Raw genomic sequence first — 132,915 nt, 5'->3', positions numbered from 1 at the left:
GAGGGAGGGAGGGAGGGAGGGGAGGGAGGGAGGGAGGGAGGGAGGAATGTGTTATAAGCATCAACCTAACACAAACCAGAGTGATCTTGCACTGCTTATTCAGGGCAAAGATACTATTATCTTCATATATCACTGATCCAGCACTGTGTGGGAAAAAATCCCTTCAAAATGTCTTTCTCCTTTCTAGCCATATTCACAGTGATGTCAGCAACAAAGTGATGAAATAGCGCTACTTTAGTATGTGTGCATAACGAGGAGATGGGTTTACCCTGATTCTCATTAACATTGCAATTTTTTCTTGCATGAAATCTTCCTCTGAAATAGAAAAGCGAAGGTGTTCCAAATGAAGGGGGATGTTGGATGTGCAGGCAGATTTGCTAGAAAATTAATACATGTTCATTTCCACTGGATAGGATTAGATAGTTCAGGAAAATGGTAATTTTCTTTATGCATATTAATACCATCAGCTTTAATACAGCTTAAATTGGTTATACCTAGAATCTCATTCAGTGCATGATATGTGTGAAAAAATTTAAGTTTATGGTATATTTTTATTCACTTCCTTTTGATGGCAGATACTGTTGCCACTACCAAAACCACAGTGATTGAGCAAAAGTGGTCCTGTAGGTTTTCTTTTCAGGAAGTTTGGCAGTTACCAGACTGTTTAAAGTTGTATAAATGAATATATTTTGTAGTAAAAATAATTTCCCTGATTTCATGAGCTAACATGGATCTTTATTTTTAAATGTGTTGTGTTTCAGAGTAGTATGAAAAAAAAAACAACACAACTTTTCGTGAATAGACACCTTCAACTTCTATAAAGAAAATCAAAAATATCTTTCTCTAAATATATATCAGTAAAGGAGATTTTCCCTGTGCATTTAATATGCAGCTAGTGACTCATGAATTAGAGCATGCAAGTACCAGAATGGATATCTAACATTGCAAAATAGAGAGGCAAGCCACTCAGTGTGAGAAAATGCCTTTCATCTCCTTCTGGACAACCTTTTCCAAGAGCTTTCTGATACATGAGTAGAAAAATGTATATTTTCCCATGGGCTGGGGCCTGATTTTCATCGAATTCATGGCTTCACTATCGAACATGCCACAAGGATTCCCTTTTTTTCTTCAACAGCACCACAGGAGCTGAGGTTGGGGTGCTTCTCATTCAACTTGTCCTCAGGCTGCCATGCTGCTCAGCTGCTTCCCCTGAGAGCCCCCACCAACGGAACCCCATCAGGGATGGTTCTCTTGGAAATATACTTGGTGATGTGGAGAGGATACAGCGGAGTCAATACGCTGTCAGATTCAATATTTCTGTTATTCAAGGAACACAGGAAAATATGGCTGCATATTGCAGCTATTTACTACGATAATATATATCAATAAATCATCCAAACCTAAGCTTGTATGTGCGGATGGATATGTAGTAAATTCAGAACATTTCATAATCAGTAGTCCAGTGCTCTGAGTGCATAATACCACAGCATGATGCAGGGCTAAAGTAGCTCCAAACATGGGTACGGTTTGTCTGAGGACATACACGTGACTGTAGGAAGATGCTGCTTTCTGGCTATTTTCTGAAGCTGAAAACAATCCTTTCCAAAACATATAGTTTTGCATATGTATTGAGGAAAGGAAGACATGTGCCATTCATTTGACAAAAATGGGCTAATTATCAGGCAGCCAGATGGCAAAATACAGACTATAATTCACAGGCGAGCATTCAGCACAGATCAACACCTCCCGTATGGCTCCCACACCCCAGCAGCAGTAAAAGCACAGAGACACAGAAACAAAATGCTGCAAGGGTCTCAAGAAAGAAACCACCTCAGCCATCTTGCACCAAGCAAGGAAATTCTGTCCCACAATATTATTTTGTTCCAGAGAGAGACTGTATTGGACAAATGGCTTCAGTAATTAAAAATTCCTTCCTATGCAAAATAGGCAACAACAAAAAATGTGGAGTAAAACTTTGAGAAATTCTCTGAAACCCAAACCACAAAAACCTCAGAAGAGAGAACAACCACAGCACACATCCTGACTGCTGCTGACACATGTGGCTCTTTAATGTGGTTACAAGTGGAGCATGCAATGGGAATCTCTCACTGCACATGGGATCATTCACACACATACAGAGCAAGCAGCAAAAAATACCTTTCCATAACACGTTTAAAAAAAAGTCATCATTTTTCACAGACTTTAAAGCCAAAAGGGCTCCCATTGTGATGGGAAAGTTACAGGAACCTGCAGAGAATACGTACAATGTTCTCCACAACTCAGAGACAAGAAAAAGCAACTGATGAACCTAACAGGTTGGCTGCAGCTGCCGTGGGCTGCAGGCATGCAGGGATGAGGATATCTGCCTTGTCACAGCAGGTACAGCACTGCTGGGCAGTGGCAGTAAGGAAGGAGTCCCAAGGCCTGTGAGCACTTCTAAATCTTATAGAAAATGAACTGAAAGTTCTTAAAAGGTCAGTGACTTCTATGCTTTCTCTGGACTCATATATGCAGAAACCAGGAGTCTCCCCACTCTTAACTCATGTGGGCACACCTGAGAAAAGCTGCTGAGGCCATCTGTGGGCTGGGGGCTCTTTCTGGTTTGCCCAGCTGCTTCATAAAGCAGTGCTGAGTATGTGACCCACCACCTGCTGATTCCTGGCACACGTGGGAGAGAATGGCATCTTATTGTGCTTTGTGGTTTTTAATTAATCCCATATTTCTGTGCTAGATTCCATAATATAGAAGAGGATATAGCGGAAGCCTTCTTACCCATTCATAAATGCCAGTAGTGTATATATGGGACTGTCTGCTCTGCGTTAGGAGGAGAGAGTAAGGAGGATATATGAGACTAATTAGTGCTGTTTCTGAACAAAATTATGAACTAGTACACATGGCAATCTGATTTAAAGAACTGATTTAAAGTACGTCTGTTCTTTTTACTTGTTACATTTGCTTTTTTTTTTTTTCCTTTTCAACCTCCCTGAAAACAAGAAAGCAGGGCATTTTTCACTTGATTCCTGCTTCTCCTGAACACCAACCAGTGCATCAAGAGCACTGAGTGCTGGGGGTTTCCTACTGCTCATGTAGGCTGCTGGGTTATGCAAGCTGGAGGGTTTTGCATGCCACAGTGAGACCCAAATCCAGTGTAATTACCTCGTCTGATGCCTGGAGAGGGTGAACAAGCAGAGTATTATACCCAAGTACTTACTTATGACAGTTTATGAGGCAAGGGAAAGCTTTCTACCTTTCAAATTTACCCTCCATGCATTTCAACTCCTGTGGTTCTCGGGAGGTATTAAGCATCTTTCTCATGGCTGGTGCTCTGAAATTTAACTTTTGATATGAACAGGAAATCAGATGGAATCACAGAATTGCAGGGGTTGGAAGGGACCTCAATCACAAGAGTCTTGTACATTTAGTTTACATTTGTATTTACAAACTCACATATTCGGAATCCTTTTGTGACCTGGTGATATAATGAAAAAACTTATCAGTGAGCTGAGCACGTAACAAGTGGGAAACACATTTGTGCATGCATTATCAGCAAATGAAATTGCATTTTCTATAAGAATCGCTGAACTGCTGGTAGCAGATTTATTTAAATTAACCTGTCTGCATGAGATTTAACACTGGAAAGCAATAAGGGTGGAAACTGTGTTTTCTCAGCCAGTGCACAGTTATTCTTTACATTCAGATTCCACAGAAATACTCATTGGAAATTTGAGTTTCAGGTTCATGTATGTATGCTGTATGCTGAGAGGCATCTCTGTAACATCACTTCCTTTCTCCTCAGTCCCTTCAGCTAGAGACAATCTCTGTCCAACTTCTGCTGTTTCTACAACAGTGCCTCGGGTCACATCTGTATGGCCTCCAGAGAGGCTGCAGGAGGCCCAGAACTCAGATGGACCAAAGCGGCTTCAGTGGTTAATGTGAAAAATGCCTGAGCAGCCCATGCAGTGGGTACTGCATACCTAGTTTCCCTGGGTTTCATTTCACATTACTCCAGAATAGTGTGTTTTAAATGCCAGAGCAGATGGGCTGGGCTTTGGGACAGTACAGATTCCCTGCTCAAATGTTTCCCATAGCTCTGCTTTCTAAGTGTGAAGCATTTTACTGCTCCCACCATGAACTGTCACTGACTACCTCAGTGCATGCAAAATCTTTTTGAAGATGCATATATTTTGTAATATTTACATAGTGTTTGGCATCTCCAAACTACTTTCATAATCTTAAGAAATATATTTAGACAACCATAAATTTCCAGGCATTTTCTTCCACAAGAAGCCTCATATAAATCAAAAGGGTTTTTTCCAGAATAAAGTGATACCCAATGTAGTAGCAACATCAGTCAAGTTGGAGTACAAATGACCTAAATACTCTGGGACAGTGTGGTTGTTGCTGGCATTTGAGGCTTACTCTGGCAGGCTTTGATTTACATTTGAGGACAACTTTATGTATGGAGCAGAACCCATACTTTTCTGCAGTCTTTGTAAATTGTTACTGTACCGATTACAGAGGAGTTTTCAAGTACTGAAAGTAGAAGCTTCTCCTTCTGATTAGAAAAGTAGGCCGAGGAAACATGAGTGATATTCCCCTACAGCTCACCACTCTGCTGAGGAAGAAATAGAAATGCATCTCATAGTGATGCCTTACTACACGCCGGGTCTGTCACTAATCTCAGGCAAAGGAGCAATCACTGCAAAATCATCTCTGCAGGGGCATAGGGGAGAACTGATTTTGTAAAATCTTTTCTATGTATTTGGTCTGAATTAAACCTGATCCTCACTGTGAAACTATCTTGATAAAGAAAAGGATGCTATAAGGTTAAGACGTGGAGACAGGTAATTTTTTCTCCATATCCACATGAATTCTCAGCTGGGAGTGCATGAGATGTGCACTACAGTCAGAGTCATGACAACAGTGGGGCAAGAGAAGCACCAGATGGTGACAGATGTGAGGGCCACCACCTCAGGGTGCTCTGCAGCTCCCGGGCAGGCTCTGGAAAAAGCATCTGGCAGCTGAGAGGACACAGAGGGCAGCAGGAGAGTGGGAGAGGGGCTCCAGAGAAAAGGGCACTGGGGGAATAAAGCACATGCATCTGGCGTACGGAAATGTCCTGCCCTCCTCTGAACACAATAAACAGCTTTGTGCATGGTCCTTCGAGCCCTATGTATAATTAGTGCTTGGGTATTTTGTCTCATTAAAATAATTTTATTTGGGGAGAGAGGAAAATCCATGAGCATTACTGCATCTAAAATTCACTTGCATGAACAAAACTGCCAGTATTGCTGTACATGTGATTTCACTTACGTCTGTTTTATGCAATCCCACTTGTTTCAGAAGACATTTTATGCTGTGATATTTGAGGCTAGAGTGGACCCCTTGCAACAGTCATTAAGTGTTGCGATATTGAGATATCTTCCATCCAATAGGATAAAAATTTTACTGGGAAATCACTGACCACAGCTCTTGTACACATTTCAGATGCTGTACATAACAGTCCACAAACAGCCTCTGAGGAAATTGAATTCTTCAGTCAGCATGCAGAAAATCTCAGATATTTATGCTCTTTTCACTGTTTGGATTCATCAGATGTACAATTTCACTAGCAAAGAGAATTGTTCTCTGAAGAGGATTATTTATCTGTTTTACTTACTTAAGTGTATCCCCTTCACAAATCTTGCATTGCGTTTAGTCTTTTGCCTTGTGTGTAAGTCAGTGACCTATGGTTTTGACATTTTCTTTCAGTTTCCCAATCCAAACTATATGACGTTTGACCAATATTACCTTTTGCCTATTTCCCTGTGTTATGATTTTATCAGAATCTTAATTAAGGGGACACAAACTGAAATTTTTACCTCTGTCTCGTTCAAACTATGAAGCATTCATCAACAAATACAGTGTAAACCGTGCATCTTTATAAGGGAAATTCTTTTTCTTAATTTAATTTTTTTTGGTCTTAGCAACATTTTCCCCTGTTAAATCAAGAAGGCTGCACAGGGAGAAGTGAGCTGTGTAACTCCACCACTTCATCCCTCACTCGGTCAGTACTGCATTTTTCTACTCCTTATTCTTCATCCTTAATTGCGTGCTGCAAGGTGATGGCCATTCTTCTGCTAGTAAATGTCTTCTGTGATGCTCAGATGTTTTTGAAATGCGAGGAACATCTAAAATCACTGCAGCTAGCTGTAACGAAGTGAAATCCATTACGAACATTTCTCTTGCACCACACTCCTCACTGGAGCACATGCATTTATTAGACCCCCTAGGCACTGCCTGACATTGTGAGGACATAGTGACTGAAATAACGAGTAGCCACTGTGCAGTAACATGTCATTTTACAGCAGGAAACCTTTGTATGGTAGGCATGGTGCCATGCAAAGATTGATTAGAACCAGATGGTAAAGAATGCATCGCAACTAGCCCCCTGACGAGGTCTTTGGAGTGATTATTAAAATTGCAGAGTTCCTCCTCAAGGGTATGTGTGTTCCTAAGGGCACTTTCTGCTGGGGTCAAAATTTCAAATGTTGGTGTTGGGATGGAAATAATTGTAGTTGACCATATTGCTAAATAAATGCAGTTATATCAGTAGTGTTCTGTAAAATGGTCACACGACAACCAAACTTTAGCCAAGACAAGAGCTCTTACAGTCCTTTTGCTAGTCTGGAATTTAGAAAACTTCCCTTCTGTTCCCATCTCCACCATGTGTCATCTGACTGCAGAATCTGTGGGTAAAAGACCAATACAGCTGTTGTCACCAGCAAAATTCCCATCAACCTGCACAGTGAAAGATTTTAATTCTTACTGGTCATGTCCCTCACCTAGTAAGTAAGGAAGATCCATATTTTTCCTAGCATATCTGTCTGTCATTTCTTTATTTAGACTATAATCCCTTTGGACAAAAGCTATCTTGTTTTAGCTCTGTGAAATTAACATCATAAATAACCTATGTTATCCCCAAGTAAAGTGACAAGTGACAGCCCAGACAACAGTACCACAGCTTGCTAATAGCCAAGCATGCTCACCAGTGGGTAGAAAAATATGACTAAAAATTTGTCAGAGGCTTACACAATTGTGCCGTGGCTCGGAAGTGGCCCTGCCCTGTGGTTAGCCTTGCATTGCTTTTCCCACAGCTTCAGGATTGGTGCTGCTCTTGGTGCCCAGAAAGAATAAAGATTTTTTCCTGTAGTTTGCTGGGAACTCAGAGCATCTCAGCTGCCCCAAGTGCATAGAACAATTAGGTCATTCTCTAAAACCACTCTTACAAAAGGCCGAGCACTGCAGCACAGCTGATATTTTGTAAAGTGGCCATTCTCAATTGAGTTGGATTACTGTGGTTAAGAATATTAAACTTACGCTTAGATAATATCTTGCACAAAGGCCCTCAGTCTTAGCTAAGATCTCTCTGGATTTCAGTGATATAAATAATACTTAAATAATTACTGTGGGAATTAACTGATATTTTGCAATTTCAGTTTTATTACAGAACTTGCCCTTTGAAAAGCTAAGATGAAGCGATAGATTCTATAGGAACATGCCATGCTTGTTGAAACCAAACTGTAATTAATGGTAACAGCAAGATCTATTGAGACAAAAATGTGATGCAATTTCGTAGCAAGTTAACACAAAGGAAAGGATTCGCAGCATTAGCACATTTAAAAAGCTTTTGTTTGTTTGTTCTACATGCTCAGCAGAAGTTTTAAATACGTACTGAAAGCATACTTTTTTGTCCAGAACTGCCAAATTTTAAATTATATCTGTAGTTTTCTCTTCAGTAAGACAATCCATGCTACTGGTGAGAGCTTTTATTGCTACAGTCTAGTAATACTGTCTTCCAGTGTGATAGATTTTGTCTTACACCACAGTGCAGAGTGAATAATTTTCCATTACAAGTAGGACTGTATTCTCACTTCAGAAAAAAAAAAAAGAAAAAAGAAAAAAAGCTCAATTTTCATCCCACCAGCATTTAATTCACTTTGAGTCTATTTTTCATTCTAGCTAGTTGAGTAATTCATGCCCATCTGTTTCTCTGTGAGTCAAGCAATCATTTTTATTTTTGAAATGTGTTCTTTTTGGTATATTGCAGTAAATCTTAGAATAATATTTTGCTGAGCAGTTGGCTATCATTTCCACTTGTTACAGAAGATGTTTTAAAAAGGAGCACTAAAGGGTTGCCTTAAGACCCATGAGACATAGTTCACTGTAAGTGCAAAAATTTTCTTTGGTCACAGCACAAATGAAAGCAATTATTGTCAGCAGTACTGGATTTATGCTATGCATTCACAGTTAAAGGCAAACTCTAGTTTCTAAATGCAAACCATTTAAAATAGTTTCTCAGCTCTTGAAGAATGCATAAGAACAAGGAACAGAAAATACTTAGCCTAAGTACACACGGTTGCTTTCTCTTCAGATCATGAATAGGCAGCAAAGAAAAATACTAAAAACAAACAAAAAAACCATTAAAATAAAGAGAAGATATGCAATTATTCAACAGAAAAAAAATAGTGAAATGATTCTCGTGGGTTAGTTATGGAGGAAATTATTTAGTGTCAGATGAAAATATGAAAAACTCAAGACATCACAGAGAGCCTTCATTAACATATATTTTGACCCAACTTGTCCTACTTCTTGCCCACACTGATGGGAATAGTCTTCTTTCTGACCTTAGAAGCACTTCTTAGTTCGGGCTGAAGCAAAGAGCTCTTCTCCTCACTTCTTCCCTGCAAGGCAACGAGCTTAGGGAGACCAGATGATAATTTTCGCTATCCCTTATTCAAGATGAAGAAGGAGAGCATTGTGCATCAGAGACACAAAGTCCCTGAGGGCTGCTCATGGAACACACAGGGTACCGGCACACTATGCCCACAGTGATAACCAAAGGCACAGCCTCACCTTTGGTTCCCTGTCTCCTGTGGCACACAGGTTTCTCTTTTCAAATGTACAGAAAAATCAGTTGCTTTGATGAAACACTTCAAATAATATCACATGCTGCTGAATAGCTTTCTTGGCAGCAGGCTACCACTTCATTGCTATTCCATAAATACAAAAACCATGAAGGGGGTCTGCTCTCAGCCCCTGCTTTCATTCAGGAATAGGCTATTGACTCCCTAGATTTGTGTTTTCTACCTCAGGGCTTCTGGATAAAAGCCCAAAATCATTCCTAAGCCACTTTGAACATATAAAAGACCTAGTTTTGTCTGTTTTGAGGCGTCTTCACTTTATTTTCCACCATAAGACATGAAGCTGACGTTATTAAATCCTTTGTTTCTCCTTTTAGCTGGCTAGCAACCAGTTCATCATCTTATTATTATCGGCATTTCTTGACCAGTTTCAGCCCTATATGGCAGACGGGCAGAGATCTCAAGTTTAAAAAGTGTCTAGACTGAATCTAGAAGTTGATTAAAGAGAAGAGACCATACTGTTGTGTCTGAAATAAAGGCAGAAGGAATTCAGTACTGTCTGTTCAGCTTCATGTAGCTGCTCAATCAGCAGACACATACTGAGTGGTCAGCTAGCATGCACATTTTATGAGACTCATCAGCTAAAAGCAAAAATAATAGCCTGGAATCTTAAGAAACATTGGTCAGGGGAGAGCTAGGTTAATACTGACAGGCTATAGCATTCCTGCTGTGTAAGAAGAGGACACAGAGGTCTATAAGGAGGCTACGCGAGGAAAAGGGGAAGGTAGGACAGCAGGTATCACAATGGTGGCCAAAGAACACAAAGCTGAGCTGAGTGTATTGTGGTGAGAGCATGTGAAGGGATATCATTTACGTACCCAAAACAAACCTATTTTCACCAGTTTCGTAGTCCATAAATTGACTGATTTTGCATAGCTTCCATACCAGGACTTCAGATGTAAAAAAGTGGCTCCTAACAGAATTCAGGTGACTGAGTTTGCTATAAAGCCTTTCTTGATGGTAAGCAGACAAGACCAAGAAACTTAGCCATGACTTCATGAGCAGACAAAAGCACCCTTCATATAATCACACAGAATCACAGAATAACTGAGGTTGGCAAGAACATCTAGGTTCACCTCATCCAACCCTGATGCAGCAGGGATGCCCAGAACAGAGTATCCAGGACCACGTCCAGGTGGCTTCTGAAGACCTCTAAGGAGGACAGTCCACAGCCTCTGGGCAGTTTGTGACAGTGTTCTGTCACCTGCACAGCACAGAATTGCTGCCTGATGTTCAGATGGAATCTCCCGTGTTCCAGTTTGTGTTCATTGTCTCTTGTCTTGGCAAGTGGGCACCTATTTATAGGTATTCATACTATCCTCCCCCCACCCCTCAATAAAAACATAAAATAAAATCAATCTTCATTTTCCATGTTCAGACTAGTCAGGCAAGGACTGGACTGTGTACCTTTTAAGTTTGTGTAGCTACATTTTACCAAGCTCATTGCTTTTCTATTTCAATTTCATGGCTTGATTCTTTACTATCAGAATTTGCGTGCGTGCCTCCTACTTTCACTTCCTAATTTTCATGAATGTGAATTGAGATCACAGAACAGCAGAACGAAAACAATTTCCCAGCCTTGCAGGATCCTCATCATTTTTCTGTATGAAATATCTGACTGACACTGAAGTTTTTCAGAAACATCAGGAGAAACAAAACAAAATCTATGTCTTCACTCTGGAACAGTACCATGATGAGGGACTGTATCACACAGGATCTGCATCACATGAAGATCCAGAGGAGTTAATTTAGATAGATTCACATTCAGGTTGATCTATAGGTGTCTATAAAATCTTGATCTTCAGTGCATCGCATGTGAATGTAGGCATGCAACCATGTAAGAACACAAGCATGGATCATTTATCTGTATGTTGTATGATACCAAAACTTCTGCAAAATCTATCTTCCCAGCCAGCCCTGCTGGCAGAATCAAGGTTTCAAGTTTTCAGAATTTTTGAATGTATATATATATATATATATATAATATACATATTATAAAATATTATATATATAATACATATTAATGTATATTAGATGTGCATGTGTACATATGTGAACATCAATATATGCGTGACCAAAAATCTGAAAATTTGAGTGTGTTTGCAAACACAAATTATGGAGTAACCATGTCAAAGTGAGTGCTATCGTGTAAAGCTGTTGGCACCATGTGGTTGGATACCAGTTCCCTAAGCCACACCAAAGCCATGGAACTGGGACAAGTCTAGTCCCATAGAGCTGAGATGCTTTGTAAGTGGACTACTTTATTTTTCCACTTGAGATAACTGCAGGATCAGTGGGTGACTGCCCCTCTGAGCAGCTCCAGTGTCATAGTAGACTGTGAAAGTTCCTGTCTGGATTCTCCAGCCAAAAGGGAAAGCAGCATAGAACAAGTAGAGAGAATTATATTCCTGCTGTGTTGTACTGATGGGCAGATAAGCTGCTGCACTATGAACACATCATTTAATAGATTAAATAATTAAACAATAGGTGGACATCCATTCCTTAGAGTTTAAGATCATTAAACAAATTTACTTGGAAGCATTCCTCGATTTGTGCAATTATTCTTACTGGATTTAATAATACCACAGGATGATATAGGCAGCCAACATGTTCCCAGACATGGGCTTCACGCTGTGTAATCTGAAATCGAGTCATACGACCACTTGCCATTGTTGATTTGTGTTGTTTTTTTCTTTCCACATTGAAATATTTCCCTGTTAGCATTGTACATACACGTTATCTTAGCACTGAGAAGTGTCCATGTTATCTGCCTTTCAGCAAGCACCCCTTATTCACCAACAAATCACTTGACAAGAAAATAGATCAATAAAGCAACAAAGAAGTTGATAAGAAGAGTGGTTCTTGCCGACTTCCTATTACTTGACAATGGCCATCAGTCAAATATATAGGTATGACTTATACATAAGGAATAAAAGAAAGCTAAGTATGCAGACGGTCTCTGTTAAAGATCACCCTGTTTGCCTTGGAAGAGAACTCAGGCTATAATGACATAATTGCACTTTATCTACAAAATGACAATATTCTATGCAGTGTCTTAGCAATTTTCTAATATTATTGTTACGTCAAATTAGACACTATAAAGGGATCTTTTCTCTCTCTCTATTTGTACTCACTTCATATTTTGCCAGAGCTTGGCTGAGATCCAACATTTTTTTCACAGTGAAGCAAGAGCAGAGCAGATGAATCTTCAACCAATTGCTCAAAACATCTGTGAACCTCTAAGGGATTACCATTGAGTACCTAAAAAGCTCCAGCCACATGAGCGCTACATGTGAACTGGTGTACTCTCCCTGTGAAAAGACCTGACTCATTAAGTTTGGAACAGAGGTGAGCAGAGAGGGAAGGAAAGAATTAGATGAAAGCAGAACTATGGTTCTATGTCATACACCAGCCTGTGTGCGACCAAGGCTGTTAGCACAGCCTTACATGGACTCTGATGTATCCAACCAAGAAACAGCCCTTGATGAAAAAGATTCTTATTTTGTAGTTCAATATGTAATTTATTAGAATATGGTGAAGATTAGAGTCCTTTAACATATCAAAAGACTTCATTTCAGTGGAAATGAACAGCGATTTTCTATCATTAATTCTTAATTTTCTAGCATTCTATTACTTAAGAAGTCAAGGCGTTTGCAATGGAAATTTGACTGGAAAGTATCTGGGTTATCTCCAAGAAAATTTGTTCCAGCCTTTCCTCAGCCTCTCCGAAACAATTCCTGTTTAACAGATTTCTGTTACATCATCACAGAAGCACAGAATGGCTTGGGTTGGAAGGGACCTTTAAGATCATTTAGTTCCAACCCCCCTGCTATAGGCAGAGACACCTCCCACTAGACCAGGCTGCTCAAAGCCCCATCCAGCCTGGCCTTGAATGCCTGCAGGGAGGGGAATGGAATTCTTTTCCTCCTTTTCTTCATCAGAGTAAGCACTTTCTAAGCTTAGATCAGACATATTTTCTTTTTCAAATGTATGGCTTCATTTCTTCTTCATTTCTACATTTCAGTCTGTCTGTCTCCCATTACGTTGTCCTGATTAAGCTTCCTCTGCCATGGCTTGTTGAAAATCTATTTTGTGTGTTTTATAAATCTTTTTGTAATTGTTCTGCTCAGATTTGAGAAATCTGTCTCGAATAGCAACCATTTCATTCTGTCAAGGAAGAGTTAATACATCCGCAGCCATTTGAATGGATAATCACAGAAGTTCAGAAGCCACATATTTTCGTTTCCATTTAAAATACAGAACATCTCCCATTGCCTCTTGTGACAGGGAAGCACGGGAGGCTGGGAAGTTCTGAGCTCAAAGTAGAGCCTATTGTTTCACACAGATATATATAAGAGAACTGAAGAAATGTCTCCAAATGATCATATGTGGTTTACAATATCTGCTTTGTGACAGCAGATCTAGAACAAATATAGAAAGGTGAGTGACTGCGATTCCAACACTAAAAGTTGTATCTCCTTTAGTTTCATGCATCGTGGAGCAATGGGAGCCATGAACATTGGTATGGCATTTTAAGTGGCAGGATTCCTTACTGGCTTATCAGCAGGAGCATTGGTAGCTTTTCTCCTTCTTCTCTGTTGCACTTGCAGACTTTGTGCCTCCCTTCAGATTTCTGCATTTTGAATTTTGCCACGAGATCATTGTGTTTCTATAGTGATCTTGGCACCAATAGCATAGGCTCATTTCCTATCCGTCATGGTTTACTTACGTCAATGAACGCATTATTTTCAACTGCGTTTCTTTCATTCCTGCATCACGTAGGTCATTATATTTATATGCAGCCAGTGAGACAACAAGTTTCTAAAATTGCCAGAATATTTAGAACAGTCTGACAAACTGTACTGTGTTCCTGCTTATTAATGCGCCATTATGTTGGGAAAACAGAGCATAAGTAAACACTAATTAGGGAAATAGGTAGAAACAAACAAACAAAACATAGCATATAATTGCAGTACAGCACTAAGAAACAAAAAAATAAAATATACACAAATTAAAAAGTCAGAGCAAGCTATTTTTACATAATCAGAAGTGTTTCATCCTAAAAACTACACAATTGCTTAGTAAGAACAAAAAAGAAGTCTCAGTCTACAGAAAAATCCATTACTGTTTTCCCTGTGTAGTTGAAATCCTGGCTATTATTCAACACAACATGCTTGTAGCACTGGACAGATCTTGTGTACTGATCTATCTTTTAAGAAGGCAGCTGTAAATCAGATAAATGAGCTTTTCTAATTCTATGTCCTGAGAACACTCACAATTGCCTACACCAATCTGTCTTTTTAGCTTTCACTAACTACTATAATGATTTTTTGTTCTCTTGGATTATGACTGTATATGATGAAGGAGGCCTCTGTTTCCAAACAAGGATGTAATTCAAGAAGAATTTGTCACAAGAAGAATAGGAAAGCTAGAAGATAAAGACAAAACTTTACACAGGAATGATCTAGAAATGATCTTCCAGGACATATAACCCCAAATATACCAATGTGGATTAGCTATGACTGAAAATGAAAACAGGTGCTGTTTAAACACTTCATTTAAATATATTCTAATTTCTCTGATCTTATATTCTGTTTTCCATAGAAATATCAGAATTTTAGATTTTACTGAGGAAATCTTTTGCAATGAAAATTAAAGCAAATTAGCAAATGCTTCCAGTTAAATAAAAAAGAACTAGAAAAATATGAGATTTTGTAGAGGAGATGGGTAAATATGAAGGTAAATATTCTTTATTGATCACTGCACACTACATTTCAGTAGTAGAGGAAAAATAAGGCTCATGAGAATGAGTTTGCAAGAATAGAAATTGAGCTACAGGCACTGAATATTAGGTCTATATCATTTCAGTTAATAGGAATCTGTGAAATCAACCTGAAACTCCAGAGAACATTATTTGATTTTGAAGCTAAGTTTATTTCTAGCCCTACCACAAGTGCTGCCAATAATTTTATTAAAGGAACATACACCAGACTGAAAGACTTAAAACCTCTTTCCAAAGCAGCATCTCTGACAGGAGGAAAGAGGTTTCTTTTATCATTTTGGGACTAGGAACTAGTGATAATTTGCATTTCTGTTTCTTGAGAAGAGATGACTCCTTGTCTCTCAGGACAAAGTGATGTCTTTCCTACTGTAACCTTGACAGTTAAACTCTGTAAGAATAGCCTTTTTTGTTAAACAGTAGGATAACTTTATTTTCTAGAACAGAAAAAAAATGATCTAGAGGGGACAATTGGGTCAAGCTTTTATTACTCAGCACTGTAGATCACTAACTTGGAGGGATTTTTTGTTTTCATTTGTTTTTAATGTCACTGAAAAACAATGTACTACAGTTGAGTTAATTGCAAGTTGGAGACAGCTCCACAGCTGACTTACATTGACATGCCATTTTGTTCTCTTGGCTGTTCATTTTACACAGTGCACTGTCATTTCTATTTAATGTTTTCAAATCAGACAAGTAAGAGAAAATGCAAATGATGATCAAACAAATATCAGGAAAAGATTATGAGGATGTTAAAACAGAATATGAGTCACACTTATATGTAGGGTGTTGTGTGAGTCCTGTCATATAAACAAACTGTACTGGTCACTGCTACAGAAATGCATCCTGAGCCATCCTGAAATTTATGGTTACCATCATGCAGTACATCCTGGTTGCTCAGAACTAGAGAATGTCAGCAAATCCACCTGCTTTGGAAGTGCTACCAAAGGAAAAAATCTGCCAGTAATTTATTCCATATAATGAATGTTTGAGCAATAAGATCTTATTGATACATGCACTCTCATTCACTGCAGAATTACTAGATTTTAATTTTCTATTTCAAGAAGACTAATTTAATTTCTGCCTTTCTCTGCCTGTAGCATAGCTTTGTGGAACAATATTTTCATTAAAAACAAAAAAAAAAACTGATTTCCCTAACATAAAGTCCTCATCTATATATACTATTGGGAATATTCTATGCTTGGAAAAAACAGTCCAAATCAACATTCTTGTTTGCATGGAATAACATTTGTTCTGTGAATAACAAAGGAAAGTAACTTTGTTACTCATGTATGTGTCCTTCAAAATGGTGAATGAAATGGCTACTGGAAGAAGATGTGTTCTGAATTTTTCTGATCTTACAGTTCTCAATGGCTACCTGATCATTTTGCTTCCTAGCGTGCTCTATGGGAATTTGAATTTGTACCCATCTGAAAAAATGTTTTGTTTCCTGAAGCATCTTATGACATTTTTATCAAACATTGATACTCCTGGAAGTTTTTCTTCTACACATCTATCCAATGTAAGGTGGCTCAGGGAATAGAAGTGGGGACTGTTACTTCTATCATGGGCCTCATCTACAGGCAGGCAAAGCCGAAGTGCCTCCTCTTCACCATCGTTGCATTGCGTGCTCCCTCTGTACATATGTTAATGTATTCAAGACATGGGAGAAGGCATCCTTGTGTGGACAAGGACTTTCAGCCATACAGACTCTTACCAGTGTCTACTTCAGCTTCCCCCCTCCACAGTCTCCACTTCCTTCTTTCAACTAGAAAAAAATTAGCATGTTCTCTTTTTGTAATTGATAAGTTTAGTGATTTCTTTCTCTAATCTTTTTATTGCTCAGTTCATGTACTGAGACAATAATGTATTTGCTTTGTGCTGGTTATGTTTCATCACTGTCACTTCACAGGACTTTTCAGTACCCTGCTAGTTAGGTTTTCGCCTTTGGCAATCACTCGCTTTAGTGGGAATGTCATTTTTCTTTGCACTGACTGTAGTCTCTTCTTGGCTGCCTGACGCATTTCAGGGAGTATAACCTGCTTCATATAATGGATTAACATCCCGATAAGCCTGAAAGGGCCCTTGTATTCATGCTGCTATGCCAGTGTTGACCATCCAGTAGGCATTGTTAGTGAATGAAGAGCAGCTACCTTTATGTTACCTCTGCCAACAATAAGAGTCTATTATGTGTCTAATGTTATGAATGATGGGAAAAAGCTCACCTCAAAGGACATGCTAAGCCTTGTCATGTGCTCAATATTTATTTTGTTGAGTTGTGTTGCTAATAAATATTTTTATTTTAGAGCTTTCATATTCATACTCCAAAGCTTTCTCTTTTTTCCTCAGCTACTAACCTGAGCTACTGAAAATAAAGTGCTGGTAAGGATCAGTTTAGAGCTAGGAACTGCACACAGGGAAACAAAAGAAGCAATATTATATTCTAGTTCAGAACCTTTCAACGGCTTACCATAACCACATTGTTGCTCCAGTTCCCTAGCTGCAATTACAAAACATGAGCATGATAAAAAGCAAATATTAAGCTTGGCATAGTTTGACACCTTTGAACAATTTGTCAGGTTCTGAATTTTCTGCAGATTAATAACGCTTGTCCATCAGCATGCAAAACAACTTATGCTGTGACGTGGCTAATTGCATATTTTCAGGATCCTCCATAGAAAGAGCCCATGACAATAATTAATACCTAATGCTATAAACACCATTGCTTTGGGTGTTGCCTAGCAACCAGCATCCCGTAGGCTTTCAAAGGGGCTTCAAATAGAGGCAAGAGAGTGATCACTTCGGGCTGCCAGTCTGAGAGGCAGCTTTGGTCTAGGCTGCTCTGTTCTGGCTGCTTCCAGAGTGAAACAAGTCTCTCCTTAGAGGCTGCATGCCTGAAAAACCTTTTCAGTGGCTAAACAGATGCCAAATGCCACATGTGGTGTTTTTATCATACTTTGAGATACCTTTCAACTCTTGTTATCTTCCAGTAACAAAGCCTTGTTTCCAAAGGAAGCATTTATGTGAGTTCATTTCTACTTCTAATTGGAATAAGTTTCCCCTCCCTGACATTGCTTGTTTTGCACAATAAACTTTTTCTTTTCTTCTGGACAAACCATACATTGAATTCAAAAGAGCAGTTTGGCTGCGAGGTGTTTTTATACAAATACCATTGTATCTCAGTGCTACGTGCAGTCCAGAGTAGAACAAATTTCACTGAAATGCAGTCTTTCCCAGCTGTGAAAGCATTCCTTTTTGATATTGCCATTTTTTTAAAGTACCAGTTCATTTCCAACGCAATCTCTTTATCTTGGCCCAGGGACATCTAAATCTCAGTTCATTCGATGTCTATATTTATTCAGATGGTCACTTTGGTAAGAGCAAACCAGTATTCCAGGGTTTCCTTTCTCATTTACAGTCTCTGAACAGTTCTGCAGTCCTCAGTAAATCACTCTGCTTTTCTTCATCTTTGTTTCTCCATCAGAATACTCAGATAACACCAGGCTCTAAGACACTGTGATATTTTATTAGGAGCTGCTGTGTTATCTGACAGTCCATAAGGAAAAGTTACCAGTATCAGAAGTATCTGAATGTATTTTTACTTTATTACAAATAATACAGAACTTATTTAGTTGTAAACCAAAACATTTAGCATCGTTGAATAGGAGAGATACAACAACAACAAAATCTTATTTTAAAACATGGCTTCCTTGTTGGTTTTATTGGTTGGGTTGGGATCTTTATGTTCATTCTATTTATTTATTTATTTTTGTGGTGGGTTTTTTTCAACACATTTAGTTAATATTCACTTTTAGAATTACATTTCCATTCAATTCCCAGTAAGGTACCCAACTAACACATTGAGAAGCAATGTCCCGAGCAACCTAAATGACAGTGTAAAATGTCCCAGTCTTAACAGAACAGTAAAATTCTAATGCAGTCTTACAGATAACCAGAACTGAATAAGCACAGCTGAAGTAGAATCTGGAATCTCTTACTCAAAGATTTCAGTGCAGTTGTATATTGAAAGATGCTGGGGCTTACCAGGAAAGACTAGACAGGGTTATCCCTCTCCTGCTCACTGCTTTTCCTCTTCCTTTCTCATTTATATGTAAATAAGAAAATTTTACACACAGTGAGTGCCACATCAATTATAATTTCACCACTTTTACTTGTGGTTTCATGATGAAAGTCTGTCTTGATTTTTTTTTCTGATTAAAACATTCAACAGCACTTGTGTTAGCCATAAATTTGAATCATGGATTATACGTGAGCTGCCTGTCTTTATTTCAGGTCACTATGAGTCTTGGCAATAAGATCATATTAGTTCAGTTTATAGAACTCACACACTCTCAGATCTCTGTCTTTTGATGGAATCATTTTTCAACCTTAAGAGTATAAATAAGGAGTTACATTGCAAAGGTTGAATTGCATCCATAAGCGCATTACTTTCCTACAGGCAAGAAATTTTGTTCCTTTATTCTGGCAAATACTTGTTTTCCAGGAGGGAGTTAACTCCTCAGCACAATGATTTCTGTTCTGTGTCAGCAGCACAGGAGCTAATTCTCCTAGGCTGTGGTTCTACAATGTCAGTGGTGGAGCTAACAACCTATTGAAGCAGTTTTGTTTCATTAGCAAGGGAATTTCTCCCTAGTGGATCATTTCAATACAAACAACATTTCATTACCAAGTCCCCATATAGAAATTTCATCCAAGTGCTATAAGGTAGTTACCACCTTACTGGAACTGATCCTTCTTGGCAATGAATTGATTAACTTCCCTCAAGATTTGATTTCTACAATTACAGAGTAAAGCTCTTCTTGAAGCTGTTTCACTCAGTGATTGCCCACATACAATACTGCACTTGCACAGTGAGCTCAGAGCTGTAGAGCTCTGGCAGAAAGGGCAGCCTCCACTGTGTGCAAAATCATTTCAATTCCAGACGAGTTTCTTCTAAGATACAGTAGTCCATCTTGGCAGTGGTACAGCTTCATCCCTACAGGGGAGCATTTAGTGATTCAATTTTGCTCATAGGATGCTGGCAGCATTAGAAAATTTAAAAATTAACCTTTTGCATAATGAAAAGGGAGAAATGTCAAAACAGTAGGGGGAGTGATCAATACATTCTTCAAAAAAAAAAAAAAGATATATTCAACAATAAAGTGATACAAAAATTACTGAAACAAACAAAAAAAAGTAATATAAATATATATATATATATAAAATTTCACAGCACTGTGATCTGTAGGCTAAGAGTTAAATTCCAAAATGAGGTAGTGTACTTCCTAGCACTGCAGATCACTGCATAAATCCTGCCAGTGAAGAAACAAACTCTTCCAAGTCTGGCAGTTGCAGCTTGAATTCCCCTGCCTGTTGCCACTACAGCCAATGTGATCACAGCAGCATGCTTTTTTCCTATGTCCAGAAAAAAAAAAAAAAAAAGAAAAGGGGTTTCTGCCTGGAAGTGCTGATGCCTGTAAAAGTACATTAGTCATCATGCCTGCTCAGGGAAACTGGTTATGAAAAGTTTTGATTCCTGCACCTTTATTTCTTCAGTTAGCAATCTCTCATGGATCTACATCACATTCTTTATGGGTACCCAGTCTTCATGAGACAATTGAGTGAAAGTGAGAAGTACCACAGGGATTTTCATTTTTCTGAACAATTTCATGCATTTTCACTCTGATACTTCTAACTCTCCTATAACTTTCCAGTACTTAAAACGCTGTACACACTTGTCTTAATAGCGAATGTCAGTAACTCATTTCTAATATTGAGACAGATGCAAAGCTAACAAATACCCAACTATTTCAGCATAGACTTGAAATATATTGATAGAATAAAAGCTTATAGATTCCCGCTTCAAGGAGATCAATGTGTGATCTCTTCTTTTTGCATAGCACAGATTGCAAAACATACTCTGAAATAAATGTTGTTTCACAGACTGTATCCATTTTTAGTTTCCAGATTCCATTCTGGGCTCAAATTCCTAAAAGTTAGGCTTACCAAACTCTCAAATTTTGGATTCCAGCTGGATCTAGCTTTCCCTTTCCATGTGTTAAAATGAGGTCCCATTCAGAATTCTCCTGACTAAGGTAAACTTTTTTAATTGTCACCTGTCATTTGCAGGCATTCCCAAGATGTTACCTATGGCAGAATGATGTCAGTCAAAGTGAAACCTCTGCATAAGAGATACTTCAAAATGTTGAAGCTTGGTCCTTTAGCAGGATGTGAAGTTGCAGTAGGCACTAATACTTCAGTTTATGCTTTAAACATTAAAATATTATTCATGAACATTCAAATATCCTTTTTTGAGATGTCAGCAGTGTTGACACACAGAACACCATTTCAATAGAGCTTTTTCCATTTTTGTCCACTTGTGCCTTTCTAAGCAGATTACAGCCAGTTTTCAACATTCCAGTTGTGTGAATCACTTCACTAACTTACAGTAATATGCAGCACAGTTGAATTTATGTTCATAAATCAACAATTCCAATATGTTTTTATGTATTAGCTGTGCTCTTTGTGCATAGCCAATTAGGGCTCCTCTTCTGTTGATGCTCACTGGAGATTCTATTTCGTTCCCAACAGTTTGATTTTTATCTCTCTTTCACCTTCCCTTTTGATGTTAGTTTAGCAACCTCAGAAAACAGCCAACATGCCTTCTAGAATATTGATTCTCTTTCTATTGAATTTCACCCAGACAACAGATTGCCATCTTCCAGAGAAAGTAACACATTATTCACAAAACCCAAGGCAACAGTTCAGCTATCAGAGTGTTCTGCAATGCTTGCAGGTCTCCAGGACCAAGGCTCTCTGAAGCAGCGATCAGTTCAGTACTTTAATGATGCTGTTTAGCTTGGCTTGGATGTGTCCTAAATGAGTGTGACCCAGAAATGCCTTGAGTTGGCACTAGGCTGACCTCTGAAAAGATTGGGATGATATAACTATTACTGAGGTATTAGGGGGATCAACATTTCCTGCTTGCTTTAAATTTAGGTACAAGTGTATTTTTTTAAGAATGTGTGAATAAAATATAATTTTACTTCGTTGTTGCTGCTGTTACCTGACTATAGTTAATAGCACAGTGGTAACACCTTGATATGCTGTACGATTTAGATGCATAGTAGTTTTCTTTCCTGCCAATGTACAGCCAAGGCATGCATTTTCTATCATAGCAGATACGTGCTAATGGAGGGAATGAGCAGTGTTCAGTACAGCAGCTGCATCCTGTGAGCTGTGGACGTCCCACCTTTGTGTGCCAGCTCTCTAATCATAGGAGAGGAACACATTTAAAGCTCAGCTGTAACGCCTTTCTGCTACTCAACACAAGTAAAGCTGGAACAGCAGAAAAAGTAAATTACTTACAGTTTGCCAGCCATAAACTAGTAGTAAAATAATGAACACCTTCCTCTGAGCAAAGCAACTCCTTTGCCTTAGTGCAGTGACAAAATATCTGTAAAATCACTAGCAATTTCTCCTGCTAGCAAGGCTTTGATTTGGCCTTGCATTAAGGAGATGTTTTACTCTGCATAGTACAGAGCAATGACAATGCACTGCGGGAGCAGGAACATTTTAAGCCGTCCCTCTCTCTGAATTCACGTGTGTGCAGATGCTCTATTACTGATGCTGTAGAGCCAGTAGCATGAACAGAGAAACCAGAAAAGAGGTAACAATTCCTTGTTCAGTGATGCAGCACTAACAATCAAGAAACAAACATTTCCTACTTGAACGCTGGTCACAATCCCAAAGATGTTCTTCATGCAGCAAAATCTCAAATGCTTTTTGGGCTCTACTACTACCACTACTGCAGAAACCATCACTATGTAGTATGAAGATTTACTCCCCGTAGTCACTGGTACTATCCAATATGGATTTCAGTGCTCTCCTGCTACCACTAAGTCTTGTTGTTGTTATTAGGGGAATATGTTAAGAAACACAGGCATTCAGTAGAGGCTCATACAATTACAAAAATCGATGTTTTCAAAATGTTGTGATGATTAATTTAGTGGTGTAACGAAGAAATCTTGATCATTCCCCTTCAAAAACATGCCTGTCATCTTTTAGAGCATAACAGTATGTCAATTTCCAACACTTGGATGATGTGCTGGATATTAGTTGTCTGGGGGTGGGCTAAAAGCTGAAGTATTGCTGGTCCATCTACCCTATTAATTTTTGTTGGCTGAGATCTGAGCCATCCACCCCCTTTTCTCTCAGAAATCATTTTTAAATTTATCTTCAGATGAAGAAAGAGAGATCAGTTTCCAAGCCTGAGATGGTAAAGTACAATTAATCTAATATTCATTGTTATTTTGATAAATGTACACTGTGTAATTGATAAAATATCAGCTAAACCAGAGTTTATGATCTCAGCAGGGCAAGAGATAAATGGCACAGCCTTTGCTACATCACTGCTGTGATGCAGATGGAGTTGAAAAATAAAACTTACACAGTATGTTATGTGAATGTTTTGCACCAGCTCAGATAGAAAAACAGGTAACAGTGACGGTGAGCAGACTGTTTCAATGTGACATAAACAGGCATTGATAAAGGTAGACAACATTCAATAAGATAAAATATATTCTCAAACCAGTTAAAAAACCAACAACAACAGTGTTTAAAATAGCTTAGGAGAGGACTAAGTAGATGATACCTGTGACTTTTTGATGAGTTTCTCCATTGCAAAGAACTGCATACTGATAGAATTTAATATAAATAATAATTATGGTACTTTGCTCTCACTAAAGGAAGCAAGAGACATTATGTCGTACAACCAATTAAATGGTATTAGAGTTCTAGGAACTGAGAAAAATAAGTAGGTTTGGGCTCTGTTATCAATGGAAATTTTCTGCTTCGGCAGTGGAAGGGATATGAGCACTCACTACAGTCATAAAAAATGTAAAACGTGAGTAGGAGGGGAGCTAGAAGATTTTTAAGGAAAAAAATACACCACAAAATCAACCCTCAGCCTAGGATACATCTGTCTGACCGGAGTTCATGTGCTCTGTAATGAGCCCTGTGCACTGAATTCTGCTCTGTTCAGACTATGTTTATATTACTGTTGTTTATTCCCATAATGGCTAATTGGTTCCCCTTTTGGGCATGTAAAGGGGAAGGTTCATATATGTTCTCACTCATATCCTTAGATAAAGCATGCTTAGAAGAACATTTGCTGCCTTTGATCAATGGAAGGCATTGGTCCATTTTTCTCTGGTTGTGGTGCCAAAGCAATTCAGTATAAACCTAGAAGCGAGGCAGCCCTATTAGAGGAGACCAGCAAGATTCAGTGTGTTTATTTGTACTCTCTGTGGAAGTTATATGTGACTGCAGAACAAACAGGTCCCAGGTTTTGCTTGTCATAGATTATGTTGGCTCTGGAAGAGAGTGCATTCACACTGATCTGTAAGTTAACCAAGTGGGTTCTTTCCGTAAGGGAACAGCACAGAGGTGAGGACTTGAGGAGCGTCTCCTGGAGGCAGGCAGCATGGCACAGATGTGTTCTCTGAGGGACGGACAGCCTGTGCGGTAGTGGTTTCCTCTGGAGGGTTTAAAACAGGTTTTGAGTGAGGAGGTGCTACAAAGGGCAGCCTCAGTCCGGGGAGGCTTTAATCTGGCCCCCTGCATTAGGCCTGCATGAAAGCACGGGCTAGAAGCCACCTTGGCTTGTAAACACATCAGTCAACAAGGAGCAGCGACAGCAGCGTCCTTCCCGGTCCTCCACAGGGAGGTGACAGGAGAGGTGCTCCTTCTGACACACCCCTGTCAGCACTCCGAGATAGGGAGACGCGCCTTTCCTTCCAAGACTTCGGCTGAGTCTGACTGGGCAGGTGAGCCGAGCCCACCACCGCACAAGCTTTTTCTTTCCTCCCTTCTACCCTTTCTCTCCATTCTCCCGCTCCCGAGCCACGGGGGCGGGAAGGGAGCTAGAGCGGTGCCTGCGTGGGGCCCGAGCCGCGCTGTGCCAGGGGCACTCCCCTCAGCCACCATGGCGGGCGGGCGGCCTGCGGCGGGGTCCCGCACCCCCGCCTCCGCCTGATGGTGGGGGGTGGAGGGGAGGAGGGGAAACCCGACCGCCCGGTGGCCCAACGCCGGGACTCGCTCGCCTCGGCCGGCAGCGCGGCGCCGGAGGGGTTAAGCTCCGAGTCGCCGGCGGGGAGGGGGTTAAGCGCCGGGCGGCGGCGGCTGCCACTCGGCTCCGCGCCGCGCTCCGCGCCGGAGCCGTTACAGCGGGAAGATGGCGACGGAGAGCGCGAGCGGCGAGCCGGGCTCCGGCGCACAGGAGGACTCGGCGGCTACGGCAGCGGTAACCGGGCCGGGGGGTCGGACCCAGCCGGGGCGAGGAGGGCTTCGGTGGGGATGGGACGGAACGGAGCGGTGCCCTGAGACCTGCCTCCCCCCCTCCTCCGTCCCTCCGCCCTCCTTCTCCCCCGGGGCGGGACGGGGCACGGCTGCGGCGGGTCCCCGCCGCAGCCGTGCCCCGTCCCGCCCCGGGGGAGAAGAGAGTCGAGCGCGGGGGTCCGCTCTTTCCCCGTCCGCCTCTCTTGTGGGCTGCCCCCCATTGTTCCTTCCCGCCGCCCGCCCGGCTGAGGGGCTCGGGGCGGGGAGAGCGCTGGCAGGGCAGGGCAGGGCAGCCGGGCAGCTCCGATCCCTTCCCCGGAGCCGAGGTGCTGACATTGCCCGCAGCCCGCGTTTGCCGTTCTTGCTTAGGCTCGTCGCCTAATGCGCGGTGGGAGAGCAGAGCTTCGCTCCTCCGGCTTTCCCCCTGCCCGCCTCGCCCGGGGTTCCGGAGGGTACAGCTGTGCGAGAGCCGGGGCAGTCCGAGAGCAGCCCCCATCAACCAAATGCGCGAAGTTTAGGGCGGTGGGAACGTTGAGATCACGTATGAATTTGAGGTTGGATCGTTGCTGAAGGGAGTAACCCCAGAAGGAAGGATGGAGCCGGCTTCTGTGGGCTTCAAGATGCTGGTGCTTTATAGATTTATTTATTTTCTTTTCTTTCAAGGAGGCGCGAATCTTTACCTGAAACCGTGTCCCGACTGTGCGGTTAATGCACACAAGGGTGATTAACTTCTGCCTTGTTGTAGAAACCGAGTTTTACTTAAATAAATAAATAAATATAAAAAAGGGAAGGTAAGCCTTACAAAGTGAATAGCATCGCTGTTTTTTGAAACAATGGCTGAACTGTGACATGAAGGAATACTGAGGTTAAAGTTCAATAAAAGGAAAATATTAAACATTTCTAAGCCCTAACTTTGGGTAAAACATATCTATGTTAAATTCTTCAGTATTTCATATTATTACTGCCTTTATTTTCAGTTTTAAGAGGTCAGAAGTGTAGCAGTGTTCCAGCACTGCCCTGCTGGGTAATGCAGCATCAGCTGGTCGTGCAGTTTGGTGCTCATTGTCATGTAGGAGTGATGGCTCTACACCACATTGCTTTTAAAGTATTCTTTTAAAACAGCAGATACTGGAAAATAACCCGTGTGTAATTAAAGTTGTAGCTGTACTTAAGCAGCAATAAAATATTTTTAAAGGGACCTGAAGGGTTAGAATCAGTCTCTTATTTTCTGTCCTTATATTCATGATATACAATTAGGAAAGGAATCATCTTGCTTACTTGTTAAAGTGGCGGTAATCATCCAGGTGACTACATTGCTAGTCATGCAAAACTTCCAGTTACAATTGAGATGTAGTTTTAGGTTGAGTTCTCAGAATGCTGGTTGTACAAATGGTGCAATGGAAAGCTGCAAGAACAGCATTTTTAATAGTAATTATTAATATGCAAATTATACGGTGTAAGCAGGAAATGTGCAGTAGGGTGTTTTCATGCTTCATGCTGTTACTTTTGTATCTTGGTACACCACCAAGTGCACTGTCAGTAACATCACTGGAGGAAAAAAAAAAACAACTGTTTTTTCTTAGAACCGTCATAGAAATGGATAAAATATGGAAAATGTGGAATCTTTTTTTTTGTTTGTTTGTTTCCATCCCTAGAGAAAGTGACTGAAAAAAAAACAGGCTGTTCAACAATGTTTTGTTCAGGAGTTAAACTGATAGCCTTATCTTTCTGAATTCCCAGTTCTCTCTCACAACATATTGGTATTTTTGTTGTGGTAAGGGTGACAAGGTAAAATGGCATGGGAGAGGTCTTGTCCTTTCTAATACCTATACAGCTTGATTGTCTGAGCCAGTGAAACTATGTTGGGACAGTTTGGACTAGAATTCAGGAAAGCACGAGTATGTATTTCAAGACATCTTTGAATTGCTTCCATCAGCATACTGTCTACCAAAAATGATTATATAATAGTAAGAAATAATTCAGTTTGACAGTCATCTTGTTGAAATATTGAACACTACCTTCTACATGTAGAGAGCTGGCTTGTCATACATTATAGCTTTGGTAGATGTTTAACAAATAGCATGAAAAGCCTCCTGTTTCAAACAGTTTGTTAACATTATCAAGTAAAATCTCTACTTCTGATGTTTCTTGACCAGTGATCAATCACACAAAAGGTATTTATCTCCAAAAAGCATTCCTTTCTGCTGGCTCTACACACAGAGCACATTGGTGGAATGATATCTTGATTCTCTGAAGTGAGTAGGGATATATTTTGTCCTCATCTGTCAAAATTTCATTGAGAGTGATGTGTACATACTTGAAAAGATCAGTATGGTTTGCTATGGATTGAGTAACAGTATAAAAAGTTGTACTGCAGGAAAAAAAAAAAACTGTCGATGTTAAGTAGATTGAAAATTGATAACTAAACAAAATAAGTGGAGAGAAATTCCATGGCTCTTTATAGTGACATTTAGAAAGTTTTAAAATTTACCTTGGTGTATTCATTATCTGTTGGTCTGCAAGAACGTTTGTAGTAGAACTGCCCTTCTGATCAATACAGTGAAATGTTAAATAATGATTTGGTCACATCAGTTACGCAGGCTGATACAAATAAGTTGTGAAGATTCTTATCTGAGAAATACTACATGTAGCAGAAAATGAGATCATAACCCTTGAAAAGCAAACACTATCTCTCTTATTAGGGACTGTAAATCTTGGAAAATAGTCACTTGCAAAAGGATTTTAATTAACTACCTCAATCCTCATCTGAATACAAGTTCTTGGAGTAGTGCTAATGTTCAGGGAGGTTGCTTTCATCTACTCAGATGCATAATGCTATTGTGGTGTTCCAGCACGTAGGTGCGATGTGGAGACTTCACACAGTTGTCTGGTTTTGTCCTGCTGCTGCTCTGTGTCTCTGGTATAATGAGTGTCTGTCTGCTCTCTATTTGTGATGCAAGGGTATGCTTCAAGCCTTGCTACCCAACCTGTTGTCTTCCCTTCCTCTCCCAGCCCAACCTTCATCCCCTTGTGTTTTGTGCTCCATGGCTGAGCGTGCAGTCTCTCTTATTGGGAGAGTCCCTTCTCTTCTGAATGAGGACTTGTCACACTCATTAAGGGTGAAATGCACAGGGGTAACACAGTGAGCCTGGTGTTTGAAAACAGTAGAGGAACAAGTCTCTAGGATGCAACACATCCTGTTCTTTTCCCAACTGCTTTGATGTTTGTGTAAGTGTGGGAAAGAGGGACCTTGCTGTGGCCTCAAAGGTAGTATAAGAAGATAGGAATAGAGATGGAAATGAAGCTGAAAGGAGAAAGGAAGAGCTCAGTGTAGGAAAACAATGGGAGGTCTGCTTCTGCACCCACTCCTACCTGTGTCATCATTGCATGTGTTAAACAGGAAGAAATCGGTAGGCCTAAAGGAACTGCCTTCCTTGGTGTGTGAACTAAAGGACATTGTTTCTTAGTCCTAACATAGGACAAGGTAAGATAGCAAATTCTGAAAGACTTGCAAGTAGTCCTAAAGAGAACTTCAGGAATGTGTACCTGTATCTAGATCAAGTCGTACTATTTGCCTTAGAAGTGGCTTACTTGAAAGTGACTTTCAGAACAGGAATTCCCTGTTAAACTTAAGCAGCAGTTTAAACATGGTCACTGAAGAGCTGATATAAGTCTAGATCTATTAAAAAAATACATAGATACCTAACTTACCCTGAAATCAAAGATACCTTAGTACCTTTGTGGCTGTTTATAGTTTGCAAATGTGTTTTAACAGCTGTGAGAATATCTGGGTATGTGTAAAGGTCAGTGTCTTACTAATTTTGGAGGAGCTGTGGGCTGTTTTTTTGGTTTCCAGAATACATTTCTCAGTTCTGAGGTGTATTTATGCTGAAGCTGTTAAGAAGTTTTTCAGTTAGCCCAAGCCAAAAAAAAAAAAAATCCACCCCCCTATCTTTTCAAGAAAATTTTTGAGAAAAACAAAAAAAAACCAAAAAAAAACAGAAAGCAAAAAAGCTGTGCTTGGAGAAGAGGGGAGCAGAATAAGCAGGTAATTTTAGTGGTAATCAATTCAGTAAGTCATTCAACTAATGGATGGGAACGATTAAATGCCTGTCAAGTTCTCTCATGATCCCTTAGGTAAGATTGTATGAAACTGTATCTAAGTCCTGAACGTTAACCTTTCTATAGGTCACATCTTCTTAAGTTCGTCTTGGGTGTGGTAATAACTGGACATGTATTCTTACATTATATAACTTCTCTAGTTTCAGCCTTAGGAACAGACCTTTCACAGCTAAAAACAATAAATAATGTATTCTCTGAACTATCCACGTTGCGTGGATATTATAAGCACTTATTTCCTATTTCCTGTTTGCAGAGTTTTCTTTATTAGAAAGGAATTGGGATTCATTTGCACATGAACCCACATTAGTGCTGTGCTGGTTCTTGAAAATTGCTTTTGTACTTGGTGGAAGGAATGAGGTGGTTACAAGGAATGATATCTTTTGAAAACAGATTTATGAATTTCTCTGGTTTTAAGTGAAGTGAATAGGCTGGTAACTCTTCGAGGTATTAGTGGGATTCAAGACACTTAAATGTGTTTACATATATGCACAGTGTTAATTATCCTGTTACAGTGAGTGGAAATACAACCGATACCTCAAGTGGAGCCTGGAGCAAGTAGTTGTGGTGTCTGGTTAGCTGAATAGCTTTCTTGGCTATTTTGACTGGGCTGGTCAGTTTTGTGTTGCAAATAGCAGGAGATTATTCACCTCACTTACACTGCCTTCAGTGTTCCTTCAGGTGCCTCAGTCCTGCCCTCAGGGCTGCCGTTAGCAGTCCACTTGCAGCATTTGGTGGTATCCCAGCTGGCTTCACATCCAAATGGCACAGATGATTCTGCATCATACCTACCTACCTCCTAGAGGTCTCTCTGAAACATCAAATTGGACTAGATGCTTAAATACAGACAACAAAATAGAACTAGTTGCTTATCTTCAGATTAATTCTACCTGGACATGCTTTGGGTTGTCAAATATGTTAATTAGGGTTGTGTTTCCCTGGTGTGTTTGTATCGTGGACCTGACAACTGTGGGGCCTGCGTTTATATTAAAAGTTTACACTGTATAACTAATTAGTAATACTGAATCCTTCTGTTTTAAAAGCTCATCTTGGAAGTCTTCTCTGTGAATCCTTAAGAGGATTCTTGTGTGTATTTAATGGAGCTCCATATAAAATATGTAACAAATGTAGATTTGTACCTTTACCTTCTCTTCTGAATGGACTCTTCCTATGTTTTTCTATACACTTCTTAACAAGCTTCTCTTCCCCTCCTGTCTTTCCATGTCAGCCTTTAATTATGCTTCACAGGTTTCTTTCCCAAGTCCCGTATTGTCACCCAGCTCCATCTGTAAATAGGCCATCTAGCTGCTTTCTGAGCAGGAAGAAGGTTATTTTCTCTGGTCACCTCTGATTAATCCACAGTTATTATGCTTTCTACAAAGCTGTGGCTTTTCTGCTTCACCTATCAAGGCTTCTGAAGGTGGTGGAGTTTATAACAGCTGCTGTGGTAGCGTAGTCGATGACACCCTTTGCTGCTAAGGTTGCCAGTAGTACTGACTGGGCTAGATCAGCAAAGCCAAACTATTGGTGCTGCCAATCCCTTACAAGAAACTTGGTTGCTTTCTTGAGAGGTGATGGGGATAAACTTTAGGATAAAGTCTTGTTGTCTCTCCTCTGAATAGCTACTTATGTGGGAAAGGATCTCTTCCTTTGCCTCTTGGTAACCTTCCCACTCCATCGTCTTTTTCCTAGGGTGATCTGGGACAACGCTTGCCCAGGTTAATTTCTGCTGTCCTATTTCAGTCTCTTGTTTGAAAATTGTGTTGCTTTTGTTTTTGTTTTGTTTTTTTTTTCATCCTATTTGCTCAAGGTATAGCTTATTTTCATCTTGGGGTAGTGCAGGTCAGCATTTTGCCTATATAATATGTATATATATATTTGTGGTGCGTATGTGGGTATTGGAATGAATTTTAGCTAATTAACTGTTTTTTCTGTTGTCAGTGTACTTGCTGCCAGACAAAACGAACCCCTTACAAAGTTGGTCTGAAAAATAACATGAAGTTTTTGAGACAGTCCTATTCAGTTACTTTATAAATCAAATAAAACCAGACACTTAAAAATCCAAAAGAAGGAGCGAAAAAATATCTCCTGTGTTCTGGTAGCGTATGGTGAATTTCACCCTGGGGCAACATATCCATCTATCTGTGTTGTAAAACTGATGCGCTGGATGGCTTGGTTACATAGTTCTTAAATCGTTGGTGAAATTGTTACAGCTTGGCACTCTACCAGGCCTGTTGTAGCAAAACCCCAGATGACACATAAGCCATGTGCTACTAATGGAGTCTTTATTTTCTGGAGATGTAAGAACTGCTGCTCCACTGGAAGATGTTAGGAAGATTATTTTTCTGGGACTGAACAACAGTTTTCACTAAAAGTTAGGCCAGCAGTTCTTCATCTGGATGAGAAGTTCAAGCAAGCCTGCTATGCTAGGTCCCCAGAAGATGTCTTTAAGGAAACATGTCTGTGCGTAAGGAAGCATTTCATTGTGTAATATCTATGTTTAATAAATTGAAACATGAAACAAAAGAACCTAATGGCTGATTCACAGCAAAGGTCATGATTCTTAACACGATGTGTAGTTGAGTTGCAGAATGTTATGGATTCTAAAATTCTAAACTAAAATTAGACTACTACTTGTAAAATTGTGTTTTATTGCTCATAAGCTGAAAACTGCTGGAGGTTGGGAGAGGGTTTCTGGGAAGCATCATTATGTGCTTGTCCTGTTCTGGTACCAATTTCAAGGCAGCCATTCTGTGATTATTGGCTGATTTTGGAAACAGGCTAAATGGGCTTTTAGTCTGATCTACAGAGCTGTTCATTTATGAATTGGCTTTGCTAGTTCTTATTTCAAGTTTTCAAAACGAAAAATATGAAAACTAAGCTGTGTACATCATTTATATGCCTTTCCATTAGCATTTTTGTGTTTATTTTTATCTAAATTTTAATTACCAGAGAGCACTCTGAATTACTCACTGTTGACGTCCTCTAGTATGCTCTAGTTTGAAGTATGTACTTGAGTAAAATTTACTTTATTTGCTTTGATCAGATGCTTAGTTTAAAAAATAAAATAAAAACCTCATAATTACTTCACCTGTTGAATTGTGCCTCTAGTTTGTAATGAATATAAGAGTCTTTTCATTTATGTCTTACAGGAGAAATGAAACGTTTCACTTGTGATATACAACCAGTCCTTTGACAAAGAGCTTTTACCTACGGACAAGCTGAATTTACTGACTTAAAAGAGGAGGATGTTTCTTGAGCAGATTCTTGCTCTTGTGCACCTTTTCATTTTGGTTATGCCTACTAGAAGTGCTGGGCACCTCTTTGACAGATGAGGCAATGAGATTTTAGAAGGGGAAACCACTGAATGGAGATGTTAAACTGTTTGACACTGCTTTCTGTGTGGTTTGGAAAAAGTACTGGATATCTCGGCATCAGTTTTCCATTTGAGAAATAGAGGCAGTTTTTCCTCTCTTAAGGGAAATTACATGAATAAATCAGTTACTGTCCTTGAGCCTTTAGATATTATAAAGTAGTTCATAGAAGGAAGGTGGATTAGTGGGTCCTGCTATCTCACTGTATTAAATATAACAGTTAGAAGTATTTGGAAGGAGAGATGCTGCAGCCTTTGAGGCAAAATCTGGTCCATTTGCACAAGATACTGTAAAGAAGATCTATTTACTAAAAGTAACTTTGCAAATCCACATCCATAGGTTGTGAACAAAGTGTAGAATTGTGAGAAGCTTCAGCATGTATTACAAAAAAGCCTTCAGAGATGGCTTCAGACATATTTCAGATATATTTCATGATTCACTGACATGTGGTGTAGGAGGTATCTTTTGGATTAGAGAAATAGCTGACCCAGGCAGAAAAAATACAAGATAATTATTGTTCAGTTCAGACATATTGGTGGGATTGGATGGCCCTATCCCAGAAACAGTTAATAGAAATCATTGGTCCTCTTGTTGCTCCATGTTGTTCAAACGGGAAGAAAAAGCTCAGTCCACTGTGCACTGAATATGACCAGCTAATATTCTGGTGTAAGGCTCTCACTGGCCATTTTTGAACCTCTTTGATCTGCAAAGTAAAAAATGGAACTCAGAGTAAATCTAATATAGTTATAGCTTTTGGGAAGTTATGATCCATGACCTTCTAACCAGAGGGAAGAACATCTCTCCTGCTCTCCTTTTGCCTTGAGAAAGAAGAAATGGTATTTTAATTTTTATTGGATTTTCCTGAGAGAAAGTCAAACTCCAGGGTATCTGAACTCTTACATGACTTCATCCTTCAGGAAGAACAGGTAGTGCGTCCAGATAAGCAGTACAGCTAATTTGGCAGCTTGTTATCTCATGCTGAATACAGATGAGTGTCTATATCAGGGCTTTGCTAGAATATGCATCTACAGCATAGCAAGAATTTCACTATTCCCTTACAGTGAATAGTGTGCTACTGATCATGTTGCTTAGCTGAATCTGGCATCTGGAATGGTTTCTCTCCTTTAAAATGATCCCCTTCTCATTTTACTAAGCAGTCCTTTGTGTTGGCATTGCCTTGGTGAGCAGGCTCATCTCCTGCCTTTGTGGTTTTGTAGGTAATAATAGTACCCCCCTGTCACGCTCCAATATAAAGGAGGGCGACGAAGGTTCTTAGATTATGTATATACCCAGCGTGAGATTAAGAAACAACGGTTCAAATGTGGGTCCAACCAGTTTATTACCAATATTGACCAGGGAGATGGGGAAGGCGGACACTGTTAGGGTGATGGGGAAGGGAAGGCGAGCGATAGGAAAGATAGGAAGGAAGCAAGGGTTTGTACAACGCAGGGAAAGTCACCAGCCAGGATCCCAGGGGCGGTCCGGTTGCAAGCGGCTCCGACGGTCCGAGGCAGAAGAGCAGGGGTGGCAGAAGCGGGGAGAACAGCAGCAGCGAAGGGCAGCCCTGAGCAGCAAGCAGTTGTCCTGGAGAAGCGGCACCGGGTCAGCACAGGAGAAGCAGCGTGGGGAAAGTACAGGAACAGCATCAGTCAGCACCGGAGAAGCAGCGAACAGTGGTCAGCTCGTGAGGGTTCAGATGGTAGAACACCTCGAAGGAGCGGTGAGGTCCAGGAGAAAGCAGCATGTCTCAGGCAGCAGGCCCAGGAGGGAATTCAGCAGCAGGGATCAGCTCATGAGGTTTCCGATGGAAGAACATCAACACAGCAACACCAACAAAAGCACACCCGACTCATGGTGGTCGATCCCTCTTTTATCCTTCATTTCTCTTGCCTACGTGGCAAATCCCGTGCTAGCCTGCCAGGCAAGCTTCTCCTGAGATGGCTATCTCCCCACGGAGATGAGTACCACACAAAAGAGTGTTCAGCGGCCATTGAGCTGCAGCTTATCTCTCTTTCGTTGCCTCAGGACACGCCCATCTGCTTGTCCCTTAGACAAAGGATTTCACAACCCTTGCCCAGGACTAGCTTGGACATGTTCGGACATGTTCATCAGCAAACTTTGAGGCAATGATATAAAATATTAGTCTCTTACACCCCCCTGCCCTCATCTATAAAAGACTTTAAGATTTATAGTATTTTCTCATGCAATTGTTACTTCTCAATATTTTTAGTTGGCCAGTTCCATATGTTTGGATGAGGACTTTATGCAGTAAAGGATCCCCCTTAACTACCTGTCTGTTTACACTCATACAGAACTCCAGCAGTTTTTGGCAGGGCTCCATTTTGCAGAAGCCATGCTGACTTTTCCAGCAGATGGGGTTTATGCAGTGCTCAGTGGTCTTATAAAGTCATTCTCCTGTTTTGTTTCTTGTTTTTTCAGAAGTGGAGGTCAAACATATTGATCTCAGTAACTGGAGTGAGAAGACAAATGTTGATATAAATTATTGCTTGTCAGTCCCTCTTAAACCAAACTATTTTCTCTAGTGAATCAAATTTAACTGCAACTAAAGCATGCTGATAAGATTTTATGTCTTCACAAATTGTGCTTCAGAACTTTACTTTTAGTCCTGTTACATGGTTCTGCCACCCTCTCTTGTCTTCATTCCTGATGAGCTGTTTCGCGTCTGCTGAAACATTTCTGTCACTGTGAAGTTGTATACAGGAACTTAGGGAGAGCAGCTGAGGGAGCTGGGATTGTTGAGGATGGAGGAGGCTCAAGGGAGACCTCATCGCTCTCTACCAACTACCTGAGAGGAGCCTGTGTTGAGGTGGGGCATCAGCCTCTTCTCCTAGGTAACAGCAGTAGAATGAGAAGTAATAACCCCAAATCGTGCCAGTGGAGGTTCAGATTGATTATTAGGAAACAACTCCTCTGAGAAAGAGTGGTGAAGCATTGGAACAGGCTGCTCAGGGAGGTGCTGGAGTCACTGTCCCTGGAGATATTTACATGTGTAGGTGTGGCACTGAGGGACATGTTTTAGTGGGCATGGGGTGATGGTTGACAGTTGGACTAAATGATCTTGAAGGCCTCTTCCAACCTTTACAATACACTGTTTGCCTCTGGGTTTTTTTTTTTTTGTTTGTTTTGTTTTGTTTTTTGTTTTGTTTTAACATTTCACCAGTATCATTCAAAAGACTTTGAAGGATCCAGCAGTATCATGCTACTGGGCTTTTAATTTCTTCATCTTAAATACAAAGGTCTCCTTGTGACTTACTTTGATTTTGCATGCTACAAGTAAAGCCACCTCAACCTTTGCCAGTCATGGATTTTGGAGGAATCCATAATTAGGATGCTGATATATCTGTATTTTAGATCTGCAGTAATCACTGCAGTCATGTAATGTGTTCATCAATGTTTCGTTTCTTACAGAAAAGAGAGTTTGATGTGGATAACTTGAGCAAGCCAGAGTTGCGGATGCTTTTGAGTATAATGGAAGGAGAACTAGAAGCAAGAGACCTTGTGATTGAAGCTTTACGGGTGAGTTACTGGGTTATTGTGACTGTTTTTGTTTTTAATATTCTCTTTTGTTGCTTCCTTTGTACTTGTCATAGTATGTTATTAGTGGAAGAATAAATTCTGGTGTTTAAGTTACAGGTTGACTAAATCTCAGTAATAACAAATGTGTTCTTGTTTAATAATTGTCATTCAGTGACCGTAATTCTGGTGTAAAATATCCACAAAGTTTCAGAGAAAGAAGTCTGAAAATGGCAAAATGACTTGCTTTTTACATTCTGTCGTACTGTACTATCTGTTATTTGCAAAATGGTGGAATAACTTCAAAGGAGAATGCGTTCGTTCTCTGTGAGATGGAAGGAGGAACAAAATTGAATGGTTGTGTTCAACTAGGGAAATTTTCATTTTCTTTTTCTTAAAAAAAAAACAAAACAGGCAAATTGCATGATATTCTGACAGCGTTCATGGCTGTTTGATTAGATCTTTTTTTTTTTTTGCTGTGCTATGCACATGGGTTTGATTTCTATTTTGGCAGATTTCAGTCTGAAAGTTGACTGGTAATGTACAAACAAAACTGTATTTTAATAAGATGATACATTTTTTCTGGCTGTAACAAATTTAAATTTTATTCTGTTCTGGATCAATTTAAACAAAGCTGCTAAACATGCTGCAGGTTTTGGGGGAAAACAATCTTACATTGGACTGAAAATATTTCCTACTTCACAGAGGCTAATTGCACCCTTTAAAGTTTCTTAAAGCAAAACCGCAATGTAATAAAATGCATTAATACTAAATAGAAGTAGTATAAGCAGTGATTATCAGGTAATGTGCAAATATTTTTCATTGGTAATGTCACAGTAATGATTGTAAATGCATTTTTATTCAATTTTTAATTTGTTTTGTGTTGACTCCACATTATTATACAAAGGGAGCTTTAAAGTATCTGTCAGTGATGCACCTGCATCAATTACTAAAGATTTTATAAGTATAAGCCTATTTATTATAAAATACAGTTTTCATTTGGTACTGAAAATAAGATGAAATCTGGGTGATTACTGTGTTTTGAAGTCTCGTGGTGTTTGGCCTTCAGGTATATACACACATTGAAATGTATTCCCTTTTCGTCTAGCCACTTTACAATTTCACATCTCATTTGCCAAGACAAGGACTTTTTATTTTCCCTGACTACCAGTTAAGATTTTGGAAAAGGGGGGAAAATATGCACAGCCCCATTTAGAATCTGCTTTTTATTTGTTTGGGTTGTTTTTTTGACTTTATTGGCATATGAATGGGACATTCAAAAAAATTTCTTAAATACATGTTCACAGTCAAGCTACTGCGCTGCATACCAAATAGTGGATGTTTTGAGACTTAGTGAAATTAAAAAAACCAACAACAAAAAACAACAACAAAAAAATGCACTTAATGAGAATAAACACTAAAAGTCCTCCACAGTGTAGTAAAGGAAAGAAAGCCTACATTGGATTTCCATACACCTGCTGAAATGAGTAGTGTGTCAGTATGTGTATAGTGTTTTTGGCTTACCAATACAGATCAGTATAAAAATTGCTTCCTTTCATCTATGGTAGAGAGACATTAAATGTGTTTGGATTTTTTTCTGTTTTTTTTTTTTTTTCCTTTTATCCATCTTCCTCTTGCGTTTCAATCCCTGTATTTTTCTAGAAAAATCCTCTATAAACAAAATCCTTATGGAGCTCATTCTTCCAGGCAGTTTGCCTGGTTAACTATACCAGTACTGAGAAACTTGGAAATTGTACCTGCTGAGGAACTGTAGCCTGATATCTTGGAATATGATACTTTGGGATCTTCTGTCTTCTTGAGAATCAGTTACCACAGGTCAGCAGTATTAGTGTCTGTAGCCTATAAGCAACCTACAAAATAAGCTACCAGCTAGCCAGGTATAGATCTTTTTAAGAAGTAAATAACAAGATAATCCCATTGGAATTGCATTGAATTTGGTACTGACTCCCTGTGTCCATCTGTCAAAATGTATCCTACTTCATGTATCCTTAAAGTCATAAGGAAGTGGAAATAACCTCTTATGTTACTATTTCAAAAGCTGATCAGAAAATTTTTTTAAAAGCTAGGGAAGTCTGGGAGCAGGTTTGTTTTTCTGATTTGTGTTTGCTTGGTCTTTGTGCAAGGCTGTTTCAAAGCCTATTTTTTTTTAATGGGTCAGAACCTGCCAATTTCAAGTGGCATACTAGTCAACTGTCTTTTAAGTGATTTTATTGGCAGTTTTTAATTGCTGTTATGTATATATTTATTAAACCATTTTATATGTTCCTGATCTTCCTCTTAGACTAAATAGCCAGATCTTTTAATCTGATAGAATGTTCATTCTTATGGTTGTCATCTCAAATTTTTCTTTGTAATTGCTGAAGTTTAAATGCATCATTCTTAAATGTGCATGCTCCTATTTGTACTCATTTTGCAGGGTTTAACTGAGCATTTGTAAACTTTGTGCAGTAAATAGTACTTATGCATCTATTGGAAATATCTATACTGGAAAATTTGTGGCATTAAAATGAAGTGATCTTGAAGAAAAGAACCAATAACACTAAATATAATTAAAAGACTGACTCAAAGTACTGTTAGTAACCTGCACATGCCACGAGGGTTTCCCATTGGAATGGGATCTGTTTGATGCATGTCTGTTAGTCTGTCCTTTTCCCATTCATTTGTGTGCATTCTTACAGTGACTTCACTTGTTTCCTGCGTTACTAATTTTGTCTGAAACCACATTGTGTGCTTTACTGAAGGTGTGAGACTGATCTATCTATAAGGCCAATTGTGTTTAAGGTAAAGTAAAAAATAAAGTAAAAAAAGAAAAAAATAAACTACTCATCTTCAATACCTATAAGTGAGGTTTCTTGTCAGGCTGACTCTTAGAGGAACACAGTGCCCAATGATTTTTCTCTTGGTGTATGCATTATATCATCATAACCAACGCTTTATGCACTGTATTCATCAGTGGAATGAAACAGAGATCCCTCTCAGAATTAAGGAATGGGAACTAGGGAGCAGAAAAAACACCCTTGGATAAGATATGGGATTGGAATTTATGCCTCACTGTGTAGATTTTTGTAGTTAGCCTTTTTTCTTTATCTTGCTGACACATTATGGAGTTATCTTTTAAGTCTATTTTTAAATGGTTTTTGGCTTATTTTGGAAATTTGCTTTTCAAGATTATATAGTTCAATGCATATTGCAATGCTCTGTGTGATTTCCTTGTGTGAGTTCTGATGGGTTAAGCAGAAAGCATTTCTGCTCTCTTTATGAACTAAACCAGTCACATACGGAGGAAGCTCTACTTTTTAATACAGAGGTCTAAAATTGTAAACTTTTGAATGTGCTGTGTTTTCTGGTTTGAGACTTTGTTTTTGTTGTTGGTTTTTTTTTTTTGGTTTTTTTTTTTGGACTCTCACTTAAAAAAATACTATATAATTATGTATAGCTTGAGAAGTTGGTGAAAGAAATGAAACTAAAATCATACTCTGGAGCAGTTGTTCCTGCTGTAGTATTTCTGAGAGGGAGAATGGTACTGCCTTTAGGTGTTTCTCTTTTGCCTGTTCATTTGCATTTAGTTCATTATATTACAAATAGATTTGCATATTGTGAGTGTCTGTTTGACCTTCTGTGGGTGTTAGTAAGCATCTGAGAAGATGTTTACTAACTCTTCATTTATAATTTATTTTTCAGGTGCAGCATAGCTTTTTCTGCTTTTTTCAGAAAGTTTCAAAAAGGTGTAACATAAAGAAAATAAAGGAAAAGGGTTTCAGAGCTTGTTACTTTACTGATAAAAAATGGAAGGAGGGAATTCTAAGTCTCCCCACAGGAGATTCTTTCTGTGCAGTGTCCATTCTGCTATTCTATGAAAATAAAAATTAGAAGTGAGAAAGGCCAATAGTTTGTGTCATGGGAAGATATCTTATGAAATTAATTAGACATCTCATGGAGATGAATGATAAATTCCGTTAGGATGGTTAATACTGATGATATAATAGATTTTATTAAAGCACTTGAGTTTGTGCCATGCAATAACTTCAAGAGAACCAAACCCAAGGTATCATGTAATAATTAACTCAATTTACTGCATCTCTCTGCATCATACATTGTGGGGTCTCCATTGATTCTTGTATGAAAGTTTTGATATCTTGAAGTCTCAGTTGAAACTAAAGTTTCAAATCCAAACTATATTCATAAGAAATGTGAAAACACAGACATGGAAAGATGCCATAATAGGTTGTTGTTGTTCTTTTGTAATATGTACAACTGCAGAGGCATAATGATGCAGAGCATTCCAATTTCTAAAAAAGGGCTGTTGTTTCAGTTGGTGAAGTGGGAAGCAGTTTTTAACCAAGTCAACGTCTCCTATCCTTGCTGTAATAAAGCAGTCTGGTGCTTTGATAGAAACAGAGAAAATCAGAGGGTTTTTTAATGCCATTAGCATGTTTAAATCTGTTATATTATACTCTGATTATTACAGTCACAGTATTTGAATGAAATAATCTCTGTTTGAACCCCATTTCTTTTCTAAGGAATGTTTATTCTGAAAATTGCAATTATGAAAGGCCAGATTTGAAAAAAAGTTACAGTAGTTATTGTCTAGCACAGTTTGAGTCACCGGGCAAGCTCAGTTTGTGAGGGTCAGCATCCTTGGAGCTGCAGACCTTCATGACACTTAGGGTCACGTGTCCAGATTTATTCTCCAAGTAAACAGTTAATTTGTGGTGGAGGTCAGCATCAGTATTCACCTCAAGGAAGGGGATCTTTCTATAAATCTCTCTAATTAGCCCTCTGGCTTTGTAATAACTGCAATACTGAATGACTGAAGGTAGTTCATTTTTGAATTTGTAATTTCTTTGTTTAGTAGGACCATGATGAGGACCACAGTTAAATTTCAGACCAGATTAAGTTTTAAATCACTGAAGTTCTTCTCGTTAATAAGAAATAGCACTGTTTAATAGCTATTGGGGGAAAAAAAACTTTAGCTTCTCTCCTTCATCTTTGTCACTTATCCAGATTAACCCCTTATAGTAAGGTGATAATAGAGGCAATATATTCCTAATGTAAAGGTAATGTGGCCACATATTCAAAGCACGGCTCTGTTCACACACAACCATGACTTCAAATACACTATTTTATTTTATTTTTCCTTCAACCATGAGAAGATTACAGTGCCTGCCTGCATTTTTAAAGCACTTGTGATGAATCAGGGTACTAGTGTTAGTTGTTAAGGATGGAATTTTAAAGTCTAAATAATGTTTTTGATGCTGATTCTGTCATTAAGTTAAATCACTCTGAAAATCTAATGCTCCTCATAGCTGAGATTTTTGTTTAATGTTCCCCTTTTCTTTTATTTGCATGTGTAAATTTAATTAGATGGTGAATCGTAAAATGAAAATCCGTATTATACTTGCTTCTGTGATATGCCTTAGTTAACATAAACAAATTCAAATTCTTACCATACTAGGTACTTAGGGGGGTGGGGGGAATCACCCATGAAATAATTAAATTAAAAAAAAAAAAAAAAACCAGAAGCAAAAAACTGAAAGAATCATCAGCACCAGCAACAGATATACTTTAATTGAAGGTGACATCAATATGGAGCAATGTATTTTTCCCATGCTTAAGCAAGCACCAAATCAACAGTTGCTATGGATGTGATGACAGGATCAAGAGGATGGTATAAGAATGGCAAGGTTAATTTAGTTGTAGTTTTTTTTTCTCTGTTACAAGATTGGAAAGTTTATATTCTGTTGAAGGTTTGTTAAATCTTCAGAACTGGTTAGTTTCATGAAAACAGGCAGGTGGATGAGAGAAGTCATACAATTGTCAATCCCTTGATTAAAGCAAGGTTGCAAATTTTTGTAAGGGCAATGTCTGTGTTATTGAGCACAGTATATGAACACTAGAATAGAAAGTTAGGGAAAATTTGACTTAAATTCTCTGAGCAGCTTCATTAAAATTACATTACCTAAAACTTATTAAAAAAAAAAAAAGTGGGGGGGGATAAATGTGCTGTTGGAATTGATAGTACAGTCTGTCTTCCTAAATTTAAGAATTTTGACAAGCTTGTCGGCTCATCAATAGAGTTGAAAATGAATCGTGCTTTCTTTTGGCAAAGTAGAAAATCTGTATATGATCACTTCTGACTCCTGCTAGCAAGGCACGTGATTTCTTAAAGAACAGTTGTTGAATTTTGTGATGAAGATGTGGATATTAATGCAAGAAAATCGTTAGATAAAAGGACAGAAGCTAATGCATCATGTAATAATATCTCATAGCCACAATTAAATGTAAGATCAGATTCTATTAGCTTTACCTTAAGAAGATTATAGTCTAAAAAGACAAGGTTTTAAATTAAGAATAAAGAACTTCTGATAGGTATAGTGAATATCGATTGCATTTTGCTCCCTGTGTAGATGACAAAATGTTTCTGTAATGTGTGTTATAAATAGTACATTGGATGCCAGTTTTCAGGTTCCAACTCTGCTATTGATATCTTAGTGGTTCTAATATAATTAGCATTCAACTTCATGAGAAATTTGTTAGTTTTAAGGAAAACTCAATCAAAAATGTTTTAATCTTTTTTAAAAGGATTATTTATTTTGTAGTGGTTAGATTATTTTATAAATTAATTACAAGCTGCAATGAAAATGCAAAAAAAATTAATTTCCAAGGCTATTATGGTATAATCCAACGTTACTTAAAACCTTGCTCCTTTTTTTTATTAAAATATGAAATAAAATAAATACCATTCAAACTGAATGCTCTTTCATATGAGTTAGTGTTCATTATGATAAATCATAGAATCATAGAATGATTTGGGTTGGAAGGGACCTTTAAGATCATCTAGTTCCAACCCCCCTGCTATATATATCTTCCCTCTAGATCAAGCTGCTCAAGGCTCCATCCAGCCTGGCCTTGAATGCCTGCAGGGTGGGGGCATCCACAACTTCACTGGGCAACCTGTTCCAGTGTCTCTCTACCCTCATGGTACAGAATTTCTTCCCAATATCTAATCTAAATCTACCTTCTTCCAGTTTAAAACCATTTCCCCTTGTCCTGTTGCTACCTCCTCTTATAAAAAATCTCTCCCCAGCTTTTCTATAAGGTCCCCATTCAGCTACTGGAAGGCTGCTATAAGGTTCCCCCCAAGCTTTCTCTTTCTTAGGCTGAAAAGCTCAAGCTCTCAGCCTGTCCTTGTAGGGGATGTGCTCCAGCCCTCTGATCATCTTTGCAGCCCTCCTCTGGACCCACTGCAACAGCTCCACGTCATTCTTGTGTGGGAGGCCCCAGCAGTGGATGCAGTACTCCAGGTGGAATCTCATGAGAGCAGAACAGAGGGACAGAGTCACCTCCCTCAGCAACCTGCTGGTCACACTTCTCTTGATGCAGTGCCAAATATGTTTGGCCTTCTGGGCTGTAAGCACACATTGCTGGCTTACACTGAATCTTTAATCAACCAACACTCCCAAATCCTTCTCCTCAGAGCTGCTCTCAAGCCATTCTCCCCCCAGCATGCATGTGTGCTTGGGATTGCTCCAACCCACGTGCAGAACCTTGCACTCAATCACTTTTAGGTCAGTTTTGCATGTGTGTGCATATACATGCATGCATGTCTGTGTGAAAGAGTTACTTGGATGAATCTATCTTACTATTCAGATGTTACTTTTGGAGATACGCTTCTCCCTGTCCCAGGCTTTGATTTGCCACAGAGACTACCCTCATACTGTGAAAAATCATGTTCTTTTGGACGAAACTTAAATCAGAAAGTCTATGTTAGAAGCACCCATAATATTCTTCCACACAATGAGACCAGAGATGATCTAGATTAATACCTCCTTTCTAATGTAGGCACACTCTTAGCACTAATTGTGTTGCTGTAACTACCTGATTCTGTTTTGTTGTGCTGCCTGTTAATTTAGGCAGTCATTGGATAACTACAGGTGCTTGGGTCATCTTGTATAAGTGTAATAGAAAATACATACTGATTGGTCTTGATCACAAACAAAGCACCTTTGTACCTCCTTGTATTCATTTTCTAAAAACAGAAATACCCCAACACATTCTGTAATTATGATTACACTTGAATGTAAGGCCAATGAACCTTGCTTGTAAAATTGCCAGATGGGTCATTGTAAAAATACTTCTCTGGAGACTTTCTTCTCAAAGGGCAAAACACATTTTGTGCTCAAGCTAGTTTGATTTCAAGTCGTGAGCTGGGCATTGTGGAAGGCTGGCATTGATTAAGGACAGAAGCACATAGTTCTACTTCAATCTCAATGATAATATCAATCTCAATGATAAGTATTTTGATGGAATTGTCATGTGTAAGTATTTCTACACTTGCTATCATATAAGCATACATGAAGATCAAGCAGTATTTTAAAAAATCTTACTGTATCTGTTTATCATAACAGAAGACTAACAACTTTTTTTTGTGGGTAACCTAGATTGATAATGAAAATTTGATATTTTAATTATTCAAGATGTTTGTATATTCATGCATGGCTCTTCATGCCTTTAATGAATGAGCTATTCCTTGGGGAAAGAAAAAAATTAAATAAAAAGGAAAAACCAAAACCTCAGCTAAATAAGCTGTTTTGGAAGGGGAGCTGTAGAAACTTGCAAGTTGTGTTTACATAATTTGACCTGTCTGCTCCCTGGTAAGTTCAATCTGGTAAAAAATCTTCCCACACTTGGCCAAGGCAGGCTTTGCCTATTGCAGACTGAGGTTTTAATCAAGAAATTTTGTTTTGTCAATTAAAGCTTTTGCATCCTTTTCATGTTATTACCTTCCTTGCGTTGTGATGATGCTTCTTTTTCCTTATGCACTGTAACTTAAATGTTAAAATAAAATTGTTGGTTGCATTTATATAAATTTTTTTTATCCCAAACATGAAGTCAACAAGAGTTGTACTATAAGGTCTAATGTTTCTGGAATGAAGTTCTGGGTCAGAGAGGAAGAAGTCTGAGGGCTATCAAGAAAAAGGGGAATGAAGCTATGCAGAGCTTTGTTGGTCACAAATAGACTGTAAAAATTACATTTACAGCGTGTGATCTGTCGAGGAAAGCTATGCTGCGTATAAATTATTGAGAACCTTCCTTGCAGTAATTCTGCTGAGTTGTGAATTTAAAATTCAATCTTGAACTTCTATAAGAATCTTATTGTTCTCCCATACCAAAGAACAGAGCTAGAAGCACACGGAAGGCGGCTTCAGAGATTTCTGGCAGCCAGTAAGACAGACTGTTTTATAGCAGGTATCTTTGAAAAATGGTAATTAGCAAGAAGGAGGATCAGAAGATGTTAAACTCTATGTAATGAAGGTTATTTTTGTAGACAGTATGATGGTAATCACTGGTTTCAGTGGCAGAAGTCAGCTGTGAAACAGAAGTTAGGTCATGTCTTGCTTGTATTGCTATTTTTGCATGTTTGAATTTCTTTGCAAAAATCATGTGTTATGTCTTGTATATTTTTTTCAGTTTATATTCTGTCAGCTAAAATTATTTTTAGAAGGCTACTTGATGTGTTTCATTACATTACATTATTGACAAACATTTAAAAAAATGTGCTTTTCTGTTAAATTGTTAAATCATAAAATCAATGTCTTGGGTTGGAAGGGATCTTGAAAATCATTTAGTTCATCTAGTTTGTGCTGCAGACAGAGATGCCAACCAGCACATCAGACTGCTCAGGGCTCCGTCCAGCCTGGCCATGAATGCCTCCAGGGATGAGGCATCCACAGACTCTCTGGGTAACATGTTCCCATGCCTAACCACACTCTGAATAAAGAATTTCCCCATAAATTTAACCTGAATTTCCCCTCTTTTAATTTACAGCTGCTCCCCCTTTTCCTATCACTATCTTCCCATGTAAAGAAAATTGGTCTCCTTCCTGTTTATAAGCTTCTCTAAAGTGCTGCATACTTCTTGAGACAGAAAGTTCTAACACTGTAGTTCAGGAAATGTGTAAAGTGTTATCTTGTAAAATGTTTTTGTTTGTTTCTGTTTGGTTTTTGTTGTTGCTTAAAAAGGACAGCCTTATACCTTATTCTTGATATTGCCAGAAGCTGTTAGAATTGTTTAAAAACACCATGTATAGTGTTGGAGGTTTGCCTTTATGTATTAATATCCTATTAAAAAGATAAGATTTTGTAAAGGATTTTGATTGCCTATCAGAGTATTTATTATTTCTTGTATCTAGTGTTTTGGGGGTTTTGTTTTTGTTTTTTGTAATAATAGTGCTGGAAGTCAGTGTGGATAATTAATGGCAAAGGCTTTTCTTTTCACGATGAAGGTATCAAGTAGATTTTCCTCAACAGCCATATTTGATTACAAAGGGAGCCAAGTCTTATCATTTCCAATATAAGTTGGGGAAATGGCAGCAGTTCCTTAACTGATTAAGAGAGTCTGTATTTCTCATGCCTAAAAAGGGCTCTTCTTGAAGCTACTCCCAAAGTAAACTTTTATTAGGGTTACATTACCACTTCTATTAGTTACAAAACAAAATATTTGGTAAACTAGATTTGAACACTCCTTTGTATGTGTTGATTACCAAGCTTAAACTTCACTACTCATGGGGATGCCTTTATTCCAGATTTTCCTTGGAGACCAGCAGTATGAAACTAATATGAAATGGCTGGAAAGTTTCCTTTCAGCAGAGTCTGTTAAACTGATTATATTCTCTTTTTTTTTTTTTTGTTTTTTAACATAAGATCTGAATATCTTTGTGGTTGCCAGACATATAACTACTAATGTAGCTGGCATTATTCTGCTGGTTGCATATTTGGGTAATTGCATTTCTTTTCCTACTTGATTACTCCTGCTCCCATTTATCTTCTTGTGTAATCCATCTTAAACTACTTTAGTAGAGATGCACACAGTATTTATGAAAATAATGATTAAAAAACAAACAAACAAAAACCTGGCATCATGTTACTGCAGCTGCTTCTTGGTTTCTGTGATCTTTATAAATAATGTAGCTGTGACTTCATTAAGAAGTTACAGTGACTTCTATAAGGTGTTTTATCCATAATTACTCATGTTTCTAACAACCAGAAATGTAATGGGGACATCCTATACATACTGTTCTATTAACTGTAACATTCTATTTTTAGTTAAGGAATAACAAACAGTGCAGTTTATTTCGTTGATGGTGACACTGAAGTGCAACCTATATGTAATGCTTTCACTTTTGGCATCTCATGCATCCTGTTTTATTTCTTCTCCTGAGTTTTGAAGGTTGAGGTCTGTTCTTGGTTCTTTCAAATTCAGTTTATAAAAGTATTTATGTTATTATTATAAGATATTTGAGTGGGGTTATTTTCAGATATTCAAAAATATTTACATAACTGTTATTCTTCTTGTGTTTGGGTTTATGTCCTCATGCCTTTCTCCTTCCTACTCTGTTTAGATGCTGCTCTGAGCAGTGGGTAGTTCTCCCAGAGAGACATCCCTCTGGCAGCTCTGGCCGAGTCCTGCAAGTACTTAGCAGAAGCTCTGTTACAAAGGCCAGCATTCCATTTCTTGAGATAAATGGAAAATTTGAGAAAACAGGGCAACAGTGATTATAGAGAGTTCTCTATGAAGCAGCAGAATACAAGTTTAGCTAGTTACTGTGGAAATGCGAACTGCTATTCAATTTTAAAGTTGATAATTTTTAAGTAATGGTATCTGTGAAGAGAGTACTATCTTGAAAATTGCTGTAAAGGTTTTATGAGTGTCATAACATCCAGAATGCAGATGAGGTTTCTGTTTACTTTAGTGTTCCATTCTAGAAATCAAGTATATTTAGTTAGATAGATTCATTCAGTCATTCTCTTCCCCAGGAGGAGCAGCAATAATAAAATTCTCGTAGGAGCTAATATATATTACTCTCAAAATTTTCCTTCCAAAATGAATACTGGAAATTATTTGCAAAGTCTAAATTCTCTTCCTATATCTCAAGTAGATCCATACTGTTGAGCATAGTAAATGCACCACTGCTGACTTTTTAATTAATTAGTCTTGTAATCATATAATAGTTGTATGGTAGTATGAGATGACATTTTAGCTGTGATGTTGGTAATTCGAAAATGTGAAAGCCTGAATACTGTAAAGGGAAAAAAGAATTGCAGATTGATTTAGTTATGTTTGTAGCTTCTGTTAAACCTTCACTACATGTTGTCTGTTGCTGAACTGAAGAAGCATTTAACCTCTAAGTGTGGAGGCTGAAGTGCTCTTTTTGTCAGAAGTGAAATCGGAGTTCCTTCAGTACTTCTGAAAAATGACTGTCAGATTTCCAAGCAGAAAATTATGAATTGATTTGCATGAATTTGAAGTCTGAAGTTGAATCTGTGGAAGAAGATCTGTAGAAGTCTAGACAAAGCACCTGTTTAAAGTAACCAGAAAGTTTAATTCTTTCATGGAGATTCTACCAGCATGAAAATCTGTCTTAATATCAGAAATAATAAATATCTGGGTGGTTAAATAATCACAGTGTAGAACAGTGATACATCCTTACAAAATATTGACCTATAACTTTCAAATGTTTAAGCATCAGGCAACAAAGCCATCATAAAATTGGCCTAATGTCATCATTATGTAGGACATCTGGATGCTTATTCTCAATTAGAGCCACATGTTGTTATGTGATTTGAGCTTTTTCTTTTCCTGGTGTAGGAGCTCTGTACAAGGCCTGAGTTTCACCTTTAACATTTGTAAAATGTTAAGAATATTTTATGTTGACTATCTTTTTTTTTTTCTTTTTTTCTGTTAGTAATGATCTGCTAGTAATTGATCTTAGCTTTGAAATATATGGCCTTTACATTTTTTAGATCCTTTTCTTCTCCCATCCTCAAAATGGGGGATTTTCATAACTCTAAAGGGGAAAACTAGTAAAGAAGAATTGGAAACATATTTCTAACTATCCTGTCTATAACTCTTAATTTTCTGGAGGTTTTTGTCAGGTAACGGAAAAGGGGAAGTGTGCTACTTAGCAGTATTGGGGTAATAATAAATTGGTGATAGGAGGTGATATTCTCTTCTTATGGAGCCAGGCCCCAAAGGAGAATCAGGTTTCATCTTTACTGTGTAGTTCTTAAGTGCCTTCTGTTATATTGCAAGTCTAATATTGTTCAACTGTTAATTAAATGTCTATTCTCCTGCACACAGAGACTTCAATAAGGAGTGACATTGTTAGGAGCACTGTAGTTTTATAACTCCACTTTTGAGTGCAGAAGAGAAGAGGGAATTGTACAGCTTTTTGTGAACCATTGTAGTATTTGGATACTTGGCATGAAACTGAGAAAATTTGCTTTGCTGTTCTCATCAGCTGATAGGTAAGAGCTGACTTTGTATGTCTCAAAATGAAGGTTTTGTGTATCTCCTTGAATGGAGGTTACTAGGAATAGCCTTGTAAAACAACATACAGTCATGCATTCTAAGGGTAAAAATAATAATAAATAAATAAATAAATAAACATGAGAAAACAACTTTTTAAAAACTTGGATTTTGAGCTATGTGATTCTGATAGAAGGAGACATTTTGCAAGTTATAAATTTTCAGAAAGTTCTGTGAACAGTTATGAATGAGATAATAGTGCAGCTTTGTGTTGTTACTCATATTGCAGTGGACGGTGCTTAAGATAACTTCTTGAAAAGCTGACTGTATCTCCACTTTGATACAGTCTACTGCATAGTAGAGAGTCTCACTGATAAATTTGTATGGCAGTGACTAAGTAAGCTTTGGCTGTCATCCAACACTGCTCTAAAATAGTTTTGAATGTTTCTTATGATTACTTATGCCTTACATTAAGACATACTGAAGAGGTCTGTTTTTTTTTTGCTAACACTGCTTGTCTTATATTCTTTTGTGATCCTGATCAGTGGAGAGCTTTTTTTTTTTTTTTTAATGTATGAAGGAGTTCAGTTGGTCATTTAAAGCCTATCTGAATCATGTGTTGATTCTACTTAACTTGCTGATTTTGACTTCTTTCTTTTCAATTTCTTTTACTGTTTTCACTCTTTTTTAAGCAGCAGCCTGTTAGATCACCATCACTAGTCAGAAAGTTTCCATTTTTTCAGCCTCAGTAACACCCGAAGTGTACACACCAACTCTTCACTTATGGTATTTGACTTAAGACTGAAAACAGATTGGATACATTCATCAAATGCTTTCAACATAAAAATTCAATTCATTAAAATCTAACTTGCTTTTAGACTTTGCCGAGATATGAGTATCACAGTGATGAAGAAAGGAAGTTAAGGTTTGTTAATGTAGTAGTTAAGGTTCTAAGGAGAAGCTGAGCATCAAGTGTACATCAACAAAAATCAGGCTGCAGGATACTCTTTCTTTAGCAGGCACTGAAATTTGCATTTAAAGTTTGCTCTATAAAACATTTTATGTATAACATCTTAAGTGTTACTTTGAATACATTCACTTCTGCATAAAAAAGCCCCTGTACTTTCACTCTTAATTAATCATAGTATAGCATACTTTTTAATGAGTATATACTCACTGATAATTCTGTTTTGATTAAACAAGAAACTCCAACAAATCATTTCAGGACATTGTATAATACCACTGAATAAAATTTATATGCTTTATTTCAACCAGTTTCCTCTTTTAAGAAGTCTGCCATCTTTGCAATTTTGTTTAGAACCCAGAATTCACCCTCTTTAATGTAATATGTAAATAAGCTTTTACTGCTTCCTGTTCTATTTAGCATTAGAAAACTTTTTGCCACTTCCTAATACATATGTCAAAAGAAAATATTAGTATGAACCTGTTAACATCTGCTGAAACAATTCTAGTATATGTGGAAAGGAAATTAATCAGAGGAACAAATGGTCTTGAAAGGAAGGAAATTTTGTATTAGGGTTCTGGAGCAGCCATAATTCAGTTCCATTGTTCCACAGCAGCATATGACATGCAGTCCCATTTTTGATGTTTATCACCTATTGCTATATGGAGGACTTGGACTTGCTGAACTTCTAACTTGGCAGATAAATGAGGAGAAGTCTCTGAAATGTGCTGGAATAAAGTGCAGCATTAAGCTTAAAAGTGCTTATATATTTTGCTACTGATTATGAAAACTTTTTTCAGCAAATGTATACTATTAATGTCAATATAGATTATTACTGAAAAGAGTTAGCAATATAGTTTATACTGTCTGGTTAATTTTTCATTTTTTCCTCATTGGTCTTATTTGTTGCTTATATGTTGATTGATCTTGGGTTTTTTTTGTTTTTGTTTTTTTTTTTTCTTTTGTTCTGCTTTTTGCTTTAGTTCCACAGTAAAACAGATATTGTTTGAAGGTCTTGCTTTCTCCCTTGTATTCCTGTTTAAACAACAGAAAAAAATCTGTGAGACTTTGTAATTGGAATAAGTTGGAAGGCGCTTTGAGAATTCGATTCATCTACTCTTCATCTTCAAGCAGTACTAATAATGTCAGGGATGGATAAGGTTGCTGAGTGTCTTGTTCAATCTAGCCCTGGGAATCTGTTGATAGGTTATAGGTTCTCCCTGGACTATGCATTCCAGTGCTTATCTGATGTCACTAAGAATAATTTGTGTTCCACCATTACTCCCCTCTGTACATCACAGGATGATTGCTAATCCACTTTATGTATGCACACCTCTAACATGATTTTCCATGGTTGTCTCTGTTTCATATTGAAGAGTCCTATTTCTACTTGGCCCTCCATCATAGAGAAGACATCTTGAACCTTTGATCTTTTTCCTTTCTGAAGTTGTTTTTCAGGTCTGCTTTGTTTTTGTGAATGTAAACTTGTAGGCTGCCCTTGATCTAGCATAGAACTATAGGCTAGCCTTGCCCACAGACAACTTCAGGTTCCTATCCTATAAGTGGTAGCTGCAGTCTTATTTTAGTCTTGCTTCAAATCATGTGTGAGGATTTAAAAGTTAAATGTGTATAAATGTGCTGTTCTTACTGAACTGAGTTTAAAAGCTGTTGTAATTCTGTCTAACCTTTCACCCTACTGCAGTAGTGAACTTAATGAATTAACCACTTAAAGTTGTTGTTTTGTATCTGTTTTTAGATATGCTTACTTCCATTTCATTAGCAGTTCTCCAGTTTCCTATTGGATGATTTATCTTAAGTAATTATTTTGCAAAACGGTGGCATATGCTGCAAAAATGTAAGTTATCATGGACATCTTTAAATACCTTTAAATATTTTCAGTCTCAGCTATGTAATTAAAAAACTAGTTGATGTGCAAATGGGCATGTGCAGGAGAAAAAAACTGACAGCTTATGAACTGATATAGCACCTCTCACAATACAGCGTTTGTGATTACCTGCTATAATGGATGCATATTTTTTCTGGTTTTGAAAATCTTCTGTTTGAAAATACGTTCAGTTAATTATTTTCAACTAGACATTTTAAATTATATTTTCTGTATGTATTGCTGTGCAGTTCAAGTTAATGTCAGACACTGCTAATGCTGTTTTAGCACAGACACCGAATTAAGCAGATACTATTTTAAAGGATTAATGACCCATGTGACATTAGGCTGTACATTCCCCAGATAACGAGTGCCATCAAAAGCAGATATCCTGGTGTTGCTGCTAGCTGTTATGACGTTAAACTCAATGCTGAAAGATGTGAAATAATTTTCTGCTTTTAGTATTTCTGTTTCTCCTGTCTCATGTTTATTGGTGAAGTGCAAAGGGACACAGCTATTATAAGCTAAAGTAATAATTTGTGGAAATATTGTGATGATACACATCCATCATTATTTCCATCAGGGATTGTTTTGTTTTTAGCTTAAAATATTCTGATTTATCTCCTTTCTTTCTCTTCTCCCCATTTTGCTACTGTACTTCATCACGTTTCTCCCTTACATGCCTTGGCACAACTTCTTGTCAGCTGCCCTGTGAAGATTATGGGGTGCATCCTGCTGAATGGTTTAGGAAAAGAAGCCTGAGGGCTGCTGTCTGTGTCTCTCCCTGTTGCCAGTGCTGACCCCCAGGGAGCTTTCCCAGGACCAGTGAGTGGCTGCTGCATGACAGCAGAGTGGACAGCAGGATGTCAGTACTCTGCTGTTGCTGTGGAAGCAAGGCCTTGGGGAGTCAAAAAGAGCCTATGTTTTTACAATGTATTTCATTCAGGTACCAGAAGGTCTTAGGTGTGCCCAAAGGTTCTGCCACGTTGGCTAAGCTGTTTTTGAGCAAGCTCCTGGCTCCAGCATTCGTAAATTAGCTGTTTTTACATCTGAGAACTTGTAGAGTAAGATGCAAAAGGTATACCTCAGACACAGAAAACATTTCATTTCCTCAAAAAGGTGATGATTTTCACTCAAAAGAATGCTTGCAAGAGATAAGTGAATGCAGTGCTTCCTTCTGCACAAAAACATTTATACCCATTTGGAACTGTGTTTTAGGTATTGACAACGTGATTGAGTTCCAGCTTGCTCTCTCTTTCCGCTTTATGGTTCTCCTTTTGGCAGACAAGTATGGGAGTGGTATTCTTTGCCTAAGTCAGCCCAGTCTTATGCTTCTCAAAGCTCAAAAGTGGCCTAACAGAAAAGGAAGAGTGACCATGGGTGTTATGTCTGGGAAGGAGCGTACCCAGTTCTGTTCCTGTTTCTTTCCTAGGGTTTTGTTGTTGTTTTTCTTTTCAATATGCTTGAGCAAGTATCTATGTGTAGTAGCTACTGCAGGAGCCCAGAAGCTTATTTCTGGGGGCTAACAGCAGATTTCTATTAATAGTTTTAGATGTACATTAAAATGTTAGCAATTCTCTGTCTGTGCTAACATAACACTATGATTTCTGGAAAACGATAATTTCAAATGAATGCTCAATGATTTGGCAATGCTCCAGAAGTTCTGAAGTTTATTTCAGAACATCCTGATTGTCTTTTCTTGTAAACTGTTTTGTTTTTAATGTAAAGTAGATTTAAATCAATTTGCAAATTTGATGTAAATCGTATTGTTGGGATTAATATAGGTGTTAATATATAGGAAGAGCTGAGATGCTTTCACTCTTAGTAGTAGTGCATTAATTACGTTTGTTCATCCAAATTTATGTACATCATTTTGATGAAGTGTGGATTTATTATATTAAACATGTGCTATTAATATGCATACACTTAAATTTGACAAGTATAGGTCTTAGAATCACAGAATCATAGAATGGTTTAGGTTGGAAGTAAAGACCATCTAGTCCAACTGCCGTGCTACAGGCAGGGACATCACTCACTAGGTCAGGTTGCCCATAGGCTGAACCAGCCAGGCCTTAACTTCCAGGAATGGGCCATCTGGGCATCCTAGGCCAGTGTCCAGTGTAATTTCTTCTTAATGCCTAATCTAAATCTGCCCTAATTCAGTTTAAAACTCAGTATGACTTCCTGATATTCTTTGCTATTTGCATTGTCAGTGGAATATAAGGGAAACTATTAAGAAGGTGGCTAGTGTGATTCAGGAGAAACTGAAATAGCATAATTTACAGGATTTTGTGTTGACATCTTCCAGTTTAAAAATAAATTAAAACAACAGCAACAAAACACCACAACTCTTCTGTGTTGTATGAAAAGGTATGCTTCTTTTTGCAACTGCTAGAAGTTTTTAAGTTAAAAAGCCATTTAGCAGGAAAGTAGATGATCTGAGTTAAGTTTTCATTTTAAGTGAAAGCTAACAGACACTTTAATTTCCCTGTCAGACTGTTGAATTTCCTAACCTCTTCTCTTAGGATGTATGAGCAATTGGAAATGTTTTGAAAGTAGAAAATGTATTAAGAATATTTTTAGAACTATCCTTGGTGCAGAATATGCATTTACTGTTTTGCTGCTTCTGCTGTGGCAATGGTAGAGTGCCATGCCTGTGAGAACCTCTGATGCTTTGGTACACTTTAGTGCCTTGGCAGCCTCAATTAGTGTTTTGACATTCTTCACTTGGTGTTTTTCTTTGTGGTGTGTGTTGTTTTGTTTTGTTTTTTTTAAGTCTCTTTTATTCATTAGATCTGTATTTAACCTATTTTCTATTTTTATTTTTCTGTGGCATGACAAATTCTAGAAATACCCAGTAAGTACTGGGTTTCAGTTTAACAGAGTACTATGTCTCATATACAGTGAAAAGCTCTATCAGTGCCTGATACGTATTCAGCTTGGAGGAGACAGTGGAGATTATATACAGCTCTGTCCAACCCCACTGATATGTTTGAGACTAGATGAGAACACAAACAGTGATGTTAACATTCATCTCTGACCAAAACATCTTCTTGAGTATGGAACAGATAGCCAGAGGTTATGGTGGTTTCTTATATTAGATGTCTCGCAGCTTCCAAGGTGTTGCATTATCTACTGAGACTTCAGCAGATAAAGGGGAGACTTCACTCAAAATGGTGTCATTCTCACCTTTCTGTTTGTATTTATCTGAGCTATGTATAATAACATAACATAAACTGCTTCAAATCTGAAGTCCATCTGGACGAGTTTCCTATGGATACGTGGAGTTACTGGATGCCCCACAATTCCTTTATTAGATAAGTAAACTGTCAGCATTCATTCTCCTTCTATGCTTATGACTTTATGTTTAAAGTAGATGTTCATATCCCACCCAGTCTTTTCTAAGCAAAATGTCCATAGCCTGGATGATCGTTCCTAATGTGGAAACTGTTCCAAACTTTTGGTTGTCTTAGCCTTCTTCCTTCCATATCTAATTCTGATATAATTCTTACATTGAGTAAGGTAATTGCTTGTGCTATCTAATATACAAACAAAATATTAATTATATAGTGGCAGCACAACAGTTGCTCTTTTGTTCTTCATTTTTGTCTTTATTGGTTTCTGGACTTCAGAATGAAGCTCTGATGACTTTTTTTTTTCCTTACTTTTTAACGTACAGCTGAGCTCCTACCTCGATATGCCTTTCTTAACTTTGATGGTTCAGTCTCGTTATATAAACTGAGAGGCTTTTAGACTGCTGATGTTTTATGTATGGATTGTGCCTCCATCTCTATTTAAATTCTTAACCTTTTGCGTTTGTCATCTTGTTTGTCTGCTTAGTGCTTCAGTCCATTAAGGGTTAGGACTGTCTTTGCTTTCCTGCATAAAGGTTGAATTTCTAAGCTATACAATTCCTGTATAACTCCTGTGTTATAACTCTTGTGTATAAAACTAGGAGCTGCAAGTATAGCCTCTCCCCACTAACTATTGTATTTTGTTTTAAAATATAAGACGAAAATTAAGGCTTTGAAATGTGACTAATTAGAGGTTATTTGCAGAGCAAATATGTATATATTCTCTGGTTTCATTTATGCTGTCAAATTGGAAAGCAGATTGAAAATTTTTCAGGAATACTTGCATCTGCTGCAATTAAATTATCTTTTACTTCTTAATTTCCTCCAAAATCTCAATGTTGTACACTGTAAATGCAGAAGTTGGGAATTCACTAAGGTACATTATTTGTAGCTAGTCTGTGGAGAGCTTTTCTCATGTAGTTCTAATGTTCTTTGGTTTCATATGCCCTGAAAGGATGTCACCTTTGTTCGGCCTTCTTTTCATACGTTAAACTTAGAACATCAAGCTTTTCCAGTGCCTTCCTAACCCTTCTGGGTAGCCTCTTCTGTCCCTTCCACCTCCTTTACCCCTCAAAACTTGCTTACTCTTCTTCAGGTTTTGCTTTTATCTCACTGAACTTCCAGAGCTTGAAATAAATCTCACATTAAAAATAAAAATAAATAAACTATCTTCTTCATTATTTTTGAGATTCCTCTTTATGATGCTTTTTGTTTGCACTGTTTTTTTGTTCTTATTTTTGAAACATACTTTTAAGAATTGCTGTTGTGATTAGTTATTTTAAGGTAAAAAACTTCCAAAATTTGTACTCTAAGCTTTGGCTCACTTCCTTCTGCTTATGTGTGCAAGCATGAAAACACCACAACAATATCTCTAAATTTTGGTTAGTTCTGTTGTTTGGGTTTCGTCTTTAGTTCTCTTTTGTTTCATAAATCATATATGGCTTAAGCCTCAGGTTTTGGAGCAATATTTTCTATAATAAAAATCAGAAGTCGGTACTGATCTGTGTTTCTTATGTAGTGTGTATTAAATGTATCAAAATAATATCTAAAATTGATCAATTTATCAAGCAAAATTATATTCGATCTTTATTGTGTAATATTTTGATTTTCTCAAAGTAGTAGGATACTTGATTTTGGAAATAACAATTGTGTTGTTTAATAATAGTTTATATAAACACAGGATGATAAAGTTTGTCTTGAGCGGGGATTTGAGAAGGGCATTGGTGACATTTTTGCTCTCTGCTTGGCTGTGATTGTTCTTATGCAAATCTATGTATAAGGATACTGCCATTGAGCAGTGAATGTAGTCTGAGCTGTGGGCATAGTCTACCTTGATTTCAGTGAGGCATTTAACAACATTCTTATAATGAAGCTAAGGAAGTGTGGAATAGATGAGTGGACAGTGAGGTGCGTTGAGAACTGGCTGACTGAGAGCTCAGAGGGTTGTGATTGGCACCACAGAGTCCATTTGGAGGCCTGCATTTAGCGGTATTCCTCAGGGGCTGGTGCTAGGTCTGGTCCTGTTCAACATCTTCATCGATGACCTTGATGAGGGGATAAAGTCCACCCTCAGCAAGTTTGCTGATGATACAAACCTAAGAGGAATGGCTGACACACTGGAAGGCTGTGCTGTCATTCAGTGAGACCTGGACAAGCTGCACAGCTGGGCAGAGATGAACCAGATGAGGTTTAACAAGACCAAGTGTAGAGTCTTGCTCCTAGAGAGGAATAACTGCATGCACTGGTACAGGCTGGGGGATGACCTGCTGGAGAGGAGCTCTGAGGAGAGGGAACCAGGTGATCCTACTGGATTACAGGCTGGCCATGAGCCCTTATGAGGGCTCTCCCTTATGAGGAGAGGAGGAGAGACCTGGGTCTGCTCAGCCTTGAGAAAAGAAGACTCAGAGGAGATCTGATCCATGTCTATAAATATCTAAGGAGCGGGAGGCAAAGGGATGAATCTGGACTCTTCTCAGCAGTGTGTGGTGATAGGATGAGGGGAAATGGCCACAAAGTGATGCATAGGAAGTTCTCGACAAAAGTGCATGGGATCTTCATCACAGTGCAGGTGACGGAGCAGTGGCACAGCTGCACAGAGAGGTGGTGGAGTCTCCTTCTCTGGAGACATTCAGTACCCACCTGGATGCCTACCTGTGCAGCCTGCTGTAGAGGGAGCTGCTTTGGTAGGGGGTTGGACTCAATGACTCTGGAGGTCCCTTCCAACCCCTACAATCCTGTGATTCCGTGATCAGTTCTTCTTAAATTTTAAAAATACTTATTTTGTTACTGTAAAAATGTTTCAGGTATTTATTGCTTGCCTTTAACTAACAATTTTAATACACTGAAATAAAAATAACACTTTGAGAATGTTGTTCTTCCCTTTACTTCTCAGTGCATCATCCAGCTGTGTTACTTCTGAAGCTATTCCAAACTGAAATTTCTATACTAAATTGAGAAGCAGAAGGTTCTACTTAGCAAATTGCATTGACTGTAATGAAATGTGTGTAGCGTGTTGGCCCAAGTCTATTAGAAATAGGTAATACTAAATGAAAATATTTTAGAAACATAACTTTCCTGTTTATTAAGGTCTGCTCTATGTGTAGTTGTATTCCAAAGAAAGCATTTAGTTTTATTCTTTTATGTTGTTTGTTTTTTTTTTTTACTAGGCACGGCGCAAAGAAGTTTTTATCCAGGAACGATACGGAAGGTTTAATCTGAGTGACCCATTCCTGGCTCTTCAGAGAGACTTTGAGGCAGGGGCTGGTGAGAAAGAAAGGAAGCCAATCTGCATGAACCCGCTCTCCATTTTAGAAGCTGTTATGGCTCACTGCAGGAAAATGCAAGAAAGAATGTCAGCTCAGTTGGCTGCTTCTGAAAACAGACAAAAGAAGGTACCCTGCTACCAATCTTTTTTTTATTATTTTTCCCCTTTCTGATTTGTTCTTTCATGTCACTTCTTAATTTGCACCTTTGTCTAACTTCATTATCATCATGAATGTTGAAATTTTATCACTGAGTTCTCATATATAGTCAGATGCTAATTTTCTGCTGATATTTTATGAGTACACCTCATGCGTTCCATAAATCTAACTGTAATTACGGAATAAATAAAATAGATCCAGTACAAGTCAATGCAATATATAGGTGGACAGTTCAGTGTTAGAGAATATTTATAAACCAACATCACTAGAAGCCTAGAGAAGCTACTTTTCCTGCATTAAAGTAAGTCATTTTTTGCATTTTTTAATTGGGTGGCTCTGCTTCCTAAATCAGTAGAGAAGAAATTATAACAATAAAAATATTTTTGAATATTTAGAAAATTTGCTATTAGGAGGATTATTTTGGAACAAGTATGTTGCAAAAAAAAAATTCATTTTGAAGATAAAATAATGTCATTTTGAAAGTGAATTATCAGTTTACCATTCTGATCTAGCTTTCTTTTTACCAACTCTGTTTTCTCTTTGGGAAGAAAAGTTGATGCAATTGATGGTTTAGACTCCCAACTATAATTGCAAAATTTGGTTGTAAATCCTGCATTAATATAGAAACCATATATTTTTAAAGTATAGCTAAATACAAATATTCTGATTAGTTGTTGTTACCTTATCTCTGCAGTTTAGCTACGTTTAAGCATCTATTAAGGCTTCATTCAAACTCAGATACCATATTCAAACAATCGAATAATACTGTATTGTATGTATGAAATCTGAGTCTTAAAACAGTGTAATGGCTTATCCAGTGAGCTGTTAATTACATTTGGAGATTCTTAAAATTAATTTTCTCCAGTGTGCTTTTAAAGTAAATGTTGAGATCTTGGGGAAGGGGTTGTCTCACAGCATAGAAAAGAACAAGCTTGTATATCCGCACTGGAGAGACCCTAACTTATCCTGGGCAACCTGATCTGGGTGTCACTTTCCGAGTGGAAAGTTGGACCAGGTGACCTCCAGAGGTCCAATCTCAACCAGTCTGTGGTCCTGTGATAACTTCCTGCCCAGTTTGATTAGTTTCTTGTTTCAGTTCATAGCCAGAAGTCCCTCCTTGTGCCTATGTTTTTCATCCCTCTTTATAGAAAGAGGCTTTTAGATTATGGAGGTACAAATGCATGTAAGATGACCCTATATTTTAAAAATATATCTCAAAGTCAGGACATTGGTATGTAAATTTGAGTACCAGTGTCTAAATCTACAGGTACAGAAGAGAATGCCCCTTGTTTCCTAGAAGAAAATATGATTTGTTTTTAAGCATCTCAATCAGTTTTGCTACTCTTGAAAAAAATGTCGTATTGCTTTTAAACTGTGTCATTAGGATGCCAACTTTTTTATTCCCATAACAAATAAGAAATTTGAGTGAGAGCAGGACATGAAAATGAGCTGGCTGGCATTAAACAAGTATGCATGTGACTTAGCTCTTTTTTAAAATCCAAATAGAAATAGTTCTTGAACAGGGTATCTTCTTAAGTTTCTTGGTTTCTAGCAACAGTTTTAATTTCTCTCAACCATCTCCATTAACCCCTATGTAAACTATTCATTCAGTGTTTTACTTTCCCTTAATTCCTCATTTTCCTGTCTACCATCTCTCAAAACTCTCTGCGGTAGAGTAATAAAGGTACTTGGAGGGATAGAACAGCTCAACAAAATATGGTGACCCTATGTAAGAAAAAATGTTAAACCCAGGCAAATATGACCTACACACAAAGCTAGCTGTACTTTCTCTAAGTGTGGTTCTTCCTTTTCTAGACATGTGATGCTTCTATCTTTCTGTTTCAATTTGCCTCGCTCTCTCTCTTGCACTAAGTGATGAGGGGTTCGTACAGCTGTGCTTATTTTCTGTGGATATTACTGGAATCAAACAGGCTCAGAGTGAGCTCTTTTTTTGTGGAGACTTATTGCCTATGACCCTAAAACATGCTTTGAATAAAATGATTATTTGATACTAAAAAGTCAGAACAGTGTGCAAGGGTGCACAAAGGAAAATGAGCTAGTACGCAGATGACTATGAGTTACAGGCTTACCTTAGAGCAAATACCTAACCCCTAGATGTCATCTGCTTTGTGTTAAGTCTTGAGCCCCTTCCATCCCTTTGTATGCCTTTCTTGGAGCTGCTGACAAAATTCATTTTGATGCTTCACAGAATCTCAAAACCAGATCATCAGAGTGACAGTTCTTGATCTGTCAAGTGTTGGCAGAGAAGTTAGTACTGGGATGTGTGCTCAAAGATAGACATCTTGATTGGAAGACCGTTGATGTGATTTAGTCTAACTTTGTGCCTAGAGCAGCTTATCCACCAGCAGTACATTTGGTCATCCATGAAGTCGTCTACCTGAGTCCTGAAAACTCAAGAGTGGCAGTATTGCAGGCCTTCAGCACTGCCATCACTATGAAGGATGTCTAAAGGGGAAATCTTTCAAATTACCTTTTAAAGAGGTTCAACTTGCCACTACCAAGAAGAATTTCTTTTTGTCATTGCTGTAATAGCCCTTGAAGGTGTAGTATCCTGCTACTAGTTCCTTTAGTCTATCTTTTATTAGACTAAGCAAGATCCTTTGACCTTTTCTGACAAAACATGTCTCTCTCTCACATTTAAAGGGCATTTGCTGTTCAGTTTTTCACTGGTCCCTATAAATTTTCTCAGTGTACCTTCAGTCACCTTTTCAGAAACTGCTTGGGCATGTTTCCAAATGTTTGTATTACTGGTATGGCTTAGTGTATGCTTACAGTATGCTTTACAAAAAAATAAGTTGCATCTAGTTCATAAATTCATAATTAATCACAGCTAGTTCCAAATCTGTCATCTAAAGGAAAAAAGTACAGGGTAAATTATATGAGGGTTTTTTTCATTTTGGTTTGTTTTTTTTGTTATTATTCAGGATGTTATAGCCAAAAGAAAGGGATGGAAGGAGATAAAGTAAAATGAGAAACTATCATCTCCTCTAATGCTCCTCCTGCCAATTTGAAATCCGACACAGGTTCTATATATTTCTATATATTTATGCAAGGAATTCTTAGTTTATATGTAATACTTACAAATAGGATAAAGTAATGATATGGCAAGCCATTTTTATCCCAGCTGTGTGTTAAAATTGCCAATAGTTTTTTAAAAGAAAGATAATGTCACAGTTCATTTAGAAAACCAGTCTCTCATGTGAAAGCAAGACAGTGATATCCATTGTAATTTATGGTTTGTAAATGAAATCATAGAAAATATTGATTCTAACTTTTCACCATAATCTCATTGCATTTTCAAGCTTTCAAAAAATATACACATTTCCCATCTTTTTCTTACTTCCTTTGGCAAAAAATAAGTTACCAGACATTTCACTGTTACTCAGTGCTTGTGTTTGGTCTATGAGGATTGGTCTTGTGAAATTTAAGAAAGGCACTGAAATGTCATGTGAAAAACTGTGAAAGGAACCACTCCCAAGTAAGTTTCATCACAATAGCTTCTTAATTTAGTTTAATTCCATACTGTGTTGATTAACCTGGGATGATGCTGTAAATCTACAGTGGAGTTCTTCCCCCGCTAAACATTTGTTGATGTATTTGAAGCCAAAGCGATGTCTACAATGTAGATACAATTTCTTACAGTGATTTCTTTCTCTTCACTCACTGTTTTTGTATGTTTGTTTGTTTGTTTTAGTCATAATAGTAAAGTTTCTTCCTGAATTAATACCATTACTAAAATACACAATTCACAAGTGTTGCCATTATGTATTGAAGCTGACTTGTGATCAACCAGGACAACATTTCTAGCTATAAATGGATTTCAGACACATCTGCAATAGTGCGAAAAACATTTCTAGAGCTAAGAAATTTCATCTACTGTGGTAAAGGACAGGGAATATTGTGCTACAGCAGCAGTCTTCTGGCAAACTGTTGATTGAAAAGCACAGGGATTTTGTTTGTTTTTGTTTGTTTGTTTTGCTTTGAAGAGTGGGAGGGGAGACTGCTGATGGTTTGGTGGCTTTCTTTTTTTGGAAGGGGTTTTTGTTTTATTTTCTTCCAGCAACCCAGAGAAATTTTATGCAATGACTGAGAAGAGAAGATACACCCTATTACCAGTCTGGATTCCTAGACCATCTTGTTTCTCATGTTACAGTTTCCAGTGAATATGGTACATGATACAGTCTTGAACTCCAAAATCAGTATCAATTTGACCTGAATGCTAAAGTCTGAATCTGTACTCTGAGTCTTTCTCCATATATTGGAGTGAAACTTTTAATCCAAGTAAGCTGTGGCAAAATATGGCTATTTGCCACAGCTTTCCTCAATTGTTTGGTTTTTTTTAACATTGTGAAATATTACTGGATCTTAGAGACATGAAACAGTTTCCTGTTGCAGTCAAAATTAAACTGTTAAGAGTACATGAGATCTTCTAGGTATCTGAGAGTATTTTCTGGAATAGTAACAATGCCCACTAGAAAATGCATGTTAATAAGTACTAGTTCTGAATTGTTCTTCTGTATAAATCTCTACACAAGTATTAAGTAAACCTGATTAATCTGAACTGATATAAAGAGTACAGGAGAAGGAATGCTCATTGTTTGTTTTTTCACTATCCAGATGAGCCAAACAGAAAGCAACTGTATAAGTATGTGAAAATAGGAATAGGAAGAAAGAAAGAACCAATTTTTCTTTTGTTGCAGTTTGACATATGTAAAAGTTTGCCTGGGAAAACACAAAATGATTTGTGTTGCCTCACTATTAGTTGCTATTTTATAAAAGCGTGCATTAATCTGTATTTTTCCAGTGCTTTTCAGTGACAGGGTCTTGGAATAAAAGTGTAGTCAGTGGGCAAGATGAGTTAGATGAAATGACTGTATGAATGAGTGGAAAATTTATTCTCATCTGTTATCTGCACGTAACAAGTAGTCTTCTGATCCTAGCCTACCACATAGCTTATGTACATCACAGATGTCAGTGAGACATCCCACTGTTAGAAAGTACAGGAAGATATTTGTGTCTGTACCGAAATGTTTCTCTCAGAAATGAATGTATTATTATAAATGTGAATAAATAAGACAGCTACTATGAGTGTGAAATTTGCATTTCAACACTAATCTTCAGTCTGAGAAAAAGACCTAGAACCTTAGCCTTTCATTTCTGTTCTCAAAGTTTTTGTTTTAAGTTTGCTTTTTGATTGTGGCCAATTCCTTTACTGAGAAGAGGACTCTCACAAAAAACAATTTTGATCAGGTGCCTAATTTCAGTGCTTGCCTAATTTCTGGAGGCCAGGCAGCTCCTCACTCAGAAATCATGAGAATTTAATCTGTTCATGGATATGAATTGATGTTATGTTATCAATAGAGGGAAAAAGAAATATGAGTTTACTTATCTCTGAAGAGAAATTCAGAGAGAACCAATTTCTTTCTCTTGCTTATAGGCATTGTCATGATAAACCACCAATCACTTTGGTGGTTTCTCTGCCAGGCAGACAGGTTCATTTGAGGTGTACTCTCAAAGGTTAAAACATTAATGTCAAGTTAATAGTAGGTTATATTGCAAGTCTCCCTTTTGTTAATGAATTTTTTTCTGTATGCTTTCTTACAGCTGGAAATGGAAAAATCTCAGTTACAGAATCTTGAGCTGGAGCACAAGAAGCTATCTGCTCGTCTTGAAGAGGAACGGGGCAAGAATAAGCACATAGTATTGATGCTAGTGAAAGAGTGTAAGCAGTTATCTGGACGAATTGTAGAAGAAGCCCAGAAATTGGAAGAAGTAATGTCAAAATTTGAAGAGGAAAAGAAAAAGGCTGGTGAACTGGAGGAGTCTCTTGCAGCTGAGAAACAAAAGAGTACTCAAATGGAAGCTCAGATGGAAAAGCAGTTGTCTGAGTTTGACACAGAGAGAGAGCAGTTGCGTGCCAAACTTCACAGAGAAGAAGCACATACCACTGACCTCAGACAAGAAAGAGATAAAATGATAAAAATGATTGAGCAATTAAAGAAGGAGAACGAGAGTAAAGCTAATATTTCTCTTAAAAATAAAAATAAAGATAGGAGTTTTGTTTCCGTTTCTGTTGAAACAGAAGAGCCAGTGTCAAGAACTATTGCCTGCCAAACAGATCCTGTAGCAGTAGACAGTAGCGCTGAAAATACAAAGAAGTTGCCTTTGACTGTGTCTGTGAAGCCTTCTGCAGTGAACCCCTCAGTGTCTGGCAATACAAAAACGAATGTGTGTGCTAATGCAGCATTTGTGAAACCTGTCATTGATAGGCAGTCTTCACATAATGAACTTGTTCCTCCTACAACTCCTGTTCTTACACAGGGTCCAAACAGAATTGAGGAAAATGGACCAAGTACAGGCCTATCACCTGATCTACCAAGTGGCACTTCCCCTCTTTCAAATAGTACTTCCCTTTCCACTCCTTCTGCACCAACTGCCGCAACTCAGAATTACTCGCTGACTTCATCTGTGCACAGTTTGCATTCCCCATCTGCCAACACTACTGGCCAGCCAGGCCTAAATCCACGAATCCAAGCAGCTAGGTTTAGATTTCAAGTAAATGCTAACGATCCAGACCAAAATGGAAACACAACCCAAAGCCCTCCCTCAAGGGATGTATCCCCTACTAGTCGTGACAACTTAGTTGCCAAGCAAGTAGCTCGAAATACCGTGACCCAAGTCCTTTCGAGATTTACAAGCCCTCAGAGCAGCACTCCAGCACGCCCTGGGGTGTCACATTCAATGGATGCTGGCACCTACCCCCCAGTTGGTAGAATGAATTTAAAGACACCTAGCGTATCAAGAATTGACAGAGGGAATCCTCCACCTATTCCTCCTAAAAAACCGGGGCTTTCGCAGACTCCTTCTCCGCCACACCCACAGCTAAAGGTTTTAATGGATAGTAGTCGATCCCCAAATACAAGTCCAAAAACCGATAGCAAAACTGTGACCTCACCTCTTTCAAGTTCACCACAAGGAATCAGGGTAATAAATGAGGAAATTATTTCTAAGTCCTCACCTCAGCTGCCACCAAAACCTGCTATAGATTTATCTGTGGCACCTGCAGGCTGTGCCATACCAGCCGTAGCCACATCTCAGGTGGGTGCTTGGCCTTCCCACTTCCCTGGACTGAACCAACCTGCATGTTCAGAAAATTCCTTTGTCATTCCCACCACCATTGCCTGTAGCTCCTCCATAAACCCTGTTAGTGCTTCATCCTGTAGACCATGTGATTCAGACAGCCTCCTGGTAACAGCATCAGGTAAAGGGATTGATATGCTACAAACTATCTCCCTCTAAAGTAATGTTTTGTTTTTACTCTAAATCTCTCAATTCACTTTTTTATATACCTTTCTTTGTTTATTTTCTAAGCACTGAAATTTCCATTTCTATTTTTTCCACTTTCCAGGGGTATGGGAATTCTTCTGTGTGATTAATTAGTTTGCTTCCTCAAGGAGGTCTCCAAATTGAACGTGTTTTTTTTGTTTTGTTTTGTTTTGTTTTGCTTTGCTTTAAAGGTAGATTTTTCATGTCTACAGAAGAAAGAGCTGTAGATTTGGAAATATTAAATAAACTACCTTTAAAATTTTTTTTAATTATTTTGAGTTACAAAATGCTTTCTTAGTCTGAAACAGTGTTTTAAACATTACCTCTGATCATGATCTTCAACAGAATATGTATTTCAGTGTTTTGTGAGCCTTTCAAAAAATAGGGTATAGCTGAGGCTGCTGTGTTTTCTCCTGTAGGATTAACTGTCTGCAACTTAAGGTATATTATTGCCTGGATAACAATGCAGTTCCAAATATATCACTTCATACCTATAGAAGTATATGCATTTTTTAATTTCCATTTTTCTGTAGCTTTTTGTATACATTTATAGTTGCAGACTTTATAAATACTTGTACATAGCATCTCACAGGTTCACTTCAACTGGTATCTGCAAAGATTTGAGTTGGAGGGAGTTAAAATCTTTAAGTGTTATATTAGCAGCCTGAGTTTGGGGTCAGTGAGTATCTGCAAAATGAGTATCTGCTACTCATTTTGCCTTGTGGTAGAGACTTCTGTGCCTAATATGATGCCAGCTTCAGGATATCTTGATGGCAACTAAATGAACAGAGACAGTCTTTAATCTATGTTTGAGTTAACGTCCTTGATAGGATCAGTTAAAAGACCCTCCTTATCCTCATTTCTGCAGTGAGAAGGCAGGTGCACAGTTATGGAGCACTTCAGATGCAAAAGATCTTTGTTAACATTGAAGAATGCTTCAGTGATCTGAAACTTCATACAGTTGTTTTCAGTTCTGCTATGGTCCTTTAGTTCCTCGTGACTTTAGTACCTTTACCTTATCTGCAGGGAGTGAACCTTCCCCCACAGCACTCAGTTGGTGTGCTTCCATTTGACAGAGGACCACTTCTTGTTGGTAGTCACCCCGCTGATGTGGCAGTTGAACTAACTCCAGTCTTGGGGAAACTGTTTTGAAAGCAGCATGAGGCAGACTTGGTTCTGTATATATAGGGGATTCCAGGGTTCATGTTACTAAGAAATTTTATTCCACTTCAGTGAAGACTTTCAGCATGTTTCTTGAGTAATGCCTAGTTCTACTGTCAGAATCTTCTTTCTAAAAGCGCCATGAAAATATGCCCTCAAAAATCTTATCTTCCATCTGTCTGCCACATCTCAGAATTAATAACTATGGAATTTGATGGCTGCCTCTTGGTTTGCTTTTTATCATATTGATGTCCTGATTTTTCATTTTTATTTTTTATTGATAGCTGAGTCTGATTGCCATGTTAGATAGTTAACGAGTCTTCCAGTATTCCAGATATTATCTAAATCTTGTTTGCCTTCAGGAGCTGTGAGACTCCATAATGGAATTATAACTTTGTAAAGAATTTAAGATTCTACTAATGTACAACTAATTAATTATTGGGAAGATCAGCTTCAAAGTTAATAGTTTCATTGGGCTGGAGACTGTCTTGCACCAACAGTATGAAATAGGCTATATATTTCAGTCACACTTATCTAAGTGATCTTTGATGATCACTTTAAGGCAATTTCTTTATGTTTCTTTTAAAAAGAAATTAAAAATAAAAAAATGAAAGAAAAATATATTGTATTTTAAAAATATAAGCACCACCACTTGACTTCATAACTGAATGTACTATTATCACTTTTTTGTGCTTCTACATATGAACATTTTTTAGAAGACTTATTAGCCTTTGAAATAAGGCTCCTCCAAGTAGTACATTTGTGTTCACTGTAAAATATTTTGGTAGTTTAGAGACAAATATCAAAGGTAGGATTTTTGTCAGAAACTTTTTTTTTCCCAGTTGTAGTGTTTTATGTGTTCAGATACTCCTTTGCGATTTAGGCTTTTGTTACTCTTCACTTGTTATCGGAAGGGATAGAAATAACTGTAATCATTTTAGCCATGGCAGGGGAGTTGGAGCTCAGTGATCTTTAAGGTCCCTTCCAATCTAAGCCATTCTGTGATTTAACCTTACAATCCTTGCTATGGACATTTGACTTAGTGTTTTGTAAATTGAACTTCTTTTTGTAAAGTTTTGCAATTCCAAGTGGGAAATGTGTCCCATAATCAGAAGTATGCAAAGAATGATTGCTTTCACCCTAGCTGGTGGCCTGCTCTATTATTTTGTTAATATAGAGCTGTTATTTTAATGTCCCTGCCTTATCAACCTACAAAATAAGGTAGAAAGAACTTTACTAAGTTTGTCTGCAATATTCACGTGAATATTCAGGAGCATCTTTGTCTTCAACCCGAACTTAGATTTGACTGCATTTATTTCCAATCCCAGAACATTTCTTTGGGTTTGGTTTGGTTTTTTGGTTTTATTTTAAGGGAAATTAATCTGTTTTGTCCAAGTATTCTTTCAAACTGCACTAGAACTGTATAGACTATGAGCAGTAGATGTTATACAAGTATGGAAAGTAACAAAATTTTATGCCAGGAAAAAGAATAGATTTTATAATTATATGTGGAAATAGACTTTGCCTTAGGAAAAAAAATGGACTAAATTTAATTATACTATTTTAAGTAAGATAAAGTGGCCACTTATGCATGAATTAATGTCACTCATTCACTTTTTTTTTTTTTAGTTTCTTTTTAGAGTATGATCTTACTGAAACTACATTCCCATATCTGCATTTTCATGCCATCTAGCCACAGATTCAATTAGTTATATCAATTTTCTGGTTGGTTTTAGTCTGTTTTGTTTACTTTCTTTTTCCCCCAGAAAACATTTGGAATTTCAGTTTTGCTTTCAGTTAAAGCAGAAGATAGTGAAATCTAATTCATATTTTATTGTATAGTAAGTAGCAAGCTTCAGTCAGAATTAGTTAATATTTAAGAAAATATGCAAAAGATTCAACAAATAAAAAAAATTGAAGGTATCTTTTTTTTTTAATTTTTGATGTTGATAAATTCGTGTGTCTTTCTTCATACTATGGAGTCAGAAGAATTGACAATAGCTTAGTTACTAAGGTATTCCTTCTACTAATTTGAAAACTGACCTAGCTAGGTTAGCTTTCTTTAAGAACCTGTCAATAGCATTATTTTCAGTAAGGAAAATCTAGTACCTTGTCTCTAGAGAGAGCATTTATTAAGAGAAAATTAAAAATGTGAGCTCAGAGTGTTTCAGTTACACGTTCTCTTGAATTAATGCAGTGATACTTGCCTTTAAATGTGAGGCAGTGCATTGTGTTGTCCTTTTCATTCCCTGTAAGGAAGGACGCCAGCTTTTGTCATTAATGTTGAACAGACTGCACAGTAAGAAATTACAATGAACATTTATGGCCTGATTCGAAATCTGTGACAGTGTTTTCATTAACTTCAGCAGCCTTTCAACTTGTGCCAAAGTGCTTCTGCTCTGTTTGGATTCCTACTTTTCAATGGCTGCAGGACTTCAAATGGAAACAAAACTAAGCAGTTGGATTTTCATACCTCTGGGATTTCTGCTTTCACTTTCTTCTTGGTTTTGCGCTTTTTATGTCACTCTTCACTGAAGTATGTTTTTTATTTTGCTCATTTCTATAATGGTTTCTATGATTATTCTCTCTATACAATTGGCTTAGAAGATAAAAGTGGGGGGTGAGGTACTGATCTGAGCTCTGAAATTAACCACCTCCACATTCTGAAGCTGATGCCAGAAGCTGTTTTTGTCTGTCCCTCTGCCCTTCATCACTGCATGTCCTACAAGCTTTCACAGATGCTTCACATTTCCTAACTTTTTGCATCTGTAATGATGTACCTGTGATAATAGTTATTAGTATTTTAGTGTTTACTAATGTTTTTTTTTTTTTTTCTGGGTGAATGCAACTTTATAGTATCATACTTTGTAGTATCTAATTATCCAGTTCTCATATCTTTTTGTGTCATAAGATTTCATCTAGTGATAACTAAGTATGGTGAATTTCATCATTTGACTGCAACAATGTTTTTTCTTATTTCAACATGTTGAAGCAAAAATTAAAATACCATGTATGGCCCAAAAACGTTAGAGTTGAGTAGAGTAGAGTAGAGTAGAGTAGAGTAGAGTAGAGTAGAGTAGAGTAGAGTAGAGTAGAGTAGAGTAGAGTAGAGTAGAATAGAATAGAATAGAATAGAATAGAATAGAATAGAATAGAATAGAATAGAATAGAATAGAATAGAATAGAATAGAATAGAATAGAATAGAATAGAATAGAAACACACACACTATTTTCAATAATGAAGGATTGCAAGCAATATTATTTGCCATCTGCTTTGCAGAATAAACTTACTAATAGCTTAGTGTCAGTCTCTCTAAACTCCTCCAGGTAATTCCAGTACAAACCAAATTAAATTATAAAACAAAGGCAGAAGCTTGAAGAAAGACTGTTAGAATTTGGAGTGCCTCACAAGAAAAGCTGGCTATCATTAACTACCATGTTGAGGGAATAAAGAATAAATATGAACTGCCACTTTAAATACATTGGTGTTTATATGAACAATTGGCACAATTTGTTTCAAAAAATGTTAAATATAGGAAAAATAAAAGCACTCTTTATAATGGAGAGGATGAACGCAAGTTATTTTCAGTCCTTCAGGGGTTCTGTAAGAGTCAGCTGTTGTCAAATGTCAGAACTGTAAATGCAGTATATCTTAGCACTTAAAAGATGTAGTTTACTGTGTGTGTTCCTTCCTTAACTTTTTGAAATGGTTGGAAAATGTTCAAATTTCCCCAAATACCAGAAAAACAAATATTAATAAAAGTATTGATAGTTGGAAGGAAATTTCAGGGTTTAAGTTGAATATAGATGGATGGAGTTACATTCAGAGTTTATCATCAGCTTCAAGCTGGGGTTGTAAGTTAACTTTGTAGTTGTACTGATGACCTTTTGTTAGTCATAGTTTTTCTGAATTCTGTAAGAAGTAGATAAGTTGAATGAGCTAACCTTGTGGTAATACTGCAAATATGTTTCCTTTTCATATTAAACAAGTAACTTAATTTGAAATGACAAATTCACTTGCTTTTGAAATGAATAGAAGATACTCTTAGTACTTACTTTTCTTGTTTTTAACAGGGATCAAGCTATACATTCTTTATCAACTCTACTCAGATGATGGCTTGTGTAAATCTGGATCTTATATAAAATTTGCCTGAAATTTGCAAGGTTTCCAAATATTTTACATCTGTAGAATTCTTCAGGATTAAGTTTTGTTTTTCTGGAATATGGAGCAGATCATCCCAGTAGGCTGCTTTTTTGCTGGAGCTGTTAAAGATTGGATAGCATTTACCCAGCTTGACAGAGCTGGTGGTAATGCCCTACCAGCTCTTCTTTAGTGCTGAGTCTCACTGAACCTCAGTAAAATCTGGGCAAGCCTGTTTTGTATTGTCAGACTTCAGCCTCATATCCTAGCCTGTGTTTCCTACAAAATGCAAATAAAATTGCTTATTGAAGAGAGAAGTAGAATGTGGATTTTCTAAAGGGAATAGTCAAAATAAGAAAATATTTTTCTTCTATTTTCTGTTGCAGTCCTTGGTCAAGGAAGAATGCACAAATTTTTTTATGACTTATGGAAAAAATTTCATATTCTTAAAAAATTCCCTACTAAAGCTCAAAATTAATGAATGCAACGTTTAACCAAGATAACTCCTAAGCTTTCATAGCTTTGAACTGAATATTGTCTTTGAGCTGGGTGGCTTGAGAGCTTTCACTAGTAAATTCTATATAACCTCTATTCATTCACATATTGTTTCAGTATTGCTGAGTAAAATATTACCTTAAAGCATAGCTCAGTATTTATTTCCACATTATTTCTTCAAAACATTTTTCTTTTTTTTCTTTGCAAAGTTATTGAAAGCTACTTTAAATAATAAAGCACTATTTGCATCATTTGTTTATATAGCAGTGGGTGAGATATAAATCCTGACATTTGAGCTAAGTCTGTAAATAAAAATAAAAGCTTACACGGAAATAAATGCATTTTATTTTAGAAACTTTTTCTTGGATACTTAAAAAAAAAAAACTAAAAACCCCAACATATCAGTAATTAATTTAAAACTTGTGTAAAAATTTCAGTAGTTCTGAATTATGTTAATATAATTTTGGCAGACATCCAGCTGTTGCTACAGTTTGTAACAAGATTTTTGTTAACTTGCTGTAATGAAATCTTGTTTGCATTAACATCTGGTCCCTTCTGTACACAGTTTTTATTTTCCAGATTACCTCCTTAAAGACAAAGCATCACCACATAACTTCTGCTAAACTAACAAATCCTTTTGTTTTGAAGATCATTCTTTATTTTTAAAGGAACACTGGAAATGCAGAGCTTTATTTATGTCTTCCTTCTAACTTCTGTTGCTTTAACTCGCAGGCTGGTCTTCCTCCCTAACCCCTTTGTTAACAAGTGGTGGTCCTGTCCCCCTGGGTGGCAGGCCCACCCTTCTTCACCAAGCTGCTGCCCAGGGAAATGTCACTTTATTATCAATGCTGCTTAATGAAGAAGGAGTGGACATTAATTATTCTTGTGAAGATGGCTATTCTGCCTTGTATTCTGCTGCTACGAATGGACACACAGGTAAGCAATTCAAAGATTTGTTTATGTTTAGCGTTCACATGAAATAGTAAAGTCTTATTTCATAAGTTTTAATACTAGACTGATCAAATTTTGGAACTGTACTAAGTTACTTCGGAAACAAACCGTCTATATTTTAAACAAGATGAAAAAATCTCCATTCATTCCCTACATTTTACTGAAGTACTTAATGATTTTCTTTCTCTTTTCTGATCTTTCCCAACTCATGGTCTCAAGGGTCGCTTGAGTCTTCCAACAGTCAGTCTCCGTATGTTATGGGTAACTTTATAAAATGAGGAAAATTATAATGAGAGGTATTTATTCCATTGATGCAAACTCTAAGCAATGATTTTTCTGACCATTAACACAAGTCTTTTAGACAGCAACTTTTTCAAAGTCAAAGTACAAATAACTGTAGTTTTTAATACTGATTTTAAAACCTGCAACAAAGAGTATTATGCTCTTTTCAGCACTGAAGGTAAAGTTCTTCAATACGAATGACTGAAATGCCATTAATTTTAGTAAAGTCTCAATTTTCTTCTGTAAGGTGGAACATAGAGTCTTAAAGACCACTGCATTCAAGCCTACTTCTTGACTTTTCTAATTATGTCACAAATAGATAAATTGTTTGATAATCTGACTCACTGTTGAAAACAATATTTGCAGAAAAATGTTTTCTTTTTCTTTTTTTCTGAAGTCTTTACAATCAGACTGTAAAGTTAGGTTCTAAAATCTGTAGTCAGACAAACTGTGTACATCTTTGTGATGTGTTCAAGGTTAATTCTGCTACTGGACATAGGCATAGGAGTTTTCCTTGTGCTCGGGATGTATTTTGTCTTTCTTTACTAAGTGCTATGATTTAGTTTCTAGAATCATCTGGGCTTCTTCATTTGATGAATTTTTGCTGTTGCCATGACCCTTAAAATATTGGAAAAGTCCTTTTCTTTAATTTTCTTCCTTGTGCAATTTGTTCTTTGCAGTATTAAGGGTCCCATTTCATCACAATGTGTGGAATTTTTTTTCCCCTCACTGAATGAATGTTCTGTAGATTCTTCTATATTTATGCCCTTGGGTGGTGTTTTTGGGTTGTAGTGATTGCTCTAATTCTTCTCTCATCTCTCATTCCTAATACGTTTCCAAGCACATATCCTGATCTTACTAAACAGCTCTTACTGACAGCAAAAGCAGTGTTTGCTTGTTTTATTGTCAAAATTTCCAATAACAGATACCCTGAGTAATGTATGAAATCAAAATAAGAAAAACAAACACATGTACAGACATCTTGTAGTTGTTTGGTACCTTTTACTTTTTAAGAAAAAAAATTATATTACAGTGGTTTTAGCATTGCACTTCCATTTATAGTTGACAGGTTGTGAGAAGTACTTTGTTTTACAAATCATCACAGTTCAGTGATTAAAATTGTATGAATTCTGAATGAGAGAATCATACAGCAGCAGCACTGGTATCTTCTTAATACATTGTGTGAAATTTGAGAGTGATGTGAGCAATCAGATTTGTAGTATTTTTGGAGGATTTTTGTGCTGTGATATGTAATCCTTTGTTTGTTACTTGCAGTTTGTTCCAAAGAGCATAGATAAGATGCAGCTCTTCAAAATGCAGACTTTAAAGAACATTTTTAGGTAAATACATATAGACTTAAGAATTACAGGGATTATTATGTTGTTTTAAAAAGTCCTTTTTAATAGCTTTCTTAGCTGAATAGCTTGAAAAGAAGGACGGTGGTGTAATGTTAAGAATGCTAAAACCATAGAATTTTGCAGATTTTTCCTTGCACTACGTAGGATTGTCAATGGTAAATTATTGTCTTTGAGTACATTTTTTTCCCCTCCTTTCCTCTTGTGAAGGTCTTAACACATACTGTTAACCTAGCGGGTGAGAACACAATAATTTGATCTATCAAAAATACTTACAACCTCACATTAGTGACTAAATAGATTCAGTGATTTATGGGATTCCTTGTTTCGTCTATATCAACTAACCAGATTTTTTTATTTCTCCTGGGAAATGGTTGGCCAGAGGAAAGGAGTAGCTCTGGATTTGTTAGGGACTGGCACTGTGCATACCCCTTCAGAAACAAACACTGTGTTACAGAGTGGCTGGAAAGAGAGGAAACCAAATGATCTACATGTGCTTTCAGTAAATAATTACAGTATTTAAGATCTGTAGATAACTAAAGAAAGGCAGTGCACACTGTAACCAAGACAGCAGCAGCAGCTGTTGAGTCCTTGGATTTCAATCTGCAGAGAAGACTGACAGCTACGCAATAAGAGAGAGCACTGAAATGTTCTTTCCTAATCTGTTCTGTTTGCAAAATGTATAGCTTTCCTGTTCATAAACAGTTGCCCTTTGAGAGCTATAGCTGAGATTTGTTTTTTTCCAGCACAATGAAGTTCATAGCAGCTTCTTTGTTTCTGTGCTCACACAGTCCTGAGTTCTATAGGTCTTACACTCTCAAATATATACTTCCTTTGTGTTTGACTGAGCACTGGGAAACTTGTTTTTTATGGTTTAGTTACCTAACTGGGAGAGCTGAACAGATTGTTTTGTCAGGCCATTTCAGTTTGATCCATTAACAAAGCAGGAGTCACTTCAATCTGCTACGTGCATGATAAAATGCACAGTAGTTCACGTGGGTACTACACAGAATCACAGGATGGTTTCGGTTGGAAAGGAGCATAAAGATAATCTTGTTCCAAGCTCCTGTCATGAGCAGGGACACCTTGAACTAAATGAAGTTGCCCAAAGCCCCATCCGTCTGCACATCTGAATAGCATTGGCAATTCTGGCCATTCTCTGTCATATATAACGTGGCTGAGAGAATTAAATAATGAGTGTTCCTAATATAGAGATTTGAAGACAATAATAATAATATCCTGTGTACTCAGTTATGTGTTAATCATATACTTTTATGATATAATCAATTCTCTTCTGTCCTGAGTGTTTGGAGGCTGTGGCACAATGGTTGATAGAAAAAACTGGAATGTGGGAAATAGGAGTGTGGTGCAGAGACATACAGCTACATGGAGTCAGCTCTGCCGAGCCACTGGATGTATCTGCATGGTGTTTGCCAGCACTCTGGAAGAACTACCTACCCAGCTTTGGTGGAGAGCAATAAAGTCTCCAGGTGTTTGTGCTAATGAACTTCTATGTTCTGCTTTTGCTTTGACCAAAACCTTTAACTGAGTGACAACATCAATATCTGTCTTGTGCTTGCCCTTCTGATCTACTCCCTCCACTGCTGATTGCTTCTATGAAGAGAGCAGTGAACTGAAGATAACGAGTCTTGAGTAGACCCAAACTACCCTCCTCCAAATCCTAAGTCTATCCAAAAGACTTATGCCTCTTGGAGATTTTTGTTCTTATATGTAGTGTCCCATCAGAACAGGTTGTGTTGAGCTTGCTAGCTCATGTGTTATGCCTTCTGAAAATAGCTATAATTCTTCATGCTTGCACCTAGCCTGGAGAATAAACTATTCTTTCAGTGATCTTCACCAGAAACAGAATTTTCACATAAATAAGCTACTACCTGAATGATCTACCAGTCAGTAAGTGAGTTAACTACTTTTTTGGAAAGATGGTCTTGTTCTGTGCATTCTTCGTTGCTTTTGCATGGCTAACAAATGCTTTGTGAAGAAACCAAAGAGTATTCTAGCCAAATGCAACTTTTTCAACAATCTTCAAAAACTTGAGAAGTTTTTTAAGATGTCAAGCAGGAATCCTTTTATTCAATTTTAATGTAAAACTGGGATTGACAATGGAAAAACGGAAAAATGTAATGATGAGTATTTTTTCTGTTATAAAGTGATGGAAAATATAGTTTCACTTTAATTAGTATTATCTTACTTGTGGAAAGAGTAATTAAGTTATTTAATGCATTATGTCCTAGTAATTTGCATTCACAATCAAAATAAAAAAGAAGGGTCATTTCAAATCAGGTTGCATACTTAAGAATCTTAATTTGCAAAATAGCAATCATAACAACATAATAACAATACAGTGTTTTAGAAACTTACTTGTTAAATTATTGGTTTAATCAGCTCCACAACATCAAATATTTGAAAGATTTGCAACAGGAGTTTAGTATGTTCAGAAACATTTTAGATAAGTCAGATTTCTAAGCAATTCTAAAGATGTTTCTGCTATGTGGAGATAAACTTCACTATCAAAGCTTTTTGTTAAGTTCTTCCTGAATTCTGTATCAGAAAAAAATAAGCTTGCTCAGAAATTAGGTCGGAAGTTAAGAACTGTTGTTCAAGCTGGGTGTCTCTTCAAAGTAGAAATTTTATCTAAAGAAGACTTTAGTGTAGAACAAATATGAATACTGTAGAGCAGATTTAGTGTATTCTTCTAACTTAATTGCATTAAATTATATTCTAATATATAGATGAACAGCAGTCTAATTACTGTGTAATTCATTACCTTAATTTAGCTTTAGCTACTATTTTTAGCATCTGATGTTGGATAAATTTGAGTAAGGGAGGTTTGGGTTTTTTTTTTTTTTTTTTTGCTTTTGTAAGCTTATCATATTAGTCATTGCAACTCCGTGTCAAAGTGTCTTAAAACAAGGCTGATCAGCCTGCTGTTTGAGTTCTGTGTAGCTTGTGAACGTTTCCAATGCAGCTGTCATTTTGGAGATGTCAGTGGGACTACTGGGTAATTCCAGTTTCTGGTTTCAGAAATGGCAGAAATTAGCTAACACTACGGGAATTGCCATTAGTGGCAACTAATGGGATAATTCATTATTGGGATCCCGGCTGAACCCCACCTTGGCTCTTTTTGCAGTAGAGTGGTGCATTTTCAGCTCCTTCCTGCAAATTCCTTCCTGAGCTTCTACTTTGGTTCATTAAGGTGTAGTGTATAGTTAAAAAAGTCTAGTGTCTGTTGCACCAAGATAATGCTGCTTGAGCAAGTCTTATCTTCTGGTAGTTTTATCCTCTTGTTTTTATTACATCGGTTTGTGTTTATTCTCAATTTATAGATTGCGTGAGTTTGCTGCTGACTGCAGAAGCACAAGTCGATGCTGCTGATAAAAATGGCTTTACACCCTTGTGTTCAGCAGTTGCTCAGGGACATGTCAAGTAAGTGAAGTCTTAACATTTTTCTCATCAGCTCTTACTGTAATTATTATGCACTTTACATTACATTATACACATTATCATTAAAATGTATTTACAGCTAAGAATGCAATAGTATTTAAATACCATTTACAGAAAGCAACTACTCAAATTCATATGCTTTTCTGTTCTTAGTATTTTCCTTTTTTATTTTTTTCCCAGTTAAAACTCTTAACATTGCTTGACCATTGTAGTCTTTGTAACCACAATGTGATACTAGTCTACAAAGGAGTCAGGCCTTCAAATTCACAGAATCACAGAATTGTAGGGGTTGGAAGGGGCCTCCAGAGATCATCGAGTCCAACCCCCTGCCAAAGCAGCTCCCTAGCCCAGGTTGCACTGGTAGGCGTCCAGGCGGGTCTTGAATGTCTCCACCACCTCTCTGAGCAGTCTGTGCCAGTGCTCCGTCACTGCACTGTGAAGAAGTTCCCATGCACATTTGTGCAGAACGTTTTATGCTTCAGTTTATGGCTGTTTCCTCTCATCCTATTACCATACACTGCTGAGAAGAGACCAACCCTTTGCCTTTTGCTTCTTAGGTATGTATAGACATGGATCAGATCCCCTCTGAGTCTTCTTTTTTCAAGGCTGAAAATTCTTAATTTTTTTTCATGTTGTCAGCTATAATAAAGTATCCACTAGAGGTGGAAATAAATTATTTTTGCATTAATTTGAGCACAGAGAAATCACATACAGAAACAAAAGAACATTTACCTAAGTATTCTTATGAGTGATAAAATCAAATACGTTAAACAACCAGAACATCTTGGTGGGTTATTTTGTTGTTTTTTTTATGATTTAAACTTTTCATATCAGTAAGTTTAAACAACAGAAAATTATGTGTGAGTCAAAGAATATTTCTAAGAACTTTGTTCAAAATGTATTTACCGTAATTTCCTTTTATTTTTTGAAGATTCTCTTTTAAAAGATGGGTGTTCTGTGACAGTATGATTGGAAAATTCTGTCATTTCTTTATACTGAGAAACAGTGTGCAACAATTCATCCAGATGATTTATTTTCCTCTAAAGTAGAAGAGCTGAAAGTTGGCACAGTGAATTTTCTTTTTGCAGCTTTACTGTGTATCATAGAATTGTAGGAAATAGAGCTGAAAGTTGAAAGCAACTACTAGATAACCTCTTCTAGGGTACCTTTATCTAGAATAAACGGTATCATAAGTTATCATATAGGAATATTTTATGTTAAAACCCTTTTTGAATGCAGAGAGAATAGACTGAAATTAATTTAGTACTGTAGTCTTCAGAGATGCTGAAAAGAGGTAGGGAAAGAGGGATAACACTGTTGGGAAGAAAATTGGACTTACGCGGTTGCAAGGAATACAGGATCTTTGATCCAGTGCAAGGCCCTAACGAGTTACGAACTATCTTCTCCCCTCAACCTAATCTGTTGTGTTCCAGTAGCTGCTACCAACACACCCAAGACATCTTTCTGGGGTAGTTTCCATTTGCTGTCTGTTCTATTTTACTTCTGGTCCTACCAAAAAACACAGCTACTGGAGGCGTGATGGTAAAAATTGGAGTTGCTGGGTGCCTGTTTGTTTTCTTTTTAAAACTATTCAAAATATCAGTAGTCAGTTAAGAAATGCTGCTTTATTGGTCATCTGTCAAAAAAGTGTTTATTGGCCCTTTGAAATTAAGTGTTTTAAATTGCTATTTTTTAATTACACATACAGTAGTTTAATACTTATGGGTCTAAAGTAATCCAATTCTTTACCATATAAAAGTATACCATATGCTTATGTATGTGTATTTGATGGATGAAATCATGGGTTAATCTCCATCTATGCATATCTACTTCACCACCTTCAAATTAGATACTTAAATATTCTAAGTTTTAACGTTTTTGAATGTCAAATATAGGATAATTTTACTACCATATTGTTTGCTGTAGGTGTGCAGAATTATTAATTATGTATCAGGCTGATATTAACCATGCTGCTGAAAGAGGACAGACGCCTTTGTACCTGGCCTGCAAATATGGAAATAATGATTGTATTAAGCTCTTGTTGGAAAGAGGAGCAGATCGAACAGTAAAAACCAGCGTAAGTTAAAATAGTTTGTAAAGTTAGATTACGTTGTACAGTACTGACATTATTTAAAGTTTAATTTAAATCTTAAAAATATAGTGTAATTTGAAATTATACTATGCTTTCACATCATACTTTATTTTTTTAAGCTGTATATTTTCTCTAAAATCTCCTAAAGTACAGGAGTTCCTTATCATTTTATTTATGTCTGATTCAGCCTGCAGTTTGCAGACTTCACTTCAGCACCAGATATGCAAAACTTTTCTGCTTTGAATTATTTTTAAGGTGCAGAGTTGGATTTTTTGTCCATTTTTTATGTTATGGTTTATTATTCTTGCCCTTGAAGGGAGCTCACCACTATTTGCTAGTTGATATTATAAAGCCTTGTGTATTATAAATGAAAAAAATATGGCAAAAAGATTAAAAAAAATGGTTAATGCAACATGATACAGATTAGTGATCATGAGTTGTGTTACTTTGATACAAGATAAGGAACCAGTCTATTAACACCACACGCCGTCCTGTATCACTTTGATTCTGAGTTTTGAAGTCTCTGCCTATTATTCTGTCCATGGAAAAAACTGTAAAATTAGTGTGCTACATTTCCTCCTTTCTTTTTCCTCCTCCCCAAATATGTACAAGTAATTCCATTTCCCAAAGGATAAATACGTTGCTCTTATCTATCAGCTTAATTTCCAAACAGAGCATTCCATTCAGATTCATTGTTGATATGAGTTCTGAAGACCTTTTTCTGTGTTGGTGGAAGTGTGTATTTTGCTTTTATTTCTTCAGGATGGCTGGTCACCCATTCATGCAGCAGTGGATTCTGGTAATGTTGACAGTCTCAAGCTCCTTATGTACTATGGAGAGCCAAACAATGGAAACTCTTTAGCAGAAATGGAGCCTAATTCAAACTACTTTGATTTGGAGAACAGAGAAGATGGCTGTAACAGTAGAAGAAAACCTGTTATTTCTGCAGATCTCATCAACCATGCTGACAAAGAGGGCTGGACTGCTGCTCACATAGCAGCATCAAAAGGCTTTAAGGTTAGTCCACGTGAACTAGTTACAACAATCTGCTGGAGTTTATGTGAGATAAATCCTCTTTTTTCACTTTGACAAACTAAAACTTGGATGAAAAATCTAATTTTCTTATATAATTTGTTGTCACACTTGATTTAACAGAGTCAGAAAGTTACTTCCTTTGGATCATTAACTGCAGTAGCTACATATCCAGCTTAATGGGATGAATCACTATTTTTAAATGCATACTTCTGGGGAAATAACAGATACAGAGAATATGATTAGCTGAGATGCAGATTTTCAAAGCTAAGGTGGATCTCTACCTAAATGCCTGTTCATTGGGTGATGTGTATTTAGTATGGGTGTTAGATGGACATAGTTTCCAGTTACATTTAAAGACAATTTAAATATGAACAATTTCCCAGCAGGAAAAGAAATATTAATTACCTTTTTGCAATAATATGTTATTTAATGTCTTATTTTGAGCAAGAAGTTAATACGCTTTAGAGTGAGGAAAAATCTGATCAGGTGGGGACAAACCTGATAGATCTGTTTGCATGCAGGAACGTTTTTGGAGATGGAGTATTTTACTTGACTTTTGAAAATATGTACTGATTTATTTATCAGCTGTGGGTCAGATATTATTGTTAAACTTTTATCCAACGAGAAAATGAAGAATGATGCTAAACACTGAAGAGAGAATTTTAGGACAATACAGTCCAAGACTTCGAAAGTATTCTGTAATAGGTGGCTAATTCAATATCTGTCATTAGATTTGCTTCTTCTCCTGACAGATTTGCTATGATAAATTTATAATAGCCACAGGTTTGAAAGTTCCATTTATTAAGATATATCTATTTTATTAAATGCATTTTTAGACTCAAGAAATATGTTTGAGAAATTAAGAAGCTAAAGATTGCTTAATAACCATCTTAACACTTTAGCTCCATTCTCTAATCCTTTACCTCCACTGCCATCCAAGTCATCCATAGCACCACATGATAATTGCATGTAAACAGTGCTGGCACTGCACATGTTTTCAAGATTGGTAGGCATAAATAATTTACATGTGAACTATGCTGGAGCATTTTAGCTGCTGAATCACGGTCAACAGAGCCAACAAAACTTCTTATTGTACTGAGGAAATTAACCTCATCTTTGTTTTATCCCACTTCTTTGTTCCCTTTCTTTCCTTCCATCTTTCAGTGCCACAGTTCAGTCTTTCCTTTCTTCTGTCTTCTATTCATTCCATCTATTTGAGAGGTGGTTAACTAACTAACCTGATGAGAAAATACGCTGCTTTTTTTCTGTTTAATTTTTCATGGTACATTTATTTGGCTAATTGATTTTTGAAACATTCAGACAAGTGCTGGAACCATTATATAGTAATATTCTGTCTCATGGGGAGCTATAGCTTAAATGACTGTTATGTTTATGAAATGTGTCAAGTATTGTATGCACTGACAGAAGTCTTTCTGTTACAGCAGCTGTAAAATAGGTAACAGCAGCCAATCTTGCAACAATTCCCTCTTCTGAACTGGAGCTTTCGCTAGCTGCTTCTGTGTATTTTCAAGATTTGGTTTCTCTACTGTGATTAAATCCAGAAGTTAACAGTATACTATTAATTACTATAATTTGTGATGGTGCATTGTTTTAGTATGGATCTCTGTCCTTGAAAGACACGTCTGAGGATGGCAGTGCTTTCATTCAGGCTACCCATACTGTTGTAGAGTGGGTGACCATTAGAAATCAGTTAATCAGTCTTCTGTCCATGGATAAACAACATCTGAAATATAGAATTCTGAGGGCTTTTTGTCTAACAATTCTGAAAGACTTGTATGACTGATTTTTTTCTTGTTACAGTATGTTTGCACCAATCCAAATTTATCTGCTAGTACCTTGTTTCAAGTTAAGTGCAATGAATCTTTGCTTTTGTAAGCACAGTACTTATATTTTTAAATCTTTGAATTTTAACTACCAGAGGAGAGGCCTGCAAGGTGACTTCAAAATGATTGCTTTTCTTTTTCTGTCTATCAGTCAGGCATGAGCTGTCACGATTGCTGAAATGCAAACTGGATTGCTGTTATTAGTATTGCCTGAACACTGAGGCCCAAACCTTCATAACAGAATGTACTGGAATGGCTGCTGCTGTTATCATATTGCGGTGTGTTTGTAGGACTTCTATTTCCTGATGTGAATGTCTAAACCAGTGGCCACATGTTATGAACTGCTCACGTCAGTGATTCAGCGCTTGATGTCTGAAGACTAAAGATGTCTGTCTGCATACATTCTGCTTTTTCAGAATCTTAGTTTGAGACTTTTAGGACTACTATACAGTACTTTTACGCCATGTTTTCAATGCGGTGAGGAACATCACTTGGGCACTTGTGTAGAAATTCCGTAGCTGATCTTTGGAAATGCACGTATAAGAATTTCGATTAGGAATCTTAACTGCATATTGATAGAACTCTTTGATACATCAAATGGACAAGTAAATAATTCAGCTCTTACCTTTGCAGAACTGTCTAGAAATCCTTTGTAGCCATGGTGGACTAGAGGCTGAAAAAAAAGATAAATGTAATCGAACATTGCATGATGTTGCTACTGATGACTGTAAACATCTCCTAGAAAACTTAAGTAAGTAATTGATACCGGGAATATGCAAAAATAATATGAAATATGAAAAGGGAAGTCATCTATTTTTTGTCACCACAAAAGTACTTTTTTAAGTCATTAGTCTCCAAATTTCGCAAAATTTTATTGCAGACTATTAAATTATTCATGTCTCTCTAATTTTAAACTATATGAAACGTTGGCACCATGTACACATGCAAACATCAATATCCTTGTAAAATTTCTCCATTTAGGACTAGTACCAAGTTTTTCCAAGGCTGTTTTCTTCCTTGACCTTCATACTTATCTATTCTTCTAATTCTTGCAGAAAAATCACTCCGTGATGGATAGTTGTCATATTTCCTCGGGCTAAGACAGTCGTCTAGTCTTTGAAAGCACTGTTTTATTTGTCACTTGTTTATAGTTATGGGGATTTTTTGCTTATTATTCAAAGGAAGTCTTAGAGAAAACATCAAACAGTTTCTCTTTACCAGAATGAATAGCTTCTCTCAGAAGACTTTTTTTTTTTTTTTTTTTTTTTTTTTCCTGGAACCTGTCCTCTTCCTTCTCTTTAAGTTTTCTTAAAATCCAGTGGAGTTAGCTGACCTGGGTATTTCTTTATTTACAGCTTAGTCCATCCACTCACAAATTCTGTTTTTCTATTTCTCTGTAGAGTCAGAAGAACTGGCTTTGTAGATTTATATTTATATACTTTCTTTTGTGTTTTTGTTGTGGGGTTGGTGAAGTTCACTGATTCTCAAGAAATTAGGGAAGCTTTGTGACCTTTTTCTGATTTTTGTCTTCAGCTGTTACAACATCCTACCATTTTACCAGAGATACACAATTCACTTTCTGATAGAAACTTCTCCTTTGTGGTCTACTTCTTTGTCAGACTGAAGCCAGTTTTCAGTAGCTGAATCTATAGCCTACTAAACTGATACTTATATAATTTTTGTCAGTCCTAATATCCTGTCTGGTTGGGTATATCACAAATCCAATTGCTTCCGTTAGCTTAGAACCCTTTGGACTACATGGTTGTTGTTTTTAGTTGTTTTTTTTTTCACTGCACTTATTTTGAATTTCTGGAATAATTTCTAAAAGGTATTGTTTGTGCAGTAAAGTTTGAAAATAATTTCATTTTCACTTTTAATCATCTGATTGATCCATACAGAATTCTGTTGAATTTTCATTGAGTTTTCAAAGAGTAAGGTTCAAAATAAATTGAAAATTCAAAAAATATATACTTCACTGTATGTTTCTGGTATGTTTATGTACATATTCTACTGTTTTCTTTTAATATTTTCTCAATTTATTCACTAGAAAATCAAATACAAAATTCTAGATTTTCTATCTTAGTTTTTATTTAAAGATATTTGGCTTGGCTAACTGTGCTTTCCACTTGTGCACTTGAGCCAAAAAATTCCTTTTTGCACTGATAATAAAAATATGCACAGCCACAATAAACTGAAACACTGAGAGACAAACTACCATCTGTCTTAATTTATAAGAAGTTACTCTATATCCTTCTATGATTTAAGTGAACATAATAATAATGATTTTTTGGAATAAATACCCTGATATTTGTCTTTCATCAGTACTTTGGTTTTGTGGTGACCTGTGCTCTGCTTACGTTTGCTCTTCTAACCAGGAAGTCAGGAGTCACACTGTGGCTTTCCTTTTAAGTATTAGATGTTGTTCATCTTCAAAGTATAGTAGTATAATTTTTATGGAGTTTTATAGTTTTTTCTCATTTTTGTTTTTCTTTTTTTTCAACAGATGCTCTTAATGTGCCTGTAAGGATTTCAGTCAGTGGCATTGAACCAGCCCATTGTGGTACAGAGGAATTTGATACAGAAAACACAATATGTGCTTTAAATATCCGCAAACAAACAACATGGGATGATTTTTCAAAAGCAGTGCATCAGGCAGTGACAAATCATTTCCAGGCAATCACTTCTGATGGGTGGAGGAGCATAGAAGACCTGTCATTTAATGGTCCTGCAGAATCCAACATTGGCCTCAGTGCGAGCAGTATATTATCTGTCAAACTAGGTATAGTATATTAAATGAAAGCATAACTGAAATGTTTTCTTGAAACTATGGAATCTTCTTTCATCCCATAATTTAAAATATACTTAAGGCTACTTTTGACAGTTGCTCAACTTAATCAGAGCTATCATGACTACATATTCAGTTAATAAAGAAAATTTTTTTACTTGCTGTTCATGTATTACTATAAAAGAGTAGAGTGAGAAAGAGTGAGATTAAAAAAAATAAAAAATCTTAGGTTTCTTAATCTTTCAGATGTTAGACTAAGAAACGCCAGTTCTGACTGTGAAATTTTAAACATGCTGGCATGTAAGTATTCAGTTAAACCAAAGCCCATGCCATTGTCTGTACAGTACAACCTGACTGTACAGTAAATCTAGACTTTAAATCATCAGAATAAGTAGAACAGTGCATCCCCCATTTTATGTAGTTTTACTTAACAAAGTAAAATATAAGAATATTTTTCAAGGATCAAAATAATAAGAAAATTGTCCAGAATGCGGTAGTAGTAACAGTTGCATAGGCCAATGGAACTTTGTATGCATCATCCTAAGTGCTCTCAACAAGAAAAATCCCTATTCACCTTAGACTAATCAAGTTACATTGTTTATTGAGGGTAGTGTATTACCCATAAATATGTAAAGACACTCTAGCTATTAACTTATCTATTAATTGGCTGAAAGCATCAGTATCACCAGTCCTCTATCAAACAATAATATAATTTAGTACATGAGACTGATTTATTTGTCAAATTGGTCAGTGTATACAGTTTCTGTAGGCAATTGTATATGCTTGAGTATAGGATGTTTTACATAGATTCAGGGAATCTCTCTCTCATTTTTTTCTTTTTAACAGGAAACATTTCATGGTCAGCAGGTCAGATTTTTTCCCAACCACCATGGGAATTTTTGAAGAAGAACAGAGCTGAACATATAACAGTGTTTTTGTTTGGTAAATTTCAATTCATAATTTTCAGTTTTGATTGTTAAAACACTCAATGAAATACTAATTTCAGGATCACTTTCCACTGGTTTTCTTCTTCAGTATCACTTGGTAATCAGAAATATTATATTTGTTTAATTGTTTAACTAGATTTGAAGGGGCTTACAACATTGAGAAAATGTGGTGGCAGATAAAAGCCCTACTACCTTTTCTGATTGTATAGTAGTATCTGTTTTACTTGTGCCATGGATAACTGTGAATCTGTGTTGATAGGTAAATGCTTTTCATTTCTTTACTATTTTAATTTATGTGTCCTATAATTCTAGGAAGTTGTTGTTGAAACAGTATTAAAAGCATATGTATTTGTTATACATACTTCTAATGTGAGAAATTTATTAAAGCTATTTGCTTATCTCCTTTTTTGTAAAGGACCTCAAGAAGGCTGCCTAAACAGTGTGACTTATGCATCTATGATCCATCTTCAGACACTTCAGAACTACCTCCGCTTGGTGAGTACTATGCTAGCTTCTCTCCATGTGTAATTCATATGTGAAAATACTATTTCAATGGAGGTGACTTAAAAAAATTTAATCTTCTACTCTATGAATGAATGCCAAGATTTCTAAAAAACAAAAAAATGAAATAGGATGAAAGATGTTATGTTAAAATAAAATTCCCCTTAAGCCTTCTCCCAATAATTGTAGTCCCATGAGGATATTGGTTTTGTTATTTAAATAGCTGCCATCTGATTAAGTGAACTGCTCAAGAAAGTGTATTAAAAGCTCTTTCATATCTTAATTCCTTTATATAAAAGTTATATAATTGCACCTTTCTAAGAAAAAGTCAATAAAAATTCATGTAAGCAATTGGGAATTGGATTTTATTAACAGCTTTTAGTTATATATTTATATATACTCTAGGGCTGCTACAAAAGTAGTGCCTCCTATTTTATTATGTTGGCCCGCGACATCAGAGGTGGATGTTGATGATATGATAGTAGAGGTTGAACCTTTCCAACAATATTTCATTACATTTTGTTGCTGTGTGACAGATGGCAGCAGAGGGGCAGTCTGACAAAATGACGTCTAACGTGGAAGTGTGTATGAAGAAAAGACATTTCAGAGTGACCTACGTATATATATATGATATCGATAGATGGATAGATGTTGTAGCTCTCAGAAGTTATTTCGTATCTGAAAATATAGGAATAATAGGATGACGTTGGTTGGCTTTCAAAGATCATGCATGTTAATGTTAATTATCAAGTCAAAATTAGTTTAAAATACAGATACATTCTGCTGTGTGCTTGGAAAGCATTTTGTTGTTTAGAAGAACGACTGTGCAAAATATTTCAAATATGTGTCATACAAACATTATGTATTTTGAATCTGGGTAAAAGCCTTCTGAGTCTGTGAACTTCCAAGAACAACATATTGTTTATCTTTAGGTTGAACAATACCATAATGTCATCTTCCATGGTCCAGAAGGGAGCTTGCAAGACTATATAGCGTATCAGATAGCAGCCTGCATGAAGGTATTAACACAAACACACAAAGTTAGTTAGTTTATAAATTGGAATATTCACCATTTCACCAAATCCATCAATTTTCAACACAGCAAAAACAAGTGGCTGCAGGATCTACATGTGATATCGTTAAAGTTGAAGTGGATGCTGGTTTCTCCAAGGAGCAGCTTGCAGAATTGTTCATCAGTAGTGGTAAGCTCATTTCATCAGTCTGTCCTCAGTAATTGTAGGAAATGTTTTGTTCATACAAAGAAAAGAAATGCTTTAAAACATTTTGTTTAGTGGGTCGCATGTTTTAACAGAACTCATACTTTTCTAGGTACTTGGGGAATAATGGTAAGAGTCTAAACTTTGAAGAGCTAAGGATGACAGTCCAGTAGGAGCTTTGTCAAAAGTTCATGCATTTTAAGTAAAATGAATGGCTCTTTATACACCTTTTTTTCTGACGTATTTCTTATTGTTTTGGGGAACTTTGGCTCAAATGTACTGAATCTGAAAAAAATCTATTATTGCCTTACTGTAGCTAATGTATCAAAATATGTGTATACAAGTTATAATTGCTAGCTTTCTGGGAATACAAGGACCAGTGAAGGAATTCTTAAAAAAACAGATCACTTTGTTTTGATATGTGCTTGATTACTGGATACTTTTTTGTCATCCTGTGCCCAAATTTTGTCACCTGGGCAGGCAAATGTTAGTGTGCTTGCATTATGACCCATTGATTCAGGACAAATCATACCTATATATGAGTATTGGTGTCCCTTTTTTAATAATAGCTTTATTTTTTTTTTTACTGTACCATATGAGATTCCATACTTCTAGTTTTTAACATATTGTACAGTCTCCTCTGAACTTGTTAAGACACATTTAAAAAAAAATTGGAAAAAAAATTACTTTGTGAGTAGCTGTAGGAGATGTGTACATAAATAGCAATCCATTTTCAAAAGTAGGCATTAATGAGTTTTTTTTTATATTTCAGCTTGTCTGGTCCCAGTTAAGCAGCCTCCTGTAAGCAAGACTACCATTGTTATTTTAGAAAATCTGGAGAGAACATCATTGTCTGAACTATTAGGAGATTTTCTGGCACCTCTTGAGAATCGTAGTTCAGAAAACTCTTGCACTATTCAAAGAGGTATTTAAAGAATTTGAGTTGAATAAATGTTTTTATTACAGATCAATTTTATTATAATACATGAAAAATGGGGAACTTGGAAAAGAAAATGTAATTTGTTCAGTTTTTTCCTTTGGTTGAAAAATGCAGTAGGTTAAATACACCATGTTAAATTTTAAGGTTAATTTATATGTTGTATTATTTTTTCTTTCAAATAAAAACCCTGCTTCTTGCTTTTATATGAAATCAAGTAGAATCATTTGAGTATTTCAGTAAAATTTGTAATGGTTCTCTTTTAGCAAATGGAGCTTCTGGTGCCTTTTACTTTCATGAGAACTGCTTTTTACTGGGGACAATTGCCAAGTGTCATCTTCATGGATCTGACCTGCTAGTCCAGCAGCACTTCCGTTGGGTTCAGCTTAGGTGGGATGGAGAACCAATGTGTGGCTTGCTTCAAAGGTTTTTAAGAAGAAAGGTTATAAACAAGGTAAGCAGAACTTCAATCAGCTTCTCTGATTTTGTTATCACCAAGTCTGAAATATGTACAGTGGTTATGTCAAGAGCTGATCAGATAACTGAATCGTTTCAGGAAAACAAAACAAAACAAAAATACATATCTGTCCAGGAATATATGGAATGTCTCTAAATGTTGTGCTTGGCTTTAATACAGGAAGGTGTGTGCCTGTGATTGGCTGGCATAAACACACAGATTGGCTGCAATAATGACACTGCTTGTAGTTGCTTATCCGTTATATGAAATATCCTGAAGAATTTTTTTTTGTCTTTTGTGTGATTACAAGTAAGAATCTGTTCAGCAAATGTAAAATCTGTTTTTAAAGTAATTTATTCTGTACGTGGAAAAAAAAGGTAGTTATATGCCCTGTGTGTATTGTCTAAGCTTTATGTGGCTAGAAGAGTTCTTGTAAGTAATTCAAACAGGAAAGAAGGGTGAAAAACATCAGTAGGGAGGTTGTTTTGAGCCAATAGGGCTGCTGAAGTTGCAACGAAGTCCAAAAGAGAATAAAGATGGAAGCCTGTTTTAAAATGAATAAATAAAAGGGGGATAGGAAATGAAAAGATAGATGTGGCCAGAAGCAGAACAGTAATTTTAAATGTTATTTGGAAAAAAACATTCCAGTGTGATAGCAGCTATTGCAGACAGACAGACAGTGTTGGAGAGTGGGAGTGGGAGTTTAATCAGAACAGCTGCAAAGGAAGATAATCTTGGCAGCAAAGTTTTGGACAGACTTAAAAAGGGAAATTGTTCTAGGAATAAAAATAAGTGTCAGGAGTAAAGTGTCCTGATCTGGAACAGCAGAACCAGTGTCAGCTGAGTGCACAGCTGTATGTATCTTGGTTATCCTTGGGGATGTCATCCTTTTTACCCTGTGCCACAATTCTCGTCTATAAAACCTTACTGACTTGAAGAGATTGGAAAGATGAAATTTCAGTCATAATAGTGATTAAGTTTTAAAACAGTCCTAAATATTCTTTGACTACTAGGAACAGGGGTACAGAATATAGAGAGTAAAGTGGAATTTATCAAGTGAACTCTTAACAAATTACTTAGATTACTTTTATTTCAGGTTCTTTTTTCTCACGTTTACTTTTACACCGTAAATGTTAAGTCTTTATTTCTGTACAGATGCAGTAGGCAGAAATCATGTGTCATTGTCTGGCTGAGGGTCTGAATGGTTTCCAGGCTCCTTGAAAAGAATGACAGCAAGTAGCAATTGTGTGTGGGCAAGGAGGTGGGATGATTGAAATTGCTGTCTTGCAAATACACTGTAGTGCTGAAATGAGATATAGGCCAGAGGTAGTGCAATACAAGTGCGTATCAGAATTCTCTGTACACTTGAGGAAAAAGGCTGTATTCTCATGCCTACTCTGGAGAAGATCTAAAGTGGGATCTAAGTACAATCTAAGGAGAGGAGCACTTTGGTTCTAGATAGTTTGACATCAGAGAGAAGGACTTGTCCTCAGCTAAGCATGAGGCCAAGAAATATATGAAAGCAGATAACTGCGGGAGCAGTGGTGTTCTGACTTGGTCACAGACATGGCTTGGATAAATATTCCTCTACCAAATATACCTCTACCTCTGCTTTACCTACAAGAATGATGACAGCATCTCGTGCCATGTTGTCTTCAGACTATTTTGTTTATACAAAAAGCAGTCTTCAGTCTCATAGGTTAGAATCTAACAGTGTGAAAAGTTTGGACCTCTGACTAACAGAATTTGTGTAACTGCCTCATTAAGGTTTCTTCTCTAAAGTATTTATTCTGATGGTGGCTGTTTTAAGGAGAAAAACAAAACAGAAGTTAATCTGTTTTTAAATCTAATGGAAAATAAAAGCAGTTGGCTATTTTAAAGGTCTTTGCTCTGTATTCTAATAACTAGTTTGTGTCTTAATGTTAATGTTCTCAGATGAAAAGGTCTTTGTCCCCCTTGTTTTATTAGGATATATGGGAACAGTTTAAGTATTTTTCTGCATTAACATTAAACTGTTCACCTGGAGACTCTGTGGGAGTTGTTCAAGAAGCTCTAGCTTCAGTGCTGTCTAATACCATCCCTAGTGCAGCTTTTAAAGCTTCCTTTAATTCAAACTGTTGCAGAGTATAATCCTAGGACTAGGATGATGAAGAATGTAATTTGTACTCAGATGAGCTAGAAGACTTTTCAGGCATCAAATAATTTTCCTTTTACGAGGAAAATTCTTTCATTGCTACTAAATATAAAACCAAGTTAGAAATCCACTTGAATACATGCCTGGATCAGGTATTCCTGTTCAATGGGGGGAAGAGAGGGCAAGCTTTCCTGTATTGTTCAAGAAAAGTGTTTGCAGCAGCGGCCTAAAGTTGTGTCAATATTCCTTTCTCTTTCTGCAGTTCAGAGGCAAACTACCTCCTCCATGTGATCCTGTGTGCAAGATCATAGACTGGATTCTCGCTGTTTGGCACCAGCTGAACTCTTGCTTATCTCGTCTTGGTGCACCTGAAGCTCTTATGGGGCCAAAACATTTCTTTTCTTGTCCAGTGGTGCCAGGCCATGGCCAAGCAACGGTGAAGTAAGATTTCTATTTCTTCTTTGACACTGTTCGTTGCCACCTACGTGGTTATTACAAACGTAGTTATTTTTCTCCTCAAACTCATCTGACTCAGCATCCTTGGAAGTATTTTAGTGGAAGTTAGTGAAAGCTTTTGTTTGGTAATTAATTACCAGAAAGACAGTTTTGAAGGACAAAAGTTGGAACTGGGTGTTTTTTGTTGTGACCTTTCAGTTACCTTCCAACACAAAGGGTCTAAAGCAGCATGGGTACTGAAGTGGCTAATTTTGCTCAGCCTCTTAAAGGTTACCTCTTCATTTGCAGGTAGCACAGTAAACTGTTCATTGGGGAACAGATCAAAATAAGAATCAATAATTATGAGTTGAAATGTTTATAATTTCCTTTTGAAGTTGCATATGAGAAAAATTTGGAGAATTAGAATGTTTTCTCACCATTTCTGGTATCTGGTATCATTTTTAAACCCATACAGTTTCACAAGGTGATAAGGCAGATACATACTTTGTAACTCTACATGTGGTTAGATGTCCAGTGAAATAAAAGAAGAATTATGAAAATTTTGTCTTTTCCTGCCTAGAACATATTTCATGAACATCTCCTCACATTCCAACTTCTGCAAATGTTAGCAAGTGATTAAAATAAAACAGTTACAGATTTTTTAATTGTATTATTTTCATGCTAGGATGTTCCTTGGCTACATTAGAAAGGCCCTATTTAGTATTCATGCTTTCTCAAAACTAGAATAATGTGCTGTTTTCTGGAGATGTGACATTATTTTTCTCACCGTGCTTTAAAGCATTCTCCTTGATTCCCAGTTCTGCCTTTTCTCACCTGCAGCAGTTCTTGCTAACCCTTATTTCAGAGACCACTGCTTTATGCATTCACTAGCTTTCTCACCTCTTGTTCTGTCTGTAGATCTTGATACATTTTGCTTGTTCGTTCTCTTTTCTTCTTTTTTTTTTTTTTCCAAAAAGGCAAGGTTTCCAATATTTAAGTAATTATCACATTTTAAGTGTGAATTTATCATTGGCAGAAAATTTTATGGTTGCTGTGGAATAAACAGTGAATAAAGTACACCAAGCACCTATCTCCTGTCTTTCTCTTGAGCCATGCCTTCTCAAACATCTGATTTATTTACTGCAGTGGTGTTAGTAGAGGGCAGAAAACTCACTGTATAGATATCTTAGCTATGCATTTCTGAGGTTAGATCTGTCTTAAGTATAACCTTGACTGGATTCACAAGGCTTTATTTTGAGATAATTACCACATCCCTGTAATGTCTTTTACAATAGTGACATGCCACCTGACTCTTCATTTTAACACAGTTTTTGTTTACTAATAATCAATTAAACAGTGCAGCTACAGCAAGTGCTAACTAGCCACTTCTGGTTTAGCTGCACAGTGCCTAACAGTGTAGTCATATAACTAGCAATAAAGAAATGTAATAAGCAACTCACTGGTAAGTGTCGCTTCAGTCCATTAACCACTCCCGACCCTTAACCTCCTCTGCACTGCTATTCTGATGCTTTTTGCATTTGTTAAAGCTTCACTGAGTCACTTCAATAAATTAACAGCGTAGACAGCTATCTAGAAACTGAGTCTGTTCTGGGCTGGCTGTTAGCACGAGGTAAGTGGTAAAACCAGCAGCTGGGAAGAGAGAGAACAGGAAATTGTTTCATGCTGTGTGCTGGTTCGCGTATTTCATGTGTTTTGGAGCATAGACTGAATAAATTAGGAAAATTTTGGCAACTTTTTTTCCCTTGTTTTTGATCTAGAGAATTAATGATGATATTCCAACAGGAAAGAGTTTCTTTTCACAGCTTAATTTCAGGGGTGGGGGATGCTGTATCTTTCCAAAATATCATATTTGATATAACTCAAAGAACTGGAGACTTGATCAAGATGTGCACAAATGAAAACCAAGCATAGTACTGAATTTAAACACCAGGCCTGAATATAAATTAAGAGGGGATGGCACTGTTCAGCCCACCAACAGTTAACTGTAAGGTTAAATGGGCTAAATTAATTTTTCTCTTTGCAACATTCATTTCTGACCATTCATGCCAACAACACTGCAGAATGTCAGAACTTCACCTCTCCCCTTCTACTTACAGTTCAGCAGTGACCATATACCAGGGTTTACTTTCTTAAGTTAGCTGGCAGACTATAGACTGCCTGTACAGAATGGTGTCTATAACATCATGGTAAGGAAGCTTCCAGAAACATCTTGAATATGCATTGTACAGATTATTTTATGAAAAGTACCAATTATTTTGCTAATAACACGACTTTTATCAAACCTTATCTCAGTTCTTTGTTGTATGGCTATATGTCACAAATTTTTACTCCTCTGCTTCATAACTAACAAAAAAATATTTATTAAGTGACTTGTGCAGTCGTTTTAAAAAAAGAAAGAAAGTGTTGAATTTGCTTTTTAAAAGATTATTATAGGTGTGAGATGAGCCCTATTCCTGATACTCCTCGCCTTTATCCCTTGAGAAATGTAGACTGTGGCAACTATCATTTATTTATTTCCTAATGCACATTTTCCTTCACTTCTGTGCTATAGGGTGTAATATTTCTCTCTTAAGCTAAAATCCCTCAAGAACCATGTCCCACTGAATCAATTTTTTGTAATCAGACCCAGTCTCTAAACCAGACAATCTGGAAAATCCACAGCATCCTGGAAACACAGTTCACCATAGATCAAACAAACAAAATGAGAGTGAGAGCAGTGCAGCTGTACGAATAGAAAGGTCTTATAAGCTGGACAAGTTTGGAAGTGGAAGAATACTGGAAAGGGTGCAATCATGACTGAATAGCCTCTTTTTCCTACCCTGGCAGCAAATAGGCTGTGAGTGAACACCTGCAAACATGGAAACTTCTCCATGCTCTGGCAAAGGTGAAAGGTTGTTGTTGTTGAGGGAAAGGGTGTTTTTGGTGCTTTCATGCCTTTCTGGGACGTTCTTTAATCCTTACAGCCTTAAGCCTATGCACAAAAAGGATATTTTATGTTTATATTTGAAGGAGGAAAAGCATCAGACAGTAAAGAGTTGGCCAAATCAATGTGAAAAAAAAGTTAGGTCAAATATTTGAATATAAAGCAAATAAATGAAATCTGCCTTAATAAAATCAGCACTTGCTGATATGGGATATTATAGAATGCTCAAAATATATGTGCTTCCTGAAAGCACCAAATCTGGTACATTACCTAAAGTATAAAATCTGGAGTTATCTTCATTTTTTTTTTCCTGAGGTTAAAGGATTGTTTGTGCATCTACAGGTGGATGTCCAAGTTATGGAATGTTGTGATAGCTCCTAGAGTTCAAGAAGCAATACTCTCCAGAGCCTCTGTGAAAAGACCGTCTGTACCAGGGCAAACAATAGCCAAAAAAAATCCTAGCCAAGGTCAACAGGCTGTTGTTAAAGCTGCTCTCAGTATCTTGCTAAATAAAGCTGTTTTGCATGGCTGTCCTCTACCCAGAACAGGTAAGTGTGAGCAGTGTAGAAAGCAAGCAGCTGTATTTTGACAAAGTGAGGCTTTCACCTGTTGGATTTCATTTATAAAATCTCCACAAAACGTAACTTCAGTTTGATGGGGGGCATGTGGTTAAAAGCTAACACACAGTAGTCAAAGAAACACTTTTTGCAACACTTGGTTCTTTTTTAACCTTGTTCTATTCTTGTTTCAGAGTTAGATAACTACATAGCAGATTTTAAGGGTGGAAATTTTCCCTTATCCATGGTTTCAAGCTACAAAAACTGTAGTAAGAAAAGAGGAGAGAATGCTTCTTGGAGAAAAGTGAGCACAAGTCCTCGCAAAAAGTCAGGCCACTTATCCTCCCAGTCATGGAATAAGCAGGATATAAGTAGTGAAGGTAAAGTTTTCTATGTTGAACTGTGGGGAAAAAGAGTGTGGGGTAGAAACTGGGTAACTTTTTTCCACATCACAAAATAATTTTCTATTAAATAGCACTTGTGTTTTTGTTTAGTGGCTTACAAAAAGTATTCACCTTTTCTTCAAGTTGGTTGTTTGCAGCTATGAAGTATCCTGATTCTTCTCTAGTTTCTTCTAATGCCCTTCCTGTTGTCTGATAATGAGGCAGGCCTTGGCTTTGGTGATGGAAGATAGAACAGTGGTTTCACATCATACTGCCTACAGTCATCTTCCTCACTCCTGGATGTGAGAAAACTTCATGACTTAATTGTTTCCTCCATCCCTAAAATCTGACTTAACAGAATACACAGAATGCTTTGGGCTTTTGTTTATTCCTGTGAAAGTTATATTAGTAGCTAACATTTTTGAAATGTCTTCTCAAGATCATAAGCAATTATGAACAAGCAATCATTATGAGTGGCTATCATCTGGATACTTGTAGATGCAGTATTTGTTCTTTGACAAGTACACATCTACTGAGAAGGACAATTTTGGAATGCCATACCAAACAAGAAAACTTATAGAAGACAAAATCAAATTACTTTTGCTTTCAGAGAACCTTTCCCTCCCCCACTTTATAAACGCTAAGATTCTCGCCTCAGTTACCCTTATATAAGACTGCAATACCTGATGCTTAGTACTTTTTAATGTTAAATTGAACTCAGCTCTTGTTCTGAAAGAAGTCTGCTTTATCTGAACTGCAAATCTAACATCTCAGTTCTGCTTTTTAATTCACTGTTTCAATTATGAGTAAATCTAATCCCACTAAGAGGATTTGGAGAACCCAAATGAAAATTACCTGGAGTACAATGCCTAACTGTACTTCAGACCTGGAGATGTTTTTTAAATCAAGTTAATAATTGTCAAAAAAAAAAAAAAGGCAAGATGAATTTTAGTTATAGTAGCCTTTCTTAAATTAAATTTGTCCTATTCCAAGTAAGGGTAGGGTAGGTAGTGTTGTTTTTTGTTGTTTTTTTTTCTTCTTCTTTTTTAATGAAGTTAAATCTTTATCCACTAACAAATGGCTTCTATTCAAGAGAACCAGTAAGTGGATCGAGCAAGTGCCTCACACAGAGAACACTTATTCTGTCTTCCACAAAAGGATAGGGCATCTCTGCCATCTTAGCTGTTCCATACGGCCCCAGAGCTGCTCTAAAACATGTCAAGGGAAGTATTACAATCTTTGGAAGACTCTGCTGAGGTAACTAGACAGTAAACGGCTAACCTTTTCCTCATTTATCACAGATTTTATAATGTATAATTTAACAAATGTAATAATCCACTAATAAGTCAAACTTTTCTCTGCAGGTATGAAATCCAAGACAATGTTGCAACCAAACTGTAAGAAAAGAGCTTCTCCCACCACAAAGTAAGTTTTATTCCATGGTATGTGTAATGCTTAGAAAACAATAAGGATGTTGAAATTGTGTTGTAATCCTGCACATTATAGAAAATAGCTGAAGAGGTTGTATGCGATAATGTTTTGGCTTTACATCAGAAGAAAAGAATGCTTTTCAATTTTCATGTCTGAGAGAAAACAAAATTTTTATACTACAGCTTAATTTTAGAATCAATTTCTGTAATTCAAACCTCATAGCTCCTTATGTTCTTTTTACATAACAGAATAACCTATGACTTAGGAATATTACATTATAAATACTCTGCCACAAAAAAGGCAACTTTATGATTTTTTTCATCTGGCATTATGTTGAGAAAAAAAAAAAAGCAAAAAAAACCTCCTCTAGCTCTTCTGGCTTGCTGAATGGAAATGTGGAGTTTCATACATGCACTTCAGTCCAATTAATAACGAGTTTCTCTCTGAAAGGATGTGAATTAGTCATAAGGAGCTGTATCTGAGATTTTCCTTCCATCTGAAAGCTTGATTCCACCACATTCACAGGCACAAAGAGCACAGAATTCTTTGTGCTTCCAGTGCCACGACTTTTTTAAAGTCATGCTGCTTAGAATCACGTCCAAAAAAGAGATGACAACAAAATTGTTTACTCCATTGAAAACAGAGTAATCTTTGAACATGGAGGTTAAAAGAGTCCTTTGTTAAAATTTCAGAAAGAAAAATTTGAATAGAAATGGCATTTATTAAGATATAGTGAATATTTATAACTGCTACTGCTTCTGAATTAGATATTTTTCCCATTTGTGATGGTATAAACTTGGAAATTTGGAAAGAATTTTCTATTTTTCAGTTTTGTATAGAATTCATTTCAAAATTCTGTATGTAATGGTTTAGTTTGCTCTCCTTCTTGCTTTGTTTGCATTGTTGTTATTGCTGTTGTTTTTTCACTAGATCTTCAGAGAAAGATCAATTGCGAACATTAAATCTAGAGCAGAGGCTGTCCCTTGGTTCTGATGATGAAGTAGATCTTGTGCAGGAACTTCAAAGTATGTGCTCCAGCAAATCTGAGCCTGATATAAGCAAGGTAAACACAAGGTTCTTAAATAATTTACATCATTAGTATATGCAGCTGTTTGCTAAATGGTTAAAATAAATTTTTAATTTACAGATGCTACTTGAACTGAAAAAAATTATTAAGTTATTTGGAAATCATCCCAAGTCAACGAATAAATTATACATTTGAGGAAGACTATTCTGGTTTAATATGTCTTATTTTAAATTGCATCCTTGCTGTCTCGAATCATAGAGGTTTTTGCGTCAGAGGCTAAAATTTATTAGTTCATAAGTACTAGAGATAGTAGCATTCTCTGTGTTATTGTTCATCTTCCTCTGGGAAACCTTTTTACAGTCTTAAACACCTAGAAAGGGTTTCCTCATAGGCACTGCACACTTTGTTTCTTGTAATCCCATTAGGCATCAGAGAACTGGCTTTAAGCTCATCTGCTGTGTAGACAAAATTAAGTTTTGCTGCCTTACACAAGGAAGAATGGATTGGCAGTTTTCTTTTCCTATAAAAATAGAAAGAGGCCTCAAAGACTGCTGAGTTTGGGATAGGAGTGCGCTTTAAGTGGCTATGGAAGGCTTTTTGGAGCAGAAGGTAGACACATGGATCTTTCTTACTTTTCCCTCCATGCCAAAAGCTTCCAGAGCTCCCTGTAGCTGTGGCTATGTATTCTTTTCCTTGTTTCCCTGCTAGCAGTGTTCACTCTGCAGTAGTTGATCCGTGTATTTTGAAGTGCAGAAAAAGCACTCTTCTTCAGTCCCAGGCTGTTGTCAATTCAGGCTGTCCTTTGTATCCTCTAGAATCATCCTGAACAACAGCTCCATTAGTGTGATCTTATTAAATATGCTGCTTGTTCTTAGAAGATAACCACATTTTTATTAAGAAATGTATGCTTGGGAAGATTTTTCAACCTTTTTAGTTAACTCCTTCATTATGGTTTTTTTTTTTTGTTGTTACTTTCGGAGGTGATTAGCTGGTTGTGGATTTTTTTGTTGTTGTTTGATTGATGTTATTGTTTTACCTTAATACTTACAATACTTGGGTGAGTCTCATGGCCCAAGCTGGTCATCTAATCATTAGTCAGCAGGGATTTACTGTATTGGTGCTTGACAAAATGGGATGTGCTACGGAAATGGCAACCAACTTAAAACTGTGTTTAGTAACATTTAAAATGTAATTGCTGGTTGTTGACAATTCAAGGAAATGTGGGTTAGATGAGGAAGGAGATAGATGTCACTGTCTTTTGTTCAGTTTCCTCATCATGGGTGGAACCATCCATGATTGTAATTTCTGTTGTTAATTCCCTAGCTGCCTATAGTAGAGCTTACAGAAGTAAGGATGCTGTTGCATGTTTGTTTTGTGTGATGTAATTCCAGGCTGTCATCAACAAAAGTACATGGACTTTCTAATTTGCTCTTTCACTGTATGTTCCTGCCACCTCTGGTTGTGACGGGATTGAGTGTTTTTGCAGTTGCAGAGTAAATTGGGTCAGCTCACCCCAGAACAAAATATCAAGGTTTCAGTGAGATCAGAAGGATAATCATATTGTATCTGTTTTTGCATGGTCACAAGTTTTGATGGAAAATATCCGGAAAGAAATGTAACAGGAGAAGAAGAATGAGATCATTCCTTTCTGTAACAGCCATGGAGCTAGCTAAAATTCTTTGGACGTTTGTTCATTACACGGAACGGAAACTACAAGATAATCGAATCAAGACTCCAAAACTCAGAAAACAGAAAGATAATTTCTACTGTGAATAATAATTCACCTGTTTCTTTTATTTTTTTTAGATTGCAGATTCTAAGGATGCACTATTGATGTTCAATAACTCTCAGAACAATGCTGTATTTTCAGCAAGTGGTACTAACCCAAGTAAAACAATGAAACAAAAGGTAGGTGAAACGAATTTTATAGCAGGGTAGGGAAGGTGGCTAGACTTCAGGTGTCTCTAAAATTTGAGTTCTTGATTGCATCCCAAGAATTAGTGTTCTGGTGCCCTGTTTATTGCAAGAATAAACTGTCATGATTCTTAGGAAACTTGGTGGCACACCATGCCAAGTTTCTTCCACGTGTCTTAATGGAAATCAAAGATTTATTAAACAATGGATGTATTTACTTCACAGTTTTTATGTTTACATAAAGTCATCTACCCAGGCCAAGTATCATTAACATTCCTTCAGCACTGTAAGGTACTTGGCATTAGATTTTGAGAGAAATAAAAGCCCTGGTTTCATTTAATTTTTTTTAACAATTAAAGCTATGTAATACATTTGCAAAAGCTGAAAACCTCTAAAAATTCTTAGTGTAAAATTGCTGGGTCATGGTTTATTTTTAAACCGTCTTCTGGAGTGATTACTGGAATATATAAGATCTTGAACCACTCTTTCCCCAAGAGTTTTTGTCAAAGTAGAATTGAGTTGCTCAGATGTCAGTGCTTCTGGCAGTAGAGATATTGTGAGGATATGTTACTGGAGTTTGTGAAGAGTATTTTATTTTTTTAGAGGTTTTTGGTTTTTAAGTTTCATTTTTATACCTAGCTATCCGTTGCTGCACAGTTGTCTTGGTTTATCATTTATGAGAGACCGAAAGAAACACATCGTTACAAAGTTGGTGCTTCTGGAAAAAGGTAGTCTAAATGTGAACAAACTTTATTAACTTCAGAGCTTCCACTCTTTATTAACTTGAGAGGTTCCGGAGTGGGAAGGTGCACTGAATGCTGCTGGAAGATGTAACAGATCCACTAAATTTTCTTTTCAGAAACGGAAAATAATCATCTGTGGTTCCTAGACATCTTTACGATAAAATATATCCACCTTAGTTTTCATTCCTTTTATGATTTCCCATCCATTTTTGAACACTGAAAGGTCTTCTGAGCATATAGCTCAATTAACCTTAGCCAGCACAGAGTCTGTTGTCTGTGTTCTCTCGATAGCCATTAGGTTCCTCTAGAGGTCAATGCAGGCACTTTGTCTGAAGGCAATCAATTGTTTTCTGGAAGTACTCTGGCTATTCTCTGCAAGTACAGTGAATCATAGAATGGTTTGGGTTGGAAGGCCCCCAAGGATCATCAATGAAATAGCCCTGAAAATAGTTTAATTTGTGCATGTAGGCATTAAAAAGGCTAGTTAGATAAGATGACATACCACCCTTATCATCATCTTTCTTCGTATTCAAATATTTAAAACGTTACAAGTATTTTCTGTAATTTTGCTTAAAATCCAGAGGACAGACTCCACTGAATGGCAACAACTTTAGCACTTAGATGTACAGCTCCTGAGCGTTTCTCTGAACACATTCAATTCAGGCAACCCAAACCAGAGCTTTATACAGTAGTGATGACTGCATAATTTGGTAGGTCAGCTGACCTGCTCGTTTCTATTGTAATATTTGCCTAGGCGTTTCCTTTTGACATTCCTGCTAACAATATAAGACGTATCTCCTAAAATTGAGATGTTGGAGAATGATATTTAAGGTTTTTGAATGCCAATGCAAAAATCTCACTGAATTCTTTTGGTATATTAATACATTCATGATATTTCCACCACAGAAGGAAAAAAAAGCCATCGTTTGTTTTCTAAGTAGTAGCAGTAGTGGACACTGTTGTGTTCATCTGCAAGAGACTGTAAATGGCGCAGGTTCTGAGAGGTTTGTTGGTTGTTTTCCAGGTCTGGCTAAAATAATTATTTAAACAAAAATGCTTTCTTTTATCCATAGGATGGAATCCGTCCTCTCAGCAGCAGTCGAACTGTAGAAAGCAGCAAATCAAAGACAGAGCTGGGTGGTTCAAGAGTTAAATCTTTTCTTCCTGTACCGAGAAGTAAAGTCACCCAGCCTTCTCAGAATACTAAAAAAAAGCAGCAGCAGTAATACAAGGCAAATAGAGGCAGATAATGACACAAAGAGAGAGATTTGGAATTTGCACAAAAAAAGAACAAATAGAAAAAAGTTAAAGTAAACCTGCCTACCGTATAATTTTCTGTGTTCACATAATCTCTATTGCAAAAACCAAGCACTCAAATATGTAAATATTTTTTTTAATAAACTGTTTCCCTGTAATGTAAAGTTTGTACAGGACCACGGTTTCATTTGTATGTAAATCAGCTGGAAATTATATTGATTTAGATGTCAGAAACGGGCAGCTTTGCCACCTTCATAGATTTCTTTCTGTTACCAAAACAGCTTTTGTTGAAATGATAATATTCAGGGGTACTACCACGAGATTCTGCTTGTGTATATACTGTACATAAATATATATTCTATTAAGTTCACGTGTTAAACTGCATTCAGATGAGTTGCACAATGTGTACAGTAATGGCTTAAAGCTATTGTACATGCATTTTAAAGATATGTTTTTATCTTCACTTAATGAAAATTAATGGAATGTGGCAATAACTAAGATGATCAGAAGCGCAGATCAATTATTTTCAGCTACAAGCCATATGAAATACTTTGATTTCCCCATCATCTGCCTGCCGGATTGTGATTCAGTTTTTCCCAAGCTTCTCTTCATCTTAACTGTCATGAATTTATGTTATGACTTTTATCTTTTAAGAAAAGGAAAGAGATTGAGAAATTAAAATGCAATAAAAGTTATTTTTCTCAGACTCTTATTCTTTGATAATAAATGACCGCATTGTCTTCAATTTAACAGCTTTTATTTTCTACTATTCTGAAATGTATGTGCTTCATCAGTGATTTGAGAGTATCCAAGAAATAATAGTGTTTCGCAGAGACAGATTTTACCAAGAAGGAATGTGAGCACAAGCTTAACTGCAGTATTATCAGAGAGAAAGGAGAAGTGAAAACATGAGTTACTGTGTAGTTGTCCATTTCTATTGTGGAATGAAGATGTAATTGCTGTGAATTGATACTTGAGTTGCAGATAAAATGAAGTCTTGTTCATTTTTTTCCCCACTATAGAAAGTGCTCTCAAATCAGAGAGCAGCCATGGAGGGCATATTTCCCCACCCTCCCCTTGTGTAGCTACAGTTACACACCCGTGCGTTCATTGCGCAGGGCAGCAGCACTCTGTCTGAGCACCTCAGTGGAGAGGTAGCAGAAAATGTGGGGTGACCCTGAGGTCAGACTTGGCTGTCCTCAGAAGTGTTGTCGGGAGGTGGTTTGGGAAGCGTGGGCCGTGTCTGTCATCTCCACAGTAGCGTTTGTCACAAGAGAGTTCTGGAAGAGGAAAAGACGCCATAACTGTTTCCTAACACTTCACCTTTCTGTGTAAAGCAGTCATCCCAAACTCATGTCAATAAAAGTTTTGTACTGCATCCTGTCCGTCCTTCTGTCTTAGTTTGTCCGTCCGTTCTATCTCCCTAGCTGTGGCCTGGTAGGAGTTCATTTCTGTAATTATATCCCCACTGTGTACCTATAGGAAGCACCATAACTTTCAGTGACCGCTGTCTCATTAATTATTATGACCACAGCCATTCAGTTGCGTTATTCAAGGGTGATTTCCGTCAAGTCCCATTTTTTGGTATTAATTTTGGTGCTGAGCAATGTGACGCTGCTGTTCCCATCATCTGCACAGCACATGGGTCATACATTCTGACTCGCTTCTAAGCTAGATGTGTTCTGCATTGAGGATGCACCTTAGAAATGCCAGCCCTCATTTAGGTGAAGAGTTTGCCGTGTGTTTGTGTGGGACGATCTGAGGCAGTGCCCTAAAACCTGGTTTTAGGTGCATTTTAGTACGATGTCTGTGTGGATCAAAAGTCCTCTGTGCTGTACGTGGACTGAAAACCTGCAGTGGAGCGGGTGGCTTTGATCATCAGCTCATTGTTTGAAAGTCAGCTCTGTGCTGCTAAATTTAGCCGTCGCCTTTCAATCCTCTCGTCCTTTCTTCCCAGCCCGCTGTCCTAATCTCTCCCCATCTGCATCTGTTCCCCGGGTGACTTCTGTCTGCTGTCATTCCGTCTGTCAGTTCAGTGCCACCTGTTGGTCTTTGTTTGTCTTCAGTCACGTGGTGTTTTGCAGATCTCCAAATTCCATCTGATCTCCAAACGCTCTCCTCAGGTCATAGCAGCTCTTAAGGCACGAAGGCCCCATCCGCCCCACAGCCCTGGTGTGGGCTTTGCATTCATCCCCACCACACCACACTCTGTACGCACAGCTCAGTCCCATCCCAGAACCTGAGAGAACATTGTTCTCATCTACCACTGACTGTGATGAGTCCAAATTCTCCATCTCTCCACTTCATCAGCCCTGAAAATAAAAACCCTCAGTGCATCGGGCAAAACCAAAGGGCTTGAAAACCTCCAGCTGCATTTACAAGGATTACGTTTCATGATCTAAATCCTAGTGAATAAAATTGGAAGTAATGTCATTTATCCTAAGAGCGGGAAATTGATTTTTGGAGAATGTGAGGTTTTATAAAGGAAATGTGTCACCACATCATGCTGAATGCTGCTGAATGTGCAAGACTTTTAGGCAGCAATTAATTGTCCATCAGTGAATAATTGGACACGTAGCTCCGTGTGGGTTTTGGTGCTTTTCTTTTCCAGTGCTGAACTATGCTAACCCACAGGCAAGCTGTGCCCAGCTACAACGCCGAGTGGGCACCACGCAAAGGAGAGCAATGTTACGCAATAACTTTTTAGCTCTCTAATAGAACACAACAAATCGTAAAGTTCTGATCTGACTTTCAGCAATCTGAGTTGATCAGAAGAAATGGCTTCAAAAGGTTTGTTTGCCCAGAGCTGTCACGTTTCAGGGAAGTGTTCCCATTGTGGGCAGGGTGGGACTGGAGGGGCACAGTGGGGCAGGAACATGGAAAGCAGGCACTGGGGTGGCACTAGTACTGCCGGGCCAAGGCAGGAGGGCAGTGGAAATGGGAGAGGTGGAACTCACCGAAAGATTCTGAAGACAACATAGGTTGTCCTTGAATAAAACACTACAGCTGGTAAGGTGCCATTAAGCAAATGCACAAGCAGACCTGTTGTTTGGGACAGCAGCCCAGTGAGACAGACACCACTAATGGCAATGACAAAGCTGCTGCGCATGGGGATTTTGTATATGAGATGTACAAGGATGGGGGGATGTGTACATCTGAGTTTATTTGGGCTGCTCCTGTGTGGCCGCCGCTGTCCTAAGAGGCCCTCAATACTGAGCGAGCTGTTTCTGGCTGCCCCTTCCCTTCCCCCATAGTTCAGGGGACCTGCAGATCCTTGGCAGGGCAATTTCACTCTCCTAATTATTTTGGTTTCTTCCTCACAGGCTGTAAAATTGAATCTTCATATTAGTGCTGCAGTCAGCTGCTCCTTGGTGCCTGCTGCACACCTGTGCACACACTCACTACTACAGATGTACGCTTTCAGTAACAAAGCACTGCGAGCAGTTTGTTTTATTCAATGTGTATAAAGTAAAGCACATGTGACGAGGAGAATCAACCTAAATCGTGGCCTCCCTGTGTTATGAAGGCTGTCGTTATTTGTTCTTTTTTTACACTACGCCAGGCTGCAGCCCTCTCTGTGTCCCCATGCAGTGCACTGGGAGCAGCCGTGCAGCTTCCCAGCTCAGCATCAGTCAGAGCCCAACGAGCTGCTCCCACTGCCACTGCAGAGGCTTCTCTGGAAGGCAATGTGCTCCTATCAGCAGCTCCCACACACCTCCCCTCTCCTGCACGCACCTTCTGGGTTTACCATTTCCCTTCTGCAAATCATTGGATCTTTCAGGTTGCAAGAGACCACGAAGGCCATTCAGTCCATCCATCAGCCCATCACCCGGGAGACGGATGGGGCCGGGCAGGGCCATGGACGCGGATGGGGCCGGGCAGGCCGAGCGGTGGCGGCCCCGCAGCGCCCCCTGCTGGCGGGAGGCCGAGCAGCGCGGGCTGTGGCGGCAGGCGGGGAGCTGAGGGCGGGCAGCGGCGCTGGGGCTGCCCCGGTTCGTGTCCGTGCAGCGCGGCACCAAAGGCTGGCGGCAATAAAAAAGCCATCCCAATACACAGCTTTTTTTTTTTTCTTTTTTTTGTACAAATATATTTTTTGTTCTCTTTATGAAGAAGTACGGAATCGCTTTCAAAATACATCATTTCCTTAACAAACGTTGGCAACAGTATTAAAATAAATAAGATGTGCTGGAGAAAGTTCCGCTCCATCGTAAAACTGAAAACCGGAGGAGTATAAAAATCGCTTTTGAAGTCTCTTAACCGCTGCGCTGCGGTGCCCGCGCTCACAGCCGCGTCTCCTGCACCTCCTCCTCCGTCTCCTCCTGCAGCGCGCAGATCTGCGGCCTGGGCTTGCGCTTGCTGGAGTTGCGGCGGTGCGCGGGGAGCAGCTTGAGGCGGTCGGCGTGGCTGATGGCCTGCCGCAGGGAGCTCTTCTCGCTCAGCAGCTTCTGGATGGATTCGTACTGCCGCATCTTGTTGTCCTCGATCACCTGCGGGGACATCGTGCCCCATCAGACCTCCGGAGATCATCGAGTCCAACCCCCTGCCAAAGCAGCTCCCTAGCCCAGGTTGCACAGGTAGGCGTCCAGGCGGGTCTGGAACATCTCCAGAAAAGGAGACTCCACCACCTCTCTGTGCAGCTGTGCCACTGCTCCGTCACTGCACTGTGAAGAAGCTCCCACACACATTTGTGTGGAACTTCCTATGCCTCATTTGGGGCCATTTCCCCTTGTCCTATCACCACACACTGCTGAGAAGAGTCCAGCCTCATCCCTTTGCCTCCCACTCCTTTGATATTTATAGATGTGGATCAGATCCCCTCTGAGTCTTCTTTTCTCAAGGCTGAACAGACCCAGGTCTCTCAGCCTTTCCTCATACAGGAGGTGTTCCACACCCTTTATTATCTTTGTAGCCCTTTGAGGTGATCCCTGTCTTTTTTGTACCAAGGAGCCCAGAACTGGACACAGAGGCAGTCTCACCAGGGCAGAGTAGAGGGGGAGAATCACCTCCCTTGACCTGCTGGCCACGCTCTTTTTAATGCACCCCAGGATCCCATTGGCCTTCTTGGCCGCCAGGGCACACTGCTGGCTCGTGGCCAGCCTGTCATACACCAGGTCCCTCTCCTCAGAGCTCCTCTCCAGCAGGTCATCCCCCAGCCTGTACTGGTGCATGCTGTTATTCCTCCCTAGCTACAAGACTACACTTGCTCTTGTTAAACCTCATCTGGTTCCTTTCTGCCCAACTCTCCAGACCATCCAGGTCTCGCTGAATGGCAACACTGGACTTCTGCCCTAGCAAAGGTAAAGCATGGCATGGGACTGGGACTGGGAAGTCTTTAAGGTCCCATTCAACCCAACGCACTCTGAGATTCTCTGTCTTATCACAGAATCATAGAATTGTACAGGTTGGAAAAGACCTCCAAGATCATCAAGTCCAACTGCAACCAAACCATACTACCCTAACTCTAACAACCCACCACTAAATCATGTCCCTGAGCACCACATCAAAACAGATTTTAAACACATTTAGGGATGGTGACTCAACTATTCCCCTGGGGAGGTGTCAAATGTTAACAGAATAACCGTGCAGGCCATGGGGAAGTTGCTCACCAGGAACCGCTGGCACTCCAGGATGGCTTCCAGCCTGTGCTCGGAGAGGATCACAGTGCAGTCTGCAAATGCGTGCTTCAGTGTTTTCCTGATCACCTGGGAAGTTCTGAAAGGCAAATGATTGTTGGCATTCAGACTGCAGCACACAGCACACACAGCTCATGCTGTTGTGTCTGTGGTATGTAATCATCCAGCTGCGTGTTTTGATGCTCAGTGTACTGCACCTCTGCTGGGGAAGCTCTCATCTGCTCTAATATAAAGGCGTAACTGAACTTCTCTGACACTCCATGTAGAAATACACACTCTCTCTAACAATGCACACACCTCCAGGTCTGTTCCTGAAGCTGAAGTCTGGCTTAATACCAGACCTGAGGTGTTACCACGGGTTTCTTTTAGGGGGTGCTGCCTTGCTGGTTTTTGGATTTGATATTAGAACAGATGAACAAAACGTACATGGGGTCCAGGTGAGCGCTGGGCTCGTCAAGCAGCAGGATTTTAGCCTTACTGAGAACAGACCGGGCAAGGCACATCAACTGCTTGTGCCCGTGGCTGAGGACACAGCCTCCATCCACGAGAACGAAATCCAGCTGGCCCGGGAACTGCTCTATCACAGACTTCAGCCCAACCTGCCAGAGAAAAAGAAAGCAAGAATTCATGAGGTACAGTTACCACTGGCTGGGGGCATGGTGACAACGCCTTTCCTTCCCTTGCCTTTCACTCCTGACAGTGAACAGAAAATATAAGTCAATGAAAACAAGTGTCTGTCCTACGAAGACCACAAGCTGCTGGCTGGATGGTGTGAAAAGCTCTGAACCTCACAGAGTGCCAGGATTTACTTTGGGAAGCTGAGAGTTAACGCTTCGTTGGTTTGTCACATACAGTGACTTCTGGCATTTCAGAGATAACCACATGCTCAAAATGTGTATCCAGAAGTGATGTGCGTCACTGGTAATGTCAAGGAGAGAGATTTTTGAAAGGAAACCAGGTTACTAGGAGGGCAAGAAGAAGCAAGCAAAATTCCCATGCTACTTTACAGCAACAGAGAAAATAACCCAGGTCACCACAGCAGTGTCCATACGGCTCTGAGAGTGCTTTTATCTCCTTCTTGTGCTACCTCCAATGCCCTGAGGACATTGCTCAGCCTACGGGCATCGTGGGTGTTCCTCGAGCACCAGAATGCTTAGAGGGGTTTGTGGTGGGAAGAGGCTTCACCTGAGCCAGAACCTGGAACCCAGCACAGGATACGGTTCTTAGGTGTTTCAGACAACACCTTGCATCTGCAGCTCAGCTCGGTGCAAGGAACTTATAAAGTGGCACCGATGTTGGCAGCGCTGCCTAAACCCTGAGCAGCTATGGGTCAGGGTGAAGCTGGAGTCCGCTTTCTTCCCATGCCTTGCTCCCAAAGTCACGCTGACTCATTGCCTCCACGAGCCAAAGCCAATACTTGAGCTTTGTAAACAAGCAGATCACTCCTACTGAAAAGCATTAACGGCTCTTTTTTGTTTGCTTTGTGTTCTCTTGCCTACTCACTAAAAAACTCTGTGTTACATTTGGATTTGTCTAACTCCTTGGTGATAAATAGTTCAAAACTTTTTTTTTCTCACTGTTACAAATAAGGTTTAGCTCTTTACCATCCCAGGGCTGGCTCTCTCACACCACCCTCCAAAGCAGAACTAGAACTCGCTTTTTTTCAAGTGAAAGGAGCACTAATCCCCCCCAATCTCAGGACATTGGAGAAGCACAGCACTGCTTTGCTGTCTTTTGTAGCTCCAGCTAAAAAGCTGCTGTCACTCCATGCAACCAAAAGTCTTGTGATGTGCATATTCGACAGTAAATTATACATAGAAATTGTCTACTTTCCCCTTTTTCAAACATGGGAAAGAACTTCTATAAACCTCATAGAGAGAGTAGAGACACAGTCAGACTCTTGGATGCAAACCAGGAAGCTTTTGGATTAACTCCCACATTTATAAGCATTTTATGATATTTGAGATTTGCTACGGACAAGGAAAAGGGAAGCAGTTCATTACATCATCTGTATCTTGCAAGGAGCCATCTGCTTTCTAGGCTGCAGTATTTCCTTTTGTACCCCTCGGCTTCCTTTTCTTTAGGCATTATTTACACCCGTGCAACCTATTAAACACTACCAGAGCCAATAGGTGGCATCTTACATCCATAATGTGTGGTGTTTGCTCTCTAGATGGAAACAGAGCTGTAAAAATTCCCTAATACTTGGGAATTTAAAAACAAAAATGTAGCTAAAACCTTCATATAAAAATAGAAGAAGAAAAAAAAACTTCATGTTTTCTAATATTCCCTAATATTTGATTTCCATTAAGAACACAGCTGCCTGCGACACAGGCTGTACATGAGCCTGAATGTGATGTCAGAGAGCTTCAAGCCAGACTGGGAGCTGCAAGAACCCGAAAATCTTTCAATGAAAGACTCTCCTAAGCAGAGCCTAAGTACTTCCTATTGCAGTAACACCAGTCTTTAATTTCTAGGACTGAACACAGACGTTTCTCACTTCTTTCTGGCCTCGTAGATGTTTGCTCATCATCTCTGCCCACTCCAGTTGAAAAATTTCATATATTTGTCAAAGCATTAAAGTGACAAAAGATTATACAGCTTTCACGTCATCAGCTCACTCCACTTTGTTTCTCTCAGGGTCATGCAGCCAAACCAGAGAGCCTCACCTGTGCGAAGTCATGCTAAGCTGCATGAAGAGCGCAGACCGCGCTGAACGGAAGTTTATCTTTGTGTTTCCTTATTACCCAATTAAAAAATCACCTTTGTCAAAGTTAGGGGAAAAAAAAAGTTTATAGCCTGGTGTTATCTTTTCTCAGCACTTTTGGTTCAAAGCCTTTATATAAATGAAACATGCGATAACCACTCGTCCTGCACTGCACTGTGGTGTAAGAGCCTCACCAGAGGGAAACAATGAACACACGGAGCAGTTTTACCTCCTCTGCAACTTTCCATATTTCTTCATCATTCCATTGCCCGTAAGGATCCAAATTCTTCCGAAAAGTTCCCGAAAATATGAAGACTTTCTGTAAGAAAGAAGATGTACAGGTGGGTATTTACAGGTGAAACACTACGTAAGACGTTGTAAGTTGTAAAGCGTACAGAGGAAAAAAACAACCTTCTGTAATTATCAGATACATCTTATTGAAGGTAAATGTGAAATATCTCATTTCAACAGTTTTCAGAATGGAAGATTTTCCATGTTTTAAGTTAGGAAGAAGCCTTTTAAAAACAATTAACCAAAAGTGTGCCCTCTCACAGTGCCATTTGGAGGCACAAAGCCTCCTGGCTGTTTGTTCATATTCAGGGACACTGTCTTAAATTGTCTCCTAATGGATTTTTCTTCTCTAATCGCGTGGAGTCCAGTGCATTTCACAGCACGCTGTCGCCTGCCCCAGTCCCAGTTCAGCAGAGCCCTCCTCTTGGTGCCAGCTCACAGGGACGTGGTGCAGCACAACCTGACTCAGGTGCAGAGCTGCCACATGCTCACGTGGGAGGCTGCCCTGAGGGATGCTGCACTCATGCTCTTCCTCTTGTCCTGCACCTTCCCGCTGTTGCAGAAAGTGATGAGGATGCACACTGCTCAGCATTCTTCTGAGGATGCACCACAGTTTACTTCTGAATTTGTGATTTTTTTCGTTACTTTAGATAAGCAGATGCAAACGAACATGCCTTAGATATACACTTTGTGGCTGGAAAAGCAATGACTCAGACAAAATTAAATATTTATTTCAACTCTTTTTACACGGGGCAGGTGTGTCAGGTTGGTGGAAGTGGGGTTATCCCAGTGACACTGAGGTTGCACAACAGTTCTTACAAGATAAATGGAAGCTGTTGCTTTCTATGTCGCTCTACACCTGCTGCTTACAGCAGGGAAACTTGCTCTCAAAGAATGCAAAGCTTGGGAAATATTACCATTTGCATGTTGTCTCCTTGTACATACAGAGGAAGGATTTCAGCAATTACTTCTTTTGTTTTCCTGAAGAAAATATTTGTTTAGAGACTAAATGTTGAAATACCAGTGATCTGTAGCCAAATAATTTCTTGTTGAAACTGAACCAGAGCCTCGGTAGTCCAAAGCTGCTGAAAGCAGCAAGGGACTTGCTGGGGTGGCAGAAATTAGCCAAGGGCATATATATGTAGTAATTGCTGTCCCAGAGCTCAGCCAGCCAGCCACAATTTCCATCTGACCTGACCTGGGAAACTGGCATTCTTTCATCAGATTTCAGAGTGATTTACATGTGCATTCATAATCATCATTTAATTATGATTAATTAGAAGTGCGGCAGCTTACAATGAATTGTTTTAATTCATTTAATTGAGAGGTGCAAGCCATTGCTAATAACTCCTTTGGTGTAAGAGGGAAGGAAGTATCTCACTTGGGAGAGCAGAGGGGAAAACCAGCTGCACTCTGATGCCATGCAGCCACTGGAGGGGCTTCCCTGAGAGCCCCCCTCACTGCTCTGCAAGCCAGGGTCCAGCAGAGCTGCAGTGCAGGCAGTGGTGTGCACAGCCAACACTTACAGAAGTACACTGGGTAGCCACCAGGGAAAGAGAAGAGCCTTTCCTTTATAACCATCCTTTCTAATAACTCCAAGTGCTTCAGTGAAGAACAGCCCCGTCCCTTCCCACGCCCCGGTGAGTTTGTGTGCGTGGGACCACGTGTCCGCAGCAGGATTAGATTCCTACAAGCACTGGGCGTGGTGAAAGCAATGCTGCTGTGGAAGCAGGGTCAGACCTGGTTTTGTTCGCACGTTGAGCACCATACATTTAACTAATGGAGTAGGTATTTTCAGTTCTCACTGGTAAAGAATAGTCAACTGAACAAACCAGTTTTAAAGAAGATTGGGCTGAATAACATTCCTGCTGAAGTGCAGCAGGGAGAAAAATAAAGGAGACCACTTTCTTCAGACACTGCTGATACTACTAATAGCTGTGGCTTTCAAGAAGTTGGGCACTGAAAGCAAACTATTCCCTGAAATATGTATTTATTTATTTTTTCCACAAGGTAAATATTGCATTGTCCCGAATTCTGGTATTTCTCCATCCTTTTCAACACCTCCTTCCTCCCAACTTATTAGAAACCACATAGGCTTCACCTGAGTAAATATCAATGTTAGGTACGTGGGCAGGTACAGTCTACTTAAAAAGAAGCAGAAAAAGAAATCTTAAATGCAAAAAAAAAAATAAATAAATAAATAAATAAAAATGAGAAGAACAAAAAGTGACTGCCATGGGCTTGTGTGTCATTTATAAATACGGAAGAAGTCAGATTAAGGAGGGTGATGGAAGGAGAACCGGGTGGCTGGGAAAGACTGGCAGTAAATCTGGAGCCATTTCCTTCTCTGTCAGTTGTTCATGTTCAGCCCTGAGGATAATGGATGTGATCACAGAGCAGACTGTTTCACAGGGCTGACATCCACCCACAAGCAAAATGCTTAGGAATATAAATACGGCCACGTTTATGTTCTGCCCACCCCACACACTGTAAATCAACCCCTCAAAAGTGCACCAATCCTCAGTGGCTAGAGACTCTGCATGTTGGTTACAGTGTTGTGCAGCCAGTTTGTGCAGATAAGCTTCCTAAGTGATTTAAGTGTTGTGTGGAGAACCAAAACTCTGATGAACCCAAGGAAGCACATACAGAAGAGTAGGGAATTTGTTTAGAAGAGGCTGATAAAGAGTGAGAATATCCTGGCTGTGAGCAGCTGCTTATGAGATGAGACAACCTGTGCAGGTTCTCAGCAAGACCCATGGGCTGGCACCTCTCACCCTGCTCTTACAAACCCTTCCTTGCTCCCATCCCCCCAAGGCTGGAACATCCTGCATGACTCCAGCTGCACATACAGAGAAGTCCTGGAGAGTATGAGGGGCAACAGAACATGGGCAGACAGAGGCAGATGTAATGAACAAAGAGAGATAGCTTCTGAAAAAATGGAAACCAGGAAGAGAAGAGTTGACGAATGTTACTTCTTCAGGGAAATGTAGGAGGAAAAGGGATTTTATTGTTTTTTTCTGTTTTTGTTTCTTGTCAGCTGGCAATCCCACAAACTGTAGTAATCTTGTTATCCATACTAATTTTGATTTTAACTCTATATGGAGTTAAATGCCATGAGATCTGTCAGGATGACTAAATGCCTAGATATGAGCAGAACAGCACTCTAGGCTCAAGGAAGCATCTACTCTGACACCTTATGCATCTCAGAGCTACTCAGCTGTTTTAACGGAAACTGACTCCAGATCTCCTGTTCTGAGGGGCTTCCTTTCTCAGTCTAACTCCTTTTTATACTTCTCTACATGGTCTGCTTGAGGAACTGTCTGCAAAAGAGCTTCAACGTGTGGAAATCAGGGGCAGGCTCCTTTCTTCTCCAAACACCCTTTGAAACGTGTTAGGGAAAGTCTTGCAGATGAATGGTCAGAAAGAGCTGCCCAAAACGAAGAGCTGATGGGCTGCGATTATGCTTCAGGCGGCCTGTTATCGCTGAGTTACTGATTTCCATGAGAATTACAAACATCCTGTAGGAGCGCGGCTGTGGTCGAGGCTGTGCTTAACCAACGCCAGCCTTTGATGAGGTGCAGGAAGGAACTTCCTTGTGGGTGCTCCAGGAAACCTGCTTGATGTGATTTACCAGCTCGTGCACTGACAGCCGTATTTGATACACGGAAAGGAGCAGACAGATCTCCGCCTTTGCTGTGGCTCACTGTGATCCCTGAGTGGCCCTCGGGCTGTTGCAGCAGTGCCGCCGTTAGCACACTGCAGGTGCTACACGGACAGCTATTAGAGACATTCCCATTGAAGAGTTTTGTCTCTTTTAAACTGCCAAATTTAGGGATAAGGAAGAGAAAAGCAATGCTGGAAAATTTTCCTAAGGCAGCATGCCTCAGGTTGAATTAGCTCAGTTGCCTTGCTGTTGGTGAAGCCTCCCTGCCGTGACTGAGCACATCCACGTGCTGTTGTAGGCTGGCCTGCCAGGAAAGGCAAGGAGAGGGTTTTTTGTTGTTGTTGTTCTGTTTGTTTGTTTTTACATTCTGAAGCTGCAGGTGAATGGCAGAGAACAAAAGGCTCTCTTTGTTCTGCTGGGAAAGACTGGGTGGCACGTGTAATTTTCTGAAGAGAATACTGGTGAAAACTTTATTTCATTCTGAATATGGGAAATTCGGAGGCATCATGTGCAGCTTCTTGGCAAGGGTTTTGGACAGAGGCTGCAAAGTGAAGCGAGGAAACAGATTGGCAACTCCAGTGATTTCCAGAGAATGCAGAGCTGGGTTTTTTTTAGTACTCTTCAACAAATTTTATAACATGCTTTTTCTCCTAAAGCAACACCATACATGCAATCTCTGCCCATCTTGACACAGCTGTATTTGCAATCTCTGACACAGCTACCTTGACCTGAAGGGGTGACTTTTTTCCTTACTTGCAACTTAAAGTCATGCTGACAGTACTGAACCAGCAGTAATAAACAAATAAAAGTTTACAGGACTAGACATACATGAAAGTGTTGCAAAGCTGAGAGACAGGGCAGCATTCCAGGAAAGCCCTGGCTATCAGCATTGCTCAGCCAAGAGGTGAATCTGAGCAGCAAACTCCCTGCAGTACTCCTGGCTCCTGTAAGCTGGGTGTGTAAATTGACAGTGAAAGAATGGGCTGCTCCAGTAATGTCAGAGTGCTTAAAACTGCTGTCGTTGTTGGAACTGCTGCACCCTCAGCAAGTTTGCAGATGACACTGAGCTGTGTAGTACAAGTGACATGCTGAAACTCAGAGGGTGGTGACGCACTGGAACAGATTGCCCAGAGAGGTTGTGGATGCCCCATCCCTGGAGGCATTCAAGGCAAGGCTGGATGTGGCTCTGGGCAGCCTGGACTAGTGGCTGGACAATCTGCCGACAGCAGGGGGTTTGGAACTAGATGATCTTTGAGGTCCTCTTCAATCCAGGCCATTCTAGAATTCTATGACTCTGTGACTGTATAGTTGTGACCTAGATGGACCTTGACAGGCTTGAGAGTAGGGCCATGAAAACAATTATGCATGTCAACCTGGACAAGTGCAAGGTCCTGCACGTGGGTTTGGGTAATCTCAACATCAGGCGGAGTGGTGAATGGATTGAAAGCATCCCTGTGGAGAAAAACTTGGTGTACTGGTGACTGAAACGCTCAACATGAGCATTTCACACGTGCTTGCAGCCCAGAAAGTCAACTGCATCAAAAGAATGACCAGCTGCTCAAGGGAGGTGACTGTTCCCCTCTACTGTCCTGTCACAAGGCCCTACATGGAGCACTGCATTCAGCTCTGGGGTCCCTACCATAACAACTTGGATCTAATAGAGCAGATCCAGAAGAGGGCCACAAAGGTGCTCAGAAAGCTGAAGCACATCTACTATGAAGACAGGTCATGAAAGCTGGGATTATTCAGCCTGGAGAATAAAAGTCTCAAGGGAGACCTTGTAGTGACCTTTCAGTACCTAAAGGGGGCCTACAAGAAAGCTCTATTGCAGAATCACAGGATGAGGGTCGTGAGGAGCAGGAATAGGTCACTCAGAGATGCTGTGGATGCCCCACCCCTCAAAGTGTTCAAGGGCTTTGAGCAACCTGGTCTAGAGGAAGGTGTCCCTGCCCAAGTAGGGGATCAGTTAATGACTGAGTAGTTCTGCTACTGACCTATCAAAACAAATAGGCAGTGTATTGTTTTCACATATTAACCGTAATACACAATGTAAGATTTTAGAAAACAGGAGGTGAGAACACCACTGACTGTATTTTTTTCTTTAGGAGGTACTGTCTTATTTTGAATCAACATGTCAACCATTTCAGAAGCAGAGAGATAAGCCCTGTGAACATTTCTGTTTGAGAGTACTGTACCTTCTCAGTTTTATAAGAGCTCTTGTGTGAGTGACACAGAAATATGAAAATGTAGATTTTACTGCAAATTATCACATTCATCCATCCAACTATCCTCATCACGAATTCTGTGCACTTTTTCTGTTTCTTAGCATGAAACAACTAGCTCTCAGCTTAAAGGTAACTATGTGCATATTAGTATACAATTAAAAAAAAAAAAGGCCTATGATTGCCCTTCTGTTGACTCTAAAACATTCTCATTACCTGAGGAATGACTCCAAAGGCCTTTCTCCATTGCTGCAAGCTGACTGTGTTCCAGGAGACGCCATCAATCTGGATATCTCCTTCTGTATTCAGCAGTCTTAAAAATGCAAAAAGTAAAGTGCTTTTTCCCGAGCCAGTTCTTCCTAAAAGGCCCACCTGCAATGTACATTCAGAAAAGCAAGCACTTAATATTGCTTATATATTAACCACAGACCAAGGCAGTGACATTTAGAGATCTTAATAGTGGAGAGAAATCTGAATTGATTTCACTGGGATAGCGTAGGTTGTTCATTTGGAAGTGATAAAAGTCTACAGCAAGGGCAAAATGAAACACTGCACCAAACTGTTTCATTAGTATAGAGCTTCAGAATCAACTAAGAAAGCAGATCCATTAGTATATACTTACCTGAAGAATAGAAAATTCCTTATATACGATTTTGTACTTTGTAACCACCACCCAAAGCTGAGATACTGGCTTTATTCACAGCTGAATTTTACACACCTAATGCTGAACTGTCTGAGCACGGGCTGCATTTGAACACTGACCATAAATGTGAAAGTGATGACGTGACATGTGGACCCTTCCTGTTGTCTGACATCCTTTCCATTACAGTGTCAAAAAAGATGAGCAAAGGTCTACAACGAGAGTTCTCCCCTTTCCTGTTTGTTTTTCCCTTGCTTCACTACAAGGCAGAAACAGATCTCTTTGGTATAAGGAACACACTCCAGTTCCAGAAACACTGCCTCTGCATACAAGGTTCATCTCTGGAATTGGATAAAATTTCTAAATAATAGTCATTGTAAAAGGGATCTTTGTTTAAATTGTTCTGCCTCAGAACTGTACAGTACAAAAGTATCTTTCATTTCCATTACTCCATTTCTTCAGAGAATGATCCAGGAAGTAAATCAAGCAGACTACAGAAGCACCCACACCTCCACACTCCAGAAATCCCAGATTGCCTCTCCTTCAAAAGCACAGTTGTTTCAAGATGATGCTAGAGGAGGTCTGAACCCTATTATCAAAATCACAGCACCCTCAAACTTAGAAATGAAACATGTTCACGTATATCAATATAGATCTATCAACTCTGGCAGACAGGTACTGTTCAAAGTAGTGCCTAAGAGCTGCCTCATGGCAAGGGCATTGTTGCTGAACCTGTTTTCTCATCTAGGTGACAGCTCTTCATCTATACAGCGTCAGCTCAGGAATCCTTGTGAATCTTTCCTTCTGCCCTGCTGAGGAGGATACTTCAGCATGAACTTCAAGCAAAGTGCTCAACATCTGCCTAAGTGCTTCCCTGAAAACGAAGCTTTTTCTTGAATGTAAATCCAAACATGCATGCAGATTAGTTAGAGGTTTGTAAGCCTTTTTAAAGAATAGGACTGTTTATTGTTTGCTCTATAATAATTTGGCACAGCCCACAGCTCCTATGGAATGTCCCTGTGAGTGCCGAGCTGCTGGTGCGTTACCCTTGGCACGCTGGACAGTATTCTTTCATGTCCTGTTCCACCTGGGTCAGTCTGCCCCTAGCTCTTGCACACTTCTCTGTCCATAGGAGGAGAAGGAGGCCAACTTCAAGCACATGAAAAGGACATGAAGAACTGCTGCAGAAATATTTTATCTGAGCATTCTTCTCCTCGTGGTCAGGAAAACTCCTCGTCATGCTTTACTAAGGTATATACAGCTTCAAGATTTCTAGGATAATTAAGCCAAATTTCCTTACTATTTTTGTTCATAGCTAATAATCCTATAGATAAACTCTTTTTAATAAGAGACAGAAGACATTTCTGTCATTCAGATGCTTCAGAAGATTATTTTGTTCTGCAATAGTTTCACGTTTTCATCTACAAAAACTTACTGAGTCAATAAATAGGTTTATAATGATACTTCCATAGCAAAGCATAATAGAAGCCAGGCCAAACACAACAAAACAGTGTCTCACCGTCTGCCCTGAACTTATTGAAAAGGAAATGTTTTCTAAGACAGCAGTTCCTCCTTCAGTGTATCTGGCTGTAAGGTCCATCACAGACATTTGTCCCCCAGATGGCCAGTTCTTCTCGTCCTTCACATGCCTGTTTTCAAGTACAAGGGCATCTGAAAACTGGTTATTCTTCTGTGGCTTAATGGTTTTCATCTCCTCTGTTGGCATGTCAATAAATTTAAATATTCGGCTGACAGACCGCATCTAGGAATCAAAACAAACGTTATTCTAATTGTACTAAGCTGTCAAAGGAAACAAAATCAAATTATTCCTAATTTCTATCCAGAACAGCGAGTCTCTTTTCTATGTAAGTTATACTGTGATGTAATTTGAAAAGGTAAGGTACTTCTTTTACAGATCTCTGGATTATTTTTCTCTTGTACAATGCTAACATTGGCCAAACATTTAATTGCCCTTGCTTTATTTTTAAATGAATGCAATAGATCTCTTTACCTTTATAATGTATAGCAAAAACAGCAGATGAGCTGTATATCTGAAAACAAAGATCATGAAAGAAATCTTGCCCTACTTGAAAACTGAATTTCTTTGAATAATGATTAATCTTAAAAGATAAGCAGAATGCATGGAATTTGAATACGTCAAGTGTCAGATAATAAAATAATAAAAAAGGCTAACTCATCTCCTTTGCTAGAACTTCACTGGACATGTGATCATAAAATATATTTTTAAGTTTGGTCTTCAGCATTTAAAAATTTCAAGTTCTGAAGTTCTTTTTCCCTAACTGCTTTCCCCTTTAACTTATGAAGGACCATCTTAGATCCAGTCACCCTTTATTCTCCGAGCCTAAAGAAAATCCAGGTTTAAGCCTCTTTCTAAACATATGTTCTCCTTCCCAAGTCATCCCAGTTCAAATTAATCTTTCTTGACTGATCAGAACATGCATTTTACACAAACATTACAGTTTACATAGTAAAAACATGATGATACTTTCCTATCTATATTAGGAATATCTTGATTAACACATCTTAGGATCATATATATTCTTCTCTGCACAGTCACATCTTAGAGTCACCCTGTAACCAAGCAGTGGTTGGCCAAGCTTTCACTTTAGACAATTCTAACTGCAGAGATCCTTAGTTACAAGACAGGTTATTATTAGCAGTTCCTAAGTTTAAGCCTTTGCACTTTGTTGACTGAAATCTGTTTCATATTTGTCTTCTGAGGTCACCTAATACCTTTAACTCTCGGTGCTCATGCTGACACTGCCCTTCAGCTCTGTGCCTTTGGCGGTTTTCTTCAACAAATCCTTTTTCTTTTTGTTGAGAGCATTAGAAAAAGATTAAAACAAGCTCAGTCACAAACCTAATCTTTGTTGAGTAGCCTTCCTATAGCTTAATACCTACAGCTTAATGCCATTTCCTTTCTATACAACTCATTAACTAGTTTACAGTTCTTGCAATAATCCTGATCTCATTCATTTACATGATTTCTGAAACACAGCCAGTGCTTTCCTGAAGACAAATGAAATCTATTACATTACTTTTGTCCAGAAAATAAATCATCAAACATAATTAGCTAGTTATTCTAATACAACCTAATTTCAGCCCGTCTGAGTTTATTCCCTCTGTAAGCTTTGTATCTTCACTTACATCTTCAACGTAGTTTCTAAAGATTGCTGCCACCAGACAAACAAACTAATGGTGGGATCAGTGTCTTATGATCTCTCTTCCTCAACTAGAAGATGCATTTGCTACTTGCTCATGTGCCACCACAACCAAATTGGTGGATTCATTCCAGCGGTGGTTACCAGCTGACCAACTGTTCAGGGAGTTCTTTCTATACTCTGGGATGGGATGTCCAGTCCCATCCAGCCTGAGTGTATTGGTGTGCACTATTCCAGGCCACTTTTACAGGTTTAACTGAAATGCCAAAATACAGAACCCAATTACATTTAGTTACAGTCTTTAATTTTAGATGGGCAAAATCACTGGTGATGTATCTGACGCTACACTGACTGTACCCCTCACTTCAAAAATAGAGGAGCTTCCTCTACATTGTAGATTGTATGCACCTTAGTCCACCAAATCTTTATTTTACCTGAATTTTATTTTTGAAAACAAGAGTAAACTATAAGGTACTGTCAATTCTTATTGTCCATTAAACCTTTAGCAAAATAATTATGTAAATGCATACACACATAGCTATTGCATCCAAGAGTATTTAGGCCTTATTATGAGCATTTTTTCTCTAATCTGTAGTCCCAGTATCATATCGCTCTTAAATGATGTTATAGGAACATCTTTGTACATTTTTGATCTTATTAAACTGTTTTTGCGTTCCTTCAGTGAACTCGTGCTACTTGATATATTATCATTTCTTCCTGCTCTTCTCTCCCAATTGAAATATCTCATTCAGTGGATTTTCCATGCAAAAAGAAATAAATAATGCATGGAAATACTGGGAAAATTGCTTACCTCTCTCAGCATCTTGAAACAAAACCATGACAGAAGTTTTGAAAAGTATGCTAACGAGCAAACATATAGATTGCAGTTTTCATTTCAGCTACTATGCAAGATGGAAAGGCATAGTCATCATTGTGTTGACATATGAATGTCATCTCATTTTGATCATACAAACAGGAAGACCTTGAATGAGACAGGGCATTTTATCGTTTCTGACTGCATTTAGCAAACCCCAACAATGAACATAATGCATTCGCTTTAACTGGTGTTAGTATCTTTTTTTCCCCAGAAATCTTATATTTTAAAAAATATTCCATATGCAGAAATATCAGAGCTTCTTTCTTGGCTTCACCAAGAACAATGAAACAAACAAAAAAAGGAATCCCTGTAACTGTCCAAGAAATCCCAGCATTATACAGCAGCTAAAATTCACTAGGAAGCCACCTGATCAAAGAGTCATTCCTTACAACATAAAATTTAATCTCCATATTCCAGCTCCCCTGACAAATTTATCACTCACTTCACACGTGAAGATATTTTAGACAGCTTTGTACTTTAAATCAATTGAAAAGATGCTTTCCTGGTTCTGTAATTTGCATTGTAATTTAGAATTGGGTAGAATGCAGCATAAATGTCAGTAACATTTTACGATAATATCCATTCTTCCTTTCAGGGGTTGAAATCTCCTGTCATTCATAATGACAGGTATAGTGTAGGTGACAGAAAGTTTCTTATCTATTATTCCCATCAGCAATTTAACTGCTATATTCACATTATCCAACTAATGCTTTAGAATGAAGGAGTATATTTACTACTTTCAGCTAAAAATGTCTAGAGCATAATACGCTATTTTTAGCCTTGCCTAATTGTATTTTACTGAGATTTTAATAACATTACAAAATCTTTAATTTACTTTCTCATTAATATCACTTAAACTCTTCTTAATGTGGAATGAGAATTCAAAATATTATTATGTATATATATTTCTAGAACGTGGAAGAAGTAGGGTTTTTTTTTACAGGTAATCTAATACAACTAATTCCATAAGGCTCTGTATTCTTCTGCTAGAAAGAGAGCTGTTACTTTCTCTGAACCTGACACATGTAGTTTCCAACGGCAGTGTTTCATGATATCACCTCCACAAATACATGCTCTCTGGAAAACGCAGTGTGCAACTGAGAAATAGTATGGGAAGTCAGTTCAGTTGCTCAAGTTGGAAAGAAAAAAATCTGTGCAGTTTTTCACTGCAAAAACTAGTTCAGTGGAGGCAGACCATATGTTAATAGTGAAGTTTTATAACTTTTGCTGACACATTTTGGAGGCACTTATAGGTCACAGAACTCATATGAGAGTTGTGGTGAGATCTGGCTGACAGCAAGTTGTATATGAGCCAGCAGTGTGCCCTGGCAGCCCAAAGGATCAACCGCACCCTGGGGTGCACCAGGCCCTGAATGGCCACCGGGAGAGGGGAGGAGATGTTCTGTGTGGCCTCACCTCTTGCACTGGGTGCTCTTTGGGGCACTACCATATAAGAAGGAGATGAAACTATTAGAGAACATCTTAAGGAGGGTTAGAATTGCTCAGGTTGGGAAAGATCTCGAAGATCATCAAGCCAACAGCAACCTAACCATACTACCCTAACAACCCTAACAACCTAAATCATGTCCCTGAGCACCACATCCAAACGGTTTTTAAACACATTCAGGGATGGTGTCTCAACCACCTCCCTGGGGAGCCTGTTCCAGTGCTTAACAATCCTTTGTGTAAAGAAGTTTTTCCTTATATCCAACCTGAACCTCCCCTGGCACAACTTGAGGCCATTTCCCCTTGTCACCTGTCACCAGTGAGAAGAGACCAACCCCACTCTCACTGTAAGCACCTTTCAGTTATTTAAAGAGAGCAATAAGGTCTCCCCCCAGCATCTTCTTCCCCAAATTAAACAACCCTGGCTCCTTCAGTCACCCCTCATAGGACATATTCTCCAGGCCCTTCACAAGCCTTGTTGCCCTTCTTTGGACCTGCTCCAGCAACTCAGTGTCCTTTCTGTACTGAGGTGCCCAAAACTGAACACAGTACTTGGGGTGAGGCCTCACCAGTGACGAGTAGAAGGGCAGGATTACATCCCTAGTCCCACTCACCGTGCCATTCCCGATACAAACCAGGATGCCATTGGCCTTCTTGGCCACTTGAGCACACTGCTGGCTCATATTCAGCCAACTGTCCTTCAGCACATCAAGGTCCCTTTCCTTCAGGCAGCTTTCCAGCCACTCCTCCCCAAGCCTGTACGGTTGTCTGAGGTTGTTGTAACCAAAATGAAGTATCCAACACTTGGCCCTATTGAAACTCATACAATTTACCTTGGACCATCGGTCCAGTCTATCCAGGTCCCTCTGTAATGCCCTTCTTCCCTCCAGCAGATCAACACTCCCTCCCACCTTGGTGTCATCTGAAAACTTACTGAGGATGCACTCGATCCCCTCATCAAGATCATTGATAAAGATATTAAATAGAAGTGGCCCCAGTACTGAGCCCTGGGGGTCACCACTCATGACTGGCTGCCAACAGGATTTAGTTCCATTGACTACAACTCTCTGGGCCCAGCCATCCAGCCAGCGAGTATGCCCATTCAAAACATGGGCAGCCAGCTTCTCCATGAGGATGCTGTGGGGGACAGTGTCAGAGGCTTTACTGGTCCAGGTAGACCACATCAACAGCCTGACCTTCATCCACTAAGTGAGTCCCCTTGTTATAAAATGAACTCAGTTTTGTCAGACAGGAACTACCATTCATGAATCCATGCTGACTGGGCCTGATCCCAAGGCTGACCTTTAATTGATCCATTATGGCTCCTGATATTAACTGTTCCATAACCTTCCCTGGCACCAAGATGAGACTGATAGGTCTGTAGCTACCAGGATATTCTTTCCGGCCCTTTTTGAAGACGGCCATCACATTTGCCAGTCTCCAGTCCACCATGATGTCCCTGGTTAGTCAGGACTGTGGAAAGATGATGGAGAGTGGCTTGGCACCCACATCCACCAACTCCCTCAGCACTTTAGGATGCAGTCCATCTGCTACTCTGATGCAGATTATACAGTCAAGAATCTGCTAAAGTTTGGTTACAGTAAGCAGTTCTCAGGCTTTCTGAAGACCAAATTAAGATAAATTTCCAGTTAAAAATTACCAACTAAGAAGGTTAAGTGAAAACTAGCATGGAAAAATGAAAGTATGAATACCACCTGTGAAACCATTATTTTTCACAATCCTCTTTTCTTTGTTCTTCTTTACCATGAACTGCTTTACTTCAGTTCTTCAGCACCAGTGAGGTACTAGGTGGGGCACAATGTAGCATAGCAAATGTATTCTTAATATCTCCTTGGGGAATTCTTTTTGATCTCCATACATAAGTAATCTTGGCAATAGTGAAAGCATGGCAGTTTCTTGCTCCCTGATGAAAGGAGTTGTCCTTCCCAGTTTCAGCGCTGCTATTGCAGGATACACATCAGTGAAGGGGCAGGTTTGTAAAGCATTGAAACATTCCATTGGGACTAGCCAACGCTTATCTGCAAAGGCAACACTTACTGGAAAACTTGTTTATTTCCTTATGGAGGAATAAATTAAAAATATCTCAAGACTGTCTAGAGGGCTAAGAAAAGGACTGAAAACAAGCTAAAAGGGTATTAGCAGAAATGATCAAAGTGAGGAGATAAATCTAGCCTAGCTGCTAGCTTTAAATGAAACAATGGGTAGCTGTCAAAGTGACCACATCTGTTAAAAAAAAAAAGAGCAGATAAAGTATCAAGACTGTAGAAAATGCAATGCCAAAACCATTATGGGGTTTTAAAAGACAATGGGGATTTTTCAGTTGGAGCCAAAGAAGGATGAACAGAAGTCCCTCCAAATAAAAGAGTATCCATGTATGTAAAAACAAAAATCAAGCCTCGATCCTCAGATTGCTTGAAAACATATGCCAGCATCACAGAACCTCAAGAAGGAGAATAAGTGGAATAAAGTCAAATTAGCCACCTATTTATCTGTTTGGCCAGTATTTCTTCTGGAACATTTTTTCTTTGTCACATGATCCTGTTTCCCTGTTCTCCTACTCTCCTGTCCTTTTGCAGGCACCTGTTTCACTCAGGTCTCATAACTCGCGTATTTTGTAAAAGAATTCAGCACAATCTTAGTGTTATGTACTAATTGCAGCAGGTGTGCCTTTAGCAAGAAAACACCAATTTATCTGACAACCAAAGACCACCATCTGTAAGAGTGTATTCTCATGCACCCTTGTGTGCTGACTTATAAGCACAAATGTCACAGCTGCTCACAGAAGGGCAGAAGTGGTATCACTCAGAGCAGTGTGTGCATATCTGTAACTGGAGACATGCAGAGATGTGTCAGTTCACACCAACCTGGTCCAATTGGGACCCTCAGAGTACCCCTTGAGAGAAACATAACACGTGCAAGACTATACAAGACATCTTTAGCTAAATAACTTTAAAGATTTTTGAAGAGGGAGGTGTCAAATGTGGACAAAGAGTAGGAGATAATATCTCTGAATTATGAATGAATATAGTAAAACCATTTTACTGCCTTTAAACCATGAAGCTATTCTTATTTGTTTGGGCATAGAAGCAGCTTTTCAATGTCAGGAAACCATTCTGCCAGTAATATCTATGAGCTTGGCAACTGGGATACTTAAACATCTATTGGATGGGGGTGGGCACCATTACCATAACAAGATCACAGTATCTATAAACTGATGCACCTTTAGAAGACTGTCATTAATAGAACCAGTACTCCAATATACTACTTTGTCTTCATACAGAGAAGAGAACTCACAGGCAATTTGCAACGTTCTTTTTCAGGGGAAAGGGAGTTACTTCCTAGTTCCTATTAATAGAATAACAGTTTAGCATCAATGTATTTTTAAAAGGGGGAAGTTCTTTATTAAAATACTAGCGTGTCCAGCACCCTCTGAATCCTGTAGCAAGATTTTCAGTTCCTCCTGCATGAAGTATCTTCAGTTTGCACTAAGCAGTATGAATGAACATGATTCTCATATACCATGATATTTCAGTGACCACATTAGACCATATTGGACTGAGATGGAACTTGTGCAAGAGAGTTCATTAAATGTTGCAGTCAGCACCATGCACTAGTAATAGCATGTTTTCCTTTTGTATCAGTCACAGAACTGCAGTTTGGCTTGTCTTGCAGTTTTAGCAAAGAAGCCCTTGCAGAAACTGCTTGCCCTTCAATACATGCTGTACTAACTGAAGAAAGAATCATCATAAAACAATTGGTGGATAGGGAAAAAATGTGTCCCTGAATGGCAGTCAGCTTTCTGGACTATCACCAATTGTATGTGTCAACAAGAGATTAGATGTTGCAAGTGGTTAATTCCCAGTTTTCGGGCTCTTAAGGATTTCCTTCAGGATGCGGGTAGTTGAATCACTTATTTAAGAAATAAATCTGCTCCATGCTTTTTTTTAAACAACTAATTTCAGCTAATCAGAATCTAATTGTCTCCTGTGAAAGTTATTTGTTTTCCAGTGCTTAAGGGTTTGGCTTAAGAATATACTTCAGGATTCAGAGAGGGTATGACTGTATGCAAAATATTTTTTATCTTAGAATTTTTTTTTTTTTAATAGATGTGACTGTGGTTTATATGAATTTTGCCACAAGAATTCTCTCTAAAATAAATCCCAGAATGCCTCAATTGTAAGAGAGAATTGACTATTACATTTAAAAGTTTTATACATTTAAGCTCAAGTATGATGAAAACAGCCATAACAGATGTGTTCTTTTATGAGTTTCCTGTCTGCTTCCCACATCTCAAGAAATAAGTGATGTTGAGATAATCTTGTGAAATGTTCTGCCTCAGAGCCTAAAGTCAATCTTAATTATTGAACCAACTACTCAAATTGATGAAGTCAACAAGTCCAACTCTGAAGCCTTATTTCATAAGTTATCCTAAACAACACCAGAAAAAGACCACCAGTTAAGTCTAGGAAAGATTTTTAAATCACTTCTGATTTTGCATGAAAAGAGCTCAGCCACATCCATTGAAATCTGTTTTGCAAAGCCCTTAAGTGGACCAAGGTTGGATTCAGTATGTAACAATAACAAAGCGACACCAAGTCTTTCAGAAGTTTTCCCATAACTGCTATGCAATCTGAGTCCTCAAGAGCAAGCATTTGCTGCTCTTATTTTCTCATCCATGAGAATTTCTGATCATAAAAAAACTCAGTTGGTCCCAAAGCCAGTAGGTTGCTGTGAAAGGTGTAAGGGGAATTTTTTCACATTTGATTAATATACAGGTCTGATAATAACTCAGTGAACACCTATAATAAACAAAGTAAAGCAACTCCTCAAAACAAACCACAGCAGAGCACTCTTTCATGCTTACCAAGCTATCCACATCTATGCTTGAGTTTACTGCCCACTGCAGAGTTCCCATGATATTCATGGCTAAAGTAAGAATAATGCCAACTCTACCTGGTCCATCACCTGCAGAGAGAAAAACAGATTTAATGTATATGAAAATAAAAGGCCCACTATATCAGGAAATGAACATAGATTTCATACATGGCATATAAGATACATATAACATCTTAAGATAGATATATTCAAACTCTTTTATTTGTGGAAAAAAGCATGGGTTTTTTGGTTATACAAGAGGACTGACTTCAGCAGTGTGTGGAGGCAGGACAAGGGGGAACAGGCAGAAACTGCAGCACAGGAGGTTCCGCACGAATGTGTGCAAGAACTTCTTTACGGTAAGGGTGACGGAGCACTGGCACAGCTGCACAGGGGGGTTGTGCAGTCTCCTTCTCTGGAGATATTCAAGACCCTCCTGGACGCCTACCTGTGTGACCTGGTGCAGGGAGCTGCTTTGGCAGGGGGGTTGGACTCGATGATCTCTAGAGGTCCCTTCCAACCCCTTTGATTCTATGATTCTATGACAGTTTACTCATCAGTTAAACTCCTGGTTCTGTCAGTGAATTCACAAAAAAACCTGATCTTGATTTTGCCATTAAATCTTGGTATCACAGAATCATAGAATCATAGAATGGCTTGGGTTGGTAGGGACCCCAAGGATCATCCAGTTCCAACCTCCCTGTCACAGGCAGGGCTACCAACCTCCAGATCTGATGCCGTATGTATGATCAAGTGAAGTATAATCAACTGTGAAATATGATCAAGTGAAACTCAGATATTGTTAAAATAAAAAACTTCATTCTCAGAATCACTGAATTCTTGTTCATCAGTTGTCACAACACTGATCCTGAACAAAAAGTTCAATGTAAAACTGGGGAGAGGGAGTATAATGCCTGAGAATGAAAATCAAAAAATGTAAATGAGAGCATACTGAATTAAAAACTCTTTTAAAAAAGTTATTTGTAGCTAAACTTGCAGAATTTTTCCATAAAGCTGAATTATTCAGTTTTCATTGGGAACTTTCAGCTCCTACTCTGCTTGTCAAGCAAGCCATAACTGGCCCAGCATCCAGGTAGAACAGTAAGGTATACAGTGTTTCTCCTTTGTGTACTAGGAGTGGTGACCCGTTTTGGAAGTGATTTTTAAAGGAATTTGCAAAGAAATCACATCAGGAAATGGGTCAGTATGTGGGAATTAGAAAACTGAATGAACACTTCCACTATTGATGTGACTTTATGAAATCATTAAATCTTTCCATTTTTACTCTCATTTATAAAATGAGAGGAGCATTAACTGCAATTTACTGAAAAACTGCAAGCAATACAGATAATAATGACCATCCAAGCTTTTAATTACATTCACACAGTTATGTTTATGTGGTTTAGAAGCCATGAGATTACTTTTACAGCAATTAGGGTCAAGAAAAGGAAGTCGTAGCCCCTCAGATATTATTTGCAAATTAATCACTTCAGTGAGCCTTCTACAATAGCAGACAACAGTGATATAACTTCTGCTTTAAAAAAAACACAATTTCTACTCTGTGACGTGCTTAAATCAATGACTCCAATGGTTTATTGTCATCAGAAGGGTCCACAGCTGAGCTGTTAAAACAGTGGCAAAACTTGCATTCCAGTATTCTTACTGTACCTGTGGTTATGATTGAGATGAATGCCACTGCACTGAAAAAAACAACAAAAATCATTTCTATCCTCATCTGGAACCAGCGCAGAGTTGACAGGTAGAGGAACCAGTTCGCAGTGTGTAGGTTCAGAGCTTTGTGAAATAGAGTTTCAAAATACGGCTGCCGCCCAAAAGCTCTCAGCGTCCACAGTCCTTTTAAGCTTGTAACAAGATGTGTGAATATTGGACTCCGAGCTGTAAAGTGTTTAAATTAGAAACATCATAAACACTCATAAGAAAATACTTTTGATACAATAAAAATCCACAGCCCTGTGCTCTGATTCCTAGCACTGTTTTAATTTATGTATGTTGTCGGCATACGTGGTTGAAGTAATCTTAACTCAAAATATACAGCAGTGTTTGCATGAATGGGTTGAAGTTCCATTCAGTGTCTTGCCAGCAAGTGACCACATTAATTCCTCATAGTCAGCATATTGCTCAGAGAAACTCCTGGTCAGATATAAGATGTCACAAGAGAAAGAAGGATCCTCCCCAGCCGAAGTTAATTCCTACAATTCTGAGAACTCCATCATGTAAGTTTGGGTGGGTTTTTTTTAGCACAGATAAAGTGCTTAAGTGCTCCACTCTCTCAACATGATGGTAACTTTAAGGAGACCTTGCATTACATGAAAAGTGGTGTGCCACTGCTAAACCCCTCTAAGTATGAAACATATTTAGTTATATATCTGAGGAATTTTAAAGTTATGCATTAGAGATGATTCACAATGGACTCAGGATTGTCAGATCCTGCCAATTTTTTGTAAAGCTGAACCACAGTCCTGATCTGCAAGTGCACACTTCAGAATCAGTTTTTCCACTTTATTAGGAATATGTTAGTCTGATAATAGGGGCGAGAGAGAAATTTAGTAAAATAACTTATTCAAAACAAGGAATTATTTGCACTCGTAAAAGAAATGTGTAGAGATTCTAAAGTTTTCTTATAAGGAAACAAACTAGTGAGGCACATACTAAATCTGATGATAATTTTTCAGGTTAAGATTACTCTCAAGAAAACTGTATTTCAGGACTTTATTTGTTTTCAGCTGCCGTGGTGTTAAAGCCCAGCTTTAAGTAGGACTTCTCCGTTGTTCTTTGGTAGCAGAGCACTCAGGATTGGCTGGATCAGTAACAGCAGTGCTCTTAAGGAGATATGTGCTCTACTCCCAGAGACAATGGCATCTTACAAGAAAAAAGGCAGAGAAGAGGTGACAGGATGAATCACTTCTCAATTGATCTGTGGTGGATTTAGTAGTCTACCAATTTTTTTGCTCCTACCTTCGGATTCCAGTTGTTTCAGCTGCTGAGAAGTGTGGAGGAAGTATGCCCTTAACACAATAAAGGCTGCTATCACAGGCACTGATGCCAGGAAGATGTAGGGTTGTAATATTGAGACTACTGTTATAGCGCCAATCACAATCAGTATTAACTGCAGAATGAAAGAAAAATACTATTGATATAGTAAACTTGTAATTTTATAGACTAGAGATCGGTGATGAATTTCCTTCCCACGGCAACTACATATTGTTTTGATAACCATAAAGTGCTAACTTAAGTAATACTTGCAGCTGAGAACAAGCCTTCATGCAAAGATCGTGACTAACTGAGGCCAGATCCACAACCTATAGGAATGGTTATCTGTCTTAATACATGGAATAAATGTTTTCTGTAGTAGAGACAGTATTGCAAATTTCTAAATTATGAAGCCAAACAAATACACACAAAAACAGAAGCTATGCACTCACTCTTCAGTTATAAGTGTAAGAATGATACTTGCTGTACCTGCAGTTATCTTTCAGAACTACTGATGCTGTCCCTGTCCTATCTGGGCTAGGTGTGCTAGGCTGTCAGAAGCTGAGTGCCACTCTCCTGCAGATTCTGGCCCAATTAGTTTTTCCAAGGGTCAGAAAAAATGGGAAATGGTACATCATAAATTGTGCAAGGGACTGTAACCTACGTATGAAACTAGTCATCCTGATCAGAAGACAGGAGATGAGTTGTGAAAGGACTTATGGCGTGAAAGGTTAGTTTCAGGAAGTTAAAAAAAAGACATTTTAAGATGACAGATGATTCAAAAGGGAAAACTCATTCAAGTTTGGATTTAGCAGAGACTACTACCATTCTCCTAAGACCTCATCCTCAGTATCCCCAGACGGATTTATTTAAGTCAAGCTTTGATCTTTACTTTAGAAGCGCCTTAAGCACTTGGGCTGTTTCTGTCCTATACATGGATCAGTGATAAACAAATACATCCATGTATGCAGAATAGCAAAGCTCTACTTCATATCAGGGTGTTACTTTACCCATTTCTATTAAAAGAATGCTGACACATATGGGTTGTGCATGTACAGGCTGTATAGCACGGTCTGTAGAAACACAAGAGTGAATTTGTATTTATTCATTATATCAAACTACAGAATTTAGAACCTTTTGTATATCTTACTATTAAGTAAATGAGCTATTGAAATGACATCTTGCCAAATTATACAGGTCTTAGGTTTCTTGAGATCACAGAGTAACACATTGGCTGTTCTAATTCCCATTTCCATCATTTACTTGAATTTTGCAAAGACCATGATCATACCATATAGTTCTTCTGCAGATCCAAAACCTATTCCACTAAAAAGCTGAATATGAATATTAGTGCTCTCTCACAAGTTTGACTAACGAAAGAAGTAGAAAGACAGGAAATAATACTTTCTCCAAAATGCGAGTAGTGAAAAATCAGCACACAAGCTAGCTACATTGGAATATGCTCAGGGAATGCC

At 38.3% G+C, this 132,915-nt stretch overlaps 2 protein-coding genes across 3 annotated transcripts in view; one reads left to right on the top strand and one right to left on the bottom strand.

Moving 5' to 3' along the window:
• Positions 1–24,507: 24,507 nt before the first annotated feature.
• On the top strand, positions 24,508–102,949 carry CTTNBP2 (cortactin binding protein 2). Of its 2 annotated transcripts, none has more exons than XM_065743485.1 (23): positions 24,508–24,569; positions 36,003–36,110; positions 58,803–59,027; positions 64,683–66,339; positions 72,934–73,137; positions 78,134–78,233; positions 80,178–80,328; positions 81,106–81,360; positions 83,856–83,973; positions 85,726–86,001; positions 86,854–86,949; positions 87,370–87,449; positions 88,388–88,474; positions 88,558–88,657; positions 89,445–89,597; positions 89,876–90,063; positions 92,463–92,641; positions 95,922–96,127; positions 96,331–96,516; positions 97,884–97,944; positions 98,881–99,013; positions 100,784–100,885; positions 102,708–102,949. In XM_065743485.1, exons 2-23 carry the CDS (start codon positions 36,048–36,050, stop codon positions 102,858–102,860), a joined length of 4,773 nt encoding a protein of 1,590 aa, XP_065599557.1. In that variant the 5' UTR covers positions 24,508–24,569; positions 36,003–36,047; the 3' UTR covers positions 102,861–102,949. The 2 variants fall into 2 exon arrangements, with proteins under 2 accessions (XP_065599557.1, XP_065599556.1); XM_065743484.1 differs by lacking the exon at positions 24,508–24,569 and adding an exon at positions 24,800–25,045.
• Positions 102,950–107,008: 4,059 nt separating this feature from the next.
• The window catches only part of CFTR (CF transmembrane conductance regulator), an 80,426-nt gene continuing 54,519 nt past the window's right edge, over positions 107,009–132,915 (bottom strand). The window contains exons 19-27 of the mRNA XM_065743487.1: positions 131,426–131,576; positions 130,118–130,345; positions 128,439–128,539; positions 119,568–119,810; positions 117,625–117,780; positions 111,461–111,550; positions 108,951–109,123; positions 108,498–108,603; positions 107,009–107,378 (exon numbers count right to left, since the gene is read on the bottom strand). Of these exons, the coding sequence (XP_065599559.1) occupies positions 107,172–107,378; positions 108,498–108,603; positions 108,951–109,123; positions 111,461–111,550; positions 117,625–117,780; positions 119,568–119,810; positions 128,439–128,539; positions 130,118–130,345; positions 131,426–131,576 (1,455 nt within the window). The 3' untranslated portion in view covers positions 107,009–107,171. The remainder of the gene's footprint in view (positions 107,379–108,497; positions 108,604–108,950; positions 109,124–111,460; positions 111,551–117,624; positions 117,781–119,567; positions 119,811–128,438; positions 128,540–130,117; positions 130,346–131,425; positions 131,577–132,915) is intronic.

The sequence above is a fragment of the Cyrtonyx montezumae genome, unplaced genomic scaffold (genome assembly GCF_038088225.1).
Source record: "Cyrtonyx montezumae isolate F1298 unplaced genomic scaffold, pur_monq_1.0 scaffold_3, whole genome shotgun sequence".
Taxonomy (NCBI): domain Eukaryota; kingdom Metazoa; phylum Chordata; class Aves; order Galliformes; family Odontophoridae; genus Cyrtonyx; species Cyrtonyx montezumae.
This window is presented reverse-complemented; position numbering and strand designations above follow the sequence as displayed.

What these genes read in the sequence shown, in the direction of transcription:
- CTTNBP2 (XM_065743484.1), top strand. Translation starts at nt 24,977, where the DNA reads ATGGCGACGGAGAGCGCGAGCGGCGAGCCGGGCTCCGGCGCACAGGAG. An exon ending in ACTCGGCGGCTACGGCAGCG is followed by an intron (nt 25,046 to 36,002) that starts GTAACCGGGCCG and finishes CGTTTCTTACAG; the next exon opens with AAAAGAGAGTTTGATGTGGA. An exon ending in AGAATTGTTCATCAGTAGTG is followed by an intron (nt 88,658 to 89,444) that starts GTAAGCTCATTT and finishes TTTATATTTCAG; the next exon opens with CTTGTCTGGTCCCAGTTAAG.